At 33.5% G+C, this 137,883-nt stretch overlaps 2 protein-coding genes and 1 pseudogene across 4 annotated transcripts; all 3 read right to left on the reverse strand.

The window, feature by feature from the left end:
• Window positions 1–13,199: 13,199 nt before the first annotated feature.
• Window positions 13,200–34,818, reverse strand: LOC144366700 (UDP-glucuronosyltransferase 2B31-like). 2 transcript variants are annotated; one of them, XM_078021370.1, is made up of 7 exons: window positions 34,035–34,818; window positions 32,571–32,719; window positions 21,710–21,841; window positions 19,796–19,883; window positions 18,681–18,900; window positions 16,069–16,207; window positions 13,602–13,690 (listed from the first exon to the last, which is right to left on the reverse strand). In XM_078021370.1, the coding sequence occupies exons 1-7, from the start codon at window positions 34,756–34,758 to the stop codon at window positions 13,685–13,687; spliced, it is 1,458 nt and encodes a 485-aa protein (XP_077877496.1). In that variant the 5' UTR covers window positions 34,759–34,818; the 3' UTR covers window positions 13,602–13,684. The 2 variants fall into 2 exon arrangements, with proteins under 2 accessions (XP_077877495.1, XP_077877496.1); XM_078021369.1 differs by lacking the exon at window positions 16,069–16,207 and having other exon boundaries at window positions 13,200–13,690; window positions 34,035–34,817.
• A 1,227-nt stretch (window positions 34,819–36,045) lies between these two features.
• On the reverse strand, window positions 36,046–52,138 carry LOC120883671 (UDP-glucuronosyltransferase 2B4-like; annotated as a pseudogene).
• Window positions 52,139–97,280: 45,142 nt separating this feature from the next.
• LOC101975801 (UDP-glucuronosyltransferase 2B17) lies at window positions 97,281–121,015 on the reverse strand. 2 transcript variants are annotated; one of them, XM_005333286.3, is made up of 6 exons: window positions 120,254–121,015; window positions 118,788–118,936; window positions 108,034–108,165; window positions 106,183–106,270; window positions 105,075–105,294; window positions 97,281–97,898 (listed from the first exon to the last, which is right to left on the reverse strand). In XM_005333286.3, exons 1-6 carry the CDS (start codon window positions 120,975–120,977, stop codon window positions 97,622–97,624), a joined length of 1,590 nt encoding a protein of 529 aa, XP_005333343.2. In that variant the 5' UTR covers window positions 120,978–121,015; the 3' UTR covers window positions 97,281–97,621. The 2 variants fall into 2 exon arrangements, with proteins under 2 accessions (XP_005333343.2, XP_077877498.1); XM_078021372.1 differs by lacking the exon at window positions 97,281–97,898 and having other exon boundaries at window positions 105,135–105,294; window positions 106,170–106,270.
• Between the last annotated feature and the right edge of the window lie 16,868 nt (window positions 121,016–137,883).

Below are 137,883 nucleotides of genomic sequence, written 5' to 3' on the forward strand. Positions count from 1 at the left end.
AAAAATTTTCAACTTAATATTTTACTTTTTTTTCTTTTGAGTGATATTTGAGAAAGTTTTCTCAGACATCCTTTTTTAAAATAAATTATTATATTGTTTTTCCCTTGTAGAATCACATTTTTCTAAGCCACAGAGTCCATGGTAAGGGCAGCTTTCTATCTCCAGCCTAACTCAATGATCTTCAATCTTGAGAAACTAGCATGGCCAGTCACCAGGGCAGGTTGATTCTTCTTTTTCTCCAAGTCTAGTTGGTTTGGTAGTTACCCAGCCTTTCCTTCTTTGAATGGCAAGTAGACAACACCAGAAATAGCTCTCTTTCATCATTTAGGAGATAAATGGAATAGGTAGTTAGTATAGTTAGGTAAATATATGAATAAAATGGAGGCCATTATTTAGAATGGAATCCAGGAAACCAGGGTAACACTTGGGGGAATTGAAAATGTCCCCAAGGCTGGAGCCATGGAGATGCTAATCCAAAAGCCCTTTCTGCCCAGATTACTCCTTCAGCCCACCGGTGGTCAAGGTCAAGCACCCTTTGTGCCTTCCCACCTACATTCCAATACTGCAAGATAACAGAGAACAAAGGACAGGAATGTGACAGGAATGTGGGGAAAGCTGAAAGAAGACCTTAGCTATAAAAGAGGGAAGACCTCCTCTTCAATGGATTCCACCTCTTGGGTCCTCTTCTCCCTCTGGGGAGAAGTCTCTTCTGCTGTCCTTTAATAAAGCTTCTACTTTCCACTCTAAACTTGGCTTGTCCTGCTTCTCTGGTGTTATACTTCAGCATTCTGGGAAGCAAGGACTCCTCATTGGTAAACAACCATAACAATATGTGAGATGCAATTTCTCTGTTTAATACTTACTTGTCATCACTGTGCTAGTGCTTATTAAAAAGTAACTTCATTCATATGTACAGTGTCCTCCGGTGCCCTGCATTGTACAAGAGGACATAGCAGGGCATAATTTGGGAATTTCCTGTGTATATGGCATACCAATACAATATCAATTTCACACTGAATCTGTTAAATGTATTTCTTTCTTAGCATAGTGTTAATGCCAAATTTTTAAATCACAAATAAATTCTGCATTATTTTAACAGCTTTCATGTTTATCAGGTAGTGAAAGTGAATGCTGAGACAAATTAAAGGTATCACAAGAATTTCCCTTTTGCAAGGAAATTTCTGTTATCAGATCCTATAGATGGTTCAATAGACTCTTTCCCTAGTTCTGTACCATTAGGTCATCTTATCTAACCTTTGTGGAATCTAGACAAAGTCTCATGCAATAATCTCATACAATCAAACAGCTTTTTCTTTGGTCATGTTTCCAACCATTGGACCCAGTGAAAAAAACACCACAACTCAATCTCTCCTAGCTCTATACAGAGTCTTTTATTTCCTATGAAGGAGAGAATTTGCACCATCACAAATCCAAGAGCAGAGCAAAGACTAATGACTGGTGTAAACACATAAGGAAAGAAAAAATAAATATTTTCAGGACATACTAGAATAGTGGCTCTTTTGAAAATTAAAGTCAAATACACATAACATAAATATATAATTTTAACCTTTGTCAGGTACATAGTTCAGTAATGGTACCTATATTTACATCCTACTGCCAACAATTCCAGAACACTACTATTTTGCAAAACCAAGAAATTATATAAATTGGACACAATTCTCTTTTCTCCAGGCTCTGTCTTGACTATCATATTTCTACTTTCTGTTTCTCTAAATTTTGGTCATCTAGATACTGAATATACATGGAATATTTTGTCTTTTTAATGGATTTTTTCACAGTGTAATATATTTATATTTCATCTCAGTTTAGGCACCATGCTACTATTTCCTAAGATTCACAGGTAAGCAAAGTCCCAGGAACATAAGTATAGAAAATATACATATATGACAAACGGCCTATCTATAAATCCATATTGGATACTTAGTTTTTATCTAACACTTCACTACTGAGAATATTGCTGCGGTGGTCATATGTGTGCAAGTCACTCTTCAAAACCTATGATCACCCACACTGGCTTCCCTAAAACCTCTTTCTTTCCATCACTACTTCCTCTTTTTGCTCTTTTTCTGCCTTCATTGCTCTCCTCAGCTCCTTCATACCCTTTGATATGTTGCCTTTCAAGGTCATACTAGTTTTTCCACTCTGTGTCCCTGGCCACCCTTTATAATTCCCTCTTTGGCTTCCAGGATCTTTCAGTCACTATTCCTTTGACTCAACTGAGAACATTTAAGAGACTCAGGATCCTCTAGAGGCAACTATTTGAGTTTGAATGGGGAAAAAAAAAAGACTAATTAGAAATAAAATAAATATGTTATCCACTAGAGGGCAAAAGATATCTCTCTCCTCAGCCTAATGTTCAGCCACCATAAGATAGGCCCTTTATGAAAAGAGAAAATAAATATTAAAAGACTTCTTCAAAAATATTAGTACAAAATCTTACTGCATACTGAGGAAGTCATTTCAACTTGTTACATTTTTTTTTATCAAAAACACAGTTTGTATGAAATATTATATGATGATTGTATTAGGGTTCTTCAGAGAAACAGAATCACAGGAAGTATAATTATATAAAGGGAACATATTAGGTTAGCTTACATAACCAGAAGCTGGATAGTACAGAATTACAGTTTGCAGGCTGGAAAGTTGGAAGAACAAGTAGCTGTGCAGTCCAAAAAGCTGAAGTGCCAGAACACAAGGAATTAATGGTGTTACCCTAGTTCAAGACTGAAGGCTTCTGGAGAACCACTGACAGATACTGCTTTGGAAGAGTGAAGCAGTGACAGTTTGATTTCCTCAGATGATTGAAGGAGCAATCAAGAACCCATTCAAGAATAATCAAGCTTGCATCAGCTGCTACTTCCTGGTTCTTCTAACTTTTATTCTATCTAACCCATCATCCTATTAGATGGTGCTGCCCATACTTAGGAAGGGTTTCCATTTCAGTTGGCTATCCCACATGCCAATCATTCCTCGACACACCCTGACACACACATTAGCCTCTTAATCCTCAGTGTCTCTTAATCAATCAAGTTGACAATTCAAATTAGCCATTACAGGAGAAAAGCATTAAGTTTCATACTATACTGTTTTATAATTCCTGGCTGAAATTTTAGAATGAAGGCCTTAGGATCTGTGAACGTATCTGTTCATGTTTATGCAGTATATTTATTTATGTATGTATGTACTATGTATATGTGATATTTCCTAAGCTAAAGTGCCCTTCTTGTGAAATTTATGAAATTCATGAGATTTCTATTCACAGTGACTTAGAGTTAAATCAGCATATGTAGATATTAGATGTAACCAAACATCTAGAGATATAGGGGAAATAAGAAATCTAAACGTATTTCATATTCACATGATTTGAAGAAAATATTTGGTAAAAAAGATTAGTTTGACATTGGTTTAATAAACAAAGTTGTGTTTCTCAACAATCAGTGTTAAGAATGTTACAAGGTTAAATTTTTTTTTTTTGTATTATTAACTGGTCACATAGTGTTAACAAGATAAACCTTGAGATGATATCTAGTTTTGCTGGTGTAATAGTATATCTTCCCCCAAACAGTTTTTGAAAATCCTCATCTCATCTTGATAACATGATATATACTGTTCCCTTCTATATGATAATTACATATCTATTTCCATTTAAACTAAAATTAACCACTGAAACACTAACTAAAGAATGTAACTATGCATTTATGCAAATTTTGACATGGGTTTAACTTAATGTATATGGTTTTGTTAATAAACCAAGAAATTATTTTATGACAAGAGAGCCATGAGGATTCTCTCCTATATGCATTTATATATAAGGTATGTCTCACCAGGTCTATGAACCTAAAAATATCTTGGGGACTGAAACAAAAGAGGAATTTACCCAAATCTAAAACAAGTAAAGGTGAACTCTGACAACTGATTTGATTTCCCATTCTTAAGAGGAGATTAGAATTTTCATCTTATACTCCTAGCAAAAAGATTCAACAAGGCAAACTTACAAAGCTCTAGGTAGTCAATTTCCATTCTTTATGTACTGATGTAAATAACAATCCTATAAATCCAAAGACGTGAGACACATTTTGTCAAGAATAACATTATTTTGATTATCAGTGATAGTAAATGAGCTTAAGGTTTGTAGGTACATTTTATTAAAATGGAATGTTATCGCACATCACTTTGTGCTGCTTTAACATGTAAATTTAACAGTTTCATGTGTCCACCTCAATGAATTTTAAATTATAATTCCTTTCAATATGTGACTATAACTACCAAATAAAACTGTCCATATTTGCTCCAGGCCTCCTGACTTTGTCCATAGAGAACTATATCTTGACTTCACAGATACTTATTGGGCTCTCTAAAGATATCCCATCTACTGAAGTTGAATGCTTTCAGGTTTTGCTCTTAGAAATAACTGTGACTGTGACATTGATATCTAAACCATCACCAAAAACTCAAATTGTACACTAGAAAATTTGTCCGATGGCCATTCCCATTCTCATTCCATCTATTAATAGTGATTTGGACTGAAGACTAGAGATCTCAATTGACTTCCCTCACAAATGAGACACCAAAGAACCAATGATTAAACTTTTTATTTTGTTTTAGTGGAATTTTTTTTCATTAAATGTCTCACTGCTGACATCATTCAGTAAATACTCTCTGCTACAGTCTCAACCTAGGACAGAGCTAGTTGAGAAAACAATGAAGAGGGATGAGATAAGTAAATCAATTTAGATTTTTTTCAGAGAAAGAAGTGATTTTTCCCTCATTGACTACAAGGGAGTATTAATGGAGATTCTGTCCTTGAAAAAGTCTGGTCAGAATCTTTAGATCTCTTTTCTCTTCTAGATTCTGACTGTTTAAATCTTGACTTTTTTTTTTTGAAAGTCCAGTTTTAGCTAGAATCCTGCAAGTCAGTCTAACAAGAGTTCTTAACCTTTTCTCTCTGGTAACCATGGGTATGGAATCATCTTCCTTACCTTCTACCATTCTACTCGTGTCATCTGAGCAGTGTTCTGTGTTCAATGGAAACTTGTTATGAGACTCTTAAAACATAAGAAATAAAATCAAGAATCAGTAAATTGGATAATATAAAACTAAAAAGTGTCTTCACTGCAAAGGAAACAAAAACATGAACAGAGAGCCTATGGAATGAGGAAAAATCTTTGCCACTTGTACCTGAGATAGAGCATTAATCTCCAGGACATATAAAGAACTCAAAAAATGGAACACCAAAAACACAACTAACCCAATCAATAAATTGGCAAAGGAACCAAACAGAAAGTTCATCCAAAAAATATGATCACTCAATAAATACATTAAAATTTATTTACCATAACTGCAATTAAAGAATTGCAAATTAAAACTAGAGTGAGATTTCATCTCACAATAGTCAGAATGGCAATTATCAATAATGCAAGTAATAAGAAATATTGGCAAGGATGTGGAGAGAGAAGTACACTCGTACATTGCTGGTGGAACTGTAAATTGGTACAACCAATATGGTAACCATTATGGAGATTTCTCAGAAAACTTGGAATGGAACCACCATTTGACCTAGTTATCCCACTTCTCAGCATATACCCAAAGGACCTAAAATGAGCACACTATATTTATAAAGCCACATCAATGTTTATAATACCTCAATTCACAATAGCTAATTATGAAACCAACCTATGTGCCCTTCAACAGATGAATGGATAAAGAAAATATGATACATATACACAATGGAATATTACACAGTCATAAAGAAGAATGGAATTATGTCATTTTCTGGTAAATGGATGCAACTGGAGACTATTATGCTAAGTGAAATAAGCCAATCCCTCAAAAGCAAAGATACAATATTCTCTCTGATACGCAGTTGCAACTCAAAATTGGTGAGGTTGCAGATGAGAGGTGGAGAGGTGGGGTTTATTGGATTGGACAGGGTGACCTTGGGGGAAAAGAGAGGGGAGGGAAATGGGAAAATAGTAGAATGAAACAGACATATCTTTCCTATATGCTCCATGTTCAACAAGAATGGAAAATTATATTACATGTAAGCATGATATGTCAAAATAGATTCTACTGTCATGTATAACTAAAAAGAATAAATAAAAAAATTTAAAAAGCAGAACATTGTTACTTTATTTTCATGAGAATCTCCTTGACCTCCAATGCTTGTTCTTACTAATATTTTTTCCATGGGTCTCCACCATGCATATTGATTATAAATCCTTTCTGTTATGGTTGTTTTCAGAGACAAGCACAATGCCTCTCCTCTCTTGCAAAACCCCATCACAGTGATACTTAGAACTACTGAAATGATCCTGAAATTTTTCTTCCTTACTGCCTTTAAACTTGATAAGATTCTCATGAAAACTTTTTATGTATGTGTAGTGAGGTGGATATTTAGGATACCTTGTATGTAGGTGATACTGTCATGAAATGATATAATAGTTTCTACTCATCTGTCATAAATTATTAATATAAATTCTTCTATTATACTATGCTATAGGATCTTATTCCACCTTTATTTGTACTTTCTTATATTTCTGCTAATAATCACTTGTGTTTATTTCAAGGAAATTATCTGGATTTTTTTTTTTGAGAGAGAGAGAGAGAGAAAGAGAGAGAGAATTTTTAATATTTATTTTTTAGTTTCAGTGGACACAATATCTTTGTTTGTATGTGGTGCTGAGGATCAAACCCAGGCTGCACGCATGCCAGGTGAGCACAATACCACTTGAGCCACATCTCCAGCCCCTCTGGAAATTTTTAAAAAGCCAAATTTCACTGAATACTTTTTGCAGATCTTATGGTTTACTTTTTGTATTTTTGTGATTTTGGTTTTTGGATTTTTTTTTCAAAAAAAGGGGGGAGGGCCATTATGTGAGGTCTTTTTAAAAATTGTTCTGGTTTTACTAAAAAACAATTATTACTAACCTGTTTTTGTTGCAAGATTCTGTTGTACAGAATACTACACAATAATATGATGGTGAGGATTATATGATGCAATATGGTGAATTTCTTGGTCCTTTCTTTCTCTATAAGTAAAGTTACGTACAATTCAGATGAATTTTTATTTACCTTTCTCTGTTCTCTAAAATTCCCTATCATTTAAATTTAATGATAATATAATAAATTCCATCTTAAATCCTTCCTATACTTGGTAGTTTAAGAATCACTTGAGTTTAGGATTCTGGCATTACAATTTAGAATTTCTAAGACATAGTTATAAGTCTATTGATTCTTCATACAAATTTGTGGCTACATGTTTGATGAACATACTTCTTTACTTGTTTAGTTATGGCATGTTTGCCTTGAATTCGCATTGTAAAACTGAGATTTCAGTAGATTTTGCTTCGTAGAACTGGCTGTGACAGATTCTTATTATCACCTTACTGTGTCTGCCAGGAAAAACTTGCACACTGGTGGGAGCTCCACCAGGCTTTTCTCCAGTAGAGATCTAGGCACACAGTTCATTAACTCACTTTAATCTTTAGAAAAGTCCTGAAGAAAAGGAACATGCTTCCTGGAATTGTCTTAGAATTATCCTAATAGGTGGTTTCTGATTGTTGTTATATTTATATTCTATACAAGAATAATTCTACTTGTTCAATAAAGTCTCCCTCCAAAATATGAAATGGAGATCCAAAAATTATTGGAAATTTGTCAAAATTATTTTCTTATGTTTCTTATTGTTTTTGTTTTCAATTTATTGTTTTCTGTTTTCATCTGTGAAATAATGTCTACATACTCCCAAACCAAGTAGTATAGTTTGCTAACTAACCATTGGTTAAACTTTGTTTGGAAAAAAACATTTAAAGGAAAATTTAAAATAATTTACTATTTGACTTATAGGACCTATATTATCTATATAGCATTGTCCAAAATTATAATTTTAGCTTTATGGCATATGCTCTTGATGAATGCAGTATTCCTGTGACTCATACAGTACATCAGATATTCTATGTGATTCAGAAGACCTTTAGTATGGTGGGCAATTTCATTCACTATTTAATCTCACTGATTATCTGCTTAAGTCCTTCTACATCTAGAGTGTGTAAAATATTTTCTTATTATTTATTTAATTTATTTATTTAATTTGTGTATTACATGATTAGGTAACAAATCTTTCTATTATTGATTAACCACTGATAATGACAAGACATGCTCAATCTGTAACACTGTTGTAAAATTTAAAAGTTTATTATAAATATTGAAATATTATGGGAAAGGAAATTAGTTACTAATAATCTCCTTATTGTTCAAAATTTAAATTGATTTAATTAAATTTTTAAGGGCTGGAGATACAGCTCAGTGTCTCAACATTTGCTTAATATGCAGGAGGACCTGGGTTCCATCCTAGATAACAAATACATATAAATATGAGAGTTTTCATTCTGTTTTTTTTTCTATTCTTACAACTAGTTGCATATATAAGGCACATATTTAGAAAACTCTAATCCTTTTATATATACTTTTTCATCCTCCAAGAAAATAATAATCTTACTTACCATTTACCCTCATTTTCCAAATGTATTTGTGTAATGGCTGACAGTGCAATTAATATTTTTTGATAAAATGATTGTAATAATATAAAAGAAGTATAAGCTTTAACATCACACTTGCATATTATGTATGTGATTAACTTACAGTGTTTGTCTTATCAATAACTACTATAAATACTATGTACACCTTAATTATTTGTCTCTACATAATTTATCAATATTATTGTAAAATAAATGGCAAAATTCCTTTTATTTTTTCTACTTTACTATAATTTGTAGAATTTTGATTTTCCCATAATTGTTGTATAATTTGAGGGGATTTGTGTGATTGTACAATACATATATATAATGTGGAATGATAATGTCTGTATCACCTCAGGTATTTGTCAATTCTTCATGTTGAGAACTTTCCAAAATCTTATGTCTAGCTATTTTAAAATATACAATAAATAAGATAATGTGTATTTTTCAGATATTTGCTATATTTTCCAAATATCTGATCCCTGTAAATTACAGAAATTTATGGGAATCTAATATGAATGGTAAGGAAGCTTTTTGGAGCTATAGAATTCACATAGATCTGACAATTACCAATGTGGATTTCAATCTTGTTTCCAAAACTTCACTACCATAATAGCCTTTTTTATTGGTCATGATTAGTCTGGTAATCATCCTTTTTCTTTTCTTCTTTTACCTATTCTCTTAACTTTTCTATTAACAATGTCATTATCCTTTATTGTGAATGGAGAAATCATTTAGCCAAGGGTTGGACTTTGCAGAATATTCATTTCTCTGCTTGTGGAATGGAGAATGACCATATTTGGCTCTAAACTTTGAATAAAAGCAGATTTTCTGTATACTCAGAAGAAAGTAACCAAAAGTATCCTTTGAAAGATCAAGTAATGATGCAGTAGAAAATCCTTGCTTTCAAATTATAATATGAAGATGTGATATTCATTAAATATATATTAATTCTTTGATTATTTTAAAGAATATGTTTATAGATCTGTTTATAATTATAAACTCAGGACAGCTTACTAATACAAGTGGTACAAATTAATAGGTACTCATTAAAAATGTGCAATTTTTATTCCTTGATACATGTGTAACATACTTTTTTTTTTTAATGTTCTTTCTGTCAGGCAGTTATGGTATGGAGACCCTTATCCTCTCGGGGAGTTTTCCTGAGAAGACTTATGCCATTGGGATAGACAGGAAACACTTCAGGCCTTTCTTTGTTATAATAATTTTTATACAATTTCTTTTTCTTGCTCAAAGTCTTTCAAGGAAGAATGAAAGAGTGTTTGGTGCAGAGACTGTGCTACATTATTTTTCTGTATATTCAGCACTTTCCTATAGTACATGTTAGTCTCTTCTCAATATTCTTTCAGAGAATGACTGGTATTTTTTATGTGGAAAAAAGATCTTCATTTAATTGACCCTATCCTCAAAAGTCCCATCAAAAGTCCCTATTCTTCTGTAACAAAAATGAAATTCACAAAGAGGTGGTGGTATAGTTTGCAAGAATTCCAACTCATATGTATCTTTGCTCCATTTCAGGTAATTCTGTTACTGTGAATGAGTGATTTTGAGCAAGCAAGAAAGAATCACATCTGATGAAGATGTAAGAAAGATAGAAACAACTAAATGGGAACAGGCTTACTTTGGGCAGAGGTTTGGCTGGTCTGCAGTGGAGTCCTCCAGCAAAATGAACATTTGGTAGGGTTGGGAAAGAAAACTCTGAATCCTAGTAGGTGTGAGTGAGCCAGATATCTGCTTTGGCCACTGTCTCTGATAATATAGTGGGTCATACTGAACAACAAAAGGAAGATTAAAGCTGTAGTCCTAATGCTATTGGGAAATTGTCATGTAAATATATATATGCCTGGTGTCTGAAAGGACTTTCAATAATGAAGGTGAAAATGTTTAAAAGTGCATGTAGTTTAATAAACCTACTATGTGTGCATGGAAAATATGTATATAAGTCTGTTTATTATATATATGTTGCTTATATTTACGTATCTATAAATTGTGTCATATATAGAAATGTGTATATGACACAGTGTGAGAAAATGTGGTGAACACACTATGTGTAATCATTTCTTTATTTCAAATCTTAAATATCATCTTAGTAAGCAAGCTAGTATAGAGGTAAACATGTATTTGCTTATCCTCTAAATATGTAATAATAATAGACACAAATGTAAACAAATATTTTGAGTTATATATTCATTCAATATATGAGACTAATGGAAAGAACTTTCCCGCATTCTCCCATCTCTTTCTTACAATTCAGAGGAAGAACTCTGATCCTTGTTTCTGCAAGTGAACTGAAAGAAAGTTGAATATGACTTTTGCTCTTTATATCTACTACTGTTTTGGGTTCATGTTAGGAGCTTGCAAATATTTATTACATAAAAATAATTTAAAGGAAGAGATGGAAGTAGTTAAGAATATATATATATATATATATATATATATATATATATATATATATATAATAAAAATACATTCACTCATTTTTTTACTTGACAATTTAAACAGAAGACTAATAATTTGCATTTCTATGCTTCAACATTATATGCCTTAAAGAGAATGAATTGCAGACCCTTAGTGAGGAAATATGGAAGTGCTAGAAACCACAATTATAGGCCTCCTAGTCTGGGATGAAAACATTGTTTCCCAATTGAAAAGGAATCCATTAGGCAAAATGACAAAATTGTTTCTAAATCAAGAATCTAATTGAACTAAAGGGAAACAATTTTCTCAGTGTTACGTAGATAGTTGTACTAGAAATATGTGCGTAAGTGCTCAATCTGTGTGCTTATATTCATCAAGACATTCCCTGAAGTTTAAAATTAGTTTTCAAAAATAAAGAAAATGGACATTGCAATAGTATACTCTATGCAGTTGCCTAGAGAAGTACTTAGAGTTCCATGTGTTGGGTATATGCTTTCCTGGTGTATCTTATACAATTAATGGCTAAAGCTTTCTGACACTTCAATGTACATTACATTTTTCTTCAGTACTTTGAGTTTATTTAGTGATAGTGTTAAAAATAATTCTTCTCATTAGGAAACAGACATTTGAGAATGATGGGAACACAAAGTTAAGAGAATAAGTCTATAAAATGGGCTCACTGTGCTGACCCCCAACATGTTTTATTTTCCAAGAAGCAATTGACCTGCAGCCCTGCCTGGCCTAAGTGGACAGAATATGTCACATTTCTCAGCAAATTACCTGTTAACTGCAGGAAAAATGCAGACTCAAGATAATGTTAATGGGAGGAACCCAAGAGACACTTAAGATCCTGAAATTCTGGAAGATAACAATAGTTCTTCCTAAATGTAAAATCTGTAAGAATGTGTGGTTAAGAATCCAGTTAGAAGCTGAGCACAATGGTGCACACCTATAATCCCAGGGACTCAGGAGACAGAGAGAGAAGGATCATGAGTTCAAAACCAGGATCCACAGCTTAGCAAGGCCCTATGCAACTCAGTGAGACCCTGCCTGTAAATAAAATACAAAAGAGGCCTAGGGATATGGGCTCAGTGGTCAAGTGCACTCAGTTCAGTCCCAGGTTCTAAAACAACAACAAAATCCAATTGGAACTAGTCAGCATGGGCCAAGGTGACCTATAGTTGCCATGACAGTCAGTACTTCAAAGTCTGATGTCACCCTGCTCTCAGTCAAAATCCAAAGGTGGACCTGGGCAGAACTTACTGGAAACTTCTCTGGGATTCCCAATGAAACCCAAGTGCAGGAGAGGCATATCTTCCTTCTCCTCTCTGAGAGGAATAATTGTCTCCTTTGAGAGTGTCCTCTTTCCCTTTTGCTATATCCCTTCATGAAACACATTCCTGTTACTCTGAGTGACTTGTCTGGAATTATTTTGAACTGATCACAAGACTCAGGGTTTGAAGGGGATCTTCACATTGCCTCAGTGTCTCAGAAGTTCCCAGCTCTGTTAACACTATGACTTCATAATTTTGTAAGATTTTGGAAGCCGTATATGAATTAGAGGTTTGTTTGAGCCAACATAAGGCTGGGAAGCTGCTTTTCTGGGAACTCCTGTGTGAAATTCCCAAACAGCTGATCATGCTGGTTCTCTGCCTTAGCTCAGAGTCTTAATCAAACAACAGCTCCCCAGAGTTGGGCAGAGATGGCCGTGACCTGCTAAGCATGAAACAACCTGTTTACCAGAGGATCCCCTGCTACACTGAAATATTATACCTACTGAACCTCTTTTGTCTGTACTGGTATAACTAAAGCAAACTCAGGCTATTTCTTTGTTAGAGTCAGACCCTTCTGCTCTGTTCAATAAAAAATAAAAAAAAAACTGATATTTTATATATCCACCCAAAGAAGGAATAAAAATGAGGACATCTAGGTGAACATTTTTAAAGGGCAAAGAGCAAAAGGGAATGAGCTTATGAAACTAAATATTTCCCACATACTTCTATTTGATAAGAGAAAGCAGGTAGGCATCACTACATTTCTAAAGCCACTGACAAATGACTTTGTCTCCTTCATCTTTCAAGAAAGAGGGATGCTGGGGCTGAATGTACAATGAAACATAAGGAACACTTCCAGTTTCCTGGAAACCAATGGAAAGGCAAATCACAACACTCTAATTGGTGAACTCTGTCTTCAAAGAGGTAAAAGTGACAAAACAGACTCAAATGGCAATATAAACCCATATGGTTTAATTTTATTTTCTCAAATAACATTTCCTTGAAATAAAATATTTCTGTCTCTTACATAGGGAGTAAATTTCATGAAGACAAAATTTGACTTGACAAAGTGATTTGTGAAAAGTTGTTAGGATAGGTAGGAACCTGGCCATATAGCCTCCTCTAATGGGAGCAAAAGGAAGACACAGGCCTAGATAAATTTACTCCCTTTTTTTCTTCTTTCCAGTTTTAGAGAACATCTGGCAACAAAACAGACAGCATTTAGTGATGATGAACATCACAGTTGCCACACAGGCCAGCAGGAACCCAATCACATCCAAAGAGTAGTACTGAAACCAGGAGAGGTCATGGGCAGCCACCCGGAGGTGTTTAGCTCCTTTGTGGCGCATGACAAACTCAATCCAGAAGACAGCTCGGTCCAGAGGCTTTGTTGGCTGATCATGGTGAATTCTTGATAACTTCATAGCATTCTCTTTATATCTAAAGGTGAAACATAAAAGGATGAACATTGAAAGTAAGTTAATCTGTCTCAGCACATAAAGTCAATGAAAGTTTTTCACAAGTGCCGTATGGATGATTTCAAATAATTATCAGAGACTTGCCCTGCATATGATTTGTTTTTTCTTTCGTCACCATATAATGTCTGATTTTAACTTATGTTCTGATGTAAAATATTTCAAAAGTGCCCATGGAATTTCAAGAAGGTGAGTCAAATTCTTTTCATCAAAGGAAATAGATATGAACCATTCTGAATCCAATAAGTGAGAGAGAAGGCACATAATTTGCAAGAGATCACCTTGAAGCTTTTAAAGAAGAATTATGTCATGGTGTGCAGTGCTTCCTAACTATTCTCTCTGTTTTTCCTCTTCTTTTCTACCCTCTAATGTATTTTCCACTCAGTAGCCAACTTGGTATCATTAAAACATACACATCTAATTATGAAGTATCCTGCTCAAAATGTTCATGTGACTTCTCAACATAAGTAGAATAAAATCCAAATCTCTTCTTGTACTCGTGGATTCTGATGGGTTAGACACTGGCCATGATTTCTGATATTATTTTTCCTCACTCATTTTGTCTAGACATATGTGTTTTTTTTAATTTTATTTGAATTGACTTTTTTTTTAGTTGTATGTAACACTAGGACACATTTTAACATTATCACAAAAGCAAGGAATATAATTTGCTCTAATTTAGCCCCCAGAAGTCCTCTCTTCCCATACCCTCCTACCCTTGCTTCACTCTCTCTACTCTACTGATCTTTCTGCAATTTATATGTACTTTTTTAAATTAGTGTTTTTTTGTGTATAAATAATATTGGGATTCACTGTGATATATCCAAAAATGTACACATGAACTTTAGCCAGATTTTTTTTTTTTACTCTTCTTCCCTTTTCTTGTTTCTGCTTATTTTTCCTCAATCTTCTTTGTTCACTCTATTGATCTTTCCTCTCTTTTGATAAAATTCTCTCTTTTTTTATCCTTTCTTGCACCCCATTATTTTAGATTATCTTGCACATATAAGAGAAATCTTTTGACGTTTGATTTTTTGAGCCTGTCTTATTTCACTTGGCATGATAGTCTCCAGTTCTATGTATCCACTGGGAAGTGACATAATTTCATCTTTTAGGACCAATAATCCATTATGTGTATACACTACAATTTCTTTATCCATTCCTCTGTTGAAGGGAACCTAAATTGTTTTCATAGCTTGGCTACAGTGAACTGTGCTACTATAAACATCAATGTAGTTGAATTCCTATAGTATACTGATTTTAGATCTTTTGAATATATACTGAGAAATGGGATACATGAATTATATTGTAGATCCATTCCTAGTTTTTAGTGGTTTTGAGCACATGTGTGTTCTCTCTGTTCTCCACTGTCATCAAATGTGTTCTCCCCTTGTCACCTTCATACTTTTAATCTCATCTGGCTTTTCCTTGAGTATCCTTTCATGCAACACCATAAGTCTTACTTATACCTCATGGCTAAGTTCTTGGCCATCAAGTCACTCCTCAGAGGTACTTTTCTTGGTCTTATTAGCATAGTAGCCCTAGGGATTTCTTCTATAATTTTATGGTGTTTTAAATGTATTTCCTATTAATATAAAATACATTACATTTTCTATAATAAGCCCCAAAGTACAAGAAAAATACACCATATCCTAAGTGATCACCAGGAAATATCACAATTAACTTGCAGGGATGGTGAAGTAAGGACACCAATATGACCACTAATTGGATCATGATACAGGATTTGCAGGTCATATATTCTGCCACTTAGAAGATCCTTAAGAATCCATTAGAAGACTTAAATCTGATAATGAAATATAAACTCAGAAAAGGAACAATATACAAATTGCCACACAAAACAAAATCGCTTTTTAAATATATCAATAGCAAACTCAGTGAGAAAGAAATCAGAAGAATATTTTTTAACAATACCTTAAAAGAAAAATCACTAGAAATCAATGTAATAAAGGAAGTGTAAGTTTTCTACAATAAAATTTATAGAATATTGAAGAAAGAAGATACTGGAAGATGGAAAGTCATGAACCAGCAGAAAGAATACTGTTGAAATAGCAATCTGGCTGAAACCAATCTACAGATTTAATAAAATCTGTATCAAAATACCAATGAAACTCTTCTCAGAAATAAAATGAAAATTGTAAAATTAATATGGAAGCCCAAAAGATCTCAAATATCCAAAGTAATTTTGAACAAAAGGAGAAATGCTGGAATTAACACAATTCCGATTTTAAAATAGACTACAGGGCCATAGTAACACAAATAACATAGTGTGGGATAATAAGAGACACACACCAGTGAAATATAATAAAGGCCCAAGAAATAAACCTGTATAGTTGTAGCCATCTGATTCTTGAGGAAGTTGCCAAAAATGCACATTGGAGAAAAGAGAGCCTTTTCTAAATATGTGCTGGTAAAACCGGATAGCCATATGTAGGAGATTGCAGCTTGATCCCTAACTCTGACCCTGTACAAGAATGAACACAAAATACAATTACACATTTCAGTACTAAGTGAAATAAGTAAAAAAATCAGAAATACAAAATATTGCATGTTTGCCCTCACATGTGGAATCTGGCAAGTTAGGTGATATAAAAGTAATAGGAAGACTATTATACAAGAAGAAAGGGATTAGGAGAGAAGGAGGAGAGATTGTTAGGGTAATGAAAAGTCTTTTAGGACATAATGTAAAACTGATATATTCATATTTAAGTCTGATGTTTTCATCTGTATTTTTCTCCATTTATATATTATTTTATGTCTCTTTGTTCCATTCTTTATTCTCTCAGAGTATTTTTATTATTTATTGTGCTACTATATTTTTCTTGGGAATGTAGTTTTGAACTTGTCCTTTAAGTGATACCTTCCTTAAGCAATAATATTATCATTAAGAGAAATGAGAGTTGAATTGAAGACAGTCATTCTACCTAGAAACTATATACTCCATATAATTTCCTTTTGCAGTATGGAAAAGGTTAATTATTAAAGTTTTGTTTTATCAAATATTATGAAGAAAATTTTATTGTGCTTCTAAGATTATCACAATGTTAAAAAAATCAACCATATGGAATGTTAGAAAGATATTTGCAAATCAAATATCTGATGATACTTATGTCCATAAACCATGGAGAAATATTAAAATCAATAATTAAAACATAAATAACCTGGTTAAAAATGAGCAAAGGGTTGGAACTGACATTTCTCTCATGAAGGTAAGTGAATGACCAAAAAGCACATGAAATGATGCTCTTTAGCTGTCATGGAATGCAAGTCAAGACCACAGTGAGCTACAATCCTATTCATTAGGATGACTACAATAAAATAAAAGGTGATAATAAATGCTAAAAATGATATGGAGAAATTGGAACTCTCTTATTTTGCTTGTATGCTGTAAAAAATTTTGCAACTACTTTGGAAAATAGTTTGGCAGATCTGAATACATATAAAATTATTATATGACCTAACAGTTCTATAACTAGAAATTACCAGAAGACATGAATACTTATGTTCATACAAATTGTGCACTTTGTTCATAATAATCAAAATTGGAAACAGAAAACTTTATAAACTGATGAATTGATAAATTACTTTGAATATTTCCAACCACACAATGTTATTCAACAATAAAAAAGAATAAAGGCTGACCCTTGGCAAAGCATGATGAAACTAACAGTACTAGTGAAAGAAACCATTGAAAAAGACAATAATTTTTATTATTTTTTATGTGAAATATTTAGAATAGGATGATCTATAGATACAAAAAATAAATGGACTTTTCCTAATCTAGGAGGTAATAAGATATGACTTCAATGCATTGTCACATTTCTTTTGATGTGATAAAATTTCCAAAAATTACAATATTTAAGAGTTTTATAACTATGGAAACATCAAATGTATTTGAATTTTAATTCACACTTTTTAATTCAGATGTAAATGGTATATTGTGTGTTATACATCATTAAAATCTGTGAAAATATTAATACTGATGAAATAATTTTTGAGTAAAATAATTTATGGTTGCAGAAATTTTAAGTATGGATTTAAGATACTGTCATATCTCTATAAGTTTATCATTCTTTTCTTGTGTAGTTCCTGTCATATTTAAAAATTAAACCCTAATTGAAAATGGCTATATATGGCAAAAATTTTATGTATGTATAGAAATGGTGCAGTAATCATTTTCCTATGTAATCTACAAGATCAATGCAATTTTGAAATTCTTATGATATTTGAAGTTGTATACAACTCTGAAACAATAATGGTTAAACTGATTGAAAATAGATTTAATATGGGTTGAATCTTTAGATTCTTTCAAAATTACCCTCCTCCACAGCTACATCAATGTTTATAGCAGCACATTTTTCAATAGCTAAACTGTGGAACCAACCTAGATGCCCTTCTATAGATAAAAGGATAAAAAGTGTGGCATATATACACAATGGAATATTACTCAGCAATAAAAGAGAATAAAATCGTGACATTTGCAGTTAAATGGATGGAGTTAGAGAAGATAATGCTAAGGGAAGTTTGACAATCAAAAAACCAAATGCTGAATGTTTTATTTGATATAAGAGGGCTGATTTATTGTGGGATAGGGAGCAAGAGCATGGGCAGAATAGATGAACTCTAGATAGGGCAATGGTTGGAGGGTAAGGGAGGGGGCATGGGGTTATTCATGATGGTGGAATGTGATGATCATTATTATCCAAAGCATAGGTATGAAGACATGAATTGGTGTGAATACACTATGTGTACAACCAGAGATATAAAAAGTTGTGCTCTATATGTGTAATAAGAATTGTAATGAATTCCGCTGTCATATATGAATAAATTAATTAATTAAAAAATTACCCTCCTGAAAATGGGCTGCAATTTATGCTCATTGATGAGAAGACAATTCTTCTATGAATAGTACCCAATGTCAAAGTTGTTGTACTCACATAGGGTCATTAATGACCATCCTCAAGGCCTTGAGAAGATCTGCAGTTGACAGTGTTCTGTATTCCAGTCGAATAGCTGCTCCCTTGGCCTTCACATAAGCAATGTTATCAGGTTGATCCGCAAACAAAGGAAGGCCCACCATAGGGATCCCATGGTAAATCCCCTCATAAACACCATTGGCTCCACCATGAGTTATAAAAGCTTTTGTTTTTGGATGACCTAGAATTGATTTAATGTCAGAAAAATTATTAATTTAAATCTTAGAAAGAAAAGGAGAAATGTGTATTATAAGTCATTAAAGGGATCAGAGTGTATTTTAGGTGACAAATTATTGTAAACATGACCCTGCATTAATTATATTTTCATATCACAGAAGAATAAGCACCTAAGTCCACTAGAGTTCTAACTGAAAACTACATGAAAGAGAGGGTACATAACTTGAGACTTTAATATTGAATATGACATTAATAGGTAGAAAACATAGAATATTTATTAGAGAAAGAATCAACATGCACTTATGGAAAATAAGGTCATGAAGGACATGTTAACATATTATCTCATTAAAAAACTGAAGTCGCTAAGTTTGCTATGTAGCATGTCAAAAGCAGCAGGGAATAGGATGGTGATGGTACTGAATTCAGAGAAAAGAGAGACTACACTTCATTACAAAATGTGTTTGCACTTCATAATGAAGATTATGCATTAATTTCTAGGGAAAATAAAGAGTCACTGTTCATAAAAAAAAAAAAAAATCCTGGCTGCCATCTTGAAAGGTATTTGAAACACACCTGCAGGAGAAAAAAAAATAAGTGAAAGACATACAACAACAAAGAGAGACAATCCAGGAAATGAGTGATAAATTCTTGCAGAGGTAAATGCACAAGAAACAAAGATAACTTGGATTCTGTATATAATGACGGTGTATATTAAAATTGCAGATTTTTGCTTTGTTTTTTTTTCAAAACATCACTGGGCCTGGAAAATAATTAAAAAGAAGTTGAACATTGTGTTTGATTTTTTTAAGTAACACGTATTGAATAAAATGTTTCCTGTTGAATTTTTAGCATCCAGATTGATGGTACTCATGCTTTTAGGACTTATCTCAGAGTCTTACCAAGAAGGTCATTCTGGGGGATCCAGTTGTATATTCGAGTGTTGGGTCCTAATTTATCTGGCTTCTTGCCTTGATATCTCCAGATGACCTGTTTGGTAAAGAATGTACCTTATTCTATTATTTAAATTTTAATGTTATAGCATGTTTGCATTTCTAAAAATTTAAGACATCATCGAGTTCAACGTTTAACACATAAAGAAATAAGTACAATTTTAAGTAACGAGAATTATGAAAATACAAACTAAAAATCCATAATTATTTTGTTTTATGCATTTTATCCTAGATTTCATTTTCCAACTTAATATCATTATGTTTATTTCTTGTGAGTGACATAGGTTAGACAGGACATATATTGTTTAAGATGCTTATTTCAGTTTGCATTGTTTTTTATACACAAAAGCAAACCAATGCAGTCAGCTACTATTAGAAATAAATGAATACTAACTAAGAATTACATGTACCTTTTTTTAGACTTCAATTTATCAAAACACTACCTATAAGAAACCTTTTATTGGTACTTATGGACCTTAACCCACACTTCTATCAATATTGGTGAATTTGGAAATTCTTTAATTATTAAAAGGAAGAAACCATTTGCAACTTACAAATAATTACATGGATATTGAAATAAAGTTCAAAATTGTGAGGTTGCTAAAACTGTGTGTTATCATTCAATGATGCAGTACAAATCTTGGTGGTAGTCTTATATACATCCAAGATATTTTTATGTCTAGGAACAAAATAAGGAGCTGACTCTGGAAATTAAAAGCAATCTTCATGAACCAGAGTATAATTTCTAAGTGCGTATCTTCAAAATGCAATGGGAGCAGCAAAGTAAATTTAGGTCTAGAGAAGAAAAAATAATTGGGCGATTAGGAAAAGCCTATATCAGATAGGAAAATGCAAAGCAGATGGAAAACACTCAAAGACTACAAGAGTGGTTATGTTAGAAATTTGGTATTAAAGCATTTTATGGAGGTGGGAACTTTTGAATTTCAGCCCATGCCACGCTTGCTTCTGCTTGACTTTTACTTATACTCTCTTCTTTCTTCTTAAAAGGTATTAGTCTGATTTTTTAGAAGCAAAGTCTTTTGGGGTACATTTTATAATGCACCAGGTCCACTTCAAAGGAAGAACTAATCTCTCCACTTTCTTTAATTGTCAGACATTGTCAGGATCTTGTCCACTAGTGCAAGCTGTTTTTTCTTTATCTATAAATACATGTGACTGAGTGGGAATTTGGCCCAATGGTTTGGGTAGCCTTTCTCCTCAAAACTCCAGGAACAGTTTCTTAAGTAAATTTATACTTTTTTTTTAATGGGGAGGGGACCTATTTTGGGCTTACAGTTTCAGAAATTCAGTCCATATTTAGCAGACTCCATTTTTCTTGGCCAAAGATGAAGTAGAATATTATGGCAAGAATACTATTCTTAAATGAGGGTAACCAAGGAATAAGGGATTGCATGGGATAACTAAAATCATGATAAAATTCAGCTTTCTTCAATACCTGCTTAGCATTATTGTGGTGATCCAGTTAATAAGTTAACTTTTTATAGCTTTCTGATGATATTGGTAATGTATATAGTGCCCTCGGGAATCCTTCAAGGAAAAGGAAGAAGTAACAGGGAAGAATGTGGTACTTGTGTAAATCCTTTGATACCCGTACAATTAAAATTTCACAATAGACCTGTAAAATATATTTTTTATGACCACAATGTTAATATTAGCATGAATTAAACACTCTCTACTGTTTAGAATTACCACACATATTTTTGTTTAAAACATGATTTTTGAGATGAATTAGAGATATCACAATAGGTTATGTTTCACAAACGATGCTTCAATAAGCAAACCCTTTATAAATTTTAACAGACTTTTTACATATTTGGCCACTAAGAGGCCACTTTTTCTTACCTTTTGTGGAATCTGTGCAAGGGCAAATGCAATTATATTGGCTTTCTCTTCTGGCATGTTAGAAACCATTGACCCCAGGGAAAATACCACAATACCATTTTCTCCAGAACTCTGTACAAATTCTTCCATTTCCTGTGAATAAAACATTTGCTCCATCAAAAATGATGAAGAGGTAGGGGATACAGATGTCAGATTAGAGGAAGGCTGCCTTTCTAGTTGCTCCAAGGATCAAAATATAAGCAGTGAGAATACTGCTTCTTAGTGAGGTGGGTGAAAGAAGGATTTCACTAAAATTCAATACTGGACAGTGAGAGTGTCTCAGAGACTCAGAAGTTTGGGTTCATTAAACAAAGAAGATTACATTGAAACCAAACTGTTTGTGGAAGCAGCTACAAGCAGTAGTAATGGTGCTGTCTACCACAGAGAAAGGAAAAATGCAGGGAGAAACACAGTGGACATATTTCATATGAAAAAAACCTGAGATCAGAGAAGCAACATGAACTTAGCTGATCCAGAGACTCCAGTGTGCACTGGTGATTAAAAAGTGCTTTTTATTTACTGCCTGGGGAGAGATGAGGTGGATTCATCTTGAGGTGGCCTTGCTCCAGTCTCTGTTACAAGAACTGGGAGATCTGAGCAAACACTGCTAGAATGTTTACTGTGTGGCCTAGAGTGCACCTAGCTAAATAGGAGTGAAACATGCATAGATAAGATTTTACTCCAGGGGATTCAAGTCAGAAAAGCAAAGGGGCAGCACAACTTGTCTTTTTTTTTTTTTTTTTTTTTTTGAGCTGGTGGCTCATGTGACCAGATGAAGTGGGTGAGAATCTGATCAGGAACTTAGCGAAATACTAAGGGACTGAGCCTAGGAAAGATGTGCAGGTGAACAGCAGAGTGTGTGGAAATCAGTTCCTCTGTGAAATGAGTATAATTGTCAGGAGGCTTCTGAGATTCAGACTCCCTACAGAGATAAGCAACTGCCAGGCCCTAGGTGTGTGTTCATCCAATTTCTTCAGAGTATATACCAAACAAAACCTCTGAGGTCTGATTAGACCTAAGTTTCCTCCATCAGAACTCATCTCATAGAACACTGCAGCAACCTCACCCCAGGAGTGCTTAGATCTGGTCTGTGCACACAAAGCTCCAACTGACACTTCTTCCCATTCCAACCTATGTCATACTGGTAAGAAGGGAAGCAGAGAATTATTTCAAACACCTTCAGTCTTAGACCATTCCAAGTGGTAACTCAGAGAGAAACATAAAAAGAGGAAGGGGATAACAAAATCCAACCTTTTCTCAGTATATAGGTAAAAAAGAAATGGAATAAAAAACAGTTGAGTACAGTCAGTAACCATCCATTCTGACAATTTTGGCCACCTCAGTAGAAATGATTCCTTTATTTATCATTAAGAATATTTTTAGTTTTTTCTTATTCTTTCTGTATGTTTGTGTATTCTTCCATTACTGATCAGTTTATGGACATATATTCATATACAATTCTTTCTTTATTTCAGCTTTAGCATTTTTTTAATGTAGCTATTTTTCCTTGCATTGTCTTTTGAGAGTTAAGAGTTTTTTGGTCTGTATATATTTGTTTTGTTTTGTATTGTTTTATTTGTTTGTTTCTGTATTTGTCTTTTATTCTCCTGGTTATAGCAAAAGTCTATTCTCTATTTTTCTCTCCATTTATTTGTTTCTCCTATTTTCTCCTCCATCCTTATGACTATCACCTGCTCTCTCTTCTGCATTCTCTCTCTTCACTGTTTAAAATTTCAAACTTTTTTCCGTATCTTATTATCTTACATTATTTTCTCTTACTCATTGTATTTTTGCCACCTTTAAACTAATTGGTTTATATAACTCTTGAAACCACCATTAATGTTGTTGCAATTATTACTTCTTGGATGACATAGTTGACACCTGTTTCTTGTTTTAATGTCAGATTTAGTTTATATTTATGCACTGCTTCATTGTTGGCAATTGCTGACCAACTTTTTCTATATTTTGTAGCCATTTACATTTTAGCAGTCATAATAGAATCCAGAGATTTATTTTAATGTTGTATATTATTTATATCCGATGTTGTTGTTCTTTATTTCCCCTTATTCTGTGAGTATCTGGAAATCTACAGTGACACTACAGGTTCACATGGTAGAGAAGTCCACTGCTGAAATAAATTCAACCAAAATATAGTTTATCTTGCTCCACATGAAAATTAATGGCATTTAATCACTAACTATACTTTAATACAGAGAATAGTACAGATAAATTTCAAAGTAATGATTAGGCCTCAAATAGAAATAGCTGAGGATGAGGATGAGTTCATGGTTTCCACGTATGGAAATCCACTGCACAGGAATTATGGAATTAATTCAAAGGCTGTGAATACCATACTTATAAGGAGTCTTAATCCAGATCACTCCAGGACACTTTGGATAGTAAATATTATGCCTTAAAAAAGTAGAAGAGGACTGGTCTTGTGACTCAGTGATAGAGTGCTTGCCTAGCACACATGAGGCATGGGGTTTGATTCATACTACCAATAAAAAAAACTAAATAAAATAAAGTTATTGTGTCCATCTGAAACTAATTTTTTTAAAAGCATGTAAGAGAAATCCCTCCTAACATATGCATAAAATCCAACAAAGAGTATAAGAATTATGTTAAAATAAGGTACCATTGAATCACTTAAAAGTTTCTAATTTTCCAAAACTGATGCCAAAGATATTGAATTTTTTTTAAAAAAATCAGGTAAACAATTCAAAAAGTAAATTATTATAAAATATAATTAATGAAATTATCATATTTTAAAATGATCAATGAATTATAAAAATGATCAATTAATTCCAAGAGAACATAGAAAAACAATTGAATGAATTAAAAAAATCATTACAGAATATAAATGAAAAATTCAACAAGATATAAATATTGAAAAAGAACCAAACATAAATCTTGAAAGTCAAAGATAAAATAAATCAAATAAAAGGTCATTTTATATATATATATATATATATATATATATATATATATATATAGAGAGAGAGAGAGAGAGAGAGAGAGAGAGGGAGAATGGATCATTAAACAAGACCCATTGATATGTTGTTCATAAAAGACACACCTTACAGATAAAGACAGCCATAGCTGAATGCAACAATATAGAAATTGATACATAAAAAAATGGAATCAGAAAATAAGCAAGACTATCTACTTTTATATCTGAAAAACAGACTTCAAACCAAAATTCATCAGAAGAGACAAAGCTGGTCACTTTATACTGGTAAAATAAATAATCCTACAAGAAGATATAACAATTATAAATATTTAAGTCATAAACATGGATCCAAATAATTACATAAGAGACACTGGTCAAATTGAAATGTCAGATAGACCCAAATAAAATAATTCTTGGTAATTTCAACACAATTCTCTCATCTTTTGATAGGTCATCCAGACATAGAATCAATAAGGATTCTTTGGACCTGAAAAATATTATAAATCAAATGAACTTACAGATATCTATAGAGCATTTCATTCAACAGCATCTGAATACACTTTCTTCTCAGCATCTCAAGAAAACCTTCTCCAAAATAGACAATATTTAAGGCCACAAAACAACTCTCATCAAATACAAAACAAGTGGTATTACTTATTATATTCTAGCAGATCATAATTGGACGACAGAACCATACAAAATCTATATGAACATATGGAGATTGGACACTCTCTATTGTATAAAAATGAATTATAGAAGAAATTTAGGGAGAAATTTAAAAATTCTTAAACTCAAATGAGAATAGTAATACAACCTCTGGGGAAGAATGAAGGAATTTCTAAGAGAAAAGTTTATAGCTATGAGTTCCTGTATAATAAAATCATAATGATCCCACATAAAAAAATAATTTTTCATTTCAAGGCTCTTGAAAAAGAAGAACACACCAATTCCAAAACCAGTAGAATAGCAACAAGGAAAGATAAATAAATATAAGTGAGAAAACAGGAAACAAATAATTCAAATTATTAGTTTGTAGATGATATGATCCTATATAGAGAAGAGCCAAATGACCCCACCAAAAGAATGATATTGCTAATAAAAAAATTTGACAAAGTAGCTGAGTACAAAATCAACATACAAAAATCAATAGGTTTCTTATATACCAACAATGAATCTGTAGAAAAAAAATAAAGAGAATTATTTCATTCACAATAGCCTCAAACAAACAACAAACAACAACAATAACAACAACAAATACCTGGGAATAAATCTAACAAAAGAGTTAAAAGACCTCTAAAATTGAAGATTGAAATTATGGAAGACATAAAATAAGGTGAAAAGACCCTCCATGTTCATGGATAGATAGAATTAATGTTATTAAAATCATCGACTATCCAAAGCAATATACAGGTTCAATGTAATCCTAATGAAAATATCAATGACATTCTTCACAGAACTAGAAAAGATAATCCTAAAATTCATCTTGAAGAATAAAAGACCCTTAATAGTCAAAGCAATTCTAAACCCAAAAATTAATGCTGGAGGCATCAAAATATCTGATGTCAAATTATACTACAGAGCTATAGTAACAAAAACTGCATGGTACTGACATGAAATCAGACATATTGACCAGTAGTATAGAATGGAAAACACAGAGAAAACCACATACATGCCAAAAACACATTGGAGAAAAGATTGGCTTTTAAATAAATCATGCTGGGAAAACTGCAGAATAATGAAACTATACTCTTGTCTTTTACCCTGCACAAAAATCAACTCAAAATGGGTCAAAAACCTAGAAATTAGAACCAATACTATACAACTCCTAGAAGAAAATGTAGGTTTAACACTCCAGCATATAGGTACAGGCAATGATTTTCTCAAATAGAACCCCTGAAGGTCAGGAAATAATTCCAAGAGTAGATATATTGGAAGGCATCAAATTAAAAATGCTTTGAACAGCAAAGAAAACATTTAGAATTGTGAAGAAGAGAACTTATGAAATGGAAGAAAATCTTTGCAAAACACCTTCTGGCAAATGATTAATATTTAGAATACATAAAGAATTCCAAAAACTTTACACCAAAAAAATCGAACAACCCAAATAATCAAAGAGAAAATGAATTAAAAAGATGCTTCTCAGAAGAATAAATATAAATAGGCAACAAAAATATAAACACAAAAAATGTTCAAAATCATTAGAAACAAGGGAAATGAAAACTACACTGAGATTTTATCTTTCACCAGTCAGAATAGTAGTCATCGAGAATAAAAATAATAATAAATGATGAAGAGGATATGGAGAAAAAAAAATTTCACACCATTGGAGGAATTGTAAATGAGTACAATCACTATGGAAATCAGTATGGATAGTTTTCAAAAGAGTAAGCATGTAAATATCATATCACCCACGTATACCATTTCTCAGTATTTATCCTAAAGAAATAAAGCCATCTTATAACAGTGATACATGCATACCAATTTTATAGCAAAACAACTCATAATACACATGGAAAAAGCCTAGGTATCTGCCAATATATGACTGAATAAAGAAAATGTAATATATATACACAATGAAGTTTTATTCAGCCAAAATAACAAATAAAATTATGTCATTTTTTTAAAAAAATGAATGGAATCAGAGTGTATTACATTGAATAAATCAAACTCAGAAAGTCATGAGTTGTATATTTTCTCTCATCTTTGTAAGCTAGAGAGGAAAAATGGAAAAAATTAGGGTGGATCTCATGGAAATCAAAGGGAGATCAGTGCAGAAAGGGACCAATGGGAGAGAGGTGGGAAGGGAAGGGAAATTCCTGGGAAGTTTTATTGGTCAAATTATACTGTTATATTGTGTACATGTATAAATATGTAACATCAGATCTCATCATTATGTACAATGAAACGAACCAATAAAAATGTAGGAAAAGCAGAGAAATTATTGGTATGTAAATTAAGAAGATAAAAGCATGTATTATAAGAATTTGTGAGTTATGGATATTTTTAAATAGATCCAGTCACTCACTTCCTTTGGAAAGAGATGTGTGTTGTGACATAGAAGGCACAATTAGGCTTACTTATAGAAATAAGTGTGTGTGAGTGTGTGTGTGTGTGTGTGTGTGTGTGTATGTGTGTAAGAAATGACATAAAGCTATTAAATAGTAATTCAAGAGATGATGTTAGAAATTATTATATGTAGACTCTTAATACATAATTTTATTCATTACTAATGTTAATTTTTTTGTTAAACTCTATAGCTAGTACTTGGTTATAATTCTTATTGTTATAGTACTTCACTTGATTTTATTCCAGGATTTTAATCTGGATGATTTTTTAGTTTGGAATTATTAGTACTTATTTCTGTCCTTGTGAGCCCAGAAGTAAAGTTACCTGTGCATAGGATTTTTGTATATTTTTATGTTTCCTATCTCTATAGTATTTCATTCCTTACTTTAATATTTGTAAGAGTTTCCCAAGTTTTCCTCTATAATACCTCATAAAAACTAGAGATTAACAAACACTAGCATTCAGAAGATTAATATTATGGTTTGGAATTTCTTATACATAATTCTAAGGATCCTAATAATCATGTACATGTCCAGAAATATACTGATCCCAAATCAGCATTTTCACTGCATTGGAATGATACATATACTTGAGTAATCATATCTTTGGGTTATTTATATTTCTCTTTTTCTCTGAAATTTGTAATCATATTGAAGTTGTATGAGAATGAACTGTGTATCAGTGGCTGTAAAGAACCCTTGTTTTTTCACCTATTATGAACCATGGAGCTCTTGCACCACAGTGGGACTTCCTCTGGCCATTTAATAGAACAGGCCAACTTGTTGAGTAGCTCATTCACATATAGTGAACATTGCACTACTCCTAGGAACTTGTGACACATCCAGTTATTTTGTGATTCCAGTAACCTAGAGCAACGTGTAGGAATGTATTCAATATATTTTCTCCCTGCTCAAAATGTTCTTCATCTCGTATTGTACAAACATTTTCTCAGTATTACTGTTTTATAAATATACCCTTTTTTTAAACCAATTAATCCCTGACATAGACAGGTCCCAGTCTTTCTGCAACATAATTTTAAAAGAAAAAACCATTAATCGTGCAAAAATTTGGAAGAGCATGTACTATGGATTGAACTCATGTACACTCAACTACTGAGACATACCCTCAGCCCTATTTTCCATTTTACTGAGAGACAGGATCTCACTGAGTTGATGAGTGCTTCTCTGTTGTAATGGTTTAAGAAAATTTGCCAAAATTATTTTTGGTTCATTTAGAGATACTGTTGGTACAAAATTTGAAATTTTTATTGTGATCTTTATTTTTCTGTTCATGTAAGTACATGAGTAGATACATGCACATATATAATGTAAATGGAAGATTAAAATTCTTTTCTGAATCTTTTCTTCTCACAAAAATAATGATATTATTATAATCATTATTTTGCCTTTTATCTCCAACTAAACTTGTGTTATGATTTAATGTAGTTAAGCATTTATTTTTAAAGTAATTGTACTGGGCAAGTTGGTACACCCTGGTAATCCCAGCAGGTCAGGAGGTTAAGACAGGAGGATCTCCAGTTCAAAGCCAGCCTCAGCAACAGAGAAGCACTCATCAACTCAGTGAGATCCTGTCTCTCAATAAAATGGAAAATAGGGCTGAGGGTATGTCTCAGTAGTTGAGTGTACATGAGTTCAATCCATAGTACAAAAAGAGAGATAAAAATAAACATGTAAGTAAATAAAGTGATTCTGATGGTGTGGTATGTACCAGAATAAGTTTTAAAATCATTACTTAAAGTATGACATCATTCAATGTGTTAATTAATTAATGCAAGACATTTTTTCCATTATGTATTCTATAAGTAACTACCATAAACACAGATTACATTCATTTTATTTTTTGTTTGTATAATTACAATTGATATACTGTGAAATCCAGGGTATTTGCATTGTCAAGAGTATTGATACATTTGAATCTTTGTCATTTTGACAAATTTCTGTATTTAAACAATACTGAAATTTTCTGAGAATATAATTATTAATGCAAAAGTAACTAATTTGGGGGAGCATTACTTGATATAATAAAGATCAAGAAGAAAGTGTTTCTAATACTGGCCTGTATTCTCATCTTGTTTATTCTATTAAATAACACCAGCTACTATTATTCCTTATCATGGTCACACTGCTATCTACTTTCTCATCCTCCTCCTTCTCTTCTGCTGTCTTTCCCCTTTTATTGACAAGGTCTCTTTGTCCTATTGTGAATGGGGAAATCTATCAAGATCAGAGGTTAATGGTTTAAAACTTACAATAACTCTGTCTCAGTTTTTAGTCAGAACTTTCACTAACTTTGGTTTTCTGTTTGTATTGTATGGAACTTATCACAAACAACAAAATAATTCTATTGAATATGAGGCTTGAGTTAAGATCTCAATATGTTGGTGCCTTTAAGAAGGTAGGGAAAAAGAAATGCTTAAGAGGTCACATAACAGTATGGCAAGTAATGTTTTCTTCTAAGCATGGTATTTATTTAAAATGTTTTAGACTCTTCTGTTTCCTCCTATGAAATATTATCCTATTTGCTGACAGAATGATTTTGTAATTGTAAACTAAAGGGCTGTGGTCAAAAATAAATGACAAGAAAACTTAGGTAATCATTATGTTTGCAGTATATATTTCCTATGTTCATTCTGTTGGGAAGCTGTGCTGTGATGTTGAGACTTAACTGTTCCAAGGGAGTTTTCCTGAGGTGTCCTCTAAGGTTGGCATATGGCAGAAAGCTCTCTCAAGCTAAACATCCCTATCATGGTCTAAGATGTAATAGTCTGAGTTCTCAGGTGAGTTTGTTCAAATGCTGGAGTGAAGACAAGTAGAGGCCACACATTTATATCACTGAGAAAAGCAATTACTTTAAAGCTAAAAGGTTGTGAAGAGCTTGAACACTTACAATATAATTTCAGCAATTCCACTTAATCATTTGATTGCCAAAACTCAAGAATTTTCCTTTAAGCAAATTGATGGAATATCTATTCTCTAGGTCTTTGGTTGAAAATACAGTGTTGATTTATCTAGTTTCTAGTTTCTGTTATATATTGCCGCAGTCCCGCTGCAGCAGAATAGTCGGGGGGTGACGAATAACTTGTGTACATTGATGCAGCAGGAATAGGAGCCGTTTATTATAGGACAACAGAGCTATTTATACATTTTGCACTGCTTATCTTAATTAGCATACACTAGATACATCAGTCAACAAATAAGGAATCTCCTCACTTAATGGCTCGCTTTTGTTACTTCTCAAACCACTCCCTCTGGCATTTTGCCAGGCACCATCCAGACTTGTTTACGAACTCTTAACATTTCTCTGGCAAAATACCAGGTGTTATTTTGACTTGTCTACAGACCTTAACAATATATGAAATTGTATCCACTGTACCTGGCACATATTACCTAATTAATATTATTGGTAATAGAGCTATCATACTATACCTGGGCGGTCTACAATTACAAGAGAATATCTATGGTAGTTTGTTTCAGCCATATTGTGAGTTTCTATCTCTCAATTTGAATATAATCCAAATCATGTACACAACAGTGTTTAGGGGATGCTAAAATGAATTAAATGTAAAAATACCCAAATATTAATATTTATAAGGGTTAATCCAACCTTTTTGGTATAGTTAGGGTCTTTAAAAGTAGATAACAATGTTCAATTTTTCAGAAGGAAAAATAGTTTTATAGAAACAAAAAAGGAATAATTACAATAGCAAATATTGCTATGGATCCTATGTTTGTACCAAGGACATTGTGTATCAGTATTATCTACTTTTTCCAGGTAACACAATATGAAGTTTGACTATTAATAGATAAATAAGCACAGTCACATGTAAGAACAACCTCATCCATGTTTACATCATTTGTTATCTGCAGTCTTGCAACAACTTTCTGAGTGGTTCCTCTGCATTGTCTTTCCCTCTAAAATCCTGCTTGGTGACTGCATTTTGAGATTTTTCAAAACAGAAACTTTATTCACATTTCTCTTATGCTTAACTCTTTTCATTGACTACCCAATGTACTTCACAGATATTTTAAACTCCTACTAATTATCTGGCTTTCACTTACCTCTCTAGCAACATCTACACTTTGCAGACCCTTCTCCTGCTAAACCACTCTTGAAGTTCTTGGGAGTTTCCCTTTCTATTGTATGTGCTTTTCCTTTTGTGTCTTCCTCTCTCCCTCAACCCCTTTTCCTATCCTGTGGATTCTTTAGTATTCACCTTTGTTATCGAGGCTTTTAGGATTTTTTTAATGATATTTGCTGGAGGTTTCATTAGTATTGTATAATTTCCTTATGATAAAACACAAAAATTTATTATTTGTTACAGTCTCTGTACCCAGATGGAATATAAGATTTGGTTGATGCAGAAACTGTGTCAACTTTATAACTCTCTATATCCAGCACTTATCTCTGGTGTATGACAGTAACTTTATAAATATACTTTGTATTTATTAGAATAAATGATTAATTCTTAAGTGTATATGACAGCCACTTAATAAATATTCTTTGTATTTATTAAAATAAATTATTGATTCTTTATTATTTATTACATAATGAATGACATTTTTACTGATTATTCTCAAAGGATACCCAATATCCTACTTTCCTCTGTTACAATAATGGAACGGCATTACATGTGATGGCGTAGAAATGCCTGGTTCTATAATTTGCAGAACTCTTTATCTTGCTTTTCATATCTCTGAGTTAAACACTCTGAGTTAAGAATGCAGAGTCATTTCTACCAAAAATGTTAATCAAATAGAACAAAAGAAACAGGAGAAGATTCACCTTAGGGAGGGGTTTGGCAGGTTTACAGTGGAGTCCTCCAACAAAGTCAAAATTTGGTAAGAATGGACTAGGAAATTCTAAATCCCAATAGGTTCGAATGAGCCAAAAATCAGCTTTCCCCATTGTCTCATATATTGTAGTGGGTCTCCCTGAATGAAAAAAGAGAAGAAAAGAAAATGAGAGACATGTACCTTGAATGCTTGATATATTGCCTTGAAATGAGTTGGATTTGTGTAGGCAAGATATTCAAATGCACTTGTGTATGTGTGTGTTCGTGTGTTTGCATACTACAATGGGTATGTTTTTTAGAGCACATTTTTGCATACTATATTTGATGCATTTTATATATGTTAATATGTACATAAGCTAGTTGTTTGGGTACTTTCTAGTATTTCATTAGTATATTTACAATCACAATTAGATTTTTAACCTAAGCCTCATTAGAAGTAAAAATGCATTTTATTTTTTCTCTCAAACTACAAAAGAAACCTAATTTTTTAGAATTTTTGTGAGATCCATTAACAATCAGGGCTCCCATAACTGTAGACATATCTTTTCTAGGAGTAGTCAGTCAATTTCTACAATTGAGCAAACTATTCCCTTGATCCTTGATTCTTCAAGTGAACTGTAATGATTTATTGAGTATGCCTGAATTCCTAATGACTTCTACTGCATTTGCCTCATATTAAGAGATTAATAGTGTTAACTTTGTAAAAAATATACATTTTTGAAAGTAACAGCGAGAAATTTTACACAAATATTAAAATAGGGATTGGTTCTCATACTGAATTTAGTTTATATTGTCTTAAATGGTATATGCAGTTTAAAAAATATAGACTAATAAGGTGTGGTTTTACTTTACACCCAATTTTTAGGGCTTAACAAATGATTAGTTTGTTTTTATCAAGGAATATGAAATATAAGGTATCACAATGTATAACTTTCTGTGCCTGAGATAGAGACACTGGTAATGGTGAAGTAATCTTCACAGCAATGCAAATAAATATTTCTTTTAAATTTCTAACTGAGGAAACAAAGCTATTCAAAAGTAAACAATTTCCTCCATGGTACATATATATGGTTATGCTAGTAATACATATGTATGTTATTAATGTACATGCTTATCATCATTAAAATATTTAGTGAGATTAACAATGAATGTCCTTAAAGATGAAAAGAATAGTAAAATGCATATGTAATTGCTCAGAGAAGTCATTCATGATTCAATTTGCAGGTTATTATTTCCTGAAACATTTTAAATAAGTAATTTCTACTGGTTTCTAACAGGCCTTATAATATAACTGGCTTTTTTTTGATTGGTGAAACTATTTGTTCATCTTATACTTTCATTCCATTCTTTTACTTACAGAAAAGAAAATTCTTCTGATTTTCTATTCATGCAAGCTCAGGTTCAATGTCACAGGAAATTCAGGTTTCACAGTACTAATCAAAGAAATCGCTTACCTAGAACTTCACTGTAAAACTGATTCCATTTCTTCACATCAAATGTTTGGAACCAAAAATCAAAATAAAGCATATACATTATGTTTTTAATCCGATCCATGAATGTCATTTGAGCACTTAATTCAGACATGACAATGGGCACATAGGAAGGAGGGAATGTAAGTCCTCCACTGTACTTTTCATATGTATAGCCAGGAGTAAAGCGGAGAGTGTATACAAATGGTACTTTAAGTAGCTCAGCCAGCAGCTCACCACAGGGACCAATAGCATCAGCAAGAACCACGTCAAATTTTGATTCATGTAGTTTCATCATAAGTTTCTTGTTTAAAACTACATTTCTGCAGAGGTGTTCAATTGTATCAGAATATTCCTTGAAAATTTTTTGCAATAATGAATAAAATTCCCAAAAGTCATCTTTTGGAGTATCATAAATTAATTCATGGATCCATTTGGAGAAACGTTCTTCCAAATGTTGTTCACTTGATGGTGCAGGGTAAACTTCAAAATTAATAGCAGATGTTGTGTTGGGATTAATAAGAATGGAAGCTGTTGATGTCAGAACAGTCACCTCATGACCTCTCTTGATAAGTTCATCCAGGATTGCCTTTATGTTGATCCAATGGCTGTATTCTGTGGGCCACACCAGCACTTTTCCACAGCTTCCAGAGCTAAAGTAACACATCAGATGTATCAGCAGAAGAACCGAGTTCCTTTTCACAGACATATTGGTGCAATGTAATGCTTCTTTTACATTAGCAGCTCTTCTTTTCTTCAATTTCTCAGGCTTATATCCCAGGACAAATCAATCCAAAGTTAAAGTATAACTCCTGGACTTCAAAGTACAATTGTACAGGCTGATCATGTTGAACTTAGGAGAACAAACACAAGGTAGAGTACCTCAAGGTTATAAAAGTTTGTATGCCCTAGAAGGGTTCATCTGTCCTGTGGTGCCTCTCTCTCTTTCTTTCGCTCTCTCCCTCTCTCCTTCCAGATGCTTACATGAGCTGAGTGACTTTTCTTTGCTGGGACTTCCCTCAGGATGTGCTACTTCACCTTAGGCCCAGAGCAATGGAGTTAGCCATCAATGGACTGAGACTTCTGAAACCTTAAGCCCCAAATAACCTTTTTCTCCTCTAAGTTGTTCTTAGGAATTTTGGTCACAGTGATGAAAAAGTTGACTAAAATAATCACACCTCTCAATATAGTACAAACCTCAACACAAACATGGGTGGTGATAAGCTATGTTCAAATCACAGGACTCCCCTACTGAAAATATGATTTCAGTGATGCAGATACTTGAATGAGTCTACCTTACTGTTTTTAAGAGTTATTGTTAATATTTTTTTAACAGTAGTGTAAAACATTCTAATCTAATCTAATGTTACTGTGTTTATTCTTTGTTCTTGGAAGCAGACAATACATAGGAACTGGGGCAGGATTTGTGGCTTAGTTATAGAGCACTTCACTGACATGTGTGAAGCACTGGGTTCAATCTTCAGCACTACATAAAAATAAATAAAATGAAGTCATCATGTCCATATACAACTAAAAAATTTAAAAAATAAAATACCTAAGAACTTAACTCATCTTTAGATATTTATCATTATTGTTTTACTAAGCAATGTGTTGCATTCAAGTTATCTGAATAATCATTTTATTTTAGAAATGAAAATGAACTGGATTTGCCATTACATGTATTATCCATGTATCAAGTTTTTTACTCTGCAAAATAATGGTTACAATATATTCGTTTACTTTTCCATGTGTTCTGTTTACATTTAGCTACACAGAATATATATTTTTAGCATCACATTGATTGAATAATAAGAAGTCATATAGTCACTGCATCAGTTTGATTTTCACTTTTAATAGTCCTGATTTAGTAAAAGCATACATCCCGTTGTATAAATCAATTCATGTTTGAAAATTAGACTAAAAATAGGAGAAAATCTATTTTCACTGTCAAGGGAATCTGTCTATACATATATCTAAGTGAAAAAAATTGTTATACTTACAAAGGGACTTTGATGACTATATTCAGTTCTTTGAGCAAATCAGTACTTGTCATTGTGTTAAAATCCAAACTAATAGCTGCCCCCTTGATCTTCATGTGAAAAATATTATCAGGTTGATCCACAAACAATGGAATGCCAACCATAGGGATCCCATGATAGATGGCCTCATAGATGCCATTGGTTCCACCAGGAGTTTTAAAAGCCCTGGTTTTTGGATGACCTATGATTAGAAGAAATTAAGACACTCTACCAATTTTGAGTCATAAATAAGATAAGAAATGCACAACATGAGCCATTGGAGATGAATTATTTTCTAGACAGCAGATTATTATAACCATGAAACTGCACTGAAATTATGAAGGCTACATGGAAGTATATGAATTGAGACTTGAAAGTGGAAGCAAGGTTGCCATGTAAATAAAAAGAAAGAGAACACTCTGGGTAGTAGCAATATCATGTGTAGTTTAAAAGTGGAAGTATGAGAATGTGTACAATTAAAGAAATTGTGACACCTTTGAGTCAGCTATGCATTGTCCAAGGCAGCAGACAGCAGGGTAGTTGTGGTGCTGGAATCAGAAGTAGGACTGATGACACTTCATCATGAATTGAAGTACAGTTCACAATTATAATCAAAGATTTTTTTTATAATGGAAAATGCAGAGAACATTGTGAGAAAGGAGAGGGATCTTTTTTCATGGTATTTCAAATAGCTCTGTTGTATGTCAAAGTATAGGTGTAAAATTGCAGAAATAGAAGAAAAAGATACAATGCAGAAATTGAAAAAAAATTCACTGAGAGAGGTAATTACAACTGAAATTTAGATAATTTATTATGCCATGTATAATAAAATGTGAAGGGTTGATTAATCTCCATTTTCCCTGAAAAGAGAGTAAATATAAAGAACTTAGGTAATTAATGATTTTTCATTAATATTTCTAATACAAAAATGAATGTGTCAACTATTATCTTTATGATTATGTTTTTTAAAAATATATTTTCATGATTCATTTCCCAAATCTTACCAAGGAGGTCACCTTTGGGAATACAATTAAACAGTCCAATGTTGAGTCTTAATATATCTGGTTTCTTACCATCAAATCTCAATAAAATCTGTTAAGGTAGAGCAGACCTCTTATTCACTGAGACAATTTCAAAATATAGCAGGTTAAAATATGGAAGAGATTATGAAATTTCATAGCCTAATATTTCTGATACAACAGATAATGAAATGAAAAATAGGGAAAAGATATGATAATGTTAACAACTTAAATGGTGATGTAAATAAAGAAAATTTTTATGTACATATTTTTATATTTAACAATCTTTCCTGCTATATGACCTCCAGGGTTCATAAATATTTGACAAGCTAAATTGTTTTATCAATGTGATACACATGTATTTAAATATTGACAGTTATAATAATTCTGTTGTAGGACAAAAATCATTAAAAATTTCTAATGGGCTTTCCCATTTATTAATCTATATTTATGGTGCTTATCAACGTTTAAATTTAATGTTACACTTTTTTCTTTTGTTTTTTTTCTTATTTTTTTCATTATTTTAAAAACATTTTTTAAATTTATATTTATATTTATATATAACAGTGGAATGCATTACAATTCTTATTACATATATAAAGTTCAATTTTTCATATATCTTGTTGTATACATAGTATACTGACACCAACTGGTTTCTTCATACATATACTTTGGATAATAATGATCATCACATTGAACCATTATTAGTTACTTCCTTTCCCTCCCACCCCTCTGCTCTATCTAGAGTTAATCTATTCCTCCCATGTTCCCTCTCCCTATTCTACTATGAATCAGATTTCTTATCTAAAAGAAAACATTTGGCATTTGGATTTTGGGGATTGACTAATTTCACTTAGTCTTGTCTTCTCTAACTCCATCCATTTACCTGCATATGCCATGATTTTATTCTTTTTTTTTTTGATGAGTAATACTTTATTGTGCATATATCCCACATTTTTTTAACCATTTATCTATTGAAGGGCATCTAGCTTGGTTCCACAATTTAGCTATTGTGAATTCTGTTGCTATAAACATTGATGTGGCTGTGTCCCTGTAGTATGCTGTTTTTAAGTCCTTTGGGTATAGACAGAGGAGAGGGATAGCTGAATCAAATGGTGGTTCCATTCCCAATTTTCCAAGAAATCTCCATACTGCTTTTCATATTGGCTGCACCAATTTGCTGTCCCACCAGAAGTGTATGAGTGTACCTTTTTCCCCACATCCTCGATATGCTTATTGTTGTTTGTCTTCATAATAGCTGCTATTCTGACTAAAGTGAGATGAAATCTTAGAGTGGTTTTGATTTGCATTTCTCTAATTGCTAGTGATGCTGAACATTTTTTCCTATGTATGTCTATTGATTGTATATCATCTTCTGAGAAGTGTGTCTTCAGGTCCATTTATTGATTGGGTTATTTGGGGTTTTTTTGTTGTTGTTTGTTTGTTTGTTTGTTTCTTTTGGTGTCTAGCTTTTTGAGTTCTTTATATACCCTAATGACTAGTGCTCTATCTGATGTGTGAGGGGTAAAGATTTGCCACCAAAATGTCAGCTCTCTATTCACCTCACAGATTGTTTATTTTGCTGAGAAGAAACGTCTTCATTTGAGTCCATCCCATTTATTGATTCTTGATTTTAATTCTTGTGCCCAGGGAATCTTATTAAGGAAGTTGGGGCCTAATCCCACATGATGGAGATTGGGGCCTCCTTTTTCTTCTATTAGACACAGGGTCTCTGGTTGTATTCCTAAGTCCTTGATCCATTTTGAGTTGAGTTTTGTGCATGGTGAGAGATATGGGTTTAATTTTATTTTGTTGCATATGAATTTTCAGTTTTTCCAGCACCATTTGTTGAAGAGGCTATCTTTTCTCCAATGCATGTTCTTGGCAACTTTGTCTAATATAAGATAATTGTAGTTTTGTGGATTAGTCTCTGTTTCTTCTATTCTGTACCATTGGTCTACCAGTCTGTTTTGGTGCCAATACCATGCTGTTTTTGTTACTATTGCTCTGTAGTATAGTTTAAGCTCTGCTACGGTGATGCCACTAGCTTCACTCTTTCTGCTAAGGACTGCTTTAGCTATTCTGGGTCTCTTATTTTTCCAGATGAATTTCAGATTGCTGTTTTTATTTCTATGAGGAACATCTTTGGAATTTTAATTGCAATTGAATTAAATCTGTATATGGTTCTTTTGGAAGTATAGTCATTTTGATAATATTAATTCTGCCTCTCCAATAGCAAGACAGATCTTTCCATCTTCTAAGGTCTTTTTTGATTTTTTTCTTTAGAGTTCTGTAATCTTCATTATATAGATCTTTCACCTCTTTCATTAAGTTGATTCCCAAGTATTTCATTTTTTTTGAGGCTATTGAGAATGGAATAGTTTTTCTCATTTCCCTTTCTGAGGATTCGTCACTGATATACAAAAATGCCTTTGATTTATTGGTATTGATTTTATATCCTGCCACTTTTCCAAATTCATTTACTATTTCTAGAAGTTTTCTTGTGGAACTTTTAGGGTCTTCCAGGTATAGAATCATATCATCAGCTAATAGTGCCAATTTGCATTCTTTTTTTCCTCTATGTATCCATTTAATTTCTTTCATTTGTCTAATTTCTCTCACCAATGTTTCAAGAACTACATTAAATAGAAGTGGTGAAAGAGGGCACTCCTGTCTTTCTCCAGTTTTTAGAGGGAATGCCTTTAATTTTTCTCCATTTAGAATGATGTTGGCTTGAGCCTTAGCATAGAAAGCCTTTATGATGTTGGGACATGTTCCTGTTATCCCTAATTTTTCTAGTGTTTTGAACATAAAGGAGTGTTGTATTTTGTGAAATGCTTTATCTGCATCTATTGAGATGATCATATGATTCTCCTCTTTAAGTCTATTGATGTGATGAATTACATTTTTGATTTCCATATGGTGAACCAACCTTGCATTCCTGGGATGAAACCTACTTGATTATTTTTGTATTCAATTTGCCAGAATTTAATTGAGATATATTTTTGTATTCAATTTGACAGAATTTAATTGAGAAATAATTCTTGTTGTACCTATGCAGATTGTCTGTATCTCACCTTGATGTTGGGCTTCCAGACCCTGCTGGTGTCCCTCAATGGGTGCTACTGCATCCTGGATCTGGGAACTGTATAAGTTGAAGTGTGTAGATCTGGGCCACTGAGGTTGACCTCTCATGGTAGTCTGCTGGTCAGAAGGGGCAGTCCTGAACCACAGCCTAGGCTCTGGAAAGGTTTGCCCTGCTGGCAAGGGGCTGGACCAGGCTTGCTGTAAGCCTGGTCCCTGCAAAGGCAGCTGTGGGTGGAGTCTGAGTCTTTGTGTTTGAACTCCCACTAGTCTGCTGTTTGGACGGGGTGTTCTTACCCCAAAGCCTAGGCTCTGGCAGTGTCTGCCCCCTGGGAGAGTGGTGAACTGTGGCTACTGAGATCCTGGATACCCCTGGGCTGATGTTTGTGGTCTGGGCTGCATCTGGCTCCTGTGGTAGTCTGCTGGTCAGAGGGGTCAGCCCTGCACCAAAGGCTATGCTTTGGTGAGTGTCTGCCCTGTATCAAAAGGGGTGGACCTAGCCCGCTGTGGGCCTGGGCCCCACAGAGGCTGGTGTGTGTAGCTCCACTTTTTTTCCTTTTGAGTGGTATGTGAGAAAATTTACTCAAACATATTTCCCGAGAATAAATTTTTGTGGTAGTGTTTGCTCTTGTGTGATCATGTTTCTCTAAGGCAGAGAGTCCATGGTAAGGGCAGATTCCTGTTTCCTTCCTGTCTCCTGTCTGAGACATTTTCAATCTTGAGAAAGGAGCAGAGCAAGTCACTAGGGAAGGTTGGTTTTTCTTTTTCTCTAAGTCTGGTTGGTTTGGTAGTTATCTTGGTTTTCCTTCTCTGAATAGAACAAAGGACAGCTCCAGGAATAGGCCCTTTTATCATTTAGGAGAAGAATAGAGGCCAAGATTATGTAGAAAGATGGCAATCTGTGATGCATTTTGACTTTTTAAGACCTACTTATTGTCATTGTGTTGGTGCTCATTCAAAATTAACTTCTTTGTTATCTACATTGTTCTCAGGGGTCCTGCACAGAAAAAAAGGACAAGGCAGGGCAGAATATGGTATTTTGGTATATCTGTCATACTAATATAATATTATATTCACACTGAACCTATGAATATATTTGTGCTTTAGCATAATGTTAATGCTGACTTTTTAAAATCAGAAATAATCTCTGCACTATTTTAACAGTTGCTATATATATTTGGTTTTAAAAATGAATACTGAGACAAATTATACATATCACAAGTGTGCATCTTTTGCAAGGAAAATCATTTATAAGACCCTTTACAGAGTTAAACAGACTCTCTCCATGGTTCTATACCATTATCTAACCTTTTCAGGAATCTGGGCAAGAGTTAATGCAATCATTTTGGCTCTTTCTTTCATCAAGTTTCCAGTCATTGACCCAATTGAAAAAAATCACAACACCATTCTCTCCTGAGCTCTGGACAAAGTCTTCCATTTCCTGTGAAGGAAAGAATTTGCTCTATCCCAAATCTAACAACAAAGCAAAGATTTATTCAAATAAGGAGAGACAAAATATGTTCAGGAGATACTAAATTAGTGGCTTTAAAAAATAAGTTCATATATACATAACATAAATATATAATTTTAACCTTTTTTGAGGTACATAGTTCAATAATGCTACACATACACATATCCTAGTGCCAACATTTGTAGAACACTATTATTTTGCTAAACCAAGAAATTATATAAATTGGACACAATTATTTTTTCTCACTCTGCTCTTTTACTACCAATACTTCTACTTTCTGTTTCTTTGAATTTGTGTAGTCTAAATACTTAATATATATGGAAGGTTTTTGTTGTTGTTGTTTCTTAAATATATTGTTGTTGTTGTTTTTAGTTGTAGATGAACACAATACCATTATTTATTTTCATATGGTGCTGAGGATTGAACCCAGTGAATCACATGTGCAAGGAAAGAGCTCCACCATTGAGCCACAACCCTAGCCCCTTTACTGGATTTTAAAAAAATATCTTTATTCTACTTATTCATTTGTATGTGGTGCTGATGATCAAACCCCAGGGCTTCACTCTACCACTGAGCTATAGCCTCAGCCCTCCTTTACTGGATTTTTTTTATAGTGTCGTGTAAGTAAGTTTCATCTGGGTTTTGCCACAGTTCCACTATTTTCTATGTATTATAGGGTAAGTAATGTTCCAGGAATGTAAGTTACATAAGATATACATATATTACAAATGGCCTATCTGTATATCCTTCTTAGACACTTATTTTGCTTCCCTGACTTCACTTTTGGCAATAGTGCTGCTGTGGTTATGTGTGTGCAAGTTCCTCTTCAAAACTTATAATCACCCAAATTGGCTTCCATAAGACCTTTTCCTTTCTTTTCATCACTACTCCCTCCCTCCTCTCATTGTTTTTAACACCTTCATAGTTCCCCTAGTGTCTTCACTCCCTTTGATGTGCTTCCTTTTAAGATCCTAGTAGTTCTCTCACTCTGTGGCCTAAGCCACACTTTTCAGTTCCTGCTTAAGCCTCACTGTTCCTCTAGTCACTTGTTCTTCTGACCCAACTGAGAGCTCTCAAGCAACTCAGGATCCCCTAAGGCAACTACTGGAGATTTAAAAGAAAATAAATATTATTGGAAATAAAATAATTTAATCTTGGTTTAATAAAAATAAAAACTATCAAGAATAACAACTGTTAGAGTCTGTAAACAAGTCAGGATGGCGCCTGGCATTTTGCCAGAGAAATGTTAGAGTTCATAAACAAGTTTCGATGGTGCCTGGCAAAATGCCAGAGGAAGTGATTTGAAAAATAACAAAAGCAAACCATCAAGTGTGGAGATTCCTTATTGGTTGACTGATGTATCTAGTTTATGCTAATTAAGATAAGCTGTGTAAAATGTATAAATACCTCTGTTGTCCTACAATAACCGGCTTCCACTCCTGCTGTATCAATCTACACAAGTTGTTTGTCATTCCCCGGTTATTTTGCTGCAGCCAGACTGCGGCAAACAACAATAAATATTGGCAAAGACGTGGGGTAACAGGTACATTGCTGGTGGGACTGCAAATTGGTGCAACCATTATGGAAAGCAATATGGAGATTCCTCACAATAATTAGAATGCAATTGCCATTTAACCCAGCTATGCTTTTCCTTGGCATATACCCAAAGAACTTAAAATCAGCATACTACTGTGATAAAGCCATATCAGTGCAGCTTAATTCACAATAGCCAAAGTATGGAGCTAACCTAGATGCCCTTCAATAGATGAATAGACAAAGAAAATATAGTATATATACACACTGGAATGTTACTCAACACTAAAGAAAAATGAAATTATGGAATTTGCATACATACATATGGAGCTAGAGAATATCATGATAAGAGAAATAAACCAATCAAAAAACCAAAGGTGGAAGTTTTCTCTGATATGTGGATGCTAATTCACATTACAGGGTGGATTGTACACAAAAATAGAGTTTCTTTGGATTAGGAATAGAGAATTGATGGGAAAGGAGGCTGTATGTGGGTAGGAACAATAATAGAATGAATCAAATATTATTACCCTGTGTACATGTGTGATTACTTGATAGGTGATAATAAGAAGCTACACTCCTTTTATATATGATAGATCAAAATGCATTTTAATAATTTTATTTTTATTTAACTAATGAGAAAAACTTTAAAATAGAAGAAAGAATTCAAATTACTATATTGTACACTCAGATATGCTTAGAAGACATTCTGAGCACCACAAGATATCCGTCTCCTCAGCCTATTCAGCCTCCATAAGAGAGACTCTCTATGTGAGGAGAAAAGAAAATGTTAAAATCCTTCTTCATAAGCATTAATTTAAAAAAACTTTGTCATTTCAAATTGTTGTATTTTTATCAAAAACAGTTGAATCATTGAGTTTTGTATTAGAGTGTTACCTGATTTATGGCCAAAATTTTAGAATGTAGTTCATAGGGTCTGTAAAGATATGTTATTCAGTTTGTTTATTTATGTAAGTATGTGTTATGTTTATATAATATTTCCTAAGTACAAGATGGTATTCATTATTAAATTTATAAAATCCTTGTACAGATTTCTATTCACATTGACTTAGAGTTAAATCAACATATGTAGAAACTAGATCTAAGCAAACATTTAGAATACAGAGAAGTAAAGAAACTCAAACAGGCTTCATGTTCACATGACTTGAATAAATCTTTGGTAAAAAAGATTGCATTGACATTGGTTTAATGAAAAAAACTGTGTTTCTGAACAACCAGCATTAAGTATTTTATTAGCTTCTATTTTCTTTCTGTATGTATTACATAGTCATATAGGGTTAACAAGGAAATACCTTGAAATGATACCTGATTTTGCTGGTGTCATTGTATCTTCCCAAAAAGAGTTTTTGAAAATATTTTTCTTGATAACTTGATATATACTGTTATGTGGTATATATTAATTACATACGAGCCCATTTCAAACTAAAATTAACCACTGAAACACTAATTAAAGAATGGAACCATGCAATTTTGTAATTTTGACATGGGGCTCTAACATATGTATTTGGTTTTGTTAATAAACACAAGATATACTTTGGTGACAAAATAGTCATGAATACTAGGATTCCCTCCTATCTGCATTGAAAAACAAGGTATTTCTTATCAGGTCCAGGAACCTTAAATTATCCTAGGGTCTACAGGTAAAGAGGAATTTTATCAAAATCTAAGAGTATTAAAGGTAAAATCTGATGCCTGATTTGACTTCCCAGCCTTAAGTGGAGATTAGAATTCTTATTTGATACTCCTAGCAAAAAGATTCAGAAGGCAAATTCACAAAGCATTATGCAGTCAATTACCATTCCATTTGTACTGATGTAAACAATTCTATAAATCCAAAACAATTGAGACACATTTTGTCAAGAATAACCGTACTCACTTACTTTCTTAATAAGATTAAGAGATTGTAGGTAGATTTTGTTATAATAGAATGTTATAGTACATTTTTTTTGTGTTACTCTAACCCGTAAATTGGATTGGTTCATATGTTCATCCTCGATGAATTTTTAATTCTGGTTTCCTTCATTATGTGGCTATAATTCACCAAACAAAACTACCATATTTGCCCCTGTCCATCCTCCTGAATTTGTCCATAGAGAATAATATCCTGACTTCCCAGATACTTATCTGGCTCTTGGCTCTCTAAAGTATCCCCACCTTCTGAAGCTGAATGCTTCTATTTCTGTGGTTGTGATGTTGATGTCTATGCCATCACCAAGGACTCAAGATTGTGAATGACAAATTTCACTGCATAATCATTGCAGATAATGTAACAAATATTCTGCAAATGAACCCTGGGCATGTCAGAGCCAGCTTGAACAGCTTCTTGCTTCTTGTTTTACCTTGAAGAAGCCTCTGAAGAAATAAACTGGTTTGGTATGTTTCATTAAAAATAAAACATTTGTGGGCTTTTCCCTTTGTTAGGATCAGACCCATGAAGTCTCTTTCACTTGTCAATGCCCTAACTTTGAAAAATATTTTTTCCGGCATCTTTTGTATTTATTTCTTGATATTACTTTTCTAGATTTTTATGTCCAGCCAGCCCATACCTCTGAGGGTTAGAAATTCCTTCCCAGGCCAAGGGAGAGAATTTTTTGTTAAAAGTGAAGTGTAAACTTTATGTAAAACTTTTTAGTTAAACTGTGCTGGTGCTACTTAAAGTCATTTATTACCAAACTGGTCCAAGATTCTGATTCACAAAATACTTTTGATATACCAAATTGCAGTGGTGATGATTGTATGGTGAAGTATGGTGTGTTTATTGCTCCTTTATTTCTCTACACATATAAAGAAAAATTAGGATAAATTGAAGAAAATCCTTACATATCTTTTTCTTTGCTCTCAAATCACTTATTAGATTGCATCAGAATATTGCAAATTGCACCTCTAAATCATTCTTTATTGTTAAGAGTCATGTTTATTCCCTAATAGTTTATATATTTAGCTACATGTTTGATTCACATATTTCTGTACATATTATGACATAAAATCATATTGTAAAATTGAAGTCCCTGTAGAATATCCTGTGTATACCTGACTGTGACAGATTTTTGATATCACCTATTGGGTTTGGCAGGAAATTCACACAAGTGGGAGAATTCCACCAGACCTTTCTCCAGTAGAGATTTGATCACACTATTGAATAACTCACTTCAGTGTTTTGAAATTTCTGAAAAAAAATGCTTTCTGAAATTGTCCTGGAATTATCCTAACAGGTGGTTTCTGATCCTCTGCCTTATATATTCTATACAAGAATAATTGTACTTTGTTCTATAAAGTCCCTCATTCAAAATTAAATAGAGATCCAAAAGTTTTTTGAAATCTTGACAATTTCCACACTTAATGTTTCTGTTTCCAAGTCACTTTTTTCTGTTTTCATCTGTGAAATGATAGTCACATTCTCAAAAACCACATAGTATATTTCATTTTCTAATTACTGGTTAGGCTTTGTTTGGAAAAAAAAAACATCTTAAGCAACAACATGAAATAACTTTATATTTGTTACAGGTCCCATATTGTCTTCAACATTATTTAAAATTATAATTTTAACTTGATTATGTCTTCTTCGTGATGAATGCATTATTCCTGTGACTCACACATACATCCAGATAGTTCCTGTGTTCAGATGACTTTTAGTAATGTAGTCAATTTTATTTGCTATTTATTCTCACTGATGCTCTGCTTAAATAATTCTTCATCCCTATTATGAGAAATATGCCTATTGTCTTTGATTTATTTATTTATTCATTCATTTTGTAAATTATGTGCATACTTATATGACTAACTGAAATATCCTCAGATTACAGACTAACCACTGAGAAGACTAGTTCTTCTCATTCTACAGCAGCCTTTAAAATTCAATTTTAAAATTTTATCATAAAAATTGGAATAATATAATAAACAGAAATTTTCTTACCAATAAACTACTTGTTGTTTCAAATTTAAATTTATTTAACTTTTATGTGTTTTAAGGGCTAGAGATAGAATTTAGTGTTCCAGCATTGGCTTAGTAATTAAGAGGACCTGGGTTCCATATTTAAATAACAAATACATCTAAATTTTCTTGTTTTTGTTGTGTTTTGTTTTCTATTCTTACAACTAAGTGCATACATATGGCACATATTTATAGATATTTAGGCACATATTATATATACCTATTCATTCTCCATGAAAATATCAATCTTATTTAATATATATCCCTCATTTTTCAAATGTATTTGCATAATGGCGGAAAATAAAGGTGAGTATTCTTGGATAAAATGATTGTAATTGTATAACATGAAAAAAGTTTATATTTTACATCATTTCTCCATGTTATATATCTAAATGATTTCCAATTTTTTATAAATAAATGCTATAAATATTATTACAGCATAACATTTTTGTCTGTATAATTTCCAAAGTGGTGAAGCAAATAGAGCTAGCCATTTTTATTTTTGTGTGATATTTTGTAAAATTTTTACTTTCCCATAATAGTCATACAGGTTTTGGAGATTTGTGTGATAATTCAACACATGTATATAAAGCTAAATGATCAAATCAAAGTAATTAGCACCTGTGCCACTAAGCATTTATCATTTTTTTTTTCTGCTGGGAACATTTCAAACCCTTTCTTCTAGCTATTTAAACCATACAAAAATTTAGAAAATGTGTATTTTTTCTAATTTTTGCCATATTTTCCAAATATATTATTCTTCAAATTTTTAGAAATTTATGAGAATCTAATGGTGTATGGTGAGAACGCACATTGGAGCTATAAAAATTCGTATAGGTCTGACAATCACTGATGTGGATTTGAATCTTATTTATGAAACTTCATTACCACAACAGCCTTTCTTAAATAGTATGATTAGTCTGCTAATCGTCCTCTTTCTCGTCCTCTTTTATCTGTTATCTTAACTTTTCTATTGATGCTGTCATTATCCCTCTATCTAAATGGAGAAATATTTTACCCAAGTCTTTGGCAGTTCACACTGTTTGTTTCACTGCTTGTGGAATGAGGGGTGACCATATTGGATTTTAAACTTTGAATAAGATCAGATTTTATGCTGCTACTAAAGATCTAGCCAAAAAGTCTCTTAAATGATCACATAATGAAGCAGTAAAAAATGCTCACTTTCCAACTGTGTTATTAAGGTGTGATATCCATAAAAATACATTAATTTTTTGCTTCACTTTAAGATATATAATTTTATAAGCTTATAGATCTGTTCATAATTATAAACTCAGGGAAGCCTACAAATTCAAGTCTTACAAATTAATAAGTATTCATTAAAAATCCACAATTTGCACTCCATGTTACATGTGCAATATATATTTTTTCTATTCTTATTGTTCAGCAGTTATGCTATGGAGACCCATGATTTCTCAGGGAGTATTTTTGAGGCCCCCTATACACTTGGGGTAGACAAGAAACACTTCTGGTCTTTCCTTATCATAACATTCCCCACACAATTTCTCTTTCTTGTGCACAGTCTACACTTCAATGTGGAATGGAAGGTGTTTGTGACAGAGAGTGTGCTACTTTGTTTCTTCGAATATTCAGCACTTTCCTGTGGTACATGCTAGTCCCTTCTCAATATTCTTTCAGAGAATGACTGTTATTTTTTTATGTGTTGAATAATGAATTTTTACATTTAACTCACCCTATCCTTGAAAGATCTTCTTGTGAAACAAAGATAAAATTCACACATTTGTGATGGTATAGATGTGAAAGATTTCAATATATAGGTCTCTTTGCTCCATTTTCTGTAATTATGTAAATGTGATTAAGCATTCTGAATAAGCAAGAGAGAGAGAATTATTCCTGGTGAAAATAAAAGGATGACAGAACCAACTAAATGGAAGCAAGTTTACCTTAGGCAGAGGTTTGGCAGGCCTTCAATGGAGTCCTCCAATAATATCTACATTTGGTAGGGTTGGGAGAGAAAATTCCAAATCCCAGTAGGTGTGAATAAGCCAGATGTCTGCTTTGGCCATTGTCTCTGCCAATATAGTGGGTCATCCTGAACAGGAAATAGAAGATTAAACCTATAGAACATTGGGAAGTTGTTGTGCAGACAGGAACATGCCTCCTGTTGGAAAGAACTTTCAATAATGAAGAAATATATGTTTAAAAGTTTGTGTAGTTTTGTGCCTTAGATGAACCACTAATCTCCAGGATATATAAAGAACTCAAAAACCTGAAAACCAAAAAACCCCAAATAACCCAATCAATAAATGTGCTAAGGAACTGAACAGACACTTCACAGAAGAAGAAATACAATTGATCAACAAACATATGAAAAAATGTTCATCATCTTTAGCAATTAGAGATGCAAATCAAGACTACTCTAATATTTCATCTCAAGCCAGTCAGAATGGTGATTATCAAGAATACAAGCAAAAAGAAATGTTGTTGAGAATGTGGGGGAAAATGTACACCCATTTATTGCTGGTGAAACTACAAATTGGTGCAAAATTTATGAAAGCAATATGAAGATTCCTCAGAAATTTTGGGATGGAACCACCATTTGACTCAGTTATCCCACTCCTTAGTTTATACCCAAAAGTCTTATAATCAGCATACTACAATAATGCAGGCACATCAATGTTCATAGCTGCTCAACTCACAATAGCTAAACTATGGAACCAACCTAGATGCCCTTCAGCAGATAAATGAATAAAGAAAATAATGTACATATATACATGGAATAATAATCAGTCTTAAGGAAGAATAAAATTATGGCATTTTCAAGTAAATTGTGGATGCTAAGGGAAATAAGTCAAACTCAAAAAACCAAATGCCAAATGTTTTCTCTGATAAGCAAATGCTAATCCTCAATGGTAGGAATGGAAGAATGAAGGAACTTTGAACTTTGCAGAGAGGTATGAGGGAGAGCAGCGGCTATGGGATGGGAAAGTTGATGGAATGAGACAGATATTATTACCCTGTGTACATGTATTATTATATTATTAGTGTGACTCTGAATCGTATTCGGCTAGAGGAATAAATTGTGCTCCATTTGTTTACAATACATCCAAATGCATTCTACTGACATGTATAACTCATTAGAACAATTTATTTTTCAAAAGGTATGTGTAGTTTAATAAAGCTACTATGTGCATGGGAAATATGCATACATAGTCTATATTTATTATATATATGATGCTTATATATATATATTTCATATTTATTACATATACATGAGAATTTGGAGTCAGCATTATCTGTAATCTCTTAATTATTTACAAGGTTAATTGCACCAAAATAAGCTAGCCAATATAGATGCAAATATTTTGTTTTTTACCTAAAGTGAAAAAAGTAACTAACAGAAATGTAAGCAAACATTAGACTTATATAACCCATTATTAGTACCATGCTAATAAAATAACATTTCAGCATTCTTTCATCTAGTTTGTATAATTTAGAGAAAACTCTAACCCTTGTTCTGCAAGTGAACTGAAAGGAGTTTAAATATGATTCTGTTCTTTGTGCCTACTACCTCCTGTGGGTTCATGTTAGGAGCTTGCAAATATTTATTATACAAAAATTATTTTGAAAGAAGTGCTGGAAATTCTAACAGTATAAAATAGAATTTTTTTGTTTAGTTTTAATTTTCATCTTCTTTTTTCTTTGACAGATAGTTTAAAACACAAGACTAATGATTTACATTTTTGTACTTGAACATTGTAGGCCTTAAAGAGAATGAATAGCAAACACTTAGTGAAAGAATTTGGAAGTGCTAAAAAACACAATTAAGAGCCTCCTGGTATGGGATGGAAACAATGTCACACAATGGAGAAGGAATTTATTAGGCAAACTGACAAAAGAGTTTCTAAATGAAGAATCTAATTGAACTAAAGGGAAAAATTTTCTCAGTGCTACATGGATCCTTGTAATAGAAATATGAGTGTAAATCCTCAATCTCTGTGTCTAGGTTCATCAAGACAGTAAAGTTTAAAATTAGTATTCAAAGATAAATAAAATGAGTAGTGCAATGATAAACTGTATGCAGTTGTCTAGAGAAGTCCTCTGGGCTCTATATGGTGGGTATATGATTTTCTAGTGTGTTTTATACAAATGATGGCCAGAAGTTTCTGAAACTTCAATGTATATTTTTCTGAAGAACTATGAGTTTGATAGATGATTTTATTTTATTACATGAAACAACTAAAAAAAGTCTGATTTTCTATTGTTATACATTCACCTTTATAAAGGTCCAGAAAAGTTAGGACCTTATAGTACAAGTCATTTACCTAGTATTTCACTGTAAAACTGATTCTATCTCTTCAAATTAAATGATTCAAATCAAAAATCAAAATAATGCATATAGCTTATTTTTCATTTCATTGAATGTCATTTCATCACTTAATCCTGAAAATATTACAGGCACATAGGAAGAAAAAAAGAGAAATCCCCCAATACACTTTTCCACTATGTAACCAGGAGAGAAGCAGAGAGTGTACACAAATAGTTTTTGAAGAATTTCAGCCAGCAGCTCATCACAGGGACAAATGGCATTTGAAAGAATGACATCAAACCTTGACTCTTGTAATTTTGCCTAGAGTTTCTTGTTCAAAACTGCATCTCTACAAACGTTCTCCACATAATCAGAAAATTGACTCAAAATTTCATGAAATATTAAATAATATTTCCAAAATGTTTTTTATTGAATCTCATGAATCAATGCTCTTAGTGATTGAGAAGAAAAAGTCTCTATATCTTCTCTTTACAATGATGAAGGATAGCTCTCAAATTTAATTGCAGATAATTTGTCACCATCCACAAAAAATGGAAACCGAAGGTTTCAAAACAGCCACCTCATGCCCCCTCTGTGTAAGCTCCTCCAGTATTGTCTTTATATTGATCCAATGATTGTATTCCATTACCCACATTAGCACCTTTCCACAACTTCCAGAACCAAAATGACTACTCAGCAGTAACAGGAGCAGAACTGCAGTCATTTTCATAGACATCCTGGTGAAATGCAAGGCTTCCTTTCACATTGAATTCCCTCTATTCTTGTTGCTATCTGAGAAAAAAATCATTATTTGGTTAAAAGGTAACTTGTACCTATCAAATAAATACACCAGTGAACATTTAGAATATCTGGATTCCAAGTTGAAAAATCAAAGGTTAGGTGTATTTTAATGACTCTATCATGATAATAGATGCTTTCCTACAGTTAGAAATTTATGATCCTGCATGTGTGATCACCTCTCTTATGTTCAGATTTTTAGAATATGAAAGAACAATGGCAAGTGAGTTGACTTTTGCTTATAGATTTCTTGACTGCAACTAAACTAAATATACAGTTGAAACAATATTTCTTAGGTATCATTTAAAATATTAGTGCAGCAAAGTACTTGTTTGCATATAATTCATATAGTATACAAACCACCATTTTAAATGTGTATATCAGTTGTTCAATCTCAGAAAAGAATCTCAGAATTGGAAACCTCAGTTAATATTCATTGTGGAAAGGTTTTAAATCCAAACCCTCCTACTACCTCTAATCATCCTATATGCCTCATTGCTAGGTAATATCTAATCAATTTCATCTCTCTATAGATATGTTTATTATAGAGACACTTCAAGTAATTGTTATATAATATTTGGGATTTAATGATTGATTTCAACATTTTTAAATAATTGTTACGGGTTTTGTGATTGATATCAATACTTACAATTATGTCTTGAAGGTTCATCAATGTTGTAGAATGTGTCAGGCCTTTATTCCTTTTGATGCTATGACAGGGAATTAGTTATGTGAGTGATCTAAGGCAGCCATGGAAATCCTTTCTCATCCTGATTTTTGATCTTATACAATGCAGGGTAGTATCTCTATTTTTTTTTATATTTTCTAAGAGTTGCTTTGTGGCATAATATATGGCCAATTTTAGAGAAGGCCCCATGTGATGCTGAAAACAAAGTGTACTCACTTGTTGAAGTATGAAATATTCTATATATGACAGTTAAGTCTAAGTTATTGATTGTATTATAGAGTTTATTTGTTCAGGTTTTTTTTTTTTTTTGGAAGCTCTATCCAGTGGTGAAAGAGGTGTGTTAAAGTTACCCAAAATTATTGTGTTGTAGTCTATTTGACTCTTGAACTTGAGAGGAATTTGTTTGATGAACGTAGATGCTCCATTGTTTGGGGCATATATATTTATAATTGTTAAGTCTTGTTGATGTATGTAGTGTCCTTTTTTATCCCTTTTTATTAACATGACCTTGGAGTCTTATTTATTTGATATGAGGATGAAAACTCCTGTTTGCTTCCAAAGTCCATGTGAGTGGTATGACTTTTCCCAACCCTTCACCTTCAGCCTGTGGATGTCTTTTATTATAAGAGAGTCTCTTGGAGGCAACATATTGTTAAGGCTCTTTTTTGATCTAATATGCTAGTCCGTGTCTTTTCATTGGTGATTTTAGGTCATTAACATTCAGGGTTATCATTAAGACATGGTTTGGATTCCCTTTTGGTATTTAAAATGACTTGGTTTCTCCTCTGATTAGGTATTCCAGACACATTGCTAAGAGTAACAGGCATAAGTTTATTGAAGGGACCAGAGAGTATGAGTGGTTCTCTCAGGAGAAGGACATGCCCTTCCTTCTCTCCAGTTTTTTTTTTTTTTTGGGGGGGACCCAGGGAGTTTTCCAGAGAGTCTTCACAGGTATTTCTTTGACTTTTGAAAAACAGCAGGCTACCATCCAATCTTTAAATTCCCACTGTGCATGGTAACTTCCAGGGAAATTCTAGGTCACTTTGTACCATGCTGACCTGTTCTAATTGGTAAACAGATTTTAAGGTGAAAGGTTATTTATCCTTATCTCCCTGTTTTGTAAGAGGTCTTTGTAAGGGTCATAAAATTCCACCTCTCCCTCTCCTCAGGGTAACTTGTATATTTATTGGCATTTTGGGTCTGCATTTCTATGGCAGATAACAGCTTCTTTGCTAAGAAATGTAACATAATATTTTGATTTAAATCAGGCAGGGCTGCAGTAATATTTTTTATATAAAAATAAATCATGTGTAAGTCAGCTCAGTGTGTTGTTTGGCAGGTCACAGGTCCCTCAAAAAAACACACCAAGTCCCAGTTTTGTTCAAATTGAAAAGTCTTTATTCAGCTATCTAGCTAGTGACTGCTCCCCACAAGACCCATAATTGTCTCTGCAAGGAACAGTGCTGAGCCTGAGAATTTTAGGATATTTAAAGACAAAAACCACAAAAAACATACCTGGGTTGATATACCTGCAAGCAAGTATATACAGAAGCTGAATTGAGCAGTTAGTGAGAAACAGTGCAATGGGTACATTAGTATTTCCCATGAGACTTTTCAGGTTGGCATAGCAGTAAGAAAGCAGAAAGGAAGTGGATCAAAATGACCCTAGTTCAGTACAAGTTAGAGAATTGTTACTAATGTGTAGGCAATCAACCTCTGACAAGGTACATTGCCAAGAAAAATAAAAACCAAAGAGAACAATTTTACATTGTGTATTTACTATATATTGCTATTTTGTGTTACCAAGTATATTATGTTAGGTAACTATTAATAGGTACAGAAGTAGGACTTTACCATGGGAGAAGCATTTCTTACTTGATATGGAGTCTCAGGGTAAAATGAAGTCTATTTGGTCATTGTCCATATAGCCTGTACCATAACAAGTGGTTCTACTTTATAAAATTATTACCTTAACCTCTTGTGCCCATTGTTAACATTTGTACGTTCCCTATCAAAGGCAGATCACAATTCATGGTATAAAATTGGTCACATTTTTTAATTCATTCCTAAGTTTTTTGCACATTAGTTTTTCCCAACATTGGCTACTATGAATAATCTTAATTATTAATGTTTATGTACTAGTTTTATTTGGATATTTTTATTTCTATTTGGCATATAAGTTAAAATAAAATTTCTAGGTCTTACAAAAACTCTATTTAACATTGAGGACCTGGATAATTCTTAACTCTATTTACTGAACCAATTTTCTAATCTAATAAGCATTGATTGAGTATTTTAATATCTCAATCATTGCTATCACTGTATTATTATTTTTATTATAACAACATCATTGGTGATATAGTGAGATACCTCAATATGGTTTTGTTCTGAATTTCCTTTCCATATTTGTAAAACTATTTTTTCAGTTGTCCATTGGCCATTTGCATACTTTTCTTGAAATTATGTCTATTAAGATCTTTTATGTCTTTTAAGATCTTTTGTTGATTTGGTGTTATTCTTATTAGTTAGTTCCTATCTTTTTTATATAGTCCTTCTATAATTCCATTAACATTTGTATGTGATTTGCAAATATTAGTAATTTTTCTCTTGATTTTACTGATAGTGTTCTTTCATGTAGGATATGTTTAAGTTTGATGAAGTCTAATTATTCCATTATAATTTTTCCATGCATTTGTAACCTAAGAATCTGTTACCATCCTCAAGGTCATAAATATTTATACATTTTTGTTATTCACTTATATGCTAAAACCTCTCATGTAAATTTCTGAACTACCTTATTTAATATTTTTACATGACATAGGTTGAAGAAGGAAACATATTTTAAAATATTTTTTAGTTGCAGATGGAAACAATATCTTTTAAAAAACATTTTTTAAATGTAGAGGGACACAATACCTTTTTGTAAAATTTATTTTGATTTGGTGCTGAGGCTCAAACCCAGTGCCTCACACATGCCAGATGAGTAAACTACCACTGAGCCTCAATCCCAGCCCTGGAAACAATATTTTTGTATTTATTTTTATATAGTGCTGAGGATTGAACCCCATACCTCATATGTAGGAGGCAAGTGCTACACCACTTAGCTATAGCCACATCCCAATCATTTACATTTTATTTACACGTGGATAATCAGTTTTTGCACCCACATTTATTCCATAATAAGACTATTCTTTCCCTTTGTTTGTTTTGTCAAACTTATAAAAATCAACTAATCCATTAACATTCAGTGTTATCATTGAGATATGATGTATACTCTTACTTATTTTGGATTATTTCTAGTTTCAATTTAGCTTTGGTTCAATTTTGATTGGCTTTTCTTTTGGTGTGGTTCCTACTTTTGCTGGTTTTCACTTTTTAAATATCTTTCCCATTTTATTGAGAATGTAGTTCAGGCTTTCTAGTTGTGAATTCTTTTAATTATTGCTTAACTTAGAAGGTTTTTATTTTATTTTCAAATCTAAAGTTTAGTTTTGCTGAATATAAAATTCTTGATTGGCATCCATTTTCTTTCAGAGCTTGATATATGTTGACTGAGCACCTTCCAGCTTTGAGAATGTGGGTTGAGAATCATGTAAGATCCAAATTGGTTTCCCCCTGTATGTAATCTGATACTTTTTTATTGTGTCCTTTAAAATGTAATTCTTATTCTGTATGCTAGGCATTTTCATTGTAATGCACCTTGTTGTGAGTCTGTTTTAATTTCATACATTTAGGGTCCTGTAATCCTTCCAAACTCATTCTATTATTGCCAATATCACCCTAATCCCCAAACCAGGCAAAGACACATCAAAGAAAGAGACCTTCAGACTAATATATCTAATAAACATAGATGCAAAAATTCTCAATAAAATATCCCACAAATCAAATACAAAAATATATCAGAAGATTATGCACCATGATCATGTGGGATTCATCTCAGACATGCAAGGTTGGTTCAACATTCGGAAATCAATATATATAATTCATCACATCAAAAGACTCAAAGATAAGAATCATAGATCATCTCAGTAGATGCAGAAAAAGCATTTGAAAATATACAGCTCCTTTTCATGTTCAAAACACTAGAAAAGCTAAGTATAACAGGAATATATCTCAAAATTGTAAACGCTACCTATGCGAAGCCTCAGGCCAACATCATTCTAAATGGAGAAAAATTAAAGGCATTCTCTCTTAAAACTGGAACAAGAAAGGAATACCCTCTTTCACCACTTCTATTCAACATGGTTTTGGAAACACTGGCCAGAGCAAAAAGTGACAGGATATAAAATCAAACCCATAAGTCAAGGGCATTTCTATATATCAGTGACAAAAACTCTGAGAAGGAAATGAGGAAAACTACCTCATTCACAATAACCTCAAAAAAAAAAGATACTAGGGAATCAACTTAACAAAAGAGGTGAGAGTTCTATACAAGAAAAAGTACAGAATCCTCAAGAGAAAAATCAAATAAGACCTTAGAAGTTAAAAAGATCTACCTTGCTCTTGGATAGGCATAACTAATATTATAAAAATGACCATACTACCAAAATAATTAAACAGATTCAATGCAATTCTGATCAAAAAACCCATAGCATTCCTCATAAAAATAGAAAAAGCAATCATGAAATTTATCTGGAAAAATAAGAGACTCAGAATAGCTAAAACCATTCTTAGCAACAAGAGTGAAGCAGGTGGCATCACTATACCAGATCTTAGACTGTCCTACACAGCAATAGTAACAAAAAGAGCATGGGATTTCCACAAAACAGACTGGTAGACCAATGTTACAGAATAGAGGACACAAAGACCAACCCATAAAATTACAATTATCTTATATTCAAAAAAAGTGCCAAAAACATGCATTGGAGAAAAGATAACCTCTTCAACAAATAGAAATCCATATTAAACAAACTGAAATTAAAATCCTATCTCTCACCATTAACAAAACTCAACTCAAAATGTATCAAGGACCTAGAAATTGCATCACAGACCCTGCATCTAATAGAAGAAAAAACAGGCCCTAATGTTTATCATGTAAAATTAGGCCCCATCTTCCTTAATGAGACCCCTGTAGCACAAGAATTAAAACCAAGAATCAATAAATGGGATGGAATCAAACTAAGAATTTATTCTCATCAAAAGAAATAATCTGTGTGGTGAATAGACATTTTGGGAGAAAATCTGTACACCACACATATCAGATAAAGCACTAATCTCTAGGATATATAAAGAATTCAAAAAGTTAACCACCTAAAAAATGAGCAGCACAATCGACAAATGGGCCCAGAACATGAAAAGTCACTTCTCAGAAGAGGATTTATAATCAATCAACAAATATATGAAAAAATGCTCATCATCTCTAGCAATCAGAGAAATACAAATCAGAACTACTCTAAGATATCATCTCACTCCAGTCAGAATGGAAGCTATTATGAAGACAACCAACAATAAATATTGGCATGGATGTGGGGAAAATGTACACTCATACATTGCTGGTGGGACTATAAACTGGAACAGCCAGTATGGAAAGCACTATGGAGATTCCTTGGAAATCTGGGAAGGGAACCACTATTTGACCCAACTATCCCTCTCCTCAGACTATACCCAAAGAACTTAAAAACAGCATACTACAGGGACACAGGCACATCAATGTTTATAGCAGCACAATTCACAATAGCTAAACTGTGGATCCAACCTAGATGCCCTTCAATGGATGAATGGATGAAAATAGTGTGGCATATATACACATTGGAAATTTACTCAGCAATAAAAAAGAATGAAATCATGGCATTTGTAGGTAAATGCATGGTGTTGGAGAAAGTAATCCTAAGTGAAGTTAGTCAATCCCCAAAAGACTAATGCCAAATGTTTTCTCTGATATAAGGAGGCTGACTCATAGTGGGAGCATGGAAGGAATAGATGAGTTCTAAATAGGGTACAGGGGTGAGAGAGAAAGGGAGGGGGCAGGGGACTAGCAAGGATGGAGGAATTTGATGGATATCATTATCCAAAGAACCTGTATGAAGACACAAATTAGTGTTAGCATAACTTATATACAACTAGAGATAAGAAAAATTGTGCTGTATAAGTGTAATAAGAATTGTAATGCATTCCACTGTCATTTATTTTTTTAAAAAATCAATAAGTAAAAAAATAAATAATTACAAAGAAAAACTCGAAGTAGTTTGAAATATGAAATTGAATTCTTTTTCAATCATTTTTATAAATTGATGGATAGTTTTAAACACGAGACTAATAATTTGCATTCCAGGGAATGAATTGCAAACCTGTAGCAAAAGGACTTTGGAAGTACTAGAAATCACAATTAAGAGCCTCCTGATATGTAAAGGAAACATTGTGACACAACTGAGAAGGAATTCATTAGGCAAAATGACAAGATGATTTCTAAGTGAGAAATCTCATTGAACTAAAGGGAAACAATTTTCTTAGTGTTACATGTATAGTTGTACTAGAAATATACATGTAAGTCCTCAGTCTCTCTATGTTCATCAAGACATTTAGTGAAGTTTAAATTTATTTTTCAAATATAAATAAAATAAATAGTGCAAAGGTAAAATCTGTATGCAGTTGTCTAGAGAAGTCCTTAGAGCTCTATGTGTAGAGTATACGTGTTCCTGGTATGTCTTATACAAATGATGGCCATAGGTTTCTGACAATTCAATGTACATTTTTCTATAGTACTCTGAGTTTGAGCGATGATTTTTTTTAATTACATGACATAATTAAAAGAAATTCCTCTGACTTTATATTCTTGTAAGATCACCTTCAAAAAGGCTCAGGAAAGTTAGGATTATATACTACAAATAACTCACCCAGGATCTCACTGTAAAACTGATTCTATTTTTTGTATTAAACAATTCAAGCCAAAAATCAAAACAAAACACATAAAATATATTTTTTACCCTCTCAATTAATTATATTTGATCACTTAATTCTGAAAATAAGACAGGCATGTAGGAAAGAGAAAAGGGAAGTCTCCAACTATACTTTTTAATGTGTAACCAGGGGAGAAGTGGAGAGTGTATACAAATAGTTTCTGAAGAATTGCAGCCAGCAGCTCACCACAGGGACAAATGTCATCTGTAAGAACAATAACAAACCTTGATTCTTTTAGTTTTCTCATAAATTTCTTGTTAAAACTACATCTCTGTATATATTCTCTACAAAATCAGAAAATTGACTTGCAGATTCTTGTGATATTGAGTAATATTTTCAAATTTTGTGTGTGGGGCAATTTATATACCACTACATCAAACAATTGAGTGTAAAGATTCTCTACATCTTTTCTTGACAATAATGAATAGCTCTCAGATTTAATGGTAAATGAGTTATACCATCCACAAAAACGAACTTTGAAGATTTCAAAACAGTTACCACATACCTCCTCTGTGTGAACTCCTCCAGTATTCTCTTTAAGTTGATTCAATGGTTGTATTCCATTTCCCACACCAGCACCTTTGCACAACTTCAAGAACCAAAATGAGTACTCAGCTGTAGCAGCAGAAGAACTACAGTCATTTTTGAGGACATCCTAGCAAAATGCAAGTTTTCCTTTCACATTGAATTCTCTCTGTTTCTGCTGACGTCCAAGAAGAAATCATTACTTAGCTAAAATGTAAATTATACACATTAAATTAAACACATAAGTCAACAGTTCAGATGTCTGTATGACAAGTAGAAAAATCAAAGATTAGGTGACTTCATTTTTGCCTATGTGTAATGATTCTTTCATAATCATAAATGCTTTCCTGAAGTTAGGAATTGATAGTTCTGCACGTGTATTCATGTTAAGCGTTTTCGAGTGTGGAACAATGGCAAGTGAGGTGATTTGTGCCTAGCGTCCCTGACTGGAACTAAAGTAAAATTATTGTTGAATCTATATTTCTTAGGTATTATGGTTTAACAGATTTTTTTCAGTAAAATTTTTGTTTTCATATAATTCACATAGGAAAGTACTCACCATTTTAAGTATACCTTTCAATTGTATAATTTCAGAGGAGAAACTCAGAATTGTAATCTTCAGTTAATATTCCATGCTGAAGCATTTTAGCAATTCAAATTCTCCCTATACCTGTAACCATTCCACATCCCTCATGCCTAGTTAATCTCTAATCAATTTCCTCTTTCTAAAGATAGGATTATGCTGGGGACATTCAAATTAGTTGTTATATAATAATTGGTTTTTATGATTTATTTCAACACACTTAAATAATTGTTATGTGTTTTGGTGATTGATATCAATACTTGTAATTATGTCTTAAAGGTTCATCCACATTGTGGCATGTGTTAATAATTCATTCCTTTTTATTCTGTGACAGGGCATGAGCTATGCCACTGAGCTGAGGCAGCCACAGAAGACCTTCTCATCCTATTGTTGTGGTAATACCAGGGTGTTTTAGACATGTCCCTAAGGTAGCAGGCAGAATTTAATTGAATGGACTGGAAAAGGGAAAAGAGGACACACTCAAGGGAGTGAGTAGTCCTTTCAAGAAAAAGATAGCATGCCCTTCCTGCCCTCCAGTTTTTAGGACATACAGGGAATTTTCCAGAAGTGTCTGCCCAGGTCTACCTTAGACTTTTGAAAAAGAGCAGGATGATATCAGACTTTTAAATTCTCACTGTGCAATTTAACTTCCCAGGCAATTCTAGGTCACTTTGGAACATGTTGACCTGTTCTAAATACATCCTGTCCATAAACAGATTTTCAGGTTACAGGTAAATATCCTTATCTCCCTATGTTTTGTAATCAGGTCTTTCTTGGGGTAAATAAAAGAACATGTCACTCCCCAAAGAGTAATTGGTACAATTATTGGCATTTTGGGACTTGTATTTCTCTGGCAGATAAGAGCTTCTTTGCTGAGGAATGTAACACACTGCATTGTTTTAAACCAGGCAGTTTTGGAATTATTTATTCTTTTAAAGAAAGCATGTGGGAGTCAGCCCAGTGCCTTATTCCATAGAAGTATTACTTTAACTTCATGTTAACATTTGTGTGTTTTTTTCTATCAAAGCCAAATAACAATTCATGGAGTAAAATATATTACATTTGTTTGTTCATTCCTAAAGTTTTGCAAACTAGTTTTTTCACAGCCTTTGGCTACTATAATTAATTGTATTTATTAATATGTATGTAATAGTTTTATTTGGATATGTTCTCATTTTCATTTGGTATATAGGTCAAAGTAAAATTTTGTGGTCTTCTGAAAATCTTAAGTTTAACCTTTGAGAGTATGTATGACTGTACTCTAGTGACTGAACCAATTTCTATTCCAACCAGCATTGCATGACTATTTTCATATCTCACATCACTGCCAACATTTTATTATTATTTTTATTATAACTATTTTATTGGTGGTGTAGGGAGATACTTCATTATGGTTCTGTTCTGAATTTCATTCTAATGCTTGCAATGTTATTTTCAGGTATCCCTTGGCCATTTAAATATTTTTCTTGGAGTTATTTCTACTCAGATCACTTGGACATTTTTTTCTTTAGTGATATTCTTAATTTTAGTTGCTAACTTTATGTATTCTTGATGCTAATCCATTATCAAATGTATGGTTTGCAAATATTATTCATTTTTCTATTTATCTCATAGTGTCCTTTAATATTAGTTAGAAAGAGTGAAGGGTGGGGAAGGGATGTGGGAGTAGAAAGGAGAGCAGAATGAATCAAACATTAGTAACCTGTGTGCATATATGACTCCATGACTAGTATGATTCCACAGTATGCACAAACAGAAGAATGAGAAGTTATACTTCATTTATGTATGATGTATCAAAGAATATTCTATTGTCATGCATAACTAATTTGAATAAATTTAAAAAATAAAAAATAAATAAAAAGAGCATAGGCAGAAAAAAATACAAGCAACAATAAATTTTGGCAAGGATATGGAAAAGCATACCCTAACATATTGATATTTGGACTGCAAAGAGATGCAACCATTATGGGAATCAGTATAGCATTTACTCAGAAAACTTAGAATGGAATCACCATTATTTGACCCAGCTATCCTACTTCTAGATCTATACCCAAAGAAACTAAAATCAGCATACAGCAGAGATGCCGCAGCATCAATATTTTTAGCACCTCAATTCACAATAGCCAAAATATGGAACCCACCTAGATGTACTTCAACAAGTGAATTGCTAAGGCAAATGTGGTATGCATGCACAATGGAATAGTACTCAAACTAAATGAAGAATGAAATTATGACATTTACAGGTAAATGGATGAGCTGAAGAATATCGTGCTAATTTCAATAAGCCAATACAAAACAAATAAAGGTGCAAAGTTTTCTTTCATATGTGGATGCTAATTCACAATAGGGGAGGCTTGGAAAAAATAGAGTTACTTTGGAATACGCAGAGGGGAATAAAGGAGTGAGAGAGGGCATGGGGATAAGAAAGATAGCATAATGAATTCAATATTATTACCATGTGTACATATATGATTACAAAAGCAGTATGATTCTACAAATTGTACAACCAGATTAATGATAAATTATATACCATATGTATGATGTGTCAAAATGCATTCTACTCTCATGTATAAATAATTAGATCAAATTAAAAATCATTTAAATAAAATCTGTGTGGTTTCTAGGTTCTATAATCTATCATACATCCATACTGTACTGCCGCAGTCTGGCTGGGCACAATTCAGGAGCCACTTGTCAAAAGAAACTAACTTTATTTTTAGAACTACAAACACCAAGCAAAACAGCTCCTCAAGAAAAAAACCCTCAGAGCCCAACTTCCACCACCAGCTTCCACAAGCCTCTCACCCACACAAACCTCACCACCTCCCACAATCCTCCTGCTCTTGAGGCCAACTGGCTGGATCGCGTGGGCGGAGCCAAAGAAGTCCCCCAATGAGCAGCTCCGTGGTCTGAAAGGGAAGGGAAACAGCCCAATGAGCAGCTCCAATCAGCTAGATGTTGCTGGGGCCGCTGTGAGCCAATCATCAGCTGGCAGTCTGAAGGGCAGGGAAACAGCCCAATGAACATCACCGCAGAGGAGCCAATCAGCTAGATGTTGCTGGGGCCGCTGTGAGCCAACATCAGCCGGCAGCATGAAGTTTGCTCGCAGCTGGAAGTTTGCTGGGGCCCCTTTGGCTGTGGCTCTCAACATCTCCCCCTCTCTGTTTAAAAAACAAGCATGTGGCTTAGGGACCGTGACTGCCTTAGGTTGTCCAATACTACATATGGTCCTTACCCGTCTTTGGATGAGCCTACCTCAGGGCATCAGCCTCCTGTCTTAGGTTGGTACCATTGTAATTGGATCTTACCCGTCATTGAATACTGGTCCAGTATACAGCCACACCTGTGGAGAGGTCTTTGTACCAGCAGGGGGGTGAGGTTCTTTGCCTCACCTTTGTTGGCCTCCAAATTTTAGCTGAATGATCATGACAAGCAGAAGGGAGGAAGATACACCAAGCCAATTGATGGCTCTTGTTGGAAAAATTGTACCACCGATGACATCATCAGCAAAAATACCCCAACACTACCACAAATCACTGCACCAACAGATAGTTCACAATGCATACGAGTGAGTTCACAATGCATACAAGTGACACATAGTTTAGGCAAGTTCTCTAAGCGGTTCAGTGATGGCTATTGCAGAAACTGTAGATTAGTTTTATCTTTGTCTTCACCAGCACAGGGATGAAGATAGGAATTCTGGCAATAATGGCTAAAGAAAAAATTATGTAACATTCCAGAAGGCACTAAAAGAAAACAATTTTCTTAACAATTTACATTGTCTTGAAGAGAATTATTAAATATAATGAAAAGGAAAGGTGAAAGTAAACAAACAGATCTGTTAACCTCCTTTTTTGTTTACATATTAAAACAATTCTTAACAGTTATTTACCCAATTTAAATTAAACCATTTAAATCACGTGAATAATAAAAAAAAATATTTGGATCCATTTTTTCATGAGTGCTCATCATATATGATATATGGACATATGTATATTCAAACATATAACACAAAATACAAGTGTGCACACATAATATAATACATACAACACATAACATAATAGTAAAGGCCTTATAAATTTTTACAGGTGAAATCTCCATTGCAATGTTTAAAAACTCTATAGTAAAAAAAAAAATATAAAACTGATCAGCAAAACATTAACCTAGGTCTGTATGAGCTCAAAAAACAAAATAGAATTTCATGATATGGGAAAGGGCAATAATAAAATAGATATTGAAAAAAGCATCCTGGTTCTGTCGCAGATGTAAGGATAGCCAAATTGGAGTTTTGGATATCAGCTGTTATGGATTTGAGCCAAATCATCTTCTTTTTGGTCCGTAGAAATCGCTTTAGTTTATCTCTCTGGAATCCAAATCGGCTGCTGTTCTTCCTGTGGAAACACACAAACAGGCCCTAGACTCCAGACAATCACTGGGTCAGGACCTTGGTTAATCTCTCTGGAATCCAAATCGGCTGCTGTTCTTCCTGTGGAAACACACAAACAGACCCCCGACTCCAGACAAATACTGAGTAAGGACCTTTCCATTGTCCTATTAGAATATCTTTCCAAAGTACCTTGGGCTTATGTACATTTTTTGGACACATATGCCTTTCGCAGCACTAAGTCCTGATGAATCCAAATTTAAAAAGTTTAGAGTAAAAAGGGTTATTTTAAGTTTATCTTTGGGGAATATATACCCCTTCCCAATTCCATCTTTTTGCTTTAATAAGTACATTTTAATAGTTTGATGAGCTCTTTCAACTATGCCTTGTCCCTGTGGATTATATGGGATTCCTATTATATTAGTAATGCCAAATGATGAGCAAAATTGTTTAAAAGAGGTAGAAGTATAACCAGGGGCATTATCTGTTTTTAACTGTTTTGGAATGCCCACAGTGGCAAAATTTTGTAAGCAATGAGCTATAACATCTTTAGTTTTTTCTCCAGCATGAAGGGAGCCCATCAAAAATCCAGAAGAAGTATCAACTGTAACATGCAAATATTTTAATTTTCCAAATTCTGGCAAGTGTGTGACGTCCATCTGCCAAATATGGTTAGGTATCAATCCTCTAGGATTGACTCCAAGATTAACTTGTGGTAAAAAGGTCACACAATTTTGACATTGTTTTATTATTTGTCTAGCTTGTTCCTTAGTTATTTTTAAATGCTTTTGTAAAGTATCAGCATTGACATGGAACCTTTTATGAAAATTTATAGCTTCTTCTAGTGTAGAGAAAATATGTATGTCATGTGTAGTTTTAGCTGCTAAATCATTGCCCAAACTAAGGGCTCCAGGCAATTCTGTATGTGCCCTGATATATCCTATAAAGAATGGATCTTTTCTGTCTCAGATTAAACTTTGTACAGTGGAAAACAAAGAGAAAACAGTAGAAGAAGGGGAAATCCTACCAGCATCTTCAAGTGATACTATAGCATTAACTATATACTGACTATCAGAAAACAAATTAAATACAGAATCTTTAAATATCACAAAAGTTTGTAATACTGCATTAAGCTCTACCTATTGAGCTGATTGTTTGGGTACTAAAAATGTAAAAGTTTGATCAGGTGTAACTATTGCTGCTGTACCATTATTTGACCCATCAGTGAATATATTTGGAGAATTCATGATAGGTGTTTTTCTTGTCCTTTTTGGAAAAATTACAGGATGCAATGACCAAAAAGACAATAAAGAATTAGATGGTAAGTAGTTATCAAATAAAACATTAGATTTTCACATGATTATTGTCCAAGTATTTAACTCATTAGCTAATTCATCAATTTGGTTCATAGTATATGGAGTAATAATTTTATTGGGAGAAATTCCAAACACTGCCTTTGCTGTTTTTATTCCTTTGAGTATTAATTGTCCTACAGCCTCAGGATAACTAGTAAGAATAGTGTTAGGAGAATAAGATAAATGTATCCATAATAATGGACCTTCCTGCCAAAATACTCCTGTAGGAATATTTTTATTAAATAAATTATTATTTATTGGTAGTACAATAAATAATAAAGGCAAACTTATATCAATTCTATCCAAATGCATATTTTCCATATGTGTTTTAAAGATTTTTAATGCCTTTCTTGCTTCAGGTGTTAACATTCGGGCTGAATTTGGATCTGATGGACCTTTTAGGATATCAAATAATGGTCCCAATTCTCCTGTTGGAATACCTAGATAAGGCCTTATCCAATTTATGTCTCCTAATAACTTTTAAAAGTCATTAAGTGATTTGAGTTGATCTACTCGTATTTGAATTTTTGGTGAATGGACCATGGTTGAGGATAATAGAACTCCTAAATAATTAATTGGAAAATTTAATTGTACTTTATCTATTGCTATCTCTAGATTATAATTTTTTAATAAGTTTGTAAGTGTGGCATAACATTCTAGCAATGTGTTTTTAGCTTTGTGTGCTAATAATACATCATCCATATAGTGAAATATTTGTAGTTCAGGATTTTGATTTCTAAGTGGCTGGATTACTTTGTTAACATAAATTTAACACATAGTTGGGCTGGTAGCCATACCTTGAGGGAGTACTTTCCATTCATATCTCTGATCAGGACCTTCATGATTTAGTGCAGGGATAATAAATGCAAAATGTGAACTGTCTTCAGGATGAATTGGAATTGAAAAAAAACAATCTTTAATATCTATAACTAAAACATACCAAGTTTTTGGCAAAGCAGACAATTGAGGAATCCCCGATTGAGCAGGTCCCATAATGACCATTTCGTTATTAATGGCTCTTAAATCTTGCAATAATCTCCATTTACCAGATTTCTTTTTGATGACAAAAATGGGAGTATTATGGGGAGATACAGAAGGCTATATATGTCCTTCCGCTAATTGTTGTTTGACCAGATCATGGGCTACTTGTATTTTTTTTTTTAGTCAAGGGCCACTGAGGAACCCATACTGGTCTTTCTGATTTCCATGTAAATTTTATTGTCTCAGTGGTCCTTTGTGAAAATCCAACCCATGTCTGCCTGTTCCTTGATCTATTTGTATTGGTGCTGCTATACCTTGTTCTTGTTTTTCTAATCTTTTTCCTTTCCTAAAACCTTGTCTAGCCATAATAGTGGGTGCATTTTGATTGATATTATTTGTTAATGTCAAACCTAATTGATCTAGGACATCTCGTCCCCATAAATTTACTGGAAGATGATCCAATACATATGGCTGTATAGTTCCTTCACTTCCTTCAGGATCCTTCCAATCTAATACCATTGCAGTTCTATGGGGATTAGTCGCCACTCCTAGGCCTCAAAGCGTTTGAGTGGCTTGTGGCAATGGCCAATGTTTTGGCCATTCTTGACGAGAGATGATGCTAAGGTCTGCACCTGTATCCAGTAGCCCATTAAATTCATGTCCTTGAATATTTAGTTTTAGCATGGGGCGAGAATCTAAATTTAAAGAAAGCATAACCCAATCTACACCTGTGGAGCCTAATCCCTTGGAACCTCTTTCTATAGCATGACTGGAAAATTTATCATGTAGGCTTGGTATTATTAGTAACTGTGGTATTCTATCTCCTGGTGAAAGTACTGATATACCCGTTGGAGAACTGGCTATAATTTTTATTTCACCGTCATAATCGGGATCAATTACCCCAGGACTTATCAAAAGTCCTTTTAGAGTAGAAGAGCTGTGTCCCAATAATAAGCCTACTGTTCCTTTGGGAAGAGGTCCTTTTACCCCTGTGGGAATGATTTGAACTCCCATCTCTGGAGTTAGTACTGATCTGGCAGAGGCGCAGATGTCCAACCCTGCGCTCCCCGGAGCATTGGCCCGCTGTCCATTTTTTGGCAATGGAGCCTGATGCCTTTCTCCACGATATTGCTGTTGGTTGGACACTTACGCTTTCTGATAGAAGGTGTTATTAGCCTCTACCTTTGTCTGAATTGAAGGCTTTTGACTAAGCAAACAAGATACCAACGTCCAGAATGGCAATGTGCCAACTGGCAGAGCCCCTGGGCTTTTCTTTTCCATTCTTTTTAAATCTTCACCATGATGGTCCCACTGCGATATATTCAACAACTCCTCCTTAAAAAGCCATAGGCTACATTTTTGTATTGTATCAACGTATGCCCTGACTGCTCTTGATTTTGCTGGGATGCCTCCTTACTCTAACAATTTACTTTACACTCTTTCGGTTTGTTTTTTACTAATTTCTAATCCCATGTTTCTACTATAATACAACCCAACAAGATAACACCAAACAAAGCTGAGATAGAATGAAATAAAAATGGAACAACAAAAAATCATTATAACCTTTTTCCCTATCTGTTCCTCAGACAGAAATAGTTTTTCCTCAGATGTGAGTGGTTTTTCTTATGTCTCACTCATCTCCAGGGACAGGCAACTTAAAACAAAGGTGAAGCAAAACAAAAGAGGAATCTTAAAATGGCTACCCATCCTCTCATCCTGCCCTTAGGGGCGAGCAGTTTACTTACCCTCAGTCATTCCCTGTACGAGCCACCAAATGCCACAGTCTGGCTGGGCACAATTCAGGAGCCACTTGTCAAAAGAAATTAACTTTATTTTTAGAACTACAAATGCCAAGCAAAACAGCTCCTCAGGAAAAAAACCCTCAGAGCCCAACTGCCACCACTGGCTTCCACAAGCCTCTCACCCACACAAACCTCACCACCTCCCACAATCCTCCTGCTCTTGAGGCCGATTGGCTGGGTCATGTGGGCGAAGCCAAAGAAGTCCCCCAATGAGCAGCTCCGTGGTCTGAAAGGGCAGGGAAACAGCTCAATGAGCTGCTCCGTGGAGGAGCCAATCAGCTAGATGTTGCTGGGGCTGCTGTGAGGCAATCATCAGCTGGAAGTCTGAAGGGCAGGGAAACAGCCCAATGAACATCACCGCAGAGGAGCCAATCAGCTAGATGTTTCTGGGGCTGCTGTGAGCCAACATCAGTCGGCAGCATGAAGTTTGCTGGGGCCCCTTTGGCTGTGGCTCTCAACACTGTACCTCCCTTAATTTCTGTAGTTTCATAGTTCAAAATATGTGACCAGAATATTTGTAGAGGAGGAAAACTTTATTTAAGTGCTCACACTTTCAGAAGTCAATAAAAGGCTGGCTCCAATTTTGGGGGCTTTAGGTGAGCCTAAACATCATGGTGGCAGAGTGTGGCAAAGGGAAGAAGCTCACATCATAATGAGAAAGCAGAGAGTCTCTATTTTACAGAAACAAATACATACCAAAAACCATGTCCCTACTCCCACCTCCTCCAGCCATACCAAGCAACTTCAGTTACTACTAAGTTAATCCCTACCAGGGGATAAATTTATTGATTGGTTTATGACTCTTATAACACAATCATTTCTCCTCTGAAACTTTTTATATTGTCTCACATGTAAGCTTTTGGGGGCTAGCTTACATACAAACCATATTAGTACTTTATTCCTTTCAGTTGTATTTTCAATGGGATGGTTGCCTTAAATGCATGTGAAACTCTTTATTACAAATAGGGTAAAATATAACTTGTCTTTGTGTTGTAATCCTTTATTCTGGAAACCTGCTGTTTTTCTTCTTTAAACAAGATTTTTATCCAAAAATTTCTAAAGCATTTTATATGTAGGATTATGTTTTCTGCTAAAGGGGGATTGTGTTTTTCTTTAAAATATGGCTTCCTTTTACTGCATGCTTTTGAAAGCAATCTTGAAAAATTAGGATCACATTCTTGTTCCCCCATGTTAATGATCAAAAACCTAAGAAATGGCAAGGAAAGAAGTTTTCTTTAAAGAATAGGAGAGAGAGAGAGAGAGAGAGAGAGAGAGAGAGAGAGAGAGAGAGAGAGAGAGAGAGAGAGAGATCGAGATCCTTGGGGTGGGGGGGTCAGACAGAACTGGTGCCAGATGGAGAATGGGTATTCTGCCCATTTATTAATTTTAGGTTTCCTGTCTTCCCATGCCCCTTTTTTCTCTTAATTGGCCCATATGTTGACCAAAAGGTGGAAATGACTAGAGGCAGGGATATTCATTAACAATTCCTTGCTGGGAGGAACAATTCTTATACGAGACCAGGTATTCTTGAGAACAGGTTGCAAAAAGAAGGAAGTGTTCTGGAGAGATCATCATTATGTTTACTTTTGAATTAAACCTCATCTGCCTGACCTAATCATACATTATCTACACTATCCACCCATTGTCTTTCTTTCATTCTCCCCACTCTGATTAATGAAACCTTTACTTGTTTAACAGGGAATTGACAATGACTGCCCTGGCTGCTTCAGGCTTTTCAGAGGCAACATGGGGCAAGCAGTTCAAGTTTCCCTTTTAGAAATGATTCAGGGAGGTTGCTGGGTTTCTTTAACAGTCTAATTTAGAAAGAACAGTGTTGAGAGCCACAGCCAAAGGGGCCCCAGCAAACTTCCAGCTGCCGGCTGATGATCCAGCTGCCAGCAAACTTCCAGCTGCCGGCTGATGATTGGCTCACAGTGGCCCCAGCAACATCTAGCTGATTGGCTCCTCTGTGGTGATGTTCATTGGGCTGTTTCCCTGCCCTTCAGACTGCCAGCTGATGATTGGCTCACAGCGGCCCCAGCAACATCTAGCTGATTGGCTCCTCCACGGAGCTGCTCATTGGGTGACTTCTTTGGCTCTGCCCACGCAACCCAGCCAATTGGCCTCAAGAGCAGAATTGTGGGAGGTGGAGAGGCTGCTGTGGGGGTGAGAGGCTTGTGGAAACCGGTGGTGGCAGTTGGGCTCTGAGGGTTTTTCCCTGAGGAGCTGTTTTGTTTGGCGTTTGTAGTTCTAAAAATAAAATTAGTTTCTTTTGACAAGTGGCTCCTGAATTGTGACAAGCCAGACTTCGGCAGAACAGGTTGTTAGCCAGGCGTTATCTGTAATCCCAGTGATTCAGGGAGGCAGAGGCAGGAGGTTTTGGTGTTCAAAGCCAGTCTCAGCAATTTAGTGAAGTGCTAAGCAGATCAGTGAGACCCTGTCTCTAATAAAATACAAAATAGGGCTACAGATGTGGTTCAGTGGTTGAGTGCCCTTGAGTTCAATCCCTGGAACCCAAATAATAAGGAGGAGGAGGTACAAGAGGAGGAGGAGGACCAGTGGGAGGAGGAGGAGGAGGAGGAGGAGGAGGAGGAGGAGGAGGAGGAAGAGGAGGAGGAGGAAAAAGAGGAGGGAAGAAAAAAAAGAAAGAATAGGTTGTAAAATCATCTGGGAGTTGGGTGCTTCTATGAGAGAACAAGAAGACATGAGTACCAGAATGAGATTTATACAAAAGAAATGTAGTAGCATCTGAAACGTATCTATGAATATCATGATGATGATAGAAACCAGTAATTTTAGATTAAGAGGTCAATAAGATAAAAGGTTTTTCCCCTGAGGAGGCCAGGAAAGTCATAACTTCTATTCTGGAATGTTAATCTTTAAGGATATAATTTACATTGCCAGAGTTATCCAGACTATAAACACAATACTTAGTTTTCATAATGTCACAGATGCCCTCATAAGATGTTCACTTGGAAAGACAATCAGTGAGAAAACTCACATAAACAAAAGGAGAGACTATACTGAGGAGACAAGCAGCAAACTAAGAAGTTGTGATGGGAAAACAGCAACCACTTAGGAGCTGCAGGCATTTCAGAAAAAGGTATAAAACAATCAGGAACTGTAATGCCAGCTCCCAGGAAGGGGCAGGGAAAACTGATATGCAAGCACCAGTTAAACTGGGAGATAGCAGGCAAACAGATAATAACCACAAACTAGTAATCCTAATTACAGTGGAAACCTAGAGTTCTTATAAATTTTATATCCAATGCAAGAGTTAAATTTGAAAATGCTTTTTTTTCTGCATTAAAAACTAGCTATAGAGATGTATTTAATATATATCTTATCATCTCTTAGGGTGTTATAACCAGGAGGCATCTTTAAAAGGGCACAATTGTTATGAAGTAACTATTCCTTGGATCAGAAAACAAGAAGCATTACTAATACTGGGTCCCTGGGGACACTTGCTGTATGACAGGATGGGAGGCAGTTACAAGAGACAGTCTTAGTAAAGGGTAGAATTTAATGAATGGGAAACATGGTCTGTGTAAAGCACTATGGTTGGTGTCTCCACTATCCCTGTTAAGCAATGAAAAACTCATATTAAAGGACCAGGTCGTAATGAACTCTGACCAGTATTGGCATATCACTAGGTTCCCAGCGATGATGTTTTATCCTTGAGTGAAGAACTCAGTGGTCTCCAAGCTTTGCCTACAATGTAGGTTTATGCCACAGTTTGGTAATTTGGAATAGCCTCAGTTGCATTGCTTGAGTATCTGCCCAGCACACATCCTGCTGAAATTCATCAGGACTAATGATAGTTCTGGGTATTCATTCTGGAAATGAACTTAACTCCACAGCAGACATATATTTTACTCTTTCATTTCCCAATTTTTTAAAAAATTTTTGTTTTTTTAATTTTTAAAACTTAGCTTTTTCTACAATATTTCTGCCCTTTCCCTTATTTGCATTGTTACATGTTTTCATTCTCACTGCATTAATAATGTATTTTTAAATCTGTTTTTTGTTTTGTTTTGTTTTGTTTTTTGATTATTACTCTGGTTTGTTTTCTTCTTTCTGGCTGGAGCTTTGGTTCATTCCCAGCAAAATGAGGGCATTGGATTTAGACCTCACTGTGAAATTGCACACAGCCATATTAAGAAAAATTTATTCCAGTCATATCCTAGTTCTGCTATAACACTGACAGGTAATTCCACTTATGGTACTGGGGAGATAAAAAGCCTCTAGTTCATGACCCAGCCACAAGTACCTGAGATTAACGAGGGCTCAACATTACACCCTAGACATTCATCATATAGCAATTTAGAGGGACATAAAGGGAGAAATAGGCTCCAATAAAGGGTAGTGGGACCTTCATAGCCTCTCTTTCTTCAATAGATCAATAACCCCACAAAAAAAAATAAAAATATTCAGAATTAATTCACACTATTGACCAATTGAACTTGACAGACAGCTATAAAGTATTGTATCCATTAGTAGAATATGCAATCTTTGTAACATATAATCAAATGTTTCCCTAAACTGGTTAAATTTAGGTCATAAAGAATGCAAATTATTGAATGAATTGTTCAATAATTTTAAACATTTTTTCTAATTTATCAGACCTTAATGGAATCAAAATAAAAATCAAGAGCAAGAGCAAATGGAAAAAAAAGGAGAGAGAGAGATAGAGAGAGAGAGAGAGAGAGAGAGAGAGAGAGAGAGAGAGAGAGAATGCATGGAGATTGAACAACACAATATTGTACAACTGTGAATCAATAAGAAATCAAGGGTGTATTTAAAAAATATATATCAATTTAAATGCAAAGAGAAACACAATGTAACAAAAAATGTGAAAAAAAGAGCAAAAACTATTCTATTTGAGCTATGAGAACCTAGGTTAACAAATCAGCTCTGATCAAAATCTAATTAGATGCATTTTAAGATCTTAGAACTATGAAAACATTCAAACAGTATAAAGTGGAAAAAATGAATCAAAAAGATGAGAGCTGAATTATTTGATAAAGAGATCAAAGAAAGAGAAAGAGCTACATGAGTAAAATCAGATGCAAAAGGGTGGATATTATATCCCAAACCATCTGAAAATCAGATGATCATTAGGGAATAATTTGAAAAACTATATCCCAATCAATTGAAAATTGTAAGATAAATGGACATACTGAGACACATATGACCAAGCGTTCTTGAAACAAAGCCTTACAAATCCTGTGCAGTCAACAGTGAGCAGTGAGACTAAAGTAGCCACAATGTTTGCCAACAAAGATATCCCTAAAAATGACAGATTTGTTACTAATTTTTCCAGATTTGAAGAGGTCATTACACATAATAAATAGGGAAGGAATCCTTCCAAACTCATTCTGCAAGTTCTGTATTTTGCTGCTATCAAAATTGATAATGATACAGAGAAAACTATAAACCAAAATCTTCCCTGAATATAGATGGAAGATCCTCAATGAAATGCTCACTGATCCAATTCTCTAATAATATAGTAAAATATCATGTATCATGATCAAATTGGCTTCATTTCATATCAAGGAATGAAACAATGTTTCAATAAATGAAAGTCAAAAAAAGAAACACAGCATATGAGTACAATTAAGGACAAAAATCAAATGATCATCTTAATACAAAAACAATTTTCATAGTTTGATATCTCTTCCTAAAACAATCATGTAGGAAGTTGGTATAGAATGCTTGTATCTCAACATAATACAAGCTAGGTGTGTTAAATCCACAGCCAGCAAGATACTGAATCAGGAAAAACTGAAAGTATTTTCTATAAATTAGGAACACACCATGGCTGGCTGTCCACTGTCACCATTCTTATTCAGAATAGTACTTTAATATTGAGGCATGTCACTCAGGCTATTGGGAATAGGTGAGGGTATACAAATAGGAAAGGTACAAGTGCAATTATTTCTCCTTAACATGATTTGATTCTATACTTAGAAGACACTTCTCATTTCAATAAGACTCTTAGAAATAAGAAACTTAGAAGTGCATGTGGATATAAAATGAACATACAAAACTAGGAGATTTTTAAATAAACCTGTGCTGAACTAATTGAGAAAGAATTCAGAGCAGTCATATTCACAATAACTTCAAAATAAAATAAATCTGGGAATTAACCTAACAAAATCTGTGAAAGACCTCTGAAATAAAAGTTGTAAAACAAAGAAACAGAGAAATTGAAGAAGTTGGCAGAGATTAGAAAGACTGCCCATGTTCCTTAACTGGGAGAACCAATATTGGTAAAATGGCCATATAACCAAAAGACACCCAAAGATTCAGTGAAATCTCCATCAACATGCCAATGATATTCTTCACAGAAGTAGGTAAGGCATATGAAAGACTGTAGGGCCAAGGAAATCCTGAGACAAAGACCCAAAGCTGAATTTATCAAAAATGTACTAAAGAGCCATATTAACAAAATAGCATAATATTGGTATAAAACAGACTGTAGGCAATGGAATATAACTGAACATGCAGAAATAAACTTGCACATCTATAATCAACAGATTTCTGGCCAAGGTTGCAAAAATATACATTGGAGCAAAGACAGATTCAAAAATTGGGAAACTGGGAAAACTGAATATCTTCTTGTAGACAATTAATTGTAGATTTGCTTCTCTCACTCTAGGAAAATTATCAAAAAGTTGGTCAAGCGATTTAATGTTTGACATGAAAATTTGGAGCTTAGAGGAAAACATTGTGGAAACATTTCATAATATAGGAATACAGGCAACAATTTTCTGAATAGAACTACAAAGCTTGGGAAGTATATGTAAGAAATGGCAAATTGGCTTACATCAATCTGAAAGTTTCTGCACAACAACTGAAACAATTGAGAGCAAAGGAGCCACCTTTAAATAGTACAAATTTTTTTAGCTATTCATCTGATGAAAAATTAATATACAGAATATATAAACAAGTCAAAAAAGTGTTCAACAAAAGAACAGGTCATAGAAACCCAACAAATGTGCAAAAGATCTGAACAGATACTTCTAAAAAGAAATTCAAATCAACAACAAATTACCTGAACATATTTTGCCATAAGGACATGCAAATCAGTAGTACATTGAGATTCTGCATCACCCTGTCAGAATGGCAGCTATCAAAACAACAAGAACAACAAAATAACAAAAGCCGAAAAGGGTGCGAAGAAGAAAAAACACTCATGTGCTGTTGGTGGAATGAAATGTTCAATAGCCTCTATGGAAAACTGGATGGAGATTTATCCAAAAACTAAAAATAGAACTATCATATTCTTCAGGTATTCCACTTCAAGGCAAGCATCCAAAGGATTTGAAGTCAGTATACAAAAGAGATTCCCAAATGACTGTTGGTATTATAGTACTATGCACAATATCAAAGCTATGAAATCAGCATACATTCCCATTCACATATGAATAAAAGTAATATAATATATATATATAATAATTATATATAATAATTATATATATTATATAATGTGTTTATAATAATATATTATATATATTTTATAATAATATAATATATAATATATATTTATATATATGGTATAAATATATGTGAATATATATTATACACACACACATATATATAGATATGTATATATTTTGGATAAAGGCTTTCAAATATTTTCTCTCATTCCATATGTTTTTCTCTTAACTCTCCAGATTCTTTCTTTGCTGATCCAATTTTCAATTTTCTCTTTTAGTTTTGGGTTAGAGTCCATAACCATTTGCCCAAACCAAATTTTTGAAACTTTTCTTTCAGTAGTTTTATTCTTGGGGTGCTCACATTTACATTTTTATTCTATTTTTTAATTAATTAACTATTTGGTGTATGGAAGAGGTAGAGTTTTACTCTTCAACATAGGGAAATTCAAACTTCCTATCACTCTTTATGGAAGAAACTCTTCATTCTTCAACATATCTTCTTCGTCTCCTGTAAAAATATAAAATAAAAGGAGACAGAAACAAAGTGCAGAGGCAAAAACAAAAGCTGCTCACCTGAGCTGCTTGCTTTATTTATATCAATAGGTTACTTTTGATCATAGGCAGCATAAGTACATACTGTTCATTGTATTTCTAGGCAGGTTAAACACTTAGCAACATAATGCAGTTTACTTCTCAGTTACATGCTTAGTTGCAATGTTCAATGTTAGGAGCTTTGTATAGCTCTCAAGAAAGTTCATTGTGTAGTTACTGTTATGTGGACAGGGTTAGTCTCAGTGAAACATTGTGGTTTTCTAACAAGAGAGTTCCTTTATTCCCAGGAGCTTTGTGCCTGAGATCAAGGTCAAGGTTGTTAAAAATTTTCCCAGCATCCAGGCATTCTATGTCCTTGCACAGAAACTTCCTAGTCACCAAGCATGCCATAGTCATGAAGCTATCAAGAACCCAAGCCCAAACACATAACTCCTACAGTCCCTAATTGAAAGTCAGTTGAGTTTAAATTGGAGGATTGATGTTTTGGTTTATTTTGTTACATTAGTCCATGTATCAGATTTTATGCTAATCCTTTGCTGTTTCAGTTTTATAACTGTAATATACTTGGAGACAAAGTATTATAATATCTCTAACTGTGTCGTTTTGTTCAGAAGAATTCTCTCCTTGTGTCTTTCATGGCTCTTGCTCTCTTTTCATTTGTTTGTGTGTGTGTCATTCAAATTATTTCATCAGTGTTTCAAAATTTATAATTTATAATTATTTTACCTTTCATGTTTAATTTATTCCTGGCTTACTATGTTTTATAACTATTGTAAGTTGGATTGAGTCTTGCTTTTTCAGGTACTTTCTTATTGCTGTTTAGAAGGACTAGTCATTTTTGTTAATTGATCTTGTATCCAATAACATTATCAAGAATGCTGTATCTGTATTTTTCATCCAAAAGCTCTCTGGTGAAGTAAGTAGGGTTTTCTGTATATAAAATGATGTGGAATCAAAACACAGTTTGACTTCTTCCTTTCCAAATCTGATGAACTTTGTTTCTTTCTTTGGTTAATTGTTCTGGGCTGATCCACCAATATTATATTGAGAAAGAATGGAAAAAGTGAACATCCTTCTTTGGGTCCCAAACTTAAAGAAAATATTACAACCTTTCCCTATTCAATATCATGTTATCTGTGAGTCTCGCTTACATGGCTTTAATTGTGTTGAGGTATGTTCCTCCTAATTGTACTTCAAATTATACTATAGAACTATAGCAACAAAAACTGTATGGTACTGGTATAAAATAGATACATACACCATTGGTACAGAATAGAAGATTCAGAGAAAATACCACATATCTACAGTCACCTGATCCTTAACAAAGATGCCAAAAATATACATTGAAGAAAGATTGATTTTAGGAAATGGTTCTGTGAAAACTGGTTATCCATGTGTAGAAGAATAAAACTAGACCTCTGTCTCTCACCCTACCCCCCCAAAAAAAATCCACCCAAAGTAGATCAAACACATAGGAATTACATAAGAAGCATGAAACTCCTAGAAGAAAAGAAAGGGTAAACAATCCTGCATATTGGCACAGGAAACAACTTTCTCAACAGAACCCCTAAAGGTCAGAAAATAATGCCAAGAGTAAAACAAAAGTTGAAACACATCCAATTAAATACCTTTTGCACACTAAGGAAACAATTAGAATTGTAAAGAAAGAACCTGTGCAAGAGGAGAAAATCTTTGCTGGCTATCTTCTGAAAGAGGATTAATATCTAGGATATATAAAGAATTAAAAAAATTTTTAACAACCAACCAACAAAATTATTAAATCATCAAATGGATTAAACAGATACTTCTCAAAAAAAGACATACAAATTGCCAACAGAAATATGGAAAAAAAATCCACATCTTTAAACTTCATGGAAATGCAAATCAAAATTACAAGTGAGATTTTATCTCATATTAGTCAGAATTGTAGTCACCAAGAATAAAAAGAATAATAAATGCAGAAGAGAATATGAAAGAAGAATATGAATGAAGAAAAAGAAAAAATTTTACACTGTTGGTGGTATTGTCAACTAGTACAACCATGATGGATATAAGTATGGATGTTCCTCAAAATTCTAGGTATGGAAACATCAAATGACCCAGCAATACCACTTCTCAGTATTTACCATGAAAAATTAAAGTCATCTTATTATAATGATACCTGCACTCCCATGTTTATAAAAGCCAAATTTAAAATAGCCAAAACTATGGAAGTAACTTAGATGTCTGCCAATGGATGAAGGATGAATGGATAAAGAATATATGATTATATATATATAATATGGAATAGAAGATATATTAATATATATATATATATAATATGTCAATCCTATATATATATATAATCTTTGTTAGCTATCTTCTCAAAAAGGATTAATATTTAGAATATATAAAGAATTAAAAAACCTTATACGAAACAACCAGCCAAATTATTAAATAAGCAAACAAATTAAACAAATTCTTCTCAAAAGAAGAGATACAGATGGCCAACAAAAATTTATATAAAAAATAAAAAATTACATAAAATGTTTTATTCATCCATAAAAAAATAAAATTTTGTCATTTGCATGAAACTGGATGTAACTGGAGATGATTATGTTAAACAAAATTTAAATCTCAGAAGACCAAGGGTTTTATGTTGTCTCTCATATGAGAAAAAGGAAAGATGAGTGTGAATATTGTAAAAACCAGTAGAAGACTAGCAGAGGAAAGGGACCAAAAGATGGGAGGTTGGGAGGGAGAGGGAAAGTGCTTGTGAGTGATAGTGGCCAAATTATATTGTTACATTTTTTTTTCTGCACATGTACAAATATCTCACAACCAAATCCAATCAGTTTGTATGACTATAATACACCAATAAGAAGTGGAAAAGAGATGAAAAAAATTTAATATTTATTTGAATTGATATCTTGAGTTGGATAATGTCTCTTGTCAGGCTTGGATACGGGTCTTCATAATAAAAAATGTTAATTAACTATTATAGTTTGGATGAGAGGTGTCCTTGAAAAGCTCACATGTGGAACAATGTGAGGTGGTACAGAGGGGATATGATAGGATTATGGGAGCCCAAAACCAATCAGTGAATTAATGACCTGATAGGATAAATTGAGTAGTAATTGGAGGGATGTGGGGTGTGACTAGAGAAGGCAGGTCATTGGGGGCATGGCTTTGGGGGATTTATTTTGTATCTGGCTAGTGGATTCTCTCTCTGCTTCCTGATCATCATATGAGCTCCTTCTCTCCACCACACTCTCCCACCATGATGTTCTATCTCACCTGGACACCCAAGGAAATGAGCAGGCCTTCTATTGACTAAAGTTTCTGAAACTCTAGACCCTCAAATAAACTTTTCACCTTCTACAATTGTTCTGGTGGGTCTTTAATCACAGCAGACAAAAAGTAGACTAAAACACCAACTATTTCTCAATTTGGGTCACAGCCACGTTTAGCATAAAAAAAAATTTCATGATGTTTTCTTTAAGGACAGTGATTATAATTTGATTTACCTATTTCCATTAATTTATGTAATTTGTATTGCTTTCACTGTTACTGTTGATTATAATAGATAACATGCTGTGTTTTAAAAGAAAAATATGATGATTTTACTTTCAGTCTTTCCAAACAATTTAGATCTTTTTTTACTAGTGTATCGGTGGGATGAGTCAATAAGCTACTGAGGAATGAGAAAATTATACAAGCTCTTCATAATTTCAAACTATAGAACAGTAAACACATTGCAAACTCTCTACAAAATTCATTACAGTTCACTAGATAACTGAAATAAATATAGGTAACATTGTTTTAGTATTTGAGGAGAGAGCCAAATTCAGCAAGCCTCTTTCTGTTTCTGTTCCATATTACCAAACCTAATATTGAAAACTAGTATTTGTTTCCAAAGTATGATTATGAGAGTGGGCAACTAGGACATTTTACTTGAAGGATTAAGATTAAATAATAATGAGCTAATGAAACCAAATATTTTCTTCAGTGCTCAATTGTACTGTAGAAAGCAGATAGAAATCATTATTTTTTTAGTTTTTGGGAAGTGATTTAAGTGGAAAAAGAAAATGACTTTCTGCATGTTTCAGGAGAGAATTGATGGTGAGATTGTATTATAATAAAAGACATAAGCAATACTGGTCTCTTAAGCCCAAAGGGAAGAGTACACTTTTTACACAATTGTAATTATTGAGTGCTTTCTTCAAGAAAGTTAAATGTACAAAATTCTGCACCAAAATGAAGTAAAAGCAGGCTGAGAATTTGAGAAACCATATTGATCTCATAACTGATTACTTACTTTTTTGTCTCAATGCATAATCAAAATTAAGCTAATCAATTTTTTTTGGTATGATTAATAAATCAATATGTTAAAATTTTACATAGATTCATATTGTTTAATCTTCAACAATGTTTGATTTTTCTTTAACCTAAAAATGTTTATACCCCTTTTCCAGGAATTAAACCTGTGGAAAATAAACTTTAATATTCAATTATGTTTTGAAAATTTCCTTTCTCACAGACAACACGGAATCTTGTATTGTATCCACTTATTGCTGGAGTAAACTGGAAGCCCATATGTGAGAACTCACAGGTTCAGACCTAATAAACTACTCCACTTTTTTCTTATTTCCTGTTTTAGCAAACTTCTGGCAACAAAACAGACAGCATTTAGTGATGATGGGCAACAGGTACCAAATCGCAGTTAGATAGAAGGAATAAGTACTGGAAGCACTCAGTCAGGTGACTATAGGGTACAACTCTTCATGTATATCTTACAAAGAAGTAGAAAAGAGGAGTTTAAAGTTTCATTTAAATAGAAATTATGAGTATTTAAATGATAGAAATAAAAATTAACTGGATTCGCTATTACATATATTATCAAATCACTCCACATTTCATAATAATGTTTACAAAATATAAAAAGATTACTAATTTCAAAAATTGAAGTTTTGAAATATTATCTAAAATTCCCTTAAATTCATTTAGCTTTTCTGTGTATTTGTTGTATTATTATAATAAAATTGTTTACACTTAGCTACACAGGAAATATTTTTTTAGCATCACATGGATTATATGATAACTAGTCATGCACCAATGCTATCAGTTTGATTTTCAGTTTTAAAAGAACTGATTTAGCATAAGCACATATAACATTGTCTAAATTATTTTAATTATTGAAAATTGGACTAAAAATAAGAAAAAAATTATTTTCACTATCAAGGGAGTCTATCTATATACACCTAAATGAAAAAATTTGATAAAATCATGATGGGTCTTTGATGACTGTATTTAATGCTTCAAACTACTTGTCATTGTGTGAAAATGCAATGTAACAGGTACTGCTTTGATCTTCATATGAGAAATATTATCAGTTTTGCCCCCAAGCAATGGAATACCAACCATAGGAATCTCATGGTATATTGCCTCAGAGATGCCATTTGTTCTACCATGAGTTATAAAAGCTTTGGTTTTTGCATGACCTAGAATTAGAATAAATTAAGGCAAACTATCAGTTGTAAGTCAGAAATAAGATGAGAACATAAAACATGGAAAATTAATTATTTTTTAGATAGCAGAGTATTATAACCATGAGAATTGCACTAAATTGATTTAAATCTCAGAGCAAGAAGCATCTAAGTTCATTGATGAGATAAGTGAATTCTTCTTGGAAGTATGTGACTTGAGACTTGAAAAATGAAGAAAGGCTGCCATCTGGAGAAAAAGAAAGAGGGCATTCTGATAGTAATAATACCAAGTGTAGTCATTGACACTGAGGGATGTGAATGTGTGCTATTAAAGGAATAATGATAACTTTGAGTGTGCAATACATTGTCCAAGGCAGCAGGGAGCAGGGTGGTTGTGGTGCTGGAATCAGAGGTAGGACTGACTACACTTCATCATGAAATGAAGTACAGTTCATGATTAAGAATGCGTTTTCTTTTTTGTTATGGAAAATACAGAGAACACTGCAGTAAAGAAACAGGATCTTATTTTTATGGCATTTCAGGATAGGTCTAAAATTGAACAAATTGGAGAAAGAGACAATGCAGGAATTTACTAAAACAATTTAGGAAGTTACTAAAACTGTGGAAACAGTTCTCAGAAAAGCTGCAGATGGTGATCACCAAAGATAGCCCAAGCTATCAAAATATCTGAAATTCCAGATGGCCTCCACCTAGGTGTGGTGACCAATATCTAAGCTAGAAGCCCTGAAGCTTGGCATGTACTCCCCTTGGGACACTCTCATGATTTAAATCAATCATTTTTAAGTATATCAACCCCTTGAACAAATCAATAATACTTTCCAGATTCTTTCCTGCCACTTGATACGCTAATCATGTTTTAGAGTTTTTGTTTGATTTTCCCACAATGTGTGATGATTTGCTAAGAGATGCTATGATGTATATGGGGTCCCTGCCTTCCCCAAAGAATGTATAAAACTGCAGCAATCCCTGGGCTCATAGCCTCTCAGCATCACCAGTTGCTGTGTGCATGGGGAGGACTGAGCTAGCTCACAATAAACACCTTTTTGCTGCTTACATGGATCTTGGTCTCTGGTGGTCTTTTGGGGGTCTTGAATTTGAGCAAAACAATTCATTCTCTCATTCTTACCAAGAAGGTCACCTTGAGGAATACACTTATACAGTTGAGTATTGGGTCCTAATGTATCTGGATTCTTGCCATTAAATCTCCATAAAACCTTTTAGGGTAAATAAGCCCTCTCATTCCTTGAGACAATTTCAAATATATCATATTAATGTTTGAAAGAGATTAAGAAATTCTATAGCTTAATGCTTCTCATATGACAGATAATGAAATGATATATGAAAACAAGAAATAATAAAGAATAATAATGTGAACAACTGAAATAGTAATTCAATAGAGGAAAGTGTTTTATGTAAGAATATTTATATTTAGCAATGCTAGGTTTAATTGTTTTATCAATGTGAAATATATATATATATATATATATATATATTTAAATATTGATAGTTATTACAATTTAGGACAATAAGCTACATAAACATTCCTAATCACCTGACACATTTGTTATTCTTTACAAATCTGTATTTTACAGTAGTAAAAATTTTTAACTGAATATTTCACTTTTTTCCTTTGGACTGATATTTGAGAAAGTTTACTCAGACATCCTTTCTTAAAATAAATTATTATATTGTTTTTCCCTGTAGAATCACATTTTTCTAAGCCACAGAGTCCACGGTAAGGGCAGCTTTCTATCTCCAGCCCAACTCAGTCATCTTCAATCTTGAGAAACTAGCATGGCCAGTCACTAGCGCAGGTTGATTCTTCTTTTTCTCCAAGTCTAGTTGGTTTGGTAGTTACCCAGCCTTTCCTTCTTTGAATGGCAAGTAGACAACACCAGGAGTAGCTCTCTTTCATCATTTAGTAGATGAATGGAATAGGTAGTTAGTGTAGTTACGTGAATATATGAAGAAAATGGAGGCCATTATTGAGCATGGAATCCAGGAAACCAGGGTAGCACTTGGGGGAATTGAAAATATCCCCAAGGCCTGGAGACATGGAGATGCTAATCCAAAAGCCCTTCCTGCCCAGATTACTCCTTCAGCCCACCTGTCCAGCACTCTTTGGTCCTTCCCACCTACATTCCATCACTGCAAGATAACAGAGAACAAAGGACAGGGATGTGACAGGAATGTGGGGAAAGCTGAAAGAAGACCTTAGCTATAAAAGAGGGAAGACCTCCCCTTCCATCCATTCTACCTCTTGGGTCCTCTTCTTCCTCTGGGGAGAAGTCTTTTCTACTGTCCTTTAATAAAGCTTCTACTTTCCACTCTAAACTAGCCTTGGCCTGCTTCTCTGGTGTTATACTTCAGCATTCTGGAAAGCAAGGACTCCTCATTGGTAAACAGCCATAACAATATGTGGTATGAGATTTCTCTGTTTAATACTTACTTGTCATCATTGTGCTAGTGCTTATTAAAATGTAACTTCATTCATATGTACACTGTCCTCAGGTGTCCTGCATGGTACAAGAGGACATCCTTTCTTAAAATAAATAATTTGGGAATTTCCTGTGTATATGGCATATCAATATAATATCATTTTTCACACTGAACCTGTTAAATGTATTTCTTTCTTAGCACAGTGTTAATGCCAAATTTTTTAAATCACATATAAATTTTACATTATTTTAGCAGCTTTCATGTTTATCTGGTAGTGAAAGTGAATGCTGAGACAAATTAAAGATATCACAAGAATTTTCCTTTTGCAAGTAAATTTCTGTTATCAGACCCTACAGATAGTTCAATAGACTCTTTCCATAGTTCTGTACCATTAGGTCATCTTATCTAACCTTTGTTGAATCTAGGCAAAGTCTCATGTAATCATCTCATATAATCAAACAGCTTTTTCTTTGGTCATGTTTCCAACCATTGGCCCCAGTGAAAACACCATAACTCAATCTCTCCTAGCTCTAGACAGAGTCTTCTATTTCCTGTGAAGGAGAGAATTTGCACCATCACAAATCCAAGAGCAGAGCAAAGACTAATGACTGGTTTAAACACATAAGGAAAGAAAAAATAAATATTTTCAGGACATGCTTAAATAGTGGCTCTTTTGAAAATTAAAGTCAAATACACATTATATATATATATATATATATATATATATATATATATAATTTTAACCTTTGTGAGGTACATAGTTCAGTAAATGTTACATATATTTACATCCTAATGCCAACAATCCCAGAACACTACTACTTTGCAAAACCAAGAACGTATATAAATTGGACACAATTCTCTTTCCTCAAGGCTCTGTCATGACTATCATATTTCTATTTTCTGTTTCTCTAGATACTGAATATGCATGGAATGTTTTGTCTTTTTAATGGATCTTTGAACAGTGTAATATATTTTAATTTCATCTGGGTTTAGGCACAGTGCCACTATTTCCTAAGATTCATAGGTAAGCAAAGTCCCAGGAACATAAGTTATAGAAGATATACGTATATGAAAAACAGCCTATCTATAAGTCCATATTGGATACTTAGTTATTATCTAACACCTAACTACTGAGACTGTGGTCATAGGTGTGCAAGTTTCTCTTCAAAACCTATGATCACCCACACTGGCTTCCCTAAAACCTCTTCCTTTCCATTACTACTTCCTCCTCTTGCTCTTTTTCTACCTTCATAGTTCCCCTCAGCTCCTTCACACCTTTATCATGTTGCTTTTTGAGGTCATACTAGTTCTCTCACTCTGTGTCCCTGGTCACCCTTTATAATTCCCTCTTCACCTTCCAGGTTCTTAAAGTCACTTTTCCTTTGGCTCAACTGACAACATTTAAGAGACTCAGCATCCCCGAGAGGCAACTATTTGAGTTTGAATGGAGAAAAAAAAGACTAACTAGAAATAAAATAAATATGTTATCCACTAGAGGGAAAAAGATGTCTCTCTCCTCAGCCTAATATTCAGCCACCATAAGATAGGCCCTTTATGCAAAGAGAAAATAAATATTAAAAGCCTTCTTCAAAAATATTAGTTCAAAAATCTCACTGCATATTGAGTAAGTCATTTCAACTTGTTACTTTTTTTTATCAAAAACACAGTTTAGATGAAATATTATATGATGATTGTATTTTTCAGGGTTTTTTAGAGAAACAGAATCAATAGGAAGTGTAATTATATAAAGGGGACATATTAGGTTAGCTTACATGACCAGAAGCTGGATGGTTCAGAATTACAGTTTGCAGGCTGCAAAGCTGGAAGAGCAAGTAGCTCTGCAGTCCAAAAAGCTGAAGCTCCAGAACAAAAGGAATCAATGGTGCTACCCTAGTTCAAGACTGAAGGCTTCTGGAGAACCACTGGCAGATACTGCTTTGGAAGAGTGAGGAAGTGAGAGTCTGATATCCTTAGATGATTGCAGGAGCCAAAATCAAGAACCCATTGAAGAAGAATCAAGCTTGTATCTGCTGCTGCTTTCTTATTCTTCTAACTTTTATTCTATCAAATTTATAAACTAGATGATGCTGCCCATTCTTAGGAAGGATCTCCATTTTAGTTGGATATCCCACATGCCAATCATTCCTAGACACACCCTGACACACACATTAGCCTCTTAATCCTCAGTGTCTCTTAATCCAATCAAGTTGACAATTCAAATTAACCATTACAGGAGTAAAGCATAAAATTTTATACTATACTGTTTTCTAATCCCTGGCTGAAATTTTAGAAAGAAGGCCTTAGGATCTGTGAAGGTATCTGTTCATGTTTATGCAGTTTATTTATTTATGTAAGTATGTATTATATATATGTGATATTTGCTAAGCTAAAGTGCCTTTCTTATGAAATTTATGAAATTCATGAGATTTCTATTCACAGTGACTTAGAGTTAAATCAGCATATGTAGATATTAGATGTAACCAAACATCTAGAAATATAGGGGAAAAAAGAAATCTAAGCATACTTCATATTCACATGATTTGAATAAAATATTTAGTAAAAAAGATTAGTTTGACATTGGTTTAAGAAACAAAGTTGTGTTTCTTAACAGTCAGTATTAAATATGTTACAAGGTTAAATTTTTGTTCTGTGTGTATTAACTGACTACATAAGGTTAACAAGATAAACCTTGAGATAACATCTAGTTTTGCTGATGTCACAGTATATCTTCCCCCAAACAGTTTTTGAAAATCTTCATCTCAGCTTGATAACATGGTATATACTGTCCCCTTCTATATGATAATTACATATCTAACCCATTTAAACTAAAATTAACCACTGAAACACTAACTAAAGAATGTAACTATGCATTTATGCAATTTTGACATGAATTCAACTTAATGGTATTTGGTTTTGTTAATAAACCAAGAAATTATTTTATGACAAGAGAGCCATGAGGATTCTTTCCTATCTGCATTTATACACAAGATATTTATCACCTGGTCTATGAACCTAAAAATATCTTTGGGACTGCAACAAAAAAGGAATTTATCCAAATTTAAAACTATTAAAGGTGAACTCTGACAAATGACTTGATTTCCCAGCCTTCAGAAGAGATTGGAATTTTCACCTTATACTCCTAGCAAAAAGATTCAACAAGGCAAGCTTACAAAGCCCTAGGTAGACAATTTCCATTCTTTATGTGCTGATGTAAATAACAATCCTATAAATCCAAAGAAGTGAGACAAATTTTGTCAAGAATAACATTATTTAGATTATCACTGATTGTAAATGAGCTTAAGAATTGTAGGTACATTTTATTAAAATGGAATGTTATAGCACATCACTTTGTGCTGCTTTAACATGTACATTTAACAGTTTCATGTGTCCACACTCAATGAATTTTCAATTCTAATTCCTTTAAATATGTGACTATAACTACCAAATAAAACTGCCGGTATTTGCTCCAGGCCTCCAGACTTTGTCCAAAGAGAACTATATCCTGACTTTGCAGATACTTATTGGGCTCTCTAAAGATATCCCATCTACTGAAGTTAAATGCTTTCAGGTTTTGCTCTTAGAAATAACTGTGACTGTGATATTGATACCTAAACCATCACTAAAAATTCAAATTGTACACCAGAAAATTTGTCAGATGGCCATTCCCATCCTCACTCCATCAATGGTGATTTGGACTGAAGATCAGAGATCTCAATTGACTTCCCTCACAAATGAGACACCAAAGAACCAATTATTAAACTTTTTGTTTTGTTTTAATGGAAATTTTTTTCATTATATATCTCAATGCTAACACCATTCAGCAAATATTCTCTGCTACCAGTCTAAACCTAGGACAGAACTGGTTGAGAAAACAACGGAGAGGGATGAGATAAGTAAATCAATATAGATTTTTCAGAGAAAGAAGTGATTTTTCCCTCATTGACTACAAGGGAGTATTGATGTAGATTTTGTCCTTGAAAAAGTCTGGTCAGAATCTTTAGATCTCTTTTCTCTTCTAGATTCTGACTGTTTAAATCTCAGCTATTTTTTGCAAAGTTCAGTTTTAGCTCGATCCTGCAAATCAGTCTAACAATAATTCTTAACCTTTTCTCTCTGGTAACCATGGATATTGTATCATTTTCCTTACCTTCTACCATTCTACACATGTTGTCTGAGCAGTGTTCTGTGTTCAGTGAGAACCTTATTATGAGATTCTTAAAACATAAGAAATAAAATCAAGAATTAGTAAATGGGATAATATAAAACTAAAAAGTTTCTTCACTGCAAAAGAAACAAAAATATGAACAGAGAGCCTATGGAATGAGGAAAAATCTTTGCCACTTATACCTGATATAGAGCATTGATCTCCAGGAAATATAAATAACTCAAAAAATGGAACACCAAAAACACAACTAACCCAATCAATAAATCGGCAAAGGAACCAAACAGAATGTTCATACAAAAAAAAATATGATCAGTTAACAAATATATGAAAAATATTCAACATCACTAGTAATTAGAGAATTGCAAATTAAAACTACAATCAGATTTCATCTCATTCCAGTCAGAATGGCAATTATCTAGAATGCAAGTAATAAGAAATGATGCCAAGGATGTGGGGAGAAAAGTACACTCATACATTGCTGGTGGAACTGCAAGTTAGTACAATCAATATGGAAAGCATTATGGAGATTTCTCAGAAAACTTGGAATAGAACCACCATTTGACCTAGTTATTCCACTTCTCAGCATATACCCAAAGAACCTAAAATCAGCACACTATATTTATGAAGCCACATCAATGTTTATAATACCTCAATTCACAATAGCTAATTATGAAACCAACCTATGTGCCCTTCAACAGATGAATGAATAAAAAAAATGTGGTACATATACACAATGGAATATTACACAGTCATAAAGAAGAATGGAATTATGTCAATTTCTGGTAAATGAATGAAACTGGAGACTATTCTGCTAAGTGAAATAAGCCAATCCCTCAAAAGCAAGGGTACAATATTCTCTCTGATATGCATTTGCAACTCACAATTGGTGGGGTTGCAGATGTGGGGTGGAGAGATGGGGTTTATTGGATTGCACAGGGTGACCTTGGGGGAAAAGAGTGAGGAGGGAAATGGAAAAATAGTGGAATGAATCAGACATATATTTCCTATGTGCTCCATGTTCAACCACAAGAATGGATAATTATACTCCAGGTATGCATAATATGTCAAAACAGATTTTAGAGTCATGTATAACTAAAAAGAATAAATAAAAATTCTAAAAAGCAGAACATTGTTACTTTATTTTTATGAGAATCTCCTTGACTTCCAATATTTTTTTCTGACTAATATTTTTTCCATGGGACTGCACCATGCATATTCATTATAAATCCTTTTTGTTATTGTTGTATTCATTGACAAGTACAATGTCTCTCCTCTCTTTCATAACCCCATCACAATGATCCTTAGAATTTCTGAAATGGTCCTAAAATTTTTCTTCCTTACTGCTGTTAAACTTGCTAAGATTTTCATGAAAACTTTTTACATAAATGTAATGAGGTGGATATTTAGGACACCTTGTATGTAGGTGATATTGCCATGAAATAATATGATAGTTTCTACTTTCATAAATTATTAATATATTCTTGTATTACAGTATGCTATATTTCATCTTTATTTGTACTTGCTTGTAGTTCTGCTAAATCACTTGTGTTTATTTCAAGGAAATTATCTTGAAATTTTTAAAAAGCCAAATTTCACTAAATACTCTTTGCAGATCTTATGATTTGTCTTTTTTTTTTTTTTGGTTTTTGGATTTTTGTGCTGGTTTTACAAAAAAAAAAAACATTTATTACTAACCTGTTTTTGGTGCAAGATTCTGTTGTACAGAATACTACACAATAATATGATGGTGAGAATTATGTGAGGCAATATGGTGAATTTCTTGGTCCTTTCTTTCTCTAAAAGTAAAATTAGGTACAATTCAGATGATTTTTTACTTACCTTTCTCTGTTCTCTAAAATGCCCTATAATTTAAATTTAATAATAACATAATAAATTTCATCTTAAATCCTTGTTATCCTTGGGAGTTTAAGAATCACTGGAGTTTAGGATTCTGGCATTATGATTTAGAATTTCTATGAAATAGTTATAGGTCTATTGATTCTCCATACAAATTTGTGGCTACGTGTTTGATGAACATATTTCTTTACTTGTTTACTTATGGCATGTTTGCCTTGAATTCACATTGTAAAACTGAGATTTAAGTAGATTGTGCTGCCTAGAACTGGCGATGACAAATTCTTGTTATCATCTTACTGTGTCTGCCAGATAAACTTGCACAATGGTTGGAGAGCTCCACCAGGCTTTTCACCAGTAGAGATCTAGGCACACAATACTTTATCTCACTTTAATCTTTAGAAAAGTCCTGAAGAAAAAGAACATGCTTCCTGGAATTGTCTTAGAATTATCCTATCAGGTGGTTTCTGATTCTTGCTATATTTATATCCTATACAAGAATAATTCTGCTTGTTCAATAAAGTATCCCAAAAAATATGAAATGGGGATCCAAAAATTATTAGAAATTTGTCAAAATTATTTTCTTAAGTTTCTTATTGTTTTATTTTCAATTTATTGTTTTGTGTTTTCATCTGTGAAATGATGTCTACATACTCCCAAACTAATTAGTATATTTTGCTTACTAACCAGTGATTAAATTTTCTTTGAAAAAAATTGTTTAAAGGGAAATTGAAATAAATTAATATTTAGCTTATAGGCCCTATATTATCTATAGAGTATTGTCCAAAATTATAATTTTAGCTTGATTGCATCTGCTCAGGATGAATGCAGTATTCCTGTGACACATACAGTACATCAGATATTCTATGTGATTCAGAAGAACTTTAGTACTGTAGGCAATTTTATTCGCTATTTAATCTCACTGATGCTCTGCTAAATCCTCCTACATCCAGGTTGTGGAAAATATTTTCTCATTATTTAATTAATTAATTAATTTAATTTATGTATTACTTACATAATTAAGTAACAAATATTTCTATTATTGACTAACCAGTGATAATGACAAGACATTCTCATTCTGTAACACAGTTGTAAAATTAAAAAGTTTATTATAAATATTGAAATATTATGAAAAAGAAAATTAGTTACTAATAATCTCCTTGTTGTTCAAAATTTAAATTGATTTAATTATTTTTTTAAAGGCTGGAGATATAGCTCAGTGTCTCAACATTTGCTTAATATGCAGGAGGACCTGGTTCCATCCTAGATAACAAACACATATAAATATGAGTGTTTTTGTTCTGTTTTGTTTTCTATTCATACAACTAAGTGTACATATAAGGCAAATATTTAGAGAATTCTAATCCTATTATATACAGTTTTTCATCCTCCTAGAAAATAATAATCTTACTTACCATTTGCCCTCATTTTCCAAATATATTTGCATAATGGCTGACAGTGGATTTGAGTATTCTTTGATAAAATGATTGTAATAACATGAAAAAAGTATAAGCTTTAACATCACACTTCCATATTATGTATGTAATTAACTTTCAGTGTTTCTCTTATCAATAATTACTCTAAATATTATGTACACCTTAGTTATTTGTCTGTATGTAATTTATCAATTTAATTGTAAAGTAAATGGCAAAATGCACTTTTTTGCTCCTTTACTACAATTTGTAAAATTTTGATTTTCTCATAACAGTTATGTAATTTGAGGAGATTGGTGTGATAGTACAATACATATATATATATAATATGTAATGACAATGCCTGTATCACCTCAGGCACTTATGAATTCTTCATATTGGGAACTTTCCAAAACCTAGCTATATTAAAATATACAATAAATAAGATAATGTGTATTTTTCAGATTTTTGATATATTTTCCAAATATTTAATCCCTGTAAATTACAGATATTTCTGGGAATCTAATAGCAAATGGTAAGGAAGCTCTTTGGAGCAATTAGAATTCACATAGATCTGACAATCACCAATGTGGATGTGAATCTCATTTCCAAAACTCTTCACTACCATAATAGACTTTCTTATTGGTCATGATTAGTCTGCTAATCATCCTTTTTCTTTTTGTCTTTTACCTATTCTCATAACTTTTATATTGATACTGCCATTATCCCTTACTGTGAATGGAGAAATCATTTAGCCAAGGGTTGGACTTTGCAGAATATTCATTTCTCTGCTTGTGGAATGGAGAATTAGTATATTTGGTTCTAAACTTTGAATAAAATCAGATTTTCTGTCTACTAAGAAGAAAGTAACCAAAAGCATCCTTTGAAACAATAAGTAATGATGTAGTAGAAAATGCTTGCTTTCAAATTATGTCATGAAGATATGATATTCATTAAATATACATTAATTCTTTGATTCTTTTAAAGAATATGCTTTTAGATCTGTTTATAATTATAAATCAGGATAGCCTACTAATACAAGAGGTACAAATTAATAGGTACTCATTAAAAACACACAATTTGTATTCCTTGATACTCATGCAACTTACATTTTTTTACTGTTCTGTCAGGCAGCTGTGCTATGGAGACTCATGTCCTTTCTGGAAGTTTTCCTGAGAACACCAATACCATTGGGGTAGACAGGAAACACTTCCAGTTTTTCCTTCTTATAAGAATTTTCACACAATTTCTCTTTCTTGTTTACAGTCTAACTTTCAATGCAGAATGAAAGGGTGTTTGGGGCAGAGATTGTGCTACATTGTTTTTCTGCATATTCAGCACTTTCCCGTGGTACATGTTAGTCTCTTCTCAATATTCTTTCGGAGAATGACGGGTATTTTTATGTGTTAAGTAAAAAAAATCTTCATTTAATAGACCCTATCCTCAAAAGTCCTATCAAAAGCCCTATTCTTCTGTAACAAAAATGAAATTCACTTATTTGTAGTGGTATAGACATGCAAGAATTCCAATTTATAGGTATCTGCTCCATTTCAGGTAATTCTGACACTGTGAGTGAGTCAATTTGAGCAAGAAAGAGAGAATCATACCTGATGAAGATGTAAGAAAGATAGAAACAACTAAATGGCAACAGGTTTACTTTGGGCAGAGGTTTGGCTGGTCTGCAGTGGAGTCCTCCAACAAAGTGAACATTTGGTAGGGTTGGGAAAGAAAACTCTGAATCCCAGTAGGTGTGAATGAGCCAGATATCTGCTTTGGCCACTGTCTCTGATAATGTAGTGGGTCATACTAAACAGGAAAAGGAAGATTAAAGCTGCAGTCCAACAGCTACTGGGAACTTGTCATATAAATACACATATGGCTGGTGTCTGAAAGGACTTTCCATAATGAAAGCAAATATGTTTAAAAGTGCATGTAGTTAATAAACCTATGTGTTTATTTACTGTGTGTGCATGGAAAATGTGTATATAAGTCTGTTTATTACATATATGTCGCTTATATTTACATATCTTTAAATTGTGTCATATAAAAATATATATGACACAATGTGAGAAAATGTGGGGAACACACTATGTGTAACCATTTCTTTATTCCAAATCTTAAATATCATCATAATAAGCCAGCTGGTATAGAGGCAATCATGTATTTCCTTAGCCTCTAAATCTGGAATGATAATAGACACAAATGTAAATAAATATTTTGAGTTATAAATTCATTCAATGTATGAGACTAATGGAAAGAACTTACCAGCACTCTTCCATCTCTTTTGTACAATTCAGAGGAAGAACCCTGATCTTTGTTTCTGCAAGTGAACTGAAAGGAGTTTGAATATGACTTTTGTTCTTTATATCTACTACTGCTTTGGGTTTAAGTTAAGAGCTTGCAAATATTTATTATATAAAATAAATTTAAAAGAGATGGAAGTAGTTAAAAATATATAATAGAAATCCTTTCACTCATTTTTTCACTTTATAATTTAAAACACAAGACTAATAATTTGCATTTCTATGCTTTAACATTATATGCCTTAAAAAGAATGAATTGCACACTCTTAGTAAAGAAATATGGAAGTGCTAGAACCACAGTTATAGGCCTCCTAGTCTGGGACTAAAATATTTTCACCCAACTGAGAAGGAATTCATTAGGCAGAATGATAAAATTGTTTCTAAACTAAGAATCTAATTGATCTAAAGAGAAACAATTTTCTGGGTGCTACATAGAGAGTTGTACTAGAGAAATATGTGCATAAGTCCTCAATCTTTGTGCTTATATTCATCAAGACATTTCCTGAAGTTTAAAATTAGTTTTCAAAAATAAAGAACGTGAACACTGCAATAATAAACTGTATTCAGTTGCCTAGAGAAGTACTCAGAGTTCCATGTGTTATGTATATGCATCCCTAGTGTGTCTTACACAAGTGAAGGCCAAAGCTTTCTGACACTTCAATGTACATTTTTCTTCAGTACTTTGAGTGTATTAAGTGATAGTTTTAAAAATAATTCTTCTCATTAGGAAACAGACATTTGGGAATGATGGGAACACAAAGTGAAGAGAATAATTCTCTAAAATGGGCTCACTGTGCTGACTCCCAGCATGTTTTATTTTCCAAGAAGCAATTGACCTGCAGCCCTGCCTGGCCTAAGTGGACAGGATATGTCACATTCCTCAGCAAATTACCTGTTAACTGCAGGAAAATGCAGACTCAAGATAATGTTATGGGAGGAACCCAAGAGACACTTGTCTTAAGATCCTGAAACTCTGGAAGATAACAATAGTTTTTCCTCAATGTACAATCTGTAAGAATGTGTGGTTAAGAATCCAGTTAGAAGCTGAGCACAATGGTGCACACCTATAATTCCAGGGACTCAAGAGGCAGAGACAGAAGGCTCATGAGTTCAAAACCACGCTTTGCAGTTTAGCAAGGCCCTATGTAACTGAGTGAGACCCTGCCTGTAAATAAAATACAAAATAGGTCTAGGGATATGGGCTCAGTGGTCAAGTGCACCGAGTTCAGTCCCAGGTTCTAAAATAACAACAAATTCCTATTGGAACTACTCAGCATGGGCCAAAGTGACCTAAAGTTGCCATGACAGTCATTACTTCAAAGTTTGATGTCACCCTTCTCTCAGTAAAAATCCAAAGGTGAACCTGGGCAGAACTTACTGGAAACTTCTCTGGGATCCCCAATGAAACCCAAGTGCAAGAGAGGCATGTCTTCCTTCTCCTCTCTGAGAGCAACAATTCTCTCCTTTGAGAGTGTCCCCTTTCCCTTTTGCTATATCCCTTCAGTAAACTCATTCTTGTTACTCTGAGTGACATGTCTGAAATTATTCTGAACTGATCACAAGACTTGGGGTTTGAAGGGGGTCTTCACATTGCCTCAGTGTCTCAGAAGTTCCCAGCTCTGTTAACACTATGACTTCATAATTATGTAAGAATTTTGGAAGCCGTATATGAATTATGGGTTTGTTTGTGCCAACATAAGGCTGGGAAGCTGCTTTTCTGGGAAATCCTGTGTGAAATTCTCAAACCCCTGATCATGCTGGTTCTCTGCCTTGAGTCTTAATCAAACAACAGCTCCCCAGAAGGGGGCAGAGATGGCCATGACCTACTAAGCATAAAACAACCTATTTACCAGAAGATCCCCTGCTACACTGAAATCTTACACCTACTGAACCCCTTTTGTCTGTACTGGTATAACTAAAGCAAACACAGGCTATTTCTTTGTTAGAGTCAGATCCTGCTGTCTGTTCAATCAAAACTCAAAAAATTGATATTTTATATATCCTCCGAAAGAAGGAATGAAAATGAGGACATCTAGGTGAACATTTTTAAAGGGCAAAGAGCAAAAGGGAATGAGCTCATGAAATCAAATATTTCCCACATACTTCTATTTAATAAGAGAAAGCAGGTAGGCATCACTACATTTCTAAAGCCACTGACAAATGACTTTGTTTCCTTCATCTTTTAGGAAAGAGAGATGCTGGGCCTGAATGTTCAATGAAAAGTAAGCATCACTTCCAGCTTCCTGGAAAATCAATGGAAAGCAAATCACAACACTCTAATTAGAGAACTTTATCTTCAAAAGAGGTGAAAGCTGCAAAACAGAAAAAAATGGTAATATAAACACATATGGTTTAATTTTATTTTCTCAAATAACCTTTCCTTGAACAGAAATATTTCTGTACCTTACACAGGGAGTGAATTTCATGAAGATAAAATTTTACTTGACAAAGTAATTTGAGAAATATTGTTAGGATAGGTAGGAACCTGGCCATATAGCCTCCTCTAATGGGAGCAATGGGAGGAGCCAGGCCTAGATAAAATTACTCTTTTTTCTTCTTTCCAGTTTTAAAAAACATCTGGAAACAAAACAGACAGCATTTAGTGATGATGAACATCCCAGTTGCCACACAGGCCAGCAGGAACCCAATCACTTCCAAAGAGTAGTACTGGAACCAGGAGAGGTCATGGGCAGCCACCCGGAGGTGTTTAGCTCCTTTGTGGCGCATGACAAACTCAATCCAGAAGACAGCTCGGTCCAGAGGCTTCACTGGCTGATCGTGCTGAATTCTAGATAACTTCATAGCATTCTCTTTATATCTAAAGGTGAAACATAAAAGGATCAACATTGAAATAAGTTAATCTGTCTGTGCACATGAAGTCAATGAAAGTTTTTCACAAGTGCCATATGGATGATTTAAAATAAATATCAGAGACTTGCCCTGCATATGATTTGTTTTTTTTTCTTTTGACACTACATAATGTCTGATTTTAACTTATGTTCTGATGTAAAAATATTTCAAAAGTACTCATGGAATTTTAAGAAGGTGAGTCAAATTCTTCCATCAGAGGAAATAGTTATGAACCATTCTGAGTCCAATAAGTGAGAGAGAAAGCATATAATTTGTAAAAGATCACCGTGAAGCTTTAAAGAGGAATCATATCATGCTGTGCAGTGCTTCCTAATTATTCTCTCTGTTTTTCCTCGTCTTTTTGACCCTCTACTGAATTTCCACTCAGTAGCCAGTTTGGGATTATTAAAATATACACATCTAATTATGAAGCTCTTCTGCTCAAAATTTTCATGTGACTTCTCATCATAAGTAGAATAAAATTGAAGTCTATTCTTGAACTAGTGGATTCTGATGGGTTAGACACTGGCCATGATTTCTGATATCATTTTTCTTCACTCATTCTATCTAGGCATATGTGTCCTTTTAGTTTTATTTTTATTGACATTTTTAGTTATATGTAACATTAGAAATAGCCTGTGTTTGCTTTAGTTATAGCAGTACAGACAAAAGGGTTCAGTAGTGTACAATTTAAGTGTAGCAGGGATCATCTGGTAAACAGGTATTTTTATGCTTAGCAAGAGAAGCAAGAAATATAACTTGCTCTAACTCAGCCCCTAGCACTCCTCTCTTCCCATACCCTCCCCTTGCTTCACTCTCTCTACTCTACTGATCTTTCTAAAGTTTATTTCTACTTTATTTAATTAGTGTTTTCTTGCGTATACTTGATATTGGGATTCACTGTTATATATCCACAAAAATACACATGAACTTTAGCCAGATTTTTCCACTCTTCTTCTCTTTTCCTGTTCCTGCTTATTTCTCCTCAATATCCTTTGTTTACTCTATTGATCTTTCCTCTCTTTTGATAAAATTCTCTCTTCTTTTTTCCCTTTCTCCCCAGATGCACCCCATTATTTTGGATTAACTTGCTCATATGAGAGACAATTTTGAACTTTGGCTTTTTGAGCCAGGCTTGTTTCACTTGGCATGATAGTCTCCAGTTCTATGTATCTACTGGCAAGTGCTATAATTTCATCTGTTAGGACCAATACTCCAATTATGTGTATACACTACAATATCTTTATCCATTTATCTGTTGAAGGGTACTTACACTGGTTTCATAGCTTGGCTACAGTGAACTGTGCTACTATAAATATCAATGTAGTTGAATTCCTGTAGTATACTGATTTTAGATCTTTTGAATATATACTGAGAAGTGGGATAAGTGAATCATATTGTGGGTCCATTCCTAGTTTTTAGTGTTTTAGGCACATGTGTGTTTTTCCTGTTCCCCATTGTCACCCACGTGTTCTCCCTTGACACCTTCATGCTTTATAATCTCATCTTGCTTTTCCTTGAGCATCCTTTCATACATTACCCCCAGTCTTGCTTCTTTCTCATTGCTAAGGTCTTGGCCATCATGTCACTCCTCAGAGGTACTTTTCTTGGCCATATTAGCATAGCAGCCCTAGGCATTTCTTCTATTATTTTATGTTGTTTTAAAAGTATTTTATAATAACATAAAATATATTACATTTTCTAAAATAAGCCCCCAAGGTACAAGAAAAACACAGCATATCCTAAGTGATCACCTGGAAGTATCACAATTAACTTGCAGGGATGGTGAAGTAAGGACACCTATATACTCACTATTGGATCAAATTATAGGATTTGAAGGTCATATGTAATGCCACTTTAAGATCCTTAAAAATCAACTAGAGGACTTAAATCTGATAATGAAATACAAACTCAGAAAAGTAACAGTAGACAAATCACACAAAACACAATAGTTTTTTTAATATACAAATAAAAAACTCAGTGAGAAAGACATCAGAAAGACATTTTTCAACAATACCTTCAAAGAAAAATCAGTAGGAATAAATGTAATCAAGGAAGTGTAAGTTTTGTACAATACAATTTATAGAATATTGAAGAAAGAAGATACTAGGAGATGGAAAGTCATGAATCAGCAGAAAGAATACTGTGGAAATAGCCATCTGGCTGAAACCAATCTACAGATTTAATAAAATTCCTGTCAAAATACCAATGGAATTCTTCACAGAACTAAAATAAAAATCATAAAAATTATATGGAAGCCCCAAAGACCCCATATATCCAACGCAATTCTGAACAAAAGGAGAAATGCTGCAATTATCACAATTCCTATTTTAAAATAGACTATAGAGACATAGTAACAAAAATAACATAGTGTGGGATAAAAAGAGTCACAGATCAATGAGATATAATAAAAGCCCAAGAAATAAACTCATAAAGCTATAGCCATTTGATTCTTGAGAAAGGTGCCCAAAATATGCATTGGAGAAAAGAAAGTCTTTTCTAAAAATGGTGCTGATAAAACTAGAGAGCCATATGTAGAAGACTGCAGCTTAATCCTTAACTCTGACCCTGTACAAAAATGAACACAAAATGGATAAATGACCTGAGTATAAGACCTGAAACTCTGAACCAACAAGAAGAAACACTTCAAGATATAAGCACAGGCAATGACTTCCTGAATAGGACTCCTATATTTCTGACACTTATAGGAAGTATCAAAAAATGTGACTCACCAAATTAAAATGCTTCTGCATAATAAAGAAAACAACCAGCACAGTGAAGAGGCAGCCTATAGAATAGGATAAAAACTTTGCCCTCTCCTCTTCTGACAGGATTAATATTCAAACTACATAAGGAATTCTAAAGGCTTAATACCAAAATATTCTCCAAATAAACCAATCAATAAATTGACCAATGAACTGAACAGACATGTTATGGTTTGAATATAAGTTATCCCCCCCATAGCTCATATGATAGTGCAGAAATGTTCAGAGGTGAAATCATTAGATGATAAGATTTACAGCCTCATCAGCAGATTAATTCATTTGAATGGAAGTGAATGCATTCCTGGTGGTAACTATTCCTAGGGTGTGGCTGGAAGAAGGAGATTACTGGGGGTGTAAACTTGGGCATTATATTTGTCCCTGGATCCTTATCACTCTCTCTCTCTCTCTGATTCCTGGTTCCCATGAGCTGAGTAGCTTTCCTCTGCGGTGAGTTTTGCTGTGACTTTCTACCTCATCTCAGGCCCAGAGCAATGGAATTGGCTGATTGAGAACTGAACCTCTAAAATTATGATCTAAAAAAAAATTTTCCTTCTGTAATTTAAATTCTTCCTGTCAGGTATTTCGGCCACAGGGGGAAAAATCTGACTATAACCCAATATATTTAAAAATGTTCAACATTTCAACATTTTAGCCAACAAGAAAATGCAATTAAAACTACTCTGAGATTCCATCTCAGCCCAATCAGAATGACTATGATCAGAAATCCAAATAAAATAATTGTTGGCAAAGATGCAGGGAAAAGGGAATACTTATATATATTATGGTGGAAATGGGAAGTAGTACAGCTAACATAGAAATTAGAGTGAAATTCCCACAAAAAAATTAAACATAGAACTACCAAATAATGAAGATATACCACTGCTGGGTACATACTGAAAGAAATTAAAGTTATTTTATTATAGAGATACCTGAATATTTCACTCTTCATGGTACACTATATAGTGGCCAAATTATAGAACCAACCCAGGTTTTCATCAACAGATGAATGGATAAAGAAAATGTGATATCACTCACACACACACACACACACACACACACACACACACACACACACACATACACACCAGAGAGAGAGAGAGAGAGAGAGAGAGAGAGAGAGAGAGAGAGAGAGAGTATTTTTGAACCATAAAGAAGGAAATATGTCATTTGTAGGAAAATAGATGAAAGCATACATTTCAGTAGTAAGTGAAATAAGTAAAAACTCAGAAATACAAAAATTTAATGTTTCCCCTCACATGTGGAATCTGGCAGGGTAGGTGATACAAAAATAACAGGAAGACTATTATACAAGGGGAAAGGGATCAGGGGAGAAGGAGGAGACATTGTTAGGGAAATGAAAGTCTTTTAGGACATAATGTAAAACAAATATATTCATATTTATGTCTGATGTTTTAATCTGTATTCTCTTTTTCACATATACATTGTTTAATGTCTCTTTTCCCATTCTTTCTTAATTTCTCTCAGAGTATTTTTATTATTCATTGTGTTAGGATTTTTTCTTGGAAATGTAATTTTGAACTTGTCCTTTAAGTGATACCTTCCTTAAACCATTATACTAGCATTAGGAGAAATGAGAATTGAGTTGAAGACATTCATTCTACCTTGAAACTATATACTCCATATAATTTCCTTTTGCAGTATGGAAAAGGTAAATTATTGAAGTTTTGTTTTATCAAATATCATGAAAAAAGTTTTATTGTACTTCTAAGATTACCACAAAGTTAAAAAAAATCAACCATACGGAATGTTTGTAAAATATTTGCAAACCATATACCTGATGAGACTCATTAAAATCAATAGTTAAAATATAAATAACACACACACACACACACACACACGAGAGAGAGAGAGAGAGAGAGAGAGAGAGAGAGAGAGAGAGAGAGAGAGAGAGAGAAGTATTTTTGAACAGAAGGAAATATGTCATTTGTAGGAAAATAGAGGGAAGTATACATTTCAGTAGTAAGTGAAATAATTAAAAAACAGAAATACAAAAATTTCATGTTTCCCCTCACATGTGGAATCTGGCAGGGTAGGTGATATAAAAGTAACAGGAAGACTATTATACAAGAGGAAAGGAATCAAGGGAGAAGGAGGAGAGATTGTTAGGGCAATGAAAAGTCTTTAGGACATAATATAAAACTGATATATTCATATTTACTTCTGATGTTTTAATCTGTATTCTCTTTTTCACTTATACATTGTTTTATGTCTCTTTTCCCATTCTTTCTTAATTTCTCTCAGAGTATTTTTATTATTCATTGTGTTAGGATTTTTTCTTGGAAATGTAGCTTTGAACTTGTCCTTTAAGTGATACCTTCTTTAAACCATTATACTAGCATTAGGAGAAATGAGAATTGAGTTGAAGACATTCATTCTACCTTGAAACTATATACTCCATATAATTTCCTTTTGCAGCATGGAATAGGTTAATTATTGAAGTTTTGTTTTATCAAATATCATGAAAAAAATTGTATTGTGCTTCTAAGATTACCACAAAATTAAAAAAAATCAACCTTATGGAATGTTTGGAAAATATTTGCAAACCATATACCTGATGAGACTCATTAAAATCAATAATTAATATATAAATAACCTGATTAAAAGTGAGCAAATGGTTGGAACTAATATTTCTTTCATGAAGATAAGTGAATGACCAAAAAGCACATAAAATGATGCTCTTTAGCTATCATGGGATGCAAGTCAACACCACAGTGAGCTACAATCCTTTTTACTAGGATGGCTACAATAAAATAAACAGGTGATAGTAAATGCTAAAAATAATATGGGAAAATTGGAACTCTCTTATATTGCTTGTATGCTGCAAAAATTTTTGCAAATACTTTTAAAAATAGTTTGGCAGATCTTAATACATATAAAATTATCATATGACCTAACAGTTCTAAAACTAGAAATTACCAGAAGACATGAATACTTATGTTCATACAAATTATACACATTGTTCATAATAATCAAAATTGAAAACAGAAACCTTTATAAACTGGTGAATTGATAAATTACTTTGAATTTTTCCAAGCACAAAATGTTATTCAACAATAAAAACAATAAAGGCTGACTCTTGGCAAAGTATGATAAAACTAACAACACCAGTGAAAGAAACCATTAAAAAAGACCATAATTTTTATTATCTTTTTATGTGAAATATTTAGAATAGGATGATCTATAGGTACAAAAAATAAATGGAGTTTGCCTTGCCTAGGAGGCAATAAGAAATGACTTCAATGCATTGTCACATTTCTTTGTTGTGATAAAATTTCCAAAAATTATAGTATTTAAGAGTTTTATAACTATGGAAACATCAAATGTATTTGAATTTTAATTCACACATTTTAATTCAGACATAAATGGTATATTGTGTGTTATACATCATTAGAATCTTAAAAATATTAATACTCATGAAATAATTTTTGAGTAAAATAATTTATGATTGCAGAAATTTTATGTATGGATTTAAGATACTGTCATATCTCTATAAGTTTATCATTCTTTTCTTGTGTCAATCCTGTCATATTTAAAAATTAAATCCTCATTGCAAATGGCTCTATATGGTAAACATTTTGTGTATGTGTAGAAATGGTGCAGTAATCATTTACCTATGTAATTTATAAGATCAATGCAACTTTGAAATACTTATGATATTTGAAGTTTTATATAATTATGAAATAGTAATGGTTAAACTGGTTGAAAATAGATTTAATATGGGTTGAATCTTTAGATTCTTTCAAAATTACCCTCCTCCACAGCCACATCAATGTTTATAACAGCACAATTCCCAATAGCTAAACTGTGGAAACAACCTAGATGCCTTTCAATAGATGAAATAATAAAAACAATGTGTCATATATACACAATGAAATTTTACTCTGCAATAAAAGAGAATAAAATCATGACATTTTCAGGTAAATTGATGGAGTTAGAGAAGATAATGCTAAGGGAAGTTTGCCAATCCCCAAAAACCAAATGCCGAATGTTTTCTTTGATATTAGAGGGCTGATTCATAGTGTGAAAGGGAGAGGAAGCATGGGAGGAATAGACAAACTCTAGATAGGGCAGAGGTTGGAGGAGCATGGGGTTATTCATGATGGTGGAATGTGATGATCATTATTATTCAAAGTACAGCTATGAAGACATGAATTGTGTGGATACACTATGATTACAACCAGAGATATAAAAAGTTGTGCTCTATATGTGTAATAAGAATTGTAATGAATTCAAGTGTCATATATAAAAAAATAAATTAATTTAAAAATTTACCCTCCTCAAAATGGGCTAAAATTTATACTCATTGATGAAAAGACAATCCTTCTATGAATACTACCCAATGTAAAACTTGTACTCACAAAGGGTCATTAATGACGATCCTCAAGGCCTTGAGAAGATCTGCACTTGTCAGTGTTCTGTATTCCAATCTAATAGCTGCTCCCTTGGCCTTCACATGAGCAATGTTGTCAGCTTGATCCGCAAACAAAGGAATGCCCACCATGGGGATTCCATGGTAAATCCCCTCATAGATGCCATTGGTTCCACCATGAGTTATAAAAGCTTTGGTTTTTGGATGACCTAGGATTGATTTAATGTCAGAAAAAATATTCATTTAAATATTAGAAAGATAATGAGAAATGTGTATTATAAGACATTAAGGATATCAGTGTGTATTTTAGATGACAAATTATTATAAACATGACCCTGCTTTAATTATTTTTTCATATCTCAGAGGAACAAGCACTTTAGTCCACTAGAGTGCTAACCTAAAACTACATGAAAGAGAGAGTACATGATTGAGAATTGAATATTGAATACAACATTAATAAATAGAAAAAATAAGATATTTTTAGTAAGAGAATCAACATGCACTTATGGAAAATAAGGTCATGAAGGACATGTTAGCATATTATCTCATTAAAAAACTGAAGTCGCTAAGTTTGCTATGTAGCTTTTCCAAAGCAGCAGGGAATAGGATGGTGATGGTACTGAATTCAGAGAAAAGAGAGACTACACTTCATTATAAAATGTGTTTGCACTTCATAATAAAGATTGTGCATCGATTTCTGGAGAAAATAAAGAGTCACTGTCGATTAAAAAAAAAAAATCCTGGCTGACATTTTGAAAGGTATTTGAAATACACCTGCAGAAGAAGAAAGAATAAGTGAAAGACATACAACAACACAGAGAGACAATCCAGGAACTCAGTGATAAATTCTTGCAGAGGTAATTGCACCAGAAATAAAGATAACTTGGATTCTGTATATAATGACTGTGTATATTAAAATTACAGCTTTTTGCTTTGTTTTTTCAAACCAAATCTGGGCCTGGAAAATAATTAAAAAGAAGTTAAACATTGTGTTTGATATTTTTAAGTAACAAGTATTGAATAAAATGTTTCCTGTTAAATTTTTAGCATCCAGATTGATGGTACTCATGCTTTTAGGACTTACCTCAGAGTCTTACCAAGAAGGTCATTCTGGGGGATCCAGTTGTATATTCGAGTGTTGGGTCCTAATTTATCTGGCTTCCTGCCTTCATATCTCCAGATGACCTGTTTGGTAAATAATGTACTTTATTCTATGATTTAAAGATTAATGTTATAGCATGATTGCATTCTAAAAATTTAAGTGATCATCGAGTTCAACATTTAACACATAAGAATATAAGTACAATTTTAAGTAACGAGAATTATGAAAATACAAACTAAAACTCCATAACTATTTTGTTTTATGCATTTTAATCCTAGATTTCATTTTCCAAATTAATATCATTATGTTTATTTATTGAGAGTGACATAGATAAGACAGGACATATATTGTTTAAGATGCTTATTTCAGTTTGCATTGTTTTTTATACATAAAAGCAAACCAATACAGTCAGCTACTGTTAGAAATAAATTAATATTAACTAGGAATTACATGTAACTTGTATTTGACATCAATTTTATTAAACACTACCTAAAAGAAACCTTTTACTTGTACTTATGGACCTTAACCCACACTTCTATCAATATTGGTGAATTTGGAAATTCTTAAGTTTTAAATGGAAGAACCCATTTGCAACTTACAAATAATTACATGAATATTGAAATAAAGTTCAAAATTGTGAGGTTGCTAAATGTTTTAAAACTGTGTGTAATCATTTAATGATGCAGTAAAAATCTTGTTAGTAGTCTTATACATATCCAAGATGTTTTTATGTCTAGGAATAAAATAAGGAGCTGACTCTGGAAATTAAAAGCAATCTTCATGAACTGGAGTATAATTTTTAAGTATAATTTCATATCTTCAAAATGCAATGGGAGCAGCAAAGTAAATTTAGGTCTACAGAAGGAAAAGTAATTGGGTGATTAGGAGAAGCCTATATCAGATAGGAAACTACAGAGCAGATGCAAAACACTCAAAGACCACAAGAGTGGTTATGTTAGAAATTGTAGTATTAAAGCATTTTATGGAGGTGGGAACTTTTGAATTTCACTGCATGCAAAGTTCTTTGGGGTACATTTCGTAATGCACAGAGTCCATTTCAAAGCAGAACTAATCTCTACACTTTCTCTAATTGTCAGACATTGTCAGGATCCTGTCCACTAATGCAAGCTGTTTTTTCTTTTTCTACAAATGCATGTGACTGAGTGGAAATTTGGCCCAATGATTTGGGTAGCCTTTCTCCTCAAAACTCCAGGAGCAGTTTATTAAATAAATTTATAGGTTTTTTTTATGAGGGAGGGGATGTATTTTGGGCTTACAGTTTCAGAAGTTCAGTCCATATTGGAAGGCTCCATTGTTCTGGGCCAAAGATGAAGTAGAATATCATGGCAAGAATACTATTCTTAAATGAGGGTAAGCAAGGAATAAGGGATTACCTGGGGTATATAAAATCATGATAAAATTCAGCCTTCTCAATACCTCTTAGCATTATTGTGGTGGTCAAATTATGAGTTAACTTTTTATAGCTTTCTGATAACATTAGCCATGTATATAGTGCCCTCAGGGATCCTGCAAGGAAAAGGAAGAAGTAGCAGGGACGAATGTGGTACCTGTGTAAATAAATGCCTGTGATACCCTTACAATTAAATTTCAAAATGGACCTGTAAAATATATGTTTTATGATCACAATGTTAATATTAACATGAATTAAACATTCTCAACTTTTTAGAATTACCACACATATTTTTGTTTAAAACATGATTTCTGAGATGAACTAGAGAGATGACAATAGGTTATGTTTCACAAAGGATGCTTCAATAAGCAAACCCTTTATAAAGTTTAACAGACTTTTTACATATTTGGCCACTAAGAAGGCACTATTGCTTACCTTTTGTGGAATCTGTGCAAGGGCAAATGCAATTATATTGGCTTTCTCTTCTGGCATGTTAGAAACCATTGACCCCAGAGAAAACACCACAATACCATTTTCTCCAGAACTCTGTAAAAATTCTTCCATTTCCTGTGAATAAAACATTTGTTCCATCAAAAAAGATGAAAAGGGAGGGGATACAAGATGTCAGATTAGAGGAAGGCTGCCTTTCTAGTTGCTCCAAGGATCAAAATACAAGCAGTGAGAATACTGCTTCTTAGTGAGGTGGGTGAAAGAAGGATTTCACTAAAATTCAATACTGGACAGTGAAAGTGTCTCAGAGACTCAGAAGTTTGGGTTTATTAAACAAAGAAGATTACATTGAAACCAAACTTTGGAAGCAGCTAAATCAGTAGTAATGGTGATGTCTACCACAGAGAAATGAAAAATGAAGGGAGAAAAACATTGGATATTTGATATGAAAAAAACCTGAGATCAGAGAAGCAACATGAAGTTAGCTGATTCAGAGACTCCACTGAGCACTTGTGATTTAATGTGTTTATTTACTGCCTGGGGAGAGATGAGGTGGATTCATCTTGAGGTGGCCTTTCTCCAGTCTCTCTTGCCAGAAAGAGGAGATCTAAGCAAACACTGCTATAATGCCTACTGTGTGGCCTAGAGTGTACCTGGGAGTGAAACAGGCATAGATAAGATTTTACTCCAGGGGGATTCAAGTCAGAAAAACAAAGGAGGAGCGCAACTTGCTTGTCCTTTGAGCTGGTGGCTCTTGTGACCAGCTGAAGTGGGTGAGAATCTGAACAAAGAACTTGTCGAAATGTTCAGGGACTGAGCCTAGGAAAGATGTGCAGGTGAACACAGAATGTGTGGAAGATCAGCCCCACTGTGAAATGAGTACAATTCTTAGGAGGCTTCTGAGATTCAGACTCCCTACAGAGATAAGCAACTGCAAGGGCCTAGGTGTGTGTCTATCCAATTTCTTCAGAGCATACACCAAACAAAACCTCTAAGGTCTGATTAGACCTAAGTTTCCTGCATCAGAACTCATCTCATAGAACACTGCAGCAACTCCACCCCAGGAGTGCATAGATCTGGTTTGTGCACACAAAGCTCCAACTGACACTTCTTCCCATTCCAACATATGTCATACTGGTAAGAAGGGAAGTGAGAATTATTTCAAACACCTTCAGACTTAGGCCATTCCAAGTGGTAGCTCAGAGAGAAACACAAAAAGAGGAAGGTGATAATAAAATCCAATCTTTGCTTTTACTCTCAGTATATAGCTAAAAAATAAATGGAATGATAAATAGTTGAGTATAGTCAGTAACCATCCATTATGACTATTTGGGCCACTTCAGTGGAAATGTTTCCTTCATTTATTATTAAGAATAATTTTAGGGCTGGGGATGTGGCTCAAGCGGTAGCGCGCTCGCCTGGTATGCGTGCGACCCGGGTTCGATCCTCAGCACCACATACTAACAAAGATGTGTCCGCCGAGAACTGAAAAATAAATATTAAAAAATTCTCTCTCTCACTCTCTCTCTCTTCTCTCTCACTCTCTCTTTAAAAAAAAAGAATAATTTTACTTTTTCTTATTCTTTCTGTGTGTTTGTTTATTCTTCCATTACTGATTGGTTTATGGACATATATACATTTCTTTCTTTTATTCAGCATTTTTAAAATGTAGCTATTTTTCCTTGCATTGTCTTTTGAGAGTTAGTGTTTTTTGTTCTGTATATATTTGTTTTTTTTTTGTATTTCTTTAATTGTTTGTTTCTGTATCTCTTTTTTATTCTCCTGGTTATAGTGAAAATCTATTCTCTATTACTCTACATTTATTTATTTCTCTTATTTTCTCCTCCATCCTTATAACTCTCACCTGCTCCCTCTTCTTCATTCTCTCTCTTCACTTTTTAAAATTTCAAACTTTTTCCCCTATCTTCCTGTGTCACATTATTTCCTCTTACTGACTATAATTTTGCCATCTTTAAACTAATTGGTTTATGTAACTCTTGATCCCACCATTAATGTTGTTGAAATTATTACTTCTGTGGATGACATAGTTGAAACCCTTTTCTTGTCTTAATTTCAGATTTAGTTTATATTTATGCATTGCTTCATTGTTGGCAATTGCTGACCCACTTTTTCTGCTTTTTGTAGCAATTAACATTTTAGAAGTCAGAATCCAGGTATTTATTTTAATGCTGTATATTATTTGTATCCAATGTTGTTATTGTTTATTTCCCCTTATTCTGTGAGTAGCTGGATATCTACAGTGACACTACAGGTTTACAGGGTAGAGAAGTGCAGTGCTGAAATAAATTCAACCAAAATATAGTTCATCTTGCTTCACATGAAAATTAATGGCATTCAATCACTAACTATACTTTAATACAGAGAATAATAGAGATAAAAAGTCAAACTAATGATAAGGCCTCAAATAGAAAGAGCTGGGTGTGAGTTCATGGTTTCCACCTATGGAAATCCACTGCACAGAAAAAATAGAGAGAATTAATTCAAAGGCTGTGAACACCATACTTATAAAACAGTGTTAATCCAGATCACCCCAGGACACTTTGGAATTTTTTTTAAAGCAGGTAAATATTATGCCTTAAAAATGGAAGAGGCCTGGGGTTGTGACTCAGTTGTAGAGTGTTTGCCTACCACACATGAGGCTATGGGTTTGATCCCTAGTACCACATCAAAAAACTAACTAAATAAAAGTATTGTGTACATTTGTAACTATTTTTTTTAAAGGATGGAAGTAAAATATGCATAAAACCCAACACAAGACTACAAGAATTATGTAAAAATAAGGTAACATGAAATCACTTAAAAGTTTCTAATTTAGCAACAACTGATGCCAAAGATATTGAAATTTTTAAAACATCAGGTATACAATTCAAAAAGTAAATTATTATGAACTATAATCAATGAAATTATTATATTTTAAAATGATCAATGAATTATAAAAATTATCAATGAATTCTAAGAGAACACAGAGAAATAATTGAAGGAATTAAAAAAATTATTACAGATTATAAATGAAAAATTCAACAAGATAAAAATATTGAAAAAGAACCAAACATAAATCTTGAAAGTCAAAGATAAAATAAATCAAACAAAAGGTCAGTTGAAAATCTTTATATTACAGTAGACAATAGTGAAAACAGAACATCAGATATAAAAGAAAAAGTGGCCAGCTTTGAATATACAGACAGTTCTAAAGTAAAGAAAATAAGCAACCATGATGATAATAATTATTTAATGAAAGAGTACATATAGAAGAAATAAAAAACAAACCCTGAAGTTCACAAATGAATAAATTTGATGGGAAAAGTAGCTAAGCAAATGAGAAATAGGACCACATTAAACATAAATGAATCAAAATGACAGGAATTAATAAACATCTCTTTGTAATGACATTGAATATAAATCATCTCAATTCTTTAATTAAAATATATAGTCTGGAAGAATGAATTATAAAACCAAACCCAATGATATGTTGTTCATAAATGACACACCTTACAGGTAAAGACAGCCATAGGCTAAAAGCAACAAGATAAAAATTGATACATAATGCAAATGGAATCAGAAAATAAGCAGGATTATCTACTCTTATCTGACAAACAGACTTCAAGCCAAAATTAATCAGAAGAGACAAAGCTGGTCAGTTCATACTGGTAAAGTAAATAATCCAACAAGAAGATATAACAATTATAAATATATAAGTCATAAACATGGATCCAACTAATTACATAACAGATATAGTCAAATTGAAGCTTAGGTTAGACCTGAATAAAATAATTCTTGGGAATTTCAACACAATTCTCTCATCTTTTGATAGGTCATCCAGACATAGAATCCATAAGAAATCTTTGGACCTAAATAATATTATAAGTCAAATGAACTTATGGATATCTATAGAACATTTCATTCAACAGCATCTGAATATACTTTATTCTCAGCATCTCAAGAAAACCTTCTCCAAAATATGCAATATTTAAGGCCACAAAGCAACTCTCATCAAATAGAAAACAAGTGGTATTACTTATTATATTCTACCAGATCATAATTGGATGAAATTAGAAATCAACATGACAGAACCACACAAAAACTATATGAACATATGGAGATTCGACAATCTCTATTGTATAAAAATGGATTATAGGAAAAATTAAGGGAGAAATTTTAAAATTCTTAGACTCAACTGAGAATAGTAATACAACCTCTGACACAGATTGAAGGAATTTCTAAAAGAAAAGTTTATAGCTATGAGTTCCTGTATAATAAAATCATGAAGATCCCACATAAAACCTATTTTTCTTTCATTTCAAGGCCCTTGAAAAAGAAGAACAAACCAATTCCAAAACCAGTAAAATAGCAACAAGGAAAGATAAATAAATAAGAGACAGAAAACAGGAAAGAAAGAAGTAAAATTATTAGTTTGTAGATGATATGATCCTATATCTAGAAGAGCCAAATGACTCCAACAAAAGACTGATATTGCTAATAAACAAATTTGAAAAAGTAGCTGAGTACAAAATCAACATACAAAAATCAAGAGCTTTCTTATATACCAACAATGAATCTGCAGAGAAAAAAGTCAAGACAATTATTTCATTCACAATAGCCTCAAAACAAAATAACAACAACAACAACAAATACCTAGGAATAAAACTAACAAAAGAGTTAAAAGACCTCTAAAATAAAGATTGAAATTATAGAAGACATAAAATAAGATGGAAAGACCCCCCATGTTCATGGATAGGTAGAATTAATATTATTAAAGTCACCAACTATCCAAAGCAATATACATAATATATATTTAATCCTCATGAAAATATCAATAACAATCTTCACAGAACTAGAAAAGATAATCCTAATATTCATCTAGAAGAATAAAAGACCCATAATAGTCAAAGCAATTATAATTCTAAAAGCAATGCTGGAGGCATCACAATGTCTGATGTCAAATTATGCTACAGAGCTCTACTAACAAAAACTATGTAGTACTGACATGAATAAGACATATTGACTAGTAATATAGTATAGAAAACACAGAGAAAACCACACACATACCAAAAACATACCTTGGAGAAAAGATTGCCTTTTAATTAAATGATGCTGGGAATATTGCAGAAAAATGAAACTATACTCTTATCTCTTACCCTGAACAAAAATCAACTCAAAATGGATCAAAAACCTAGAAATTAGAACCAATACTATACAACTCCTAGGAGAAAATGTAGGGTCAACACTCCAGCATATAAGCACAGGCAATGGCTTTCTCAAATAGAACCCCTAAAGGTCAGGAAATAATTCCAAGAGTAGATAAATTGGAAGGCACCAAATTAAAAAGCTTTGAACAGCAACAAAAACAATTAGAATTGTGAAGAGATAACTTATGAAATGGAAGACAATCTTTGCATAACATCTTCTGACAAATGATTAATATTTAGAATATATAAAGAATTCCCAAAACTTTACACCAAAAACAAACAACCTAAATAATCAAAGAGAAAATGAGCTAAAAAGGTGCTTCTCAGAAGAATAAATATAAATAGGCAACAAAAATATAAAAACAATAAATGATCGACATCATTAGAAAGAAGGGAAATGAAAACTACACTGAGATTTTATCTTTCACCAGTCAGAATCTTAGTCATTGAGAATAAAAAGAAAAATAAATGCTGGAGCGGATATGCAGAAAAAATTTCTTACACTATTGGAGGAATTGTAAATGTGTACAACCACTATTGAAATCAGTATGGATAGTTTTCAAAGAGTAAGCATGTAAGTATCATATCACCCAGTATACCATTTCTCAGTATTTACCCTAAAGAATTAAAGTCATCTTATAACAGTGATACATGCATACTCATTTTATAGCAGTACAACTCATAATACACAAAGTATGGAACCAGCATAGGTGCCTGCCAATGGATGACTGAATAAAGAAAATGTGGTATATATATACACAATGGAGTTTTATTCAGCCAAAATAACAAATAAAATTATGTCATTTTACAAAAAATATGAATGGAATTAGAGTCTTTTACATGAAATAAGTCAAACTAAAAAAGTCATGGGTTGTATATTTTCTCTCATATTTGCAAGCTAGAGAGGAAAAATGAAAAAAAATGAGGGTAGATCTCATGGAAATAAAAGGGAGATCAGTGGAGAAAGGGACCAATGGGAGGGAGGTGGGAAGGGAAGGGAAATTCCTGGGAAGTTTTACTGGCCAAATTATTCTGTTATATTGTGTACATGTATGAATATGTAACATCAGATCTCATCATTATGTACACTCAAATGAACCAATAAAAATGTAGGAAAAGCAGAGAAATTATTGGTATGTAAACTAAGAAGAGAAAAGCATGTATTATTAGAATTTGGGAGTTATGGATATTTTTAAATTGACCCAGTCACTCACTTTCTTTGTAAAGAGATGTGTGTAATGACATAGAAGGCTCCATTAGGCTTACTTGTAGAAATAAGTGTGTATGTGTGTGTGTAAGAAATGACAGAGAGCCATTAAATAGTAATTCAAGAGACGATGTTAGAAATTATTATATGTAGACTCTTAATTCATAATTTTATTAATTACTAATGTTAATTTTTTTGTTAAACACTATAGCTAGTGTTTAACTATAGCTATCGTTATAGTACTTCACTTGATTTTATTCCAGGCAGGTTGTCTGGGTGATTTTTTAGTTTTGAACTATTATTACTTTTTTGGTCCTTGTGAGCCCAGAAGTAAAGTTACCTGTGCATAGGATTTTTGTACATTTTTATGTTTCCTCTCTCTATAGTATTTCATTCCTTACTTTATAATTTGTGAGAGTTTCCCAAGGTTTCCTCTATAATACCTCATAAAAACTGGAGATGAACAAACACTAGCATTCAGAAGATTAATATTACGGTTTGGAATTTCTTATACATAATTCTAATGATCCTAACAATCCTGTACATGTCCAGAACTATACTGATCCATAATCAGCATTTTCACTACATTGGAATGATACATGTACTTGAGTAATAATATCTTTGGGTTATTTATATGTCTCATCTTTTCCCTGAATTTTTTTAATGATAATGAAGTTCTATGAGAATGAACTGTGTATCAGAGGCTGTAAAGAACCCTTATTTTTCACCTCATTATGAACCATGGGAGCTCTTGCACCACAGTGGGACTTCCTCTGGCCCTTTTATAGAACAGGTCAACTTGTTGACTAGCTCATTCACATGTACTGGACATTGCACTACTCCTAGGAACTTGTGACACATCCAGTTATTTTGTGATTCCAGTAACCTAGAGCAAAGTGTACAGCAATATATTCAATATATTTTCTCCCTGCTCAAAATATTCTTAATCTCATATTGTACAAAGATTTTCTCACTACTACTGTCTTATAAATATACCCTTTTTTAAACCAATTAATCCCTGACATAGACAGGTCTCAGTCTTTCTGTAACATTATTTTTAAAGGAAAATAATTTAATCATATGAAAATTTGGAAGAGCATGAAGAAAGTATGTAATGTCTAAGAAGATTTGCCAAAATAATCTTTCGTTCATTTAGAGATACTGTGGGTTCAAAATTTGAATTTTTTCATTGGGGTCTTTTTTTTCTGTTCATGTAAGTACATGAATAATTACATGCACATATATAATGGAAATGGAAGATTAAAATACTTTTGTATATATAAAATTCTTTTCTTCTCAAAAAGAAGGATATTATTATCATCAGTATTTTGCCTTTTAATCTCCAACTAAACTTGTTTTATGACTCAATGTAGTTAAGGATTTATTTGTAAAGTAATCGTACTGGGCAAGGTGGTACACGCCTGTAATCCCAGCAGCTCAGGATATTAAGAGAGGAGGATCTCAAATTCAAAGCCAGCCTCAGCAACAGTGAAGCATTAATCAACTCAGTGAGACCCTGTCTCTCAATAAAATCTAAAATAGGGCTGGAGATATGTCTCAGTAGTTGAGCGTACATGAGTTGAATCCATAGTACAAAAAGAGAAATAAAAATAAGTACATAAGTAAACAAAGTGATTGTGATGATGTGTTATGTACCAGAATAACTTTTAAGATCATTACTTAATATATGACATGACTTAAAGTGTTAATTAATTAATGTAAGGCTTTTTTCCAATATGCATTCTATAAGTAACTTCCATGAACACAGATTACATTCATTTGATTTTTTGTTTGTCTAATTACAATTGGTAAACTGTGAAACCCAAGGCTATTTGAATTCCTAAGAGTATTCATACATTTGGATCTTTCACATTTTGACAAATTTCTGTATTTAATAATACAGAAATTGTCTGAGAATATAATAATTAATGGAAAAGCAAGTAATTTGGGGGAGCATTACTTTATATAATAAAGATCAAGAAGACAGTGTTTGTAATGTTGGCTTGTATTCTAACCTTGTTTATTCTATTAAATAACACCTTCTACTATTATTCCTTATCATGATCACACTGCTATCTACCTTCTCATCGTTCTCCTCCTCTCTCTGCTGTCTTTCTCTTTTATTGACCTGGTCACTTTCTCCTACTGTGAATGGGGAAATCTCTCAAGATCAGAGGTTAATGGTTAAACACTTACAATAACTCTGTCTCAGTTTTTAGTCAGAACTTTCACTAACTTTGGTTTTCTGTTTGTATTGTATGGAACTTATCACAAACAACAAAATAATTCTATTGAATATGAGGCTTGAATAAGATCTCAATATGTTGGTGCCTTAAAGAGGTAGAAAAAAAGAAACTCTTAAGAGATCACATAACAGTATGGCAAGTAATGTTTTCTTCTAAGTATGGTATTTATTAAAAATGTTTTAGATTCTTCTGTTTCCTCCTATGAAATATTATACTATTTGCTGACAGAATGATTTTGTAATTGTAAACTAAAGGGTGGACTCAAAAATAAATGACAAGAAATCTTAGATCATCATTGTGTTTGCAATTTTCTATGATCATTCTGTCGGGAAATTGTGATATTGAGGCCTAAGTTTTCCAAGGGAGTCTTCCTGAGGTGTCCTCTAAGGTTGGCATATGGCAGAAAGCTCTCTCAAGGTAACATCCCTATTATGATCTAAGATGTAGAAGTCTGAGTTCTCAGGTGAGTTTGTTCAAATCTGGAATGAAGACAAGTAAAGGCCACACATTCATATCACTGAGAAAAGCAATTACTTTAAAGCTAAAAGTTTATGAAGAGCTTGAACACTTACAATATAATTTCAGCAATTCCACTTACTCATTTGATTGCCAAAACTCACACATTTACCTTTAAGCAAATTGATAGAATATCTGTTCTCTAGGTCTTTGGCTGAAAATACTTTGTTGATTTTTCAGAAATCTAGTTTCTGTTATATATGAAATTGTATCCACTGTGCCTGGCACATATTACCTAACTAATATTATTGGTAATAGAGCTATAATACTGTACCTGGGCAGCCTGCATTTACTAGAGAACATCTATTGTAGTTTGTTTCAGCCATATTGTGAGTTTCTATCTCTCAATTTGAATATAATCCAAATTAATGTACACTGCAGTGTTTAGGGTATGCTAAAATGAATTAAATATAAAAATATCCAAATACTACTATTTCTAAGAGTTAATCCTACCTTTTTGGTATAGTTGGAGTCTTTAAATTATATAACAAAGTTCAGCTTTTCAGAAGGAAAAATAGTTTTATAGAAACAAAAAATGAATAATTACAATAGCGAATATTGCTATGGATCCTATGTTTGTACCAAGGACATGGTGTATCAGTATTATCTACTTTTTCCAGGTAACACAATATGAAGTTTGACTATTAGTAGATAAATAAGCATAGTTACATGTAAGAAAAATTTCATAGATGTTTACATCATTTGTTAACTGCAGTCATGCAACAACTTTCTGAGTGGTTCCTCTTCACTGTCTTTGACTCTAAAATCCTGATTGGTGACTGCATTTTTCAAATTGGAAACTTTATTCACATTTCTCTTATGCTTAACAATTTTCATTGGCTACTCATGGTGCTTCACAGATATTTTGAACTCCTACTAATTATCTGGCTTTCACTTACCTCTCTAGCATCATCTGCATTTTGCTGAGCCTTCTTCTGATGAACCACTATTGAAGTTCTTGGGAGTTTCCCCTACTATTGTATGAGCTTTTCCTTTTGTGTCTCCCTCTCTCCCTCAACCCCTATTCCTCTCCTGTGGATTCTTTAGAATTCACCTTAGTTTTCAAGGCTTTTAAAATTTTTTAAAATGATCTTTGCTGGAGGTTTCATTAGTATTGTATGATTTTCTTGTGATAACACACACACAAATTTATTACTTGTTAGAGTCTCTGTACCCAGATGGAATATAAACTCTGGTTGATGCAGAAACTGTGTCAACTTTATAACTCTCTATATCCAGCACTTATCTCTGGTATATGGCAGTCACTTAATAAATACTCTTTGTATTTATTAGAATTAATTATTAATTCTTTATTATATATTACATAATGAAGGCCTCAATTTTCCTGATTATTCTCAAGGATGCCTGATATCCTACTTTCTTCTGTGACAATGATGAAATACCATTACATGTGATGGCATAGAAATGCTTGGGTCTATAATTGGCAGAACTCTTTACCTTGCTTTTCATATCTCTGAGTTAAACACTCTGAATTAAGAATGCAGAGTCATTTCTACCAAAAATGTTAATCAAATAGACCAAAACAAACAGAAGAAGATTCACCTTAGGGAGGGGTTTGGCAGGTTTACAGTGGAGTCCTCCAACAAAGTCAAAATTTGGTAAGAATGGACGAGGAAATTCTAAATCCCAATAGGTTCGAATGAACCAAAAATCAGCTTTCCCCATTGTCTCATATATTGTAGTGGGTCTCCCTGAATGGAGAAAAGAGAAGAAAAGAAAATGAGAGACATGTACCTTGAATGCTTCATATATTTGCCTTGAAATGAGTTGGATTTGTGTAGGCAAGGTGTTCAAATGCACATGTGTATGTGTGTATTTGTGTTTTTGCATACTACAATTGATATGTTTTTTAGAGCACCCTATTGCATACTATATTTGATATGTTTTACATATGTTAATATGTACAGAAACTAGTTGTGTGGGTACTTTCTAGTGTTCCATTAGTATGTTTACAATCACAAATAATTAAATTATCAACCTACGCCTCCTTAGAAGTAAACACGCATTTTAGTTTCTCTCTAAAACTGCAAAAGTAACCTAAATTTTTAGAATCTTTGTGATATCCATTAACAATCAGTGCTCATGTAACTGTAGAGATATCTTTTCTAGGAGTAGTCAGTCTAATTCTTACAGTTGACAAAAACATTCCCTTGATCCTTGATTCTTCAAGTGAACTGTAATGATTTAGTGAGTATGCCTGAATTTCTCATGACCACTACTGGACTTGCCTCATATTAAAAGATTAATAGTATTAACTTGTTAAAATATAGATTTTTGAAAGTAACAGCCAGAAAGTTTACACACATATTAAAATAGAGATTGGTTCTGATGCTTAATTTAGTTCATATTGTCTTAAATGGTAAATGCAGTTTAAGAAACATAGACTTATAAGGTGTGGTTCCACTCTACACCAAAGTTTTAGGCCTTAACACATTATTTGTTTGTTTTTATCAAAGGAATATGAAATATAAATTATCATAATTTATAACTTTCAGTGCCTAAGATAGAGACACTTTTAACTGTGAAGGAATCTTCACAGCAATGAAAATAAATATTATTTTAATTTCTAACTAAGTAAACAATTCTATTCAAAAGTAAACAATTTCCTCCATGGTACATATATATGGTTGTGCTAGTAATACATGTGTATGTTATTAATGTACATATCTATCATTATTAAAACATTTAGTGAGTCTAATAATGACTGTCCTTAATGATGATAAGAATACTAAAATGAATACGTAATTGCTCAGAGAAATCTTCAGTGATTCAATTTGCAGGTTAGAATTTCCTGAAGCATTTGAATAAGTAATTGCCACTGGTTTCTAACTGGCTCTATAATATAAGGGTTCTTTTTTTATTGGTGAGACTACTTGTTCATCTTATATTTTCATTCCATCCTTTTACTTACAGAAAAGAAAGTTCTTCTGATTATATATTCATGCAAGCTCAGCTTCAAAGTCACAGGAAATTTAGGTTTCACACTAGTAATTACAGAACCAGCTTACCTAGAACTTCACTGTAAAACTGATTCCATTTCTTCACATCAAATGTCTGGAACCAAAAATCAAAATAAAGCATATACATTATGTTTTTAATCCGATCCATGAATGTCATTTGATCACTTAATTCAGACATCACAATGGACACATAGGAAGGAGGGAATATAATTGCCCCACTGTACTTTTCATATGTATAGCCAGGACTAAAGCGGAGAGTGTATACAAATGGTACTTTAAGTAGCTCAGCCAGCAGCTCACCACAGGGACCAATAGCATCTGAAAGAACAACATCAAATTTTGATTCTTGTAGCTTCATCATAATTTTCTTGTTTAAAACTACATTTCTGCAGAGTTCTTCAATTGTATCAGAATAGTCCTTGAAAAGTTTTTGTACTAATGAAAAATATTGCCAGAAGTCATCTTTTGGAGCATCGTAAATCCATTCATGGATCCATTTGGAGAAATGTTCTTCCAAATTTTGTTTATTTGAAGGTGCAGGGTAAACCTCAAAATTAATAGCAGATGTTGTATTGGGATTAATAAGAATGGAAGCTGTTGATGTGAGAACAGTCACCTCATGACCTCTCTGGATAAGTTCATCCAGGATTGTCTTTATGTTGATCCAATGGCTGTATTCTGTGGGCCACACTAGCACTTTCCCACAGCTTCCATAGCTAAAGTAACACATCAGTTGTATCAGCAGAAGAACCGAGTTCCTTTTCACAGACATCTTGGTGCAATGCAATGCTTCTGTTACATTAGCAGCTCTTCTTTTCTTCAATTTCTCACGCTTATATGTCTCAGGATAAATCAATCCAAAGTTAAAGTATAACTCCTGCACCTCAAAGTACAATTGTACAGGCTGATCATGTTGAACTTTGGAGAACAAACACAAAGTAAAGTACCTCAAGGTTATAAAAGTTTGTATGCCCTAGAAGGGTTCATTTGTCCTGTGGTGCCCCTCTCTCTTTCTTTCTCTCTCTCCCTCTCTCCTTCCAGATGCTGACGTGAGCTGAGTGGCTTTTCTTTGCTGGGACTTTCCTCAGGATGTGCTACTTCACCTTAGGCCCAGAGCAATGGAGTTAGCCATCAATGGACTGAGACCTCTGAAACCTTAAGCCCCAAATAACCTTTTTCTCCTCTAAGTTGTTCTTAGGAATTTTGGTCACAGTAACGAAAAAGTTGACTAAAGTAATCATACCTCTCAATATTCAGTTGTGCCTCAGTTGTAGAGCACTTCCCTTACATGTGTGATGCACTGGTTCAATCATCAGCACCATGTAAAAATAAATAAATAAAATAAAGTCAACCTGTCCATATACAACTAAAAAATTAAAAAAATAAAATACTTAGGAACTTTACTTACCTTTAGATATTTATAATTATTGTTTCACTAAGAAATGTGTTGCATTCTAGTTATCTGAAAAAACATTTTAGTTATTATGTTTTTCAATTTAAGAATAGTAAATGGAAGAGTAGGAGAGTATGGCAGAGAAAGTGGCTAGGAATTTAAAAAGAGACATAGAGAGAGTAAGAGAAGGGGCTTAGATCCCAATATTTCTTTCAAGAGCATATGCCAAATGACCTAACTTTCTTCCACTAGGCCTGACAATCTACAAATTCTACCACCACCCAGTGTTGCCTTGAGCCAGGGACCAATCCTTTGGGACACATTCAAGATTCAAAGTATAAACCCTTTTCCCCACATAAGGAAGAAAAATGTGGAGGAGACAAAAGTTTAACTACTTGTGTTTTCAAAACCAAAACCATATTCTTTCTTTTCTTTTCTTCATTGCATTTTATATGCATGATTTGTTCTTTCTCACTGTGTAATAATGAGCAACTTTGAACATAAAATGTATATTTTCTAATATAGAGAGCTTATATTGAAAAACATTTTTAGAGAAAAGATAAACAAGTTAAAACTTTTCTAAATATTGACCATGCAGACTGTACATTGTCCAGAGCATTCTTCAAAAGTATAATTATTTTCTTGTAGAGAGACCATTGTGTTATTTCTGTGACTTGCATGGGGCATCAAGGTACTCTGTGTGATTCCAGTAAACTATAGCAGCATTAACTTATGTTCAATCTTTGTCTCACAGGTTTCTGGTCCAAAGCTATTCATTCAGTAGATGATATCACACAAAAAAGGTAGAGTAATAAAACCTCAGTTGTTGAACTAATTACAAACATGGATTTGTTCTCATTCTGTGATATCCTTATGAAAGTAGTACGAGCTCAATTTGAGAAAATTGTGGAAAAGTATAAAAAATGAAATAAGATTGACTTTCTATTTTTTCAACTAATCTATTATATTTCTTGATTGTCCTCAGTTTCCAGCTAAACTCCTAATGAGGCTGACTTAGGGAAAATATTTTGTAATGATGCATTATGCAGATAAAGGTTTTAAGTAATTCAGCAAGGTAAGATAATCACATTATATTCAGTGTTCATTTTATAGATAACTGCTAAAGATAGTATTCTGTACACCTTGATAATTTTTTCACTATATTATTATGAATATCTTATTAAACCAATTACTATATTAATTTTTAAGGTTCTTGATGAATTTTGACAGATGTCTTTTCTTTAATATATTCTGAAGTTATCTATGAATCTAACAGAAAAACAAGATATATGGGGGAATAATTTCTTTCTACAAAATTTAGAAGAAATATTCACAACTATTGATGCCAATTCAAATGTTTCTATGAATTAATAACAATAGCTGGTAATACAAATTATTGATGTTGCATTATTCTTGATCTTATTCCTTATCTTCATTTTCTTCCTACTCTCTACCCACACCCCCCCAACACATACACAAACTGCCACTGCCACTTTCTCTTAAAGTGAACAACAAAATCTTTCAAAAATAGAATTAGAAGCCAGGCATATTGGCCCATGCCTGGAGGGTCTCAAGTTCAAAGCCATCCTTGGTACTGGTGAACCTAAGCAACTTAGTGAGAACTTGTCTCTAAATAAAATACAAAAAATAGGCGTGGGGATTTGGCTCAGTGTTTTAGTGCTATTGATTTCAATCACTGGTACCCCTGTCCCACCACCACCAATATATATATATATATATATATATATATATATATATATATTAGATTACACAAAACTTCCACAAGTCTTAGTTCAGGTCTTGTACCTAGTGAAAGGTGACAATAGATTAAATTAGTTCATTCCAGATAATATTGGGTTTATTCTTTAAACAATATCTCATTATTTATGTTGATTTTTATCAAGAATGGAGACAAAGATAATCCTCTGAAGATTAAATAATAATACACATAGAACACTTGTTTTCTACATATGTCTTAAAGTGTGATATTGAATTAAAATACATTAGAATCTATGTTCTTTTTTAAGGAATATCTTGCTTTATATTGACAGAATTACTTCTTAATTATAATCTCAGTGTAATTTTTCAGGTACAGCTGGCAGGAATTATTAGATGTTTATTTAATATGCAATGTACATTTTCTGAGAATTCATTTTGTTTGTGAGATTCATGTTCCTCAAGGAAGCTTTACAGAGATGGACTAGAGACTTGGTGGAAGGCACTAAACAAATTCAGTTTGATAAGATAAATAATACTTTTATGCTCTGAGACATAAAAGACTGGAATCTGAAGTGAAAAATAGTTAAAATGCATGAATGAAAAGAAAATGAATGTAGAGCTTGCCTGCAATATCGTGGGGGAACAGATATTTAGTTAAATAACTCAAAAACATCTTCTATATAAGCTAGAATATTGGTGAAAACCTTTAATACTTACTACAGTATTTTAGCATTTCTATTTGTACATTTGACTGTGAACACATTTCTTTTTAATCCAATCTATAAAGTATCTGTTCTCTAGCACTGTGTTAGAGAATACAGGGTTAGGAAAACCATTTCCTATTGAGTAAGGAGTTATATCTAATGTGGCTAGTGTAAATTAGGCACTTAGTAGTATTAATAATAACAAAAGTATTAATAATGACAATGCACCCTGTTACTTCTGGACTGCTAAGTATCAGACATATTATATCAGCATTGTGTTCCTCCTTTATTATAACCTTTTTGACACTCTTTTTATTACTTATTTACATGCTATCTTTCCAAGTATTATGTAAGGTATATGGGGGAAGAAATTGTCTGATTTGTTCCTCTGCATATCCAGAACTGACCTGTGCTGGATACTCTTCACTTTATAAATATTCTTTGATTGAATAATTGATACTTATGTGTTGAATAAGAAAGAACTTAATTTAACTGACATTATTCTCAAAGTATCTCATGTATTTCTCTTTATTCTACAATAACAATGAAATACAGTCATTTGTGATAGTGTAGAAACACATGGCTTTCTAATAGAAAGATCCCTTTACCTTACTTTGCATATTTCTCTGTTTATGAGTCAAAACTCTGGATGAATGGTGAAAATTCATCCCTACTGAAATTTCAAATCAAATACAACAAAACACAGGAATGTGTTGACCTTAGACAAGGGTTTAACTGGTTTCCATTGGAGTCTTCAAACTAAATCAAAAGGTGGTGGTGGGAGGAGGGGGTTTAGGAAAATACCAAATTGTTATAGGTTTGAATGAAATGCATTTTGAATTTCCTCATTTCTCAAATAATGCTGTGAATCTTCCTTTAAGGAAAACAAGAAAAAAAAGCTACAGGGAATTAGAAAATTTTCATGTGAATATATTAGACAATGTTTGGAAAAAAATGTTGGAATCATATAATCATAGATGTATAAACTGTGGTTTTATAAAACAAATATATTTATATATTAGAGAACTGAAATATAAGCATTTTGATACTTACATATTTGAATAATTACACATACATATATATGCATCTATATTTTAATTTATATGTATATTATATACATAGTGTATGAACAAAGCAAAGTTAACTTGAGAAAAAATCTTTTATGTGACTTCAGTATATTCAATTTTTTTAAAAAAATCATTAAAATGAAACACTGTAGAATGAACTCCTTTTTTTCTGTTTAGAGGTCTAAAAGTAAGAGGTATAAATGTGAGCAACCATTGTAGCTCCAAAATTTATTGATCTTGCTATATCCATAAATACTTTGTCACAATTAGTCTATTTTATAATAAGGTAGCATGTTAAAATTTCCAAGGAAAACATGAGGAAATTCCTTAGCTAATATGCCAAATATTTTAATTTCTGAGGAGGAAACAGCAATGTGAGAGAAAACTATTTCTCACTTCCATACAAAAAGTGGTGCTAGAACTGTTCATAATTCCACACCTATATAACTATGTAAAGACACTCAGTGAGGTTTATAATTGTTATTTTGGAAATGAAATTAAAAATAGCATTAAATAAATGTATAATTTCTAGAGAAATTCTAATGTCTTCAATGGGGAGGATTAGGATATTCTGGAATGCCTAATGAGTGATGGCCACAGAGCTCTAAATAACCCTGCAAATAAGCCTTAAATATTTGTGAGATTTATCACTGATTTCATATTTCCCTTTTATAATATCACCTGTACAAATTTCTCTGATTTCAAATATTCCTTCACACTCAGCTTCAAATGAGGAAAGTTATGACTTCATGCTACCAACTGAAATAATTCATTTAGTATTTCACAAGCAAAAGTTATTCTACTTCTTCCTAAATGTGTAGACTCAAACACAAAATAATTTACATGCATCATATTCTTTCCTTCTCCATGAATACCATTTTGCCATTTAATTTTTAGATAAAAGCAGCTATGTCCAAAGGAAAAGATAAAATTCCTCTGTTCTAATAATTCAGTTTACACCAAGGCAAGAAGATGACATTGTACCCAAAGTGTGTTTCAAGTATTTTAGCCAGCTGTTCACCACAGGAATAGATGGCACCTGAAAGCAGAATATTCTTAGTTGATTTTTGTTGCTATAATTCACTACTTTGGTATATTTAAAGAATGAAAATTTATTTCTCAGACTTCAGAGGCTGGGAAGTCTTTGAGCTAGGCACTTGCAAATTTTTTGTTCAGTGGTGTGTGCTTTCACTAAGAACACAGCAGTTCTCCAGAGAGGAGGAATGCTTTGTCTTCATGTGGCAGATGATGGAAGGACAATGAAGTTTTGATTTGCATTTTCTTGATGGCTAAAGATGCTGAATATTTTTTTCATATATTTATTGGCCATTATTACTTCTTTTGAGATGTGTCTGTTCAGCTCATTTGCCCATTTATTGTTTTTAATATGATGCAGTTCCATTTGTCAATTTTTCCTATACGGGTCTTATTCAGAAAACTATTGCCTGTGTCTACATCATGAAATGTCATTCTTTGTTTTCTTCTAAGTAGAAGATTCATGATTCAAAATTCATGAAATTGTGAATCATTCATTTCATAAATGATCTCATGCCTGGGTCATTCCTCTATTTTGAGCTGATTTTTTATAAGATGAGATATAGGGACCAAGTTTCAATCTTGTACATATGGATATATGACTTTCCCCGTGAAATTTATTAAAGAAGCTATCTTTTCTCCCATGTATGTTTTTGGCAATTTTGACAGAAATTAGATAACATAGCCTCATGGGTTTATTTCTTGGTTTCTTTTCTACTCCATTGGTCCAGGTGTCTCTTTTCATGTCAGTAACATGCTGCTTTTATTACTATGTTTTGTAGTAACATTTTGAAAATGGGTGTTATTTTATTTTATTTGGTTTTTGTTGTTTTTTATTGTTTGGGATTTTCTTTTTTTTCTTTTTTTTTTTTTTTTTGGTACCAGGTATTGAACTCAGGAGCACTTGACCACTGAGCCACATCCCCAGCCTTATTTGTATTTTTTTTTCTTTTTTTTATTGGTTGTTCACAACATTACAAAGCTCTTGACATATCATATTTCATACATTAGATTGAAGTGGGTTATGAACTCCCAATTTTACCCCAAATGCAGATTGCAGAATCACGTTGGTTACACATCTACAATTTTACATAATGCCCAATTAGTAATTGTTGTATTCTGCTACCTTTCCTATCCCCTACTATCCCCCCTCCCCTCCCCTCCCATCTTCTCTCTCTACCCCATCTACTGTAATTCATTTCTCTCCTTGTTTATTTTCCCATTCCCCTCACAACCTCTTATATGTAATTTTGTATTGCAATGAGGGTCTCCCTTAATTTCCATGCAATTTCCCTTTTCTCTCTCTCTCCCTCCCATCTCATGTCTCTGTTTAATGTTAATCTTTTCTTCCTGCTAGTCCTCCCTGCTCTGTTCATAGTTGTTCTCATTATATCAAAGAAGACATTTGGTATTTGTTTTTTAGGGATTGACTAGCTTCACTAAGCATAATCTGTTCTAGTGCCATCCATTTCCCTGCAAATTCTATGATTTTGTCATTTTTTATTGCTGCATAGTACTCCATTGTGTATAGATGCCACATGTTTTTTATCCATTCATCTATTAAAGGGCATCTGGGTTGGTTCCACAGTATAGCTATTGTGAATTGTGCTGCTATGAACATCGATGTGGCAGCATCCCTGTAGCATGCTCTTTTAAGGTCTTGAGGGAATAGTCCGAGAAGGGCAATAGCAGGGTCAAATGGTGGTTCCATTCCCAGCTTTCCCAGGAATCTCCATACTGCTTTTCAAATTGGCCGCACCAATTTTCAGTCCCACCAGCAATGTACAAGAGTACCCTTTTCTCCACATCCTCGCCAGCACTTGTTGTTGTTTGACTTCATAGTGGCTGCCAATTTTCCTGGAGTGAGATGGTATTTTAGGGTGGTTTTGATTTGCATTTCTCTGACTGCTAGAGATGGTGAGCATTTTTTCATGTACTTGTTGATTGATTGTATATCCTCCTCTGAGAGGTGTCTGTTCAGGTCCTTGGCCCATTTGTTGATTGGGTTATTTGTTATCTTATTGTCTAATTTTTTGAGTTCTTTGTATACTCTGGATATTAGGGCTCTATCTGAAGTGTGAGGAGTAAAAATTTGTTCCCAGGATGTAGGCTCCCTATTTACCTCTCTTATTGTTTCTCTTGCTGAGAACAAACTTTTTAGTTTAAGTAAGTCCCATTTGTTGATTCTTGTTATTAACTCTTGTGCTATGGGTGTCCTATTAAGGAATTTGGAGCCTGAACCCACAATATGTAGATCGGAGCCAACTTTTTCTTCTATCAGACACAGAGTCTCTGATTTGATATCAAGCTCCTTGATCCATTTTGAGTTAACTTTTGTGCATGGCGAGAGAAAGGGATTCAGTTTCATTTTGTTGCATATGGATTTCCAGTTTTCCCAACACCATTTGTTGAAGATGCTATCCTTCCTCCATTGCATGCTTTTAGCCCCTTTATCAAATATAAGATAGTTGTAACTTTGTGGATTAGTCTCTGTGTCCTCTATTCTATACCATTGGTCCACCCTCCTGTTTTGGTACCAGTACCATGCTGTTTTGTCACTGTAATATAGTTTGAAATCTGGTATCGCTATACCACCTGATTCACACTTCCTGCTTAGAATTGCTTTTGCTATTCTGGGTCTTTTATTTTCCATATGAATTTCATGATTGCTTTATCTATTTCTACAAGAAATGCCATTGGGATTTTGATTGGCATTGCATTAAACCTATAGAGAACTTTTGGTAATATCACCATTTTTATAATGTTAGTTCTGCCTATCCATGAACAGGGTTTATTTTTCCATCTTCTAAGATCTTCTTCTACTTCTCTCTTTAGGGTTCTGTAGTTTTCATTGTATAAATCTTTCACCTCTTTTGTTAGGTTGATTCCCAAGTTCTTTTTTTTTTTGAGGATATTGTGAATGGAGTGTTTTTTCTCATTTCCATTTCAGAAGTTTTGTCACTGATATACAGAAAGGCCTTTGATTTATGCGTGTTGACTTTATATCCTGCCACTTTGCTGAATTCATTTATTAGTTCTAGTAGTTTCTTTGTAGACCCTTTTGGGACTTCTAGGTATAGAATCATGTCATCTGTAAATAGTGATAATTTAAGTTCTTCTTTTCCTATTTTTAGGCCTTTAATGTCTTTCATCTGTCTAATTGCTCTGGCCAGTGTTTTGAGTACTATATTGAATAGAAGTGGTGATAGAGGGCATCCCTGTCTTGTTCCAGATTTTAGAGTGAATGCCTTTAACTTTTGTCCCTTCAGATTGATGCTAGCCTGAGGCTTAGCATAGATAGCTTTTACAATGTTGAGATAAGTTCCTGTTATCCCTAGTTTTTCTAATGTTTTGAACATAAAGGGATGCTGTACTTTGTCGAATGCTTTCTCTGCATCTATCGAGATGATCATATGGTTCTTATCTTTAAGTCTATTGATGTGGTGAATAACATTTATTGATTTCCGTATATTGAACCATCCTTGCATCCCAGGGATAAATCCTACTTGATCATGGTGCACAATTTTTTGATGTGTTTTTGTATTTGATTTGCCAGAATTTTATTGAGGATTTTTGCATCTAAGTTCATTAGAGATATTGGTCTGTAGTTTACTTTCTTTGAGGTGTCTTTGTCTGATTTCAGAATCAGGGTGATGTTGCCCTATAGAATGAATTTGGAAGAGCTCCCTCTTTTTCTATTTCCTGAAATAACTTGAAAAGTATTGGTGTTAATTCTTCTTTAAAGGTTTTGTAAAACTCCGCTGTATACCCTTCCAGTCCTGGGCTTTTCTTGGTTGGTAGTCTTTTGATGGTTTCTTCAATTTCATCCATTGATATTGGTCTGTTCAAATTGTGTGTATCCTCCTGACTCAGTTTGGGCAAATCATATGACTTAAGAAATTTATCGATGTCTTCACTATCTTCTAGTTTATTGGAATATAGGTTTTCAAAATAATTTCTAATTGTCTTCTGTATTTCTGTAGCATCTGTTGTGATATTGCCTTTTTCATCCCATATGTTAGTAATTTGAGTTCTCTCTCTTCTTCTCTTTGTTAGCATGGCTAAAGGTCTGTCGATCTTGTTTATTTTTTCGAAGAACCAACTTTTAGTTTTGTTAATTTTTTCAATAGTTTCTTTTGTTTCAATTTCATTGATTTCCGCTCTGATTTTAATTATTTCTTGCCTTCTACTACATTTGCTGTTGTTTTGCTCTTCCTTTTCTAGGGCTTTGAGATGAAGTGTGAGCTCATTTATTTGTTGTTTTTTTCTTTTTTTGAGGAATGACCACCAGACGATGAATTTTCCTCTTAAAACTTCTTTCATTGTGTCCCATAGATTCCGATACGTTGTGTCTGTATTTTCATTTATCTCTAAGAATTTTTTGATTTCCTCCTTTATGTCTTCTGTAACCCATTGATCATTCAGTAACATATTGTTCATTTTCCATGTGATGTAGGATTTTTCCTTCCTTCTTTTATCATTGATTTCCAGTTTCATTCCATTATGATCAAATAAAATGCATGGTATTATCTCCACCCCTTTATATTTACTGAGGGTTGCCCTATGGCATAATATATGGTCTATTTTTGAGAAGGATCCATGCGCTGCTGAGAAAAAAGTATATCCATTTGATGATGGTTGATATATTCTATATATGTCAGTTAAGTCTAGGTTATTAATTGTGGTATTGAGTTCTATAGTTTCTTTATTCAACTTTTGTTTGGAGGATCTGTCCAATAATGAGAGAGGTGTATTGAAGTCACCCATAATTATTGTGTTGTGGTCTATTTGATTCTTGAACTTGAGGAGAATTTGTTTTATGAATGTCGCAGCGCCATTATTTGGTGCATAAATATTGATAATTGTTATGTCTTGTTGGTGATTGGTTCCTTTTAACAGTATATAATGTCCTTCTTTATCCCTTTTGATTAACTTAGTCTTGAAGTCAATTTTATTTGATATGAGGATGGCTACCCCTGCTTGCTTACGTGGTATATTTTTTCCCATCCTTTCACCTTTAGCCTGTGTATGTCTTTTCCAATCAGATGTGTCTCCTGGAGGCAGCATATTGTTGGATTTGTTTTTTTTAATCCATGATGCCAGCCTATGTTGCTTTATTGGAGAGTTTAAGCCATTAACATTCAGAGTTACTATTGATATATGGTTTGTACTTCCATCCATGCTTGATTATTTATCCTTTTTTAAAAAAATTTAGTTTGTTTCTCCATGATTATATTTCCCCTCGCCCTCTGTCTTTACCGAGGCACTTCCCTTTGATGGTTTTGGTTATTGTTTTTCATTTCTTCCTCGTGTAGTGTTTTGCTCAAAATGCTTTGCAATGCTGGTTTTCTGGCTGCAAATTCTTTTAACTTTTGTTTATCATGAAAGATTTTTATTTCATTGTCATACCTGAAGTTTAATTTTGCTGGATACAGAATTCTTGGTTGGCATCCATTGTCTTTCAGTGTTTGAAATACATTGTTCCATGCTTTCAGTGTCTGTGATGAAAAATCAGTTGTTAACCTTATTGGTTTACCCTGAATGTAATCTGTCTCCTTTCTCTTGTAGCTTTTAATATTTTCTCTTTGTTCTGTATATTGGATATCTTCATAACAATGTGTCTTGGTGTTGGTCTACTGTGATTTTGTGTGCTCGGTGTCCTGTGTGCATCTTCAATTTGTATATCTGTTTCCTTTTTTATTTCTGGAAAGTTTTCTGTAATTATTTCATTCAGCAGGTTACTCATTCCCTTGGTTTGAACCTCTGTACCTTCTTCTATCCCGATGACTCATAAGTTTGGTTTTTTTATGTTATCCCATAACTCTTGGATGTTTTTCTCGTGATTTTTTACCAGCCTTTCTGAGTTGGCTAGACTCTTTTCAAGATGATATATTTTGTCTTCATTATCTGACGTTCTGGCTTCTACTTGCTCCACTCTGTTAGTGATACTCTCAATTGAGTTTTTAATTTGGTTTATCGTTTCCTTCATTTCTAGAATTATTGTTTGATTATTTTTTATAATCTCTATCTCCTGATAAAGATGCTTAACTTCTTCTTTTATCTTTCATGTAATTCATTCTGAATGTGTTCTTTCTCTGCTTGAATTTGCTGTCTCGTATCCTCTTTAAGGTTCCATTCCATCTGTCTAAGGTGTTCCTTGAGTTCTTTATATGACCATTTTTCTGATGACTCTAGGTCCTCCTGAATATTTCAGCTGTCCTGCATTGTTTGTACTCCTTTTCTTCCCTGCTTTTTGAAGCTGCTCATGTTACTTTTTGTTCTGTTTGACTGCTGAGTTACTGTTTACTCCTATAAATTTATTTGATGCTTGGAAGGAAAGGTATTAGAAGGGAAGAGAAGAAGTCACTAAAGAGAATGAGAGTAAGCAGGTAGAATTCAAGGAAGAGAGGGATAAGATAATTGGAAAGAAATGAAAAGACAAAAGAAGAAAAAAATAGAAAATAGAAAAAGAAAAAAAATTTTGTCTTAAAAATAATAAAAAAAGTTTAAAATTAAAATTGGGAGAAAAAAATTTTTTAAAAAAAATTTGTAAAAAAAAATTTAAAAAACAAGAAAAATGAAAATGAAAGAAAAACCCAAATCAAAAAAAAAGAGAAAAGAAATAAGAAAAAAAAAAAAAAACACCCATACATGCAGTCTTAGAGTTTGATTAACTTATCTTCCAGTAGGTGGCGCTGTGCTCTCCAGCCCATGTTTCTCCTGTCAATACGCGGGAACCAATCACTGTGCAGCAGCTCCTTCTCGGCGAGTCTCCAATCCTGAGTGCCTAGGGCCTCCTCTTGTGTCTAGTCACTTCCCCACTTTTCCTCTAGCCAGGCCCCTCTCACGGGTGCCGCTCACCACAATAGTGGGTACACGCCAGATCTGCTGCTCCCGGGAGCCCTGTTGTCATGAATGACTGGGCACAATCTTCCAGTTTGCCATTCCCTCAGACCCTAAATTTGTAGAGCTTGGGGCTTAGAATCCTCAGCGAATTTTACTGCCCCTCCAGTAGCCACGCCCCCGGTAGCTGGTGCAAGAGACCTCAGCTGTCAGCACTGGTGGGAGCGGTAGTTCCGCACCGTGGGTCCCACACCACCTCTAATTTCCTCCGTTTGGCTACCGCGCTCACAGGAGAGCTGGGAGGGGCCCTTAAAATTTCCCTGATGTGTGGAGAGGGAAGGCTAGGGGATTACACACCTGTAGCTGCAGGTTTCAATGAAGTTATCTCCTCCGCCACAGTCTGATGACGTCAGTTCTCTGCCATCCTGGTATCTCTTGCAAATGGCGACAGTTTGTTTCCCTTTGCCGGGTGACCAATGCAACAGGTGGGTCCTTACTGTCTCTCCCAAGCCCTGTTTCAAACCACTAACTATGAAGGCTCAGTTGGCATTTACCTCCATAGGATCAGAAGGACTGACCGGTTGTTTCAGCTGCATGGATTAGTGCTGAGTCACAGCTGTTTGTCTGCGGGAAGCAGGCGAATGGGAGCTTGAATTCAGCCAATCCTGGCTCAGTGTGTTTCTGAGAGGTCCAGACTGATCGCCCCAGATCCACATTTGCTCAGCATTGCCTAGTCATGCAAATGTTCACAGCTTCTTTCTTCATTAAGTGCTTTCCAGATTTTTGTGGGTTTTGAAATGTATCCCAGAATCCTTCTACACAGATTCCTCAGACTTAAGGAACTTTCACCTGGAATTTAGGGCACTCGGACCTGATTGACTGCATTCATGTGTATAATTGATGGTACTCGCCCTGCGCACCTGGCCCTCACCTAGACAGAAAGGCAGCTGGTCCGGCCTCAGGAGGGGAATCGAGGTGCAGCGGGGAGCCGCAGAAGCTGGAGCAAAAATGAAGACCCAGGAGGAAGGCGAAGTCCCGGTTCCTAACCCAGGAGAGCGAAGTGACTCACGCTGAAATTGGGTGTTATGATGCCCCCTTTCTTGCTCTTTTTGCTCAGGATTTCTTGGGCTATTAAGGATCTTTTATACTTTCATATGAATTTTAGATATTTTTCTAGTTTTGTGAACATGAATATTTGAGTTCTTTGTATTTTCCAGTATCTTCCTTAACTTTATTTCTTCTATTCTAGAATACATGCTTATTGAGACACTTTAAATATATATATTTGGAAAATTTATTTACATTTTCATGCATTTTCTGAAAAAATATCTTCAGTTTTCCCCTAGCATGAGATATAGGAAAAATTTGAATAGTAGATAGTTTGTTGAGAGCAAAGAAAATACAAGATGAAAGTCTAAGAAAAGCACCTTATGGCCTGTCAGGCCAAGTTCATTCAGTACTTCCTTATAAAAGACCTTGCCACACAAGCTCTTTTATACCACTCCCAGAGTTGGAGTAATAGTTCAGAACATTTTGATTGTTTTGTTTTCTTATGGTTGAGTTTTAAGGGGTTTTTAAAAATATTTCTTCACATATTTATAAGCTCAACATTATTCAATATATGATTTGTAAATATACCATGCAATCCTGTGATTTGTCTTTTTATTTTCTTGTCTTTTTATGAATAAAATTTTTAATTTAATGAAGTCCAAATTATCAATTTTATTTGGTCATTTTTGCTTTTAGTGTCATTTCAAAGACCAAATTATAAATAAAAAAAATTTAACCATATTTTCATTAAGTTCATATATGTCACCTGTATAAAATATATGCTTCATATTACTTCCTTTTGGTTTATTAAGAGAATTAGAAGAAATATACATATTTACTCTATCTTATAATTGCAAATTATATTTATTGTTCTTTATCATGTGGATTAGAATTGGAGTTTGGGTCAGGTATAGTGGTGAATGCCTGTAATTCTATTAACTCAGGAGGCATAAGCAAGAGGATTGCAAGTTCGGCACCAGCCTGGGCAACTTAGTGAGACTTTCAGCAACATAATGGTCTGAAAACAAAAAATATAAAGAGGTGATTATGTAGCTTAATAATAAAGCATCTCAGAGACCAATCCCTAGAACCAAAGATAAAAAGAAAAAAAAAGTAAAATAAAAAAGAATTGAAGCCTGGGTTTACTCACATTTAAGCTGAAGAATTTATTGAGTATTTTTTGTAAGGCAGATTTCCTAGAAACAAATTATCTGGTTTCGTTTGTTTGAAAATGTTTTTATTTCTTTCTTATTTTGGAAAAAATAGTTTTATGGTGTTGGAAAAACTTTCAGTTTACAGCTAGCAACTAGCAGCTATGAGCAGCTCGGAGTGCTTGAAGATTCTACATTCATTCAGACCAGATAGGAACGCCTGCAGGATGGGATGCTCTAGTGAGCCATTAGTTAAGCCACATCTTTAGCATTTGTGGTTAGTGTTGCCAAGATGCCAGGCCAGGAAACTGATAGACAGGAGCTTCAGGCATGGAACTCCTAACTTAGAAAACCCCTGCCCTAGGGACAAAGATCCTTCCTGATAATAGCAATATTTAGAGCATCCTCGTAGTGTGGTTACATTAGGCGTAAGATGATTGGCTTATGGATACTATCTTGCTTATATATGATTGATGGCTCACCCCACTAGAACCCTATAACAGTTGTATGCATTCCAAAAATAAACTGAGCTACTGGACAACGACTTGATGTGGGTCTCCACCCAGTTCTCTCACCAGCTCCCAGAGTCTGTGTGTTGATTCCATGTCTCTACCCACCACGACTGAGGTAGCCAAGTGACTAACTAACCATATCATAATGGCACATAGGATTCATCTTCAACAAATTTTATCATTGTTTTGAATATGACATATTAGCCCCATGTGGGTCTCACAATTTATGATAAGAAGTCAATTGTTACTATTTGTGGAGTGCCTCGAATGTCATGAATTGTTTTTCTCTTGTTCCTTCAAAATTTTCTCTCTTTAGTCATTACCTTTTACTTTGATGTGTCTGTGATTGGACCTCTGTGTGTATCTCACTTGGAATTCATTGTACTTCTGCATTTTATAAATCAATGTCTTTCATCATATATTAAAAGTTTTCAGGTAGTTTAAAAGGTTTTTTTTTTCTGCTTGTTATCTTTTCTTCTTGTACCCACACTTTACACATGTTGGTGTGCTTAAATGTGTTCCATAATTTTGTAGGGCTCACTCATTTTTCTTCATTTTTTAAATCTCTCTGGTTTTGGGTCATATAATCACTGTTTACCAACCTGCTATGTTGACTGGCTTATCAGCTGCTGTTTCAGATCGATATTTGTGTCCCCTATGATGAACATTTTAATTTCAATACAGTAATTTTCAATTCCAATATTTTCTTTTGATTCTTTTTAAAGAATATAATTACTATCACTACTTGTGTTTACAATATTAGATATTAGATTATAATTACAACTTCTTTTATTCTTCAACATTGTTTTCTTTAGGTCTCTGAACACATTTATAATGGCTATTGTGAAGAGCAGTGACTTGAACCATGGTTTCTGATTGCTTATGGCTCTATTTTCACCTGGAACTACCTCTGGAAAGGTACAGGTCAAGATGGCCCAGTTGTTATGCTGACACTAGTGCAAGGAGGCTATATACTAAGGCACTAAACTATATTAATTGGGACCTTGAGTTAAGGCACCAACTCACAGGGATGGAAAATTCTGAGCATAACAAGATGACCCTAATATCTCACCAGTCCTGCATTCTTCATATTACCTGCTTTGCTGAAACTTTACCACAAATAATCTTTGGAAGAAACCTATATAATAAATGTGCTGTACTAATTCTGGGACATTCATCCTCTTTCAGAGGGTGATATTTCATTTGGCCTCACCTTTTTCTCCTTGTGTATCTGTCTTTTCTAAAACCCCCTTTGCCCCTCCTCCTGTTTTTGTTTTTTTGTTGTTGTTGTTGTTGTTTGTTTTTTAGCCCTCTGAATTAACAGCCATGGCTGAGAGATGGGACCACAGCAGGCTATCTTGAAAGTTTTGCCTGTTAAATACAACTCATCCTTCTATTAGCAGATTCTACTGCCTGTTTATTTCAGATGTAAAGATCACACTTTCCTGATTATTGGCATGTCATTTCAATTTCTGTTAAAACCTTTTTTTGCAATGCTGCAGATCAAAACAAAGGCGTCACACATGCTGGGCAAGTGTTGTACTATTAGACTAAATTTCCACCCCCCAAATTTTTGGTAATAGAATATAGAAATTCTGGATATTAGATCTCCTTCTGTGGATTATAATTGGTTTTTGCTTTAAGATGAACTATTTTAATGAAATCTTTCTCCTACTACAATGGTGAGTCTTTGAATTTTCTCTCATGTGTGTAGACTTTTCATACTCATAGATCTTGTGATGGCAGAGCTGGTAGCAGAACACTCTTTGAGAGCTACTTTTAATGGTTCAGTATTCTGTTAGCCTTTAGAAAACTAAGATTTACTGAATGCCTGAAACCACCAACTATTGCTATACTTTCCCTAATATTGATATTTTATTTTAAAAACAAATCATGCCTGAGGGTGGATATTTTTTTTTATATTAGATACTGCTGGTTTTTCCCATAAAGATTAATAGGTTTTACTAAACCTGGATCACTTTGATTTTAAAGTGGTGTGAAGTTTCAGGAAGGCCTTGCAAATCTCCTTGATTTTATTTGCCAAGTTTTCATAAAAAGGTTTAGAGTTTCTTCTCTTTCTTTCTTTCTTTCTTTCTTTCTTTCTTTCTTTCTTTCTTTCTTTCTTTCATTCTTTCTTTCTTTCTTTCCTTGTTTCTTTTTCTTTGCATTGTTACTGATTATGGTAAGACAGAATATGTCCAGGT

This window comes from Ictidomys tridecemlineatus, chromosome 9 (assembly GCF_052094955.1).
Source record: "Ictidomys tridecemlineatus isolate mIctTri1 chromosome 9, mIctTri1.hap1, whole genome shotgun sequence".
NCBI lineage: Eukaryota > Metazoa > Chordata > Mammalia > Rodentia > Sciuridae > Ictidomys > Ictidomys tridecemlineatus.

Excerpts from the sequence above, each read along its gene's own strand:
- LOC144366700 (XM_078021369.1), bottom strand. The coding sequence starts at position 34,758 with ATGTCTGTGAAAAGGAACTCGGTTCTTCTGCTGATACATCTGATGTGT. Across the intron at positions 32,720-34,034 it reads GTTTTACAGTGAAGTTCTAG|GGAGACCCACTACAATATAT; the intron begins GTAAGCGATTTC and ends TTTTTCATTCAG. Across the intron at positions 21,842-32,570 it reads CTGCCAAACCCCTCCCTAAG|GAAATGGAAGAATTTGTACA; the intron begins GTGAATCTTCTC and ends TTTTATTCACAG.
- LOC101975801 (XM_005333286.3), bottom strand. The coding sequence starts at position 120,977 with ATGTCTGTGAAAAGGAACTCGGTTCTTCTGCTGATACAACTGATGTGT. Across the intron at positions 118,937-120,253 it reads GTTTTACAGTGAAGTTCTAG|GGAGACCCACTACAATATAT; the intron begins GTAAGCTGGTTC and ends TTCTCCATTCAG. Across the intron at positions 105,295-106,182 it reads CCCCCAGAATGACCTTCTTG|GTCATCCAAAAACCAAAGCT; the intron begins GTAAGACTCTGA and ends AATCAATCCTAG.